The sequence below is a fragment of the Dermacentor variabilis genome, chromosome 7 (genome assembly GCF_050947875.1).
Source record: "Dermacentor variabilis isolate Ectoservices chromosome 7, ASM5094787v1, whole genome shotgun sequence".
Classification (NCBI taxonomy): Eukaryota; Metazoa; Arthropoda; class Arachnida; order Ixodida; family Ixodidae; genus Dermacentor; species Dermacentor variabilis.
In genome coordinates, this window is record NC_134574.1 from 33,370,423 (window position 1) to 33,514,601 (window position 144,179).

The following is a 144,179-nucleotide window of genomic DNA, read 5'->3' on the forward strand; positions in this document are numbered from 1 at the left end:
TAGTGCTCCATGCTTCATTATGCTTGCATTGCTCTTCTCCTTTACCATTACTTTTTCCTGTGTTTCCATATGTCTATGGCCTCCGTTTCTCCATATACCAAGGTATTATATTCTCTTACCCTAGGTATTTTCTGGCCCAGTATTGCCACTGTTTGTTCACTATTTTCATTGAATACTTAAACACCTTATTTTCTAACACTAAATTTCAAACCTGAATTCTTGCCTTCCTGTCCACAGATATTATCCATGCGTTGCAAATCACTTTCCTTGTTAGCTAGCAACACGATGACGTCCGCATAAAATAAACCTGCAAGCTGCTGCTCTACTGCTGTATCCGCTTGTTTGTAGGAGAGATTAAACCCGATATTACTTCCTTCTAGCGCCATCTCCATCCTCACCATGTACATCATATACAGCAGTGGGGATAAAAGGCACCCCTGACTCAGTCCCTTGTTGATATCAACTTTTTCCTCGCTCCTCATTCGTTCCCAGTCAACGCAAACGGTATTTTCAGGTAAATCTCTCTCAAGAGCTGTAGACAATCTTCACCTTTCCTTTCCCCTTCAATATTATCCCACAAAATGTTGCGGTCTACGTTGTCATAGGCTCCTGTAACGTCTAAGAAGGCCATACATAATGGCCTGCTTTCAACTCTTATTTCAATACACTGAGTAAGAACAAATAAGTTATCATCCATACGCCTACCTATTCTCAAGCCATTTGAAGTTCTCCTAAAATGCCATTATTCTCTGTCCATGCTTGCAGCTTTAATTTGATTGCCGGCATTGATAGCCTGTAGATAACCGATGCAGTCATCAACGGTCTATACGAGTAAATTCTATATTTTTCCCCTTACCTTTATCAATTGAATTCGTTCTACTTTGTCGCCCACTATCTGATATTCGTCTATCTTCTAAATATTTTTCCACTGTTTTCACCAGAGCTTCCTTAATTTTTGGTCCATCTTCATTAATCAGCCTAACAGGAACCTCATTCAGCCCTGTGGCTGTGCAATTAGGCATATTATCTTCGGCTTTCTTCTAGTTTAAATTTGTCAACACCAGCTTCTTTTCCGTCTGGTTCTCTTTAATACCCATTTTTTCTTTGAATACAACCTACTCATTGCCTTGGAAAGATTCGGCCGTTACTTTTCGACGAGCGTATCAGGTAATACGACGCATTCCGAGACAGCAGAGGAGGTAGCCATTGTACTAGCATTGGTCTCCACGAAGGCTCAGTACATCATTAGCGATTCTCAAGTGACCATTAAAAAATATGCAATAGGTAGGATTTCTCCTGAGACATGGTACATCATCAGAGTCAATGAAGCAAAATTCTCCAACGCAGAGAAGAACAGCAGGCAATTTCTCTGTTTTCCAGCGCATACGACTCCAGAGATTCCCGCAATCAACCTCAACGAGGTAGCACACCGCGAAGCTCAAGGTCTTACTCGCCGAGCTGAGCGAAGAGTGACTTCCATCGGTCAGGACAATGCGGTGGAGGAGATCTGGAGAGAAAAAGATAGAATAACAATATTTAGCAATATTATCAAAATCTATCAAAATCGGAGGCGACTATTACCAACGTCTCACACTACACTGAACAGAACTGAGTCCCTTCCTTCGAGGCGATTACAAACAGAAACTTATTCGAGTCCCGTGCAATTGAAAACTTTCTAGCCCGATGTATACGAAAGCGATATGTGAAAGCTACGGAAATCTTTAAAGCCACACTTCAACACATGTTGTGTGGGTGTGAAATATATCAAGATGTAATGGCAGTGTCCACGGAAAATCTGCGGGCGCGGTGGTCGGCCGTGCTGCTCAGCTCAGAACTCCAAGACCAACTTTGGGCCGTACAGCGAGCCATGGAGGCCGCACGGGAGCAGCAGCTCCCAGCGTCCACCTAGGCGGCCCCAGGCCCGGGTCCCCCAATCGACGGATTGCAAATAAAATTATCACATCACATCAATTTAAAGCAGCGTCCCTTTCGAAATTGTTTACGTCTTTGTCTAGGATATCTTGTTGTATTGTTGACTTTCTGCCAAAGTTTATGTGGTTCCAAAATATTCTAGGTACGGCCTTCCTTTTCTCACGTTTTCTGAGAAGCAACGTTAACTTTCACCTTTTAATTTTGCTTGCACCGGTATTTGAACCATTGACTTTTTCTCCCGGTATATTTCCCATTTACTGGCTACATCCTGCGGTAACTGCGCCTTCTTTGCCTGCCTCTGCTCTCGGGATTCTCTTTGTTGTTCGGCGATCGCTTTTCGTATCTCCCTGTTCCACCAGCTTTCCGGTTTCTTTTCTCCTTTCCAACGAACATGTTTCTCTTTCCGTATTTCTGTCGTTGTTACACATAGAAGCTCACTGTATTCGCACACTTGGCCATTTGCCAAGTTCTTTGTCGGCTGCAGTGATTATATTGTTTATTTGTTGAGCGTTCAAATTTCGATTGGTCATTTTGCACTCCTTGTTCTCTTTCTCAACTACATATCCCATCTTCAAAATGGTGCGTTTATGGTCGCTCCGTATGCTGCTGTCCCCTTCCTCATCAATGACCATTTCTCTCAACTTATCATGAATTCCTTGTGTCATCAGACAGTAATGAATGGTTGATTGCCGGCTTACCTCTTCCTACGCGATCTGGCCTTCACACTTAGGCCCTATATTCACGATAACGAGATTATCTTGCTCACAAAGGTCTGGCATGGACTTCCCGTTGTTGTCGGTATAGCCATCTAAATCCAGCATGTGCAGATTCATGTCGCCTAATTGGAGAATTTCAGCGATGCTATTCTGAGGTTCTCCTAGGGGACCTTCTTCATTACTACGTAGTCTGACCTCCTGAGCGCCCCTGGGCACCCTAAAAAAGCAACAGCGCCACCAGCAAGTCGCTAGTCCACTTCTCGTGCAAGCCTGTAATTGAAGTGCATCCCGTCTCGTTCAAAACCACCACACATTCTCACTTCCCTGTTTACTTCGACAGCCTTGAAGGATTTTGCTCGGCTCATTTTCCTTATCGCCTCGTCAGCAGCCACTGCCACTCTTTGTACCTGACTGTGACGCACAGGCACCTCCAGCACCGTGCGCACCCGCGATCTGCGCCTGAGGGGATAGCTCGCGCAAGTCCTCCACCCCCTTCGCCAGGCGCTGGGCTAGAGCTGTCCTTTTACTGTTTAGGACGTCGTTTAGCCCACTTGCTATTATGACAGGGTTGCACACGTGGGCATATCCCGCGAGTTTTGCTTTGCTTGCTCCATGACAGAGCCCAGTGTCCGGCCTGCAAGAGTCCCTACCGCCATTCTTTTATCGCCTTTCACCCTCTCTACAATTGCTTCTGAGCACCTAGCGAGATTTGAGCCACCGGCGATAATCACCATTTCACTCTCTCTCTCTCTCACCCTCTCTCTGCTTTCCTTTGTCCTTTTCCGCGTGATTCGGGCTCAACGAGGGGCACTGACCCCTGTGCACCTGCTCTTTCAGCATGGCGGCCTCAAGGTAGGTGCCGTTCTTTCCAGCTAACACTTCACCACGTTGCACGCATTCCACGTACTTTGCTGGTACTCACTCTGCGGTCAAGTCGGGGGACTGCGTTCTATCGTAACGACCATTCTCGCTCACAATTGCGGCCCTGTTCAGCTTTTACTCTGCTGCTTCAAGTCTTTTTTTCCACTACCGTCCGTGCATCACGCTCCTTTTTTAGCTCACTTTTCAGCTCTTCCACTTGTTTGACAAGCTCTTCCTGGAAAGCCGCCACTTTCTACAGCCTAGTATCGATGAGGGTTGCAATGTGGGCTTGTTGGTAATGCATCTTCAAGAGGTGTACGGTGGTGCGATTAAAAAACGGGACTAAAGAATACACACAGGGACACACACAACGTTGTGTGTGTCCCTATGTGTCTTTTTTTGTCCCGTCTTTTAATCGCGCTACCCTACGCCCCTTGAAGACAAGGATCGACATCACAGTGTGTGCCGATTGACTCGATTCCCTCTCCATTTCCATCCGTCCTCTCATCTTGCCTTGAGGGACCCCTCGCACCCTACGCGCTTTCCGGGCTTGCTTGCCATTCATCCCACGGTTTTTTTCTGATGCAAATACTATAATACTGTAATAATGCAGAGCACATGCCTTTTAGCAAAGACCTATACGCACAGCATCCAAATCCACAAAATGTCACAAAGCAACGGTTACCAATATTTCAAAAGCAGTCAATGCCGCAGAGACCCAAGGTATCACACGCTTCGCACGCCACACCGCCACGCTCACTTGGTCACGCGGTTACGCTCTGTTTCCTACCAAAACACACAGTACAACCACTAATAGTTATTAGTATTGCCACTTCCAAGCTACCACTTAAAGGCTACAAACATTCAACGTACCACCCGGCTACACGTCTTGAAGCATGCGGCGCGAAAGGACGCTCTAACCATCCTGCAACACCATATGAACACGAAACAAACCCGCGCACCCTAAGTACGGTAGACAAAAAAAGAAAGCCACGCAACTACTATTTAAAGGGTAAACAAGGTGCAAATCGAAAACAGAAGCAAGCTCAAAGCATGCTCAAAAACTTATGATTTCGTCGCCGCCACGGTGCCCAGAAAAACCACAATATCTTATGCCGTCTCGTGTCTGACTGTACTCCACCTGGTGTCGGCCCGGTACTCACGCTGATCACTCCCCCCCCCTCCCCGCCTTTTTGCTCTGAAGAGGGCTTCCAAGGCACATGATAAGGGCTCAGCTGGTCTGCATTAGCCAGGCCTTACTGTTTCCCTCTAGCTGGGTCTCGGAGTCGGTAGGTATTGTGTCCAATACGCGCACACTCTAAATGGCCCTGTACATCCAGGGGCAAACAAGGCTATGAATCCAATTGCTTCGTGTCCGGGAGATCCAAGTCTCCAACCTGTAAGGTAGCTGGAGTGTTTTTTGTTGTAATACTTTGCCTGGCTGGCTTTTGCCAAAACTTCGTGGTCCTGTGCAAAGGCCTAGGCATCTCGAACGTACACATCCAGTTCAGCAGCTAGGGCATGAGGTACAAAAGGGGGCACTTCGGTGCAAGCTGCCTGATTGTGATGGCTCCACGGGTTTCGCAGTTCCCGCCCATAGCACAAGAACACAGGCGTAAAGCCAGTAACCACACTTCCAGACGTGCACATTGCAAGCGCTACTTCGGGCAGCCTTTTGTCCCAGTCCCTGTGGGAAGTGCAGTAGCCCACCATGCATTGTTTTAACCGTGGCGTTATGGCGTTCCACAGTCTGTTCAGCTGGTTTGTATGGGACTGTGTGGCTCTGATTTATTCTCCAGTGCTGGAGAATGCCTTTCCACAGTTTGCTTACGAATGGTTTGCCGTTGTTGATAGAGATGGAGCTAGGCACACCATGCCGGCAAAAAACATCGATCATTTCGTCGATGATCAATTTGGAGGTAGCCGAACGTATGGGAAAGCTGTTCAATGTCGTGAACTTGTCCGGCACCACCAGGGTGTACTTGTGGCGCTGAGGGCTTGCGGGAAGTGGATTTAGCTGCTGCATTTCGTGGATGGCCCACGAACTGTCCGTCAATCCTTTTGCTTTTTGCCAGTCAGGTTTGAAAGCCTGGCACTGCTGGCAGGTGTGGATGTTACGGGAGATACCGAAACGGATACCGAGCCATGTGAACGTGCTGTTCACACGTTTCGAAGTTTTAAAAAAGGCCTAAATGCCCACTTGGGGGGGGGGGGTTGATCATGCTCCATTTTCAGTGCCATGCCTCGTAAGTGTTGGGGAAAGCAGGCGACTTTACGTTCACCGACTGACAGGGGCGTTGCCAAGGGGGAGGGGCTTATTGGCCTTCAGCCACCCCCCCCCTCTAGAAATTTCTTCGTGCTCTCGTGCACCGCCGACCAACACAACCGCAGGCGCCGGAAATCATTCTGGATTTTGTCTAGAATGTATTTTTCACGCCGGAAAGACATTTCAGTGCGAACATTGCTAACGAGGACTGGTTTTTGCGGTAGCGCCCATGCACCGGGAGTCACATAACACAAGAAGCCTCATACAAGCACAAAGCTTTAAGGGCGTTTTGATGGCGAGCGGGCTCGTTGCAGCATCTCGCGGAGGCGCGGAACCTACGGAGCGCATTATTTTTAAATTCCGAAACTTGATGGGTATAATGTTCTCATGAACTTTTGATGCGAAATATGCATTGCTATTTTCAAAGTCGTGCTTTCGATTTTCAATTCGGAACTTTGTGGGTTTAATATTATAAACATTTCACGCCAAAAGTGCATTAATTTTTCTAAAGTCCTACGTCGGACCATACAAAGAAAGAAGCCAAATTAACACACTACCAGACAAGTTGACAAAGCATGCTGTAAGGTCCGATGAGACGAAGCTTTGGGATGGGTCATTTGTGCCGCCATGTCACAGAAAAGAATGTCAAAATTCTTTCACCTCCGCCAACGTATCCATGTCAAAACACTAAAGCCAGCAAAGGTAAGTAAGTTCTCAGTTATTTTTCTACGTTGAATTTTATTCACGAGGACACACACATCCTCTCCGATTTTCTTGTTCTCGCTGCTGGCGGGCTGCCAGAGCCAGCCAGAGCGCATGCGTTTTTCTTCTGTTGCCTATACAACGCACGGCGCACGTCGGTGGGCGTTCTTTTTCTTTGGCCGAGTGGATTTTCGGCTGGCAGATTTTTGGACGCTCTCTGATTTATATACGAGAACAAGAAGCAATGGTAGCTCGCGGCCATCACTGTGGCGTCTCGATGAATTGGAACACATTTGCTTGAGTGCAGCTTCGCCGAAAAGTCTAATTTCGCAGGTGCAGGATACCTGCAAGTAAGCGCATGGTTCTCTGGGGACCAAGCGTCTCCCATTTTCTTCGATATTCCTTCGGTAGCCAAATTAGGTGCCCAACCTAGGCATTCGATTGTGGCCAACACGCTTTCCTTTTCGTAGTTCCATATCGGTGCCCCGGCCCCACAAAAAACAAGACATTGTTGTGGCACAGAGATTGTCGCACGGTGAAAGTTAGATTTTGTTACTTCTTGCGGAAAGTGATGGACCATGGGACGCTTCATTTGCCGGATACTCTTATTATATTATTGTGATAGCAATGATATAGATACTCCAGGCGAATTTTTACCGTCGTCTACGTCTTCATGTTCCGTATAATGTCCCAAGGGCGATAACATCGGGACCACGCGCCGCCCGTTGTATGTGCGAATGAAAGCGTAGGGGGTGCCACGGGTGAGCCGACGATGGTGGCCCAGTATTGTGTGCGCAAGGGAGGAAATCGCACACAAGTGTCGCCTTCCGTCGCGCGCGATACATCAGGGGGAGGGGAGAGGGGCGCCTTAGGACTCTCTGAGCTGTCATTCTGTGACTGCACAGCATGTTTATTTGCCTTGTTTGAAGAATTATATAGAGGGACCTCTCTTAGATACATAGATTTATTGGAGACTCATACCTATATTTGAATACCTTGTTGCAAGGTGCGGTTTACACGGGCAGTGAATTTTGTTTCCATTGACACTTCTTTGCCCTTTATCAAGCTGTATCTTCACATTTGTATATTCCATTGTATCCACGTATTTCTAAAGTACGAGGGCGAGTCAAATGAAAGTGAGCCAACCCACCTCGAGCAATAATGGTTCTGTTCATTATCTGCGAGGCATGCACGTAGAATACAGGCATCTGTCATTTACAAAATGACATGCAGGAGTGAGTATATATGTTCTTTAATGCTCTCATACCGTGGGTTGAACGTGGTTGCGCGACATAGTGGACACTCCAAAAATTGAATAGTTTGGTGTTGTGAGGTTTTTGACAGCTGAAGGAGTTTTCGAAAAAGCAATTAGCCGCCGTATGGTTTTCGTGTACGTTTAACATTGCAGTTCACCGGGCACACTAAAGCGTCGGAGCAAACGGTTCAAAGAAGGACGTGAAAGTTGCAAAGACGATCTAGGACCGGGCCTAAGGCACCGCGCAATCACCTCCAATACAATTCTAAAGCTTGATGAGCCGATTAGACAATAATGGAGGATAAGTATTAATGAAGTCGTGGAGCGTGTGAACATCAGTCACGGCTCAGTTCACACCACAATTCATGAACATCTCGGTTATCGGGTCTTGGTGTGCGCAGTGGATGCCCAAAATTTTCATTCACCGCCAGATGACAGAGAGGTTCGGCACTGCCTTGACTCCTCTAATCTGGTATCACAATGAGGATGACAACTTCTTTTCTGCAAATGTGACTGGAGACGAATCATGGTTGCCACTGCAACGAGCCTGGAACGAGACGGCAAAGCTTAAAGCGGAAACATTCGAATTCACCACCCTGAAAGAAAGCAAAGGCTGTCATTGCCGCAAGAAAGGTGTCCTTGACCTATTTTTCGATCGTCAGGGGCCATTACGGATAGAATTTGCAAAATCTGGAGAGATTATCAATCGTTTCCGATATTGTGAAACGCCGGATCGGCTGCGTGTCACAATGAAGAAGAAACGAAATCAAAAATTTACAAGTGGGGTCACCTTGCTCCTCGACAATGCCCGTCCCCACGTCGCTGATGTGGTTAATGCAAAACTAGGAATCTTCAATTGGGAAACGCTGCAACATACACCATACAGACTAGATCTGCCGCCTTGCGGCTTCCAGATTTTGGAGCATGGAACCACACTCGTGTGGGACAATGACGTGAAAGAGTCAGTTACAGACATTTGAAGCAGCAACCCAAGGAGTTTTATCACGCGAATCGTTAGTCAGTGGCACAAATGTCTAAATCCTCGTGCACGCTACTTCTAATTAAAGTACCCGGCTTTCATACATTCACATTGGCTCACTTTCTTTTGACTGGCCCTCGTGTGTTTTGCAGAACTCCTTGTTTTTATATGTGCTCTCTGTTGGAACTATAATTTCGGTGGAATTACTCGCAATAAATGACTGGTGACAGCTACTCCTGCGCAATACATTGGGACAAAGGACAGCGTCATTGAGATTTTTCCCTCGCCGTTGCATATGCACAACAATATAAACAAGGCTCTTGAATGATAAAGTTTCATTAACTTATTTGTCCTCAACTTGTTCATTTCACAGTCTTTACATTTGTCATATGAGCGGCATGCAATAACTTGCTGGTTTCTAACTGATATAGTTATAAGAGTTCGTGTGATATTGTCTTTACGTATTAAGTGGAAGAAAAGCAAGGAAGCATGGATATAAGGCATTTCGCCCAGAATTTTCGGGAAATACGAGTACAGTGAACTCTCACTTGAATGAACTTCAAGGGGCCGAAGGAAATAGTTCACTTAACTGAAAGTTCACTAAACTGAATATTAACTAGACCAACATAAGGCATGGCATAGAGAGTCAAAAGTTTGAAGTGCCATTCATGGAGCAATAGAAATGGCATCCATAGTGTTAGAAATGTGTGAAATGAAATTTGTACATACCAACAAGTACAAGGTTCATAACAGTTATAATGCTGCCTTTCTCACTCAGAAAAAAAATCTAACCTTCTTCTGCACTTGTACTTTTAAAGCACAGGATGTAACAAACTGTCCAAAGAGTCAATGTTTTTCTACACTTCTGCCATAGCTTGCTTTTGAGACACAAAGTCTTTCAACTTTCCAATGTACCCTACAACCTCAGCTAGAGTTATAGGGCTTGAAACTGGCTCGGCAGTTGCCTCTTCTTCGTCGTACTCTTCATCTTCTTCAGGACGAACACTGGAAACAATCTCCAGATCCCTCTGTCCAGCACAGGTAATCAGTGCACTGTCACACTGTGCATAGTCTTCAAACGAAGTATCTGGTAGTAACTGATAAGTTACGATGGGATAACTGAGTAAGTAACTGATCGTAAAACTAAGCCTTGGTCCTCTGAGCGAGTTCGTTAAACTGAAATATTGACTTCCGAAATTTGTTTAAGGGAAACAGTTTTGCATAGAATATATAAGAAAACTGCCGAGGATTTTTAAAAAGTTCGTTATTCTGAAATATTCGATAAACTGACGTTCGAACAACTGAGAGTTTACTGTATATGCTTTTATGAAAAATACATATTTTACTTGTCTTGACTGTGCATAGCGCTGAAGAATTAGTTTGCAGCATCTGTGGCAATGGCAGTGCAGTTATTATTCACATAGTTGATCCTTCTACAAATTCTATAAGGAGGCCGAGCTGCAACGTGAGCCCCCCACCGCCGAACGAAATTACGCCACTGCCGACTGTGTACATAAGGATATCATTGTTCGAGATTTCGCTGTCATCAGCTAGGTCCTGTACCCTCTTGGACTCTTTGGCGTCACCAGGTAGCGGGCCAGACAATTAAGTATTGCAGCAGCTGGAGCAGCAGTGGATCCTCACGTTGTTCCAAGTGAAACTACCCAGTGTCCGTGAGTGGGGACATATCAGTCACGTCAACAGGGGCTGGTAGTTCAAAACGAATACTTTGTTGTGGCTCTTGCACTTCGATTGGCAAGCATTCCCCCGACATACAAGGCTGAGCAGATTCGGAAGCAGGGATGGGGCACTTGCTTAGTGCATCCGCTGGGATGTTCGTCCGTCCTTTACGATGCCTTATGGTACAGTTGAACCCTTGTGATCTCAACACCCAACGTTACACTCTGCACGATGTTGGCTCACTTGTAAACATCCAAGCCAATGATGCATGGTCACAATGCACCTCAAATGATGGGAATTCTACATACAGTCGGAATCGATCGACAGCCCACATCACAGTGCGACATTCCCATTCTTGGACAGTATAGTTCTTTTCAGCAGCGCTGAGGGTCCTGCTCATAAAAACGCAGGCCTGAGTTCCCCTTCGACTTCCTGAAACAACACTGGCGATATGCCAGTGCCACTGGCGTCTGTTTGAATCACAAACGTCCTGTTCAGGTCAGGCAATACCACAGCGTGCTCTCCCGCCAGCGTTGGCCTTACAGTCTCGAATGCTGTCGGTTGCTCGGCACCCCAAACCTAATGGGCTCCTTCTTTAAGACAGCTGTCAGGGGTCTAGCTTTGTCAGAAAACGAGGGGATAAAATTTCTGCAGTATCCCACTAGGCCCAAAAACATTTGGAGCTCCTTCACTGTTTTAAAGCATTGGAACTCTGCAACCGCTCACACCTTGTCCGAGTCTGGTTGACATTTGCCTAGTAAGAATACATGTCCAAGGAACTTCACGTAAATTTGCTGTGATTTATTGTCAGACCTGCAGAGCCAATTCTTCACAGTACCACATGAATACGTTGTAGGTCGTCCCAAAAGAGAGAGAGAAAAAAAAGCAAGGACAGGAAATGCAGGGAGGTCAACCAGAAGAGCACCCGGTTTGCTACCCCACACTGGGGGCAGGGAAAAGGGGAATAGAAAGAGGAAAAAAATAGAGATGGTCCTCAAAAGTTTCTCAATAAATGAGCACATGGTCAAGAAAGAGACGCCAAGGGGCGCCGACCAGTGCGCATGGCTGAATATCTACTCCCACTTTGCTGAATGTTTTCGGCCGGTTCTGTTAGATGCAACGTTACAAAATTGCCACTATTCAACGCTGTTTGTGACAGGGAACCGCAAGACTGAGAACTTTCACCAGTGGGCGCTTTTGTGACTTTTCTCTGAGCACTTTTATGGCGGGCCACGTCGGCGCGCCGGTAAGCCGAACGCACACAGCCTAAAGACAAAGTAGGGGCTGCTCGCCAAAACGCTCGCTCCAGACGCACATGACGCTCGGTGAAACGCATTGCTATGGCCTCCAATCGAGTCGTGGCGATTGTTGCAGGCATGGATATTAACGTAGAGGACGCTTAGTGCTCAGGCTGGTTAATAGAGTTGGGCAAAAAGAATAAAAAGAGCGGGCCGGACTAGCCGACGATGCGAGGGCCCACAGCGAAGCAAAAAGGCGGGAAGTGCAGCCGCCGCACGGCCGCCACACGGAGCACGTTCAAGCGTACCGTGGACACCTCGAGGCTCTTTAAACTACCGATGGAGCAATTGAAGATCATCGTCCGTCCTCGAGGGGGGTTGGACATGAAATAGTCTTCTAAAACCTTCTTAAGCACATGCTCGATGATAAAGCGACCAAGGGTAATCAGAGGCTGGCCATGGATAGACTTGTGCATAACCAAGAAGACGGCGGGGGGCATTCCGAATTCGTCCCTTCTCCGAGATCTGGCGCGGAAGTACCTTCCGTTAGTTAAAGATAAACCGCCGGAATGCCCTCAATACAAGAGGATGACGCCCCAAAGCCTGATGATTCGTTTTCGAAGGCGGAGGTCAGGGAAGTACTCCACAATCATAACCAACCTGTTATCAGAACCGACCGGTTATGCCGGTTGGCCTAACAAACTGGCTCCTGAGGAACCTGGACGACCGGTTCATTACCGCAATTGTGAAGGAAATCAACAAGCTATGACAGGAAGCTAATGTTCCGGACTCGTGGAAGCAGGCGACCATGATACTCATTTATAATCCTGGAAAGCCCACAAGCTTGGACAACCTCCGGCCCATTTCGATGTCGCCGTGTTTAGGTAAAGTTGCCGAGCACGTGATACACAACAGGTCCTCGAAACACATAGAGTGCGCGGTGTTGTTCCCGTACACTATGGTAGGGTTTAGGCTATCGCTTTCCACGCAGCGCATCATACTGCTTAAGAGTTTGGTTATTAACGACAGGACCAGGGACGTCAGGAGTATTCTGGCACTCGACTTGTCCAAAGCATTTGACACCATGTCGCACGACTTCATCTCAAACGAGATTTGGGCGTTGAACTTGGGAGGCAAAATTTTCGCGTTCATGGAGTCCTTCCTCAGGAGCAGGACGGCGGTCGTCAAAGTGGGGCAGACTAAATCAGAAGCATTCACGCTAGCAAACAGAGGCACACACAATGGGCGGTGATCTCCCCGTTCTGTTTAACATTGCAATGCACGGGCTCTCGAAGCGGCTGGCAGAACAACCAAATGTGGGACCCGCGCTTTACGCGACCACATTATGATCTGGCACCCGGGAGGCTCGGAAGCGGCCGTGGACGGGCGCTCCAGGAGGCCTTGGAGCCGACCGAGTCCATCCTGAGGGGCACAGCTCTCCGACTCTATCCGGCCTAGCCAGAGCTCATGTTATACAGACCGGCAACGCAGGAGGTTCGAGGGCTCGTGCCGCTCGAGCCGATCCCCTTACATGTGCACACGAGCGACCGCCAGATCCCCTGGGTAAACTCGATGAAAGTTCTAGGACTGTTGCTCGATGCCAGAGGCTGTAATGTCCGAAATCATAGCGCGTCTGACCTCCAACACCGAGAATATCCTGAGATTAATCATGACACTCTCCAATGAGAACGAGGGCTAGGCGAGCACAACATTCTTAGGGCGCATCACGCTTTTCTTATGAGCCACATCAACTATGTGGTTGGTCTCAGCGCTGCAGTGCACTAAGACTAAAAGGCACAAGCTTGATGCGCTGCTGCGAAAAAGCGTCAAAATGGTACCGGGTATTCCGGTCACGACGAGCATGAATAGACTAATGCAGCTCTGCGTTCGCAACACCAGTCTCTAACTAAAAAGGCGCAACGGTTGGCGCAGATCACGAGGCTCTCGGGCTCCAGCGCGGGTAGGCGCGTCTTGGAGGCGGCGGGCTCGCGCCCGCAATGCAGTCAGAGTGAGACGGGTCAGCTGGACGAGAACTTAAGAGGGACCAGCGTCGTTGGTCCCATCCCCAGAAACGTTCACCCACAGCACAACGCGGGCAGGCGACCGGCTTGTGCAATGGCGATCTTAAAGAAAACGCTCGGCATATTCGTGGACGCAGCTCAATATGGTCGTTCCGGTAAATTCACTGTAACTTCGGTCACAGAGAAGGGCGATCTCCTATCTGCGGCCTCGGTAGGTGCTGTCACAGCCGACCTAGCAGAGCTGGTGACGGTTGCGCTGGCGATGCAGAATTATCAAAGCCTGTATATCTACATTGACTCCCACGAGGCCTTCAGGGCTTTTGCCACAGGAATGGTTGAAAGACAGGCGGCGGGAATTCTGTAAAGTAATTCCAAAACAAATTCTCACCTCGTGCATTACACTACATGGTTCCCCGCTAACATGGGCGACGACGTGCTGCTCGGTCGCCCAAACGCATGTGAGATTACTCACTACCGTTCGCGACAACTAATGCACCGCGACGGCAATGGGAGCTCATTGGATTCGGAGGAGATCGGCCACAGCGACCCATTACTAACCTTCCATGGGATCGTATACCACTATAAAAAGGAACGTAGGAGCTTCCCGCCTCCACTCCCACAACTATGTGGATGTCAAGTGATCACGCTTAGGATGCTGCAGACAAGGTCATATCCCTCCAGACGGTTTCCTAAGCAGGGTTAACAAGAAAACTCATCCACAGTGCCCGGATTGCGGGGAGGAGTTTCGCACCCTAGCTCCTATGCTCTGGCAGCGTCCTGTATTACAGGATACGACACTCACCCACCAGCGAACAGGACTGGGACGAGGCCATCTCATGTACCGAGCTCAACAGCCAGTCCCCGGCCGTCCATAGGGCCCGTGATAGAGCGGAGAGGCTTGGCCTCCCGATCCCGACATGGGAGCAGCCAGAGGCGAGTCGGGGGTCCCAACGGGGCTCTGCCGGCTACACCCTCAGGACCTCAACAAAATTCTTTGTCAGTCTGTCTATCGTCAAGAAATGCCATGCAGTGGTTCTGTTTCCTCTACTCCTCACTCCTCTATTGCACAGGAATGCAGTCTTCGGTACATCTTCGGGAGCAACCGAAGAATCCTTGAGCAAGGTCGAGGCTCGTGAACTACCTAGCGCAGCCGAGCTGAGCCAGTACCCAGTCGGTGTGGGGCATAGGATATACTGGCACAGTTGTGATTGCATTTCACAGTCTGTAGTCGACTTAAAGGCGATATTGACCAGTTTTCTTGTTTATTAATGCAGGGGAACTGGCCCATGAGCTGCAGCAGGGCTCAATCAGGTCTTGGTCCAGCAAATCTTAGATACAGCCATCAATAATTTCTCTTTTGGCCGTTAACCGGGCGCAGCTTGCATCTAACTGCTGGGTGGCTGCCTTTGTCTCGTTTGTGAATCACCAGGGACGTGCAACCTTGCAGAGTGGTAAAAATATGGTTATAGTCTGCAAGGAAGTTATTAAGTTTCTGTTTCTGCACCTCCCAAAGGTTCCTAGACTACACTCGCTACCCTCAGTAGAATTGTGGCATACATCCTGCACATATTCAAAAAGTGCCTGCAGAGAGCTGGTCACATTTTCATCAGGCTTTTGCCATTGCTTAACGCATTAGAACGCTGTCTTAAAAACTGACAGGGGTCGGTGTCCAGCATCCGACGCACATGGCGGCTTCGGTGCCTTTTTTAAGTTTGACGAGCCCATATGGGTCACACTGCAGTGACCATCAGCCAACGCCCATGTGAAGAGAAATACCTGCCACCTCAATAAAATGCCGGCCAACCACAACGTCGTGACACGGTTCTGGAAAAAGAAGCAAGCGCTGCTTCCTCGACCCACCTTGCCAAAGAATACGACAGCGAACTGATTGTTCACTTTCTGACCAAGCCTGAGCAAGCCTCAGGGTTCGCGCTTCTTCCCTCAAGGTGGCTCCCGAGCACTGCGCCGCTGCGATGGCATGGCTACGTATTAAGCTCACGCTTGCCCCAGTGTCCATGAGTGCATAAAGGACACTGTTACCAATCAACAGTTCAAGCAGTGGTTCTTTATTTCCGGCTGTAGCGAGCACTTGCAGGGACGTCGCGTAGCCGTCAGCTGCAGAATCGTCTACGCTCGTCCATTTCCGGGCAATCTCCTTGTTGGTGTCCCGGGGAATTACAGTGAAAACAGTGGGGTTAGCTTCGTAGTCTAGCAATAGAGCATTGCCGTGTAATGTAAGGTGGCCAAAACCACCACACCGCCGACACGTGATGCTGCGGTTTGGCGGTTTGAATCGCAGGATACCTTGCGTCGCTGGAAATCCAAAATTCTGAGGCGCTCTCCCGAGTTGGTGCTGCGCCGAAGTGTAGTTGCCTCGTGTGTCCGGTGCACGAGCGACCGACACACGTGAGGGGTTCTACTCCGGAGCTGCCACGTGAAGCCTCGTTGACCGCGGACACTCAGCAGCCGAAACTGCCGCAGCCTGCTGCTGCCACTCTCGTTGCTGCGCCGGGAGAGTTTGGTTTGGCGTTGCAGTGGTATGCGGAGATGAATAGACGAAGGTGAAAAGGCGATGCCAAGCGCGTTCCATGATAGGGCTGGTTTCCTTCGTCATTTCTTGTAGGTTTGGGAAGCTAATGCTGGCTGTTAGGTCTTGAAATGTCAGACGCATGTCTCTGTACACGCTGCACCTTTTCGCCATCTGAAACGGGCTCCACTATACGGTCACAGTATTCGGCAGTGACGTGAATGAGCTGCTTCAAATTTTCTGCCGGATGCTGGGTGGGCTGATCTAGCTCTCTTTTTAGTTTAAACTTTTAGTCAACGGTGGCAAACTCCGCCATAAATTCAGACCCGAAGGACTGCCAGTCGGGTCGCGCACCTGAGAAGCGCCACCTTTGTTTGGCTGGCCCCTCCAATGTTTCTGGAAGCAACTCTAAACGCTGGTCAGTGGGGGATCCCCGAAATATCGCAGTACTCTGAGTACTTCACCAGAATTTCTTGAGGCAAGTGTCGGTCCTTGTAGCCACTTGATTTTCGAAATTTGGACGGGCACACCTTTGATGTTGAGCGCTGGCCCGGCACCGGTTGTCTCTTGGAGCCTAGCCATGCCGGTTGTCTCGTCAGGCCTAACGCTGTCGTTGACCGGCGTGGCGCGCACAATTTAAGCTATATCAGCCGCGAGTCTCCCCATTTCCATTGTCGTCCCGGAGGTCGAAGCTAACCGTCCTTGGGCGATCGAAGAAGGCAGGAAAGGCTGCGCAACTGGCTGGGTGGCACTAGACGATTCTTGGTCCTCCATGTTAGGTCCGGTCGGATGAGCCACCACTTTGCAAGTACGGTAATTATTTCGGGAAATGCTCGGCGCACGCACACACGCAAAATCCGCGTTTCCTACCGCCGCACCGCACGTGGCTTGCTCCACCGATTGCTTCACTCACTCAGTTCGTTGCCGCGCACTCCCCGCATGCCGACCGCGCACACACGCCTTCCATATTCTGCCTCCTCGCCACACACTGTCGCCTTTCGTCCTATGCCTGCTACTCTACACTGATGCCTACCCTCTCGTGCCTGCAACACTACGCCAACTGGCGTCGGCACGATACACTCACAAGTGTCCCAACTATTACAATTAGACGAAAAGTGGCAATGAGAAAATTACAGAGCAACATGAAATACTTCGGGTAGCGGGCTTAAACGCCGGCGACGGCGGTCGCCTTTGGATGGGGGCAAAATGCAATAACACCGGCGTAAAAGCAGCCCACTTTACCATTTAGACAACCTGAATCGTATAAAAACCAGAATAAACTATAAAGCGAGGCAGGTGTGCAAAAGCTAAGTTGACCTCAAAGAATAATAGCATATACGCTAGACAGAACCGCCCTACAGTTATGTGCAGACCTAGTAACACCAGAATGTAGTATGGTGCGCAAACCAAAGCACTCTGATGTGCATACCAGAACATGCCAAGCCACTCTGGTGTGAACACCACAACACACCAGGCCACTCTTGTGTGCACACCAGAACACACCCCGCCACTCTGGTGTGCACACCAGGTAACACCAGACCACGCGGGTGTTTACACTAGAAAACCCCGGAACACATCAAACCGGTTTGGTGTATTTTTCAACTATTGCTCTATAAAAGAGAAGTACATGCAGTACTTACAACATGCACAAACAGCCTGGTGTATTTTTGAACTATACTCTAGAAGACAGAAGTGGACGCACTACTTGCAACATGCCCAGAAAAGCGCAGGGCTTCGTTACATTCATAGAGCTAATTGACACGAACTTGCATATGTGCACACATAGCTTTCTGTTTTAGATGCAGGGGCAGTGTCGCCAAAATTCTTCGGCACTGCGTAACATTTTAGTTCTCCCTGTAGAGAACCGCAAAGTGTATAGGCCAAGGTGGGCTCCTCTATTTATTTATTTTTTTATTTCACCCTCAGGGCAAATCATTACAACCGGCCATGGTTGCTCAGTGGCTATGGTGTTGGGCTGCTGAGCACGAGGTCGCGGGATCGAATCTCGGCCACGGCGGCCGCGTTTCGATGGGGGCGAAACGCAAAAACACCCGTGTGCTTAGATTTAGGTGCACGTTAAAGAACCTCAGGTGGTCAAAATTTCCGGAGTCCTCCACTACGGCGTGCCTCATGATCAGAAAGTGGTTTTGGCACGTAAAACCCCAAATATTATTATTAAAGCATTACAGAGGGGAGTGTGTAATACATGACACTGAAAATCCACGCAACAGCAGAGAACAATTACCAAGACATAGATAAGTTAGAATAAGTGATCAACACAATATCTCACTTCAATAGAAGCGGCGACAGCAGTCCGAAACAATACATGGGCAGGAATTGTGGCAATTGAGGAAGGAAGGTGGTTCCAGTCATATGACGTGCGGGGAATAAAAGAATCCGAGAATGTTTTAGTTTTGCATGTAGAAATACCTTCCTTTTGTATGTGATCTGTGCGACGTGAAACATATGAAGGGCGAAGAAGTAACTCGTAGCCAATAGACTCATGATGAAATATTTTGTGAAAAAGGCACAGCCGTGCAATTTTGCGTCGTGATGCAAGTGAAGTTAGGCCCAGGGTAGTCTTCATAGTGGTTACGCTTGATGTACGCCGAAAGTCAGAAAGAATAAACCGCGCTGACTTGTGTTGTAACATCTCGAGTAGGTCGATCAAACTCTTAACACCAGGGTCCCAGACTGATGAAGCATATTCCAGTTGTGAACGTACGAGTGTGGTATAGAGTAGAAGTTTGACGCTAGTTGGGGCTGCGTGAAAGTTGCGTTTCAGATATCCCAGCATGCGATTAGCTTTGTTAGTGATGTGCTCGATGTGCGCATGCCAGCTAAGGTTAGACGTAATATGAATTTCGAGGTACTTGTATCTTGTAACAGGATCAAGTAACACACCATTAAGAGTACATACTGGCAATTCACTATTAACACGAGAGATGCGCATAAGTTTGCACTTTTCAGCATTTAAAGTCATATTCCAAGTTTTGCACCATGTTGAGATAGCGGTAAGGTCAGACTGAATCATGTGCTTATCACTATCATTTGTAATTTGCCGAAAAAGGACGCAATCATCGGCGAAAAGATGTACAGAGGAAGAAAGGTTACTGGGTAAGTCGTTGATAAATAAAAGAAAAAGCAGGGGCCCCAAGACGGTGCCTTGGGACACACCGGAAAGAACAGGGTGAACGGTGGAATTAACATTGTTGACGGAAACAAATTGCTGACGATGGGTAAGGAACACTTCAAGACATTTAGAATGTTAGTGTCTAATCCTACCATGCGCAGCTTTAGTAACAAAAGATGATGGGAAACCTTATCAAATGCCTTCGCGAAATCTAGAAAGATACAGTCGGTGATAGAGCGGCAGTCTAAAATTGCGTGAAGTTTGTGCGTGAATAAGAGTAGCTGTGTTTCGCATGAATAGGACTTCCTAAAACCATGCTGAGAAGGATCGAAAAACGAGTTTGATTCAAGGAAAGTGGCAATATGTGAAAAGAGTATGTGCTCTAAGATTTTGCATGGGATGCTGGTAATTGATATGGACCGGTAGTTAAAAGGCGAGTGTTTATTACCAGATTTATGTACAGGAACCACCTTACCTATCTTCCAATCGGCCGGTAGTTCACCGTTTTCCAATGATTGCTGAAATATTTTTGTTAAGGCAAGTGATGAATACATTTTAGTACTTTTCAGGAACTTTGTAGTAATGCAATCGACACCAGCACTGGAAGATATCTTAAGATTGTCAATTATTTTAGCTATACCGTCAGGATGGATGACTACAGGGTACATTGGGAGGAAGTTGCTATGATCCAATTGAGGGAAATCCGTAGTTTCATCATTTGAAAGAAAGCTCGAAAAGACATCGTTCAGTACATTTGCACAGGCAGTAACGGATATAGGTTCGTAACTTGAATTCGTTAGTATTATTCTAGGCGTTTCAGAGGGGTTAATGACGCTCCAAAATTTTCTTGGGTTATTGAGCAACATACCCGGTAGAGAGTTATTCTGGTAATTTTCTTGAGCGTTTATGATCGCAAAATTGTCAGTGTAAGCTGGAGACCGATAACGGGACCAATGATGTTCAGTGCGTAATTCTTTAACTGAACGGAAGAAGCGTTTCCTACGGTTAAACAAGCGCCTAAGATGCGCGTTATACCATGGCGCATGCTGGTGATAAGATATTACGCGAGTGGGTATGAAACGGCTGGTGAGATCTAAGATTTTGTTCTTGAATAAGAGCCAGCTTTCGTTCACCGATCGCGAGTCGAATTTGTCGAACAAGGTGGCCAGGAGGCACCTCTTTGCTACTTGAGCAGTCCTTTGGCACTGTGCTTGATTTCTCCAAACTGAAGGACAACTTTTCATTCCTTCCTAATGCGGAGTGTTAAGCAGGGCTCTTATGGAAAGAAACAAGTAGTCATTTTGTTTTGCAGCTGCGCACATGCAATTCCTACGTGACAGCTGGTCGTCTCTATGAAAGTGGCACAGCTGTCGTGCTTGCACGCACAGTATAAATGGCTCACATTCGGCCCTGACGACAACGCCACGCACTGTTACAAATATTCGTTTACATAATGAATGCACCTGATATATAGATGTAGGTCCTACCGAAATGCACCCATCCCAGCACAGTAAGAGTCATCGTAAATGCGAGCTTAGACAAATTTAGAAAAAGTGGTGCCTCAGTCACTGCCAGGGTAACCTTTTCATACATACTAATAAAGACTCAGTGCTTACGAAAATCGCGGTTTTCTTTCACAAATATTGCAGTCTAGGCATTTCCGGAGTAGTGCAGGGGTTGACAACAGAAGCATTGCGAATAGGGGCTTCGTATGACTGCGATGATGGAGTATCACATGTGACAGACATTTCTCGTGGCGTGAAAATTACAGTCGTCAAAGAAGAAAAGGGAAAATAAACATTAAAGATTTGTTAGTCACAATGGGCCTACACAAAGAACAACGAGAAATGTAGTCAATCCAGCGAAAATATGCGGCATACATTCTTGAAAAACCCAGCTGATCTCCGATACTCCGGTATTCCGTCAATTCTGAATAGTGTGCACACAGGCAAAAACCTGTATTCCACTTCCTATAGTGTGACATGGTAATACGCATGTTCAATCTGCGAACCTCAGAAGTTTCAAAGAATGCATCAGGCATGATGTCAGCATTAAAAAATTGAATACCTGATGACGCAGATGGGACTCCAAATATCCCTAAGAGTTTTGAGGAAGTATATATAATAAAGAACCCACAATATAATTACCTACCGGTATTCCGACCTCTGTAAATGGAAGATAATGATAATAGCCGGGCAAGGGAACAAGAATTTAGGATCACCAGTCAGCCTCTATAGCCTGTGAAGAGGTACGTTTACCTGGGTCAACTAATCACAGGGAACCCTGATCATTAGAAGGGAATCTATAGCAGAATAAAAATGGGTTGGATTTCACACAGCAGACGCTGTCAGTTTCTCGCTGGAAGCTTACGATTATGATTGAAAAGGAAGGAAGGAAAGGAAGGTCACATTGATTGAACGCTGGATAACGCAGGGTCGTGAACAGCCTGTGCATGCGTGTATGTGTGTACATATTCATGGTTCACAGCCCAAATTAAATCAGATTGAAGTGCCACCCGCGTTGTCCTCTGTGTGTCTTCCTTTGGTGTAGTTTAATTTTGCGGCAAAAAACATGTCTATCCTGTATGTCATTACCAGATGCCGTTGCGCAAGAAATGATTGTTGAGCTTAGAAGAACCTATGGAATACATATGTCGCTTTCGTAAAACTAATTGCTTTGCTTCATCGTTCGCAGATAACTCCTTTCCGAAATGCGCACTTTAACAAAAGTCTAATAACAATGAAATAAAAAACCTCAACGTTTTTGTCCACAACAAAAGTGACTTCCATTGTGATAGCGCTCAGCCCATCAACCTCAGTTGACGGGCAGCGTTGGCGCTATGGGCCTGTTTCACTGAAACAGCGGTATGCCGATTGCGAAGTTTCAACCAGGATTACGTCTTTTGTTTTACCATGTGCCCACTGTGCCTCATTGCAGCAACACATAAGCAAAACACAGATATGCTGATGCATTTATTCGTGCTAAGGCAAATTGATGTGTATATTTGCTTTCGTGTGGTAACTTCTTAGGATTGATGCAATTTTGAAAGTTGCGCACGCACTTTTTATACGCCTTAGCAGTCTTCCCAGAGAGCACTCACTATATTTAAGGCCGGCTGGTGGTGTATCTCGCCGTTTAGGTGGGCCGATGCCGGTTTTAGTGCAGTTTACAATGTCGTGCCACAGGAATGACTGAATATGGGTGACTGTGCATGTGCGCCGTCTATGTGCCCTGGGTACGCGCCACTCCGATCACTGGGTACGAGTATGTTCACTGTAGCCACAAGGTATGTGGCACCGGATGTCAGCCCCTCTCGGAAAGTCACCACATTTTAACACGATTACCCTTCTTTGTCTACTTCAAATATTCTGAGCCGGCGAAGTTGTGTATTTTGCTATTTATGAGCCTCGAACGCCGATCTATTGGCCTAAGTTGTTTACCAGCTTGGGCTAATTGGTGGTTTAGATGCCGTCGTGATACAGCGTGGTTATGATGATGTAGTCGTCGTTCTATTGCCGTCATTCCAGTTTTGTTATTTCCCTCGTCATGCCACCGTCGTCACGTCACTGTCATCGTACTGTTATCATGCTCGTGAGGCCGTCATTATTGTTTCAACGCCCTCATTCCCGCTTCGTCATCTGGCTCTCGTAGTCATCGTAGTCGTCATACCATACTCTTCACACCATCGTTAGTGTGCAGCTTTCGTGATAGAGCCGTCGTCCGGCCATAGTGGTCATACACTCATCGTCATCTCCTTGTTCTAACGCCGCCTTTACGAAGCTGTCGTTGTTAGGCCATCGACATCATTTCAGAATCGGCACCTCATTCTCGTCATATCGCCTTCGTCTTTCCATTCTCGTGACTGCATCGTCATTATAAGTCATCATGCCGTCATGCTCATGGTTGACATTGACAAGCGAGCGCCATAGCAAAGTGGGAAAATGACAGTGAATTGCGCATATAGCCGAAGCAACGGAAGCCTGAGGATCAGCAGTACAGATTTTAAACAAACGTGTTTCTATCATAACGTTGTGTAGCTACATTATTTGAATGCTAACCGCATTACCGACGACAGTCATCATGAGATCATGTCTGCGTAACAGCAGGCGAGCAGCCGCAGCTTCTCGCAATGTAAGTTGACCGATCTTGGTGATTCTGCAGCCCATAGGCGGAAAGCTTGCCTTCGTCCGGGGGTCGCTGCGGCTTGACCAGCTTTATATATATATATATATATATATATATATATATATATATATATATATATATATATATATATATATATATATATATATATATATATATAGCCTTCTTTAGCAGTTGCACTCGAAGAAAGTTCATGTGTTCTCAAAGAGTTGTTCACTGAAGTGACAGCATTAATTGAGGATATACAAGACCTCATAGTAGGAGACAGTTCAATTTCACAACCTGAGTCCTCTCGCACCACCAAGCAGCTGGCGTCTCTCGGTCGTGTCATCTCCCTTCGGGAAATCTTTTATACTGCGCTATCACTGATACTGCTCCGCCTTTCCGTAGGAACTGCAGTCCTTCTCTCTTTTATTGCTGCTGCGCATGGCTCCTGTTGATTCGGATTTCCAATGAATCCGGCTTCGACCCATTTCGGTTACTAAATGAACTATGCAGGGTGTCCCATCATGCACAAAAACAAAAAAAGAGCGATTGCATCACTTCAAGAAAACCTAGTGCTTATTGTTTCCAATGCAGTAGATAGCCGCCAATATTTTTTCGTTACTGAGAGTGAATTAAGCAATTTTATTTATCTAAATGAAGAACTACTGTCGTAATTATCAAAGTCCAATGAGGCATGTATAGGCACCCTCGAATGACATATAACTGGTGTGTTTACAGCGAGGCACTAATTACGTACAATCTTTTTCTCATCAATAGAGAAAGCCTCCAAAAAAATTTAAAAATAACACACGACTGCCTTCCCACCCGCATTATAAAGCAACGCCCTCAAATAAGCTTATTGAAAGCAAGTGCTTTGCCGCTTTGCCTGTCGCAAACCCGAAGATACTGCACAGCATCTTGATAATGGTACGGAAGGAGGGCAAAGAACATATTCTGCGGCTTCGTAGCTATTCATTCTTCTCATTTCTACTTCTGACTAATTATCCGTCTCTCAAGCTCGAGGGGTCACATAAATAACAAAAGCCCCTTAACAACGCGGCGGAAGCGCCACTCTAACCACACACGAAGCGCGAAATGCAATGCAATAGGCATACAATGTTTGGAAATCCCGGCTCTACTCGCACCGTATCAAAAGAGTGTGCGCAGAGATATATATTGTGCCAGAAGCTTGCTTAGGACCAAAGCAAAATTAAAGTTACCGCTCTATTTTTCACCAAACTGTATATGTGCTACAAAACCAGCTTCGTGGGCAAAAATAAGAGCGAAATTTAACAGATCGAGAAGCGCCCCCATGTAGGGAAAATGAAAAACCGATGCGTTCGAGAAAGTAAATGTACCACTTCTAAATCTGCAAATTGGCAAGTGCAACGGCCACAGAAAAAAAAATACGCGCAGAAGCTTCTCTGCTATTTGTCTGAATGATGCGTACGCATTTCGTGGTATTGACATGGTGTTTCGAGGTGGCATGCTGGTGTATATCGTATATCTGCGACAACGACCGCTAAAAAATTTTTAAGTGGGGAAACGCGGTTGCAACACCGAAATTTTAAGTGAGACCTGCACGAGACGACGTAGAAGAAGGGAGTAAAAGGATTGCTTAGTGGGGTTCAGACAGATCGCAGCGGATGTAGACTTGGTATGGAATGACCATGGGGATGTGACAAATGAAGAAAATATATGCAACATTTATTGAGTACACTGAACCATTATTAACAGTGATCAGCCTTGCTCTGCCGGAGGCTACATCTGGCGCGGAGACACGGCCCGTATGTTGAAAGCGATCTGCAAAAGCGGCAGAGTGTGGCACGCGCTGAGCTCCGTGAGCGATGTGTTCCCACGGCTTCGTTGGCGTTGAAGCGAGAGGGAGAACGCAGGTGAATTCGCTCGCTGGTGCGGGCGCTATGCTGCAAGCGATCGCCCTACGGGACAGATTGAGGGACTGTTTTTCCGTTTGATAAGGATAGAAACGCTTATGCATTTAAAACCATGAGATTTCAGTGTGCCTTTATTGTCTATGAATTTGTAAGCGCTTTTGAACACCAGGTGCCGCCTAGAGGACGTGTTCGAATAGATCTCCTTATGCAGCTACGCTGTAATGAGTTCGCTTGATCATTTCTTCCGTAACTTTCTTGTTGACCAACTCCGGAATTCTATTGCCGACATCCATTATCCTTGCCTTGAGCTCATCTGACGTCCGTCTCGACCTCGTAAAAACCTTCTTTCCCATAACCGCAAAGAAAGAAATCGAAAGTGGAGAGGTCAGGGCCCTTGCCCGCCAATTTACTGGTTCATGCTTTCCAGTCTATTGCGCTCGAAAATTCACATCCAACCAGGTTCGTGCTCGGCTACTGCTGTGTGCTGGCGCCCCATCCTACTGATATCATTGATGTGGAAGACGTGAAAACGGGAAGTCCCTGAGAAACTCGGCCACTACTGCTGAAAGGATTTGATCCACGTAACGCGGTCCAGTCAGTGTGTGATCAAAGAAATTTTAGATAAGATTAAATTATGTGGTTTTACTTGCCAAAACCACGATCTGGTATTGAGGCACGGTGTAGTGAAGCAATACTGAGACAGATATCATTCGGGTGCATTTCACACGCCATTGATAAAAGATACTGTCGCATAGGTCACTGAAGTCTGCAGGTTTTTTTTTTCAATGACAAAAAACCACGCAAAGCAATTTGAAGCAAGGTGAACATAAAGCAACATACTCTTTCTCTAGACATAGGCTATCCATACCCTTCGAAATAATTTTTATTGGCTACCTCCTTCTCTTTAAAAAATATAATAATCTTCGTATTGTGCGCATACATATATATACTGTGTATATGCATGGTGTTTACCGTGAAAATATGAAACAATGTTGAAGCAAGAAAATGTGGATGAGGCAGCCGCCACAAGAGCTTCTAATGCGCTTGTGCTCCTATTATCAGGATTTACAGAAATGAATAGACGATATGAATTAAAAGCCGTGCGCGGCGGCGCCAACAATGATGGAGTAAGCTATTAGCCAAAATAAAACTTAAGGTGAAAATGTCGAGGCCAGCCAGAAAAAAAACTGAAATGATGTCGGTGGCAAAAATCTGGTAATGGCATTCTGGGTGTGGGGCGCAGGTAGGCTTCGGCAACACCGGCGGGAAGGGCTCTGCCCGCTCGGGAAAACTCCGGAGGGGTCTTCGGTCCCCGGTGTCCCCCTGCAGTCGGTGCCTATGCACTTCAGCCTATTTCGCCGTTTTTGCGGGCCGATCTCTGCTATTGTCCCTTGTAAAAGTTTGTGCCACAGGGGTATGTGCACTGGTGACACTGCGTATGTGCCGATGGAATTTACTTCGTTTCCGATCTTACATCTCGCCATCAAAGATATTTTGCCGTACCTATTAGGAAAATTATAAACTGCAGCTTATAGTCTGCGTATAACCGTTCGTAACACGACGTAAATATTAATAATCCAGCCATACTTTCTATGAAAATCATGACGGCTCCGTGTTACACAGGCGTCAAGTACACCTAAGTCTGCAAACTTTTTAAGCAGTAAGAACAAACGTTCATTCAGGAACTACAATATTTGAATTCAGGCAATTTTTCCTAAACTAAACGAGCAAGTGTACATTTTACTGAATAATTGGCTATTTTTCTTGTTTCTATTTTAGGGGAATTTACGTTACTGTTTGAGTGATCCCAGGTTTATAGCGACAGGCATGGCCGTGGTCTTCCTAGCGGCTGGAAGCTTCCTTTTTTCTGGCGTTCAGGACACTCCGACGTGTCCTAAGGACAATGTGAAGGTAGGGGTGCCCATTCTTCACAAGTGCCTTGCCGTTTCGATCTTGCCTAGTAGCGCATAGCGTAGATTCTTCATTCTATTCGTACGATTGTAAAGATTCGATGACCTGACGATTTTTTCCTACTTGAAGATAACGGAAGGCGCTTTCTTGTACCCATTCAAAAACAGTTAAGCTATTCTTATCCACGGCTTAAAATTTGTAAAAAAAATATACATGTTTGAAGAACACACAGTTCTGAGCCTTGGTTGTCAAAGTGCTCAGAAATACAGACTGAGGTTCTATGAAAGGATATCCAAAGTGCTCTTATACCCCAATGGAAGAACTGTAAGAGAATTTATTTCTAAAAAAAATAAAAAGAAAGTGTTTCTTGTAGTGCTCGTGGGAAGAAAATATAGATTGAACTAACTATGTAAAGAAGAAAGGCAGCAAAAGGGAGGCAGCGATTGAATGAATCATTACGTCTCGCTTATGCATATATGTCTGCAATGCGCAGATCATGGTGTTCCCAAACCCCTTGATCAATGTTCAAACATTAGACAAAACAGAAATAAAACGAGCAGTACCACAAGTGCTTAACACAACTACATTCTCATCGTTATTGCTTGTTATTTAAACTTCTGTAGCAGCTTTATAAAATCACAAACATTTCAGATCACGAGCGAGAAGACGCAAGATAAACATTCGCTGTTTCGTAGGCTTGTCTGCACGGCTGTGTTCAGGTGAGGTCATACCTGCGTGATTGCTTGCTTTCTGGCTGGGAAAACACTTCTCACCTAAAAAGGAAGGCAAAACAATATGGATGTTAGGTGTAAAAAAATCGCCATTGCGTCGCATCTGATTTGGCAGATGTGTTACGCCGTTACATGACGGCTGTGTCTTGAGGACGTAATAAACCGAGAGAGCGAAAAGAAGCGAAACTACTACAGAAACCCCACCTAATACAACATTATTAAGGTTGCGTACAAGATGTATTCAGATCTTGCAGATAAAAACAATTTTCTTTAAATAACTACGCCCATGTTAAACTTAACATTTGGCTGTTGAACTTTTTTCAGACACACATGGAATTCTGTTTGCCTCGCCAAAATCAAGCGTGAGAATCTGCCTGTTCTTGTCGAAAGCATGCGATGCCGTCCGCTGATGAACACCCTTCACCGATTTCAAAGAGTGTATGTACCTACATTACCCTTAATATAGAGCTCACCACATAAGCCTGATTGGTTCTTTTACTTTCCTGCGAAAAACTCAGAGGGCGCTCAGCGCAAGTACACTCACTTTTTAATGGCCTTTCTCCCTCGACATTTTTTCTGCCGGTTTTTCTCGGATGTGAAGATTTTAAAAAAAACACGGACAAATGATGGCTGGGGCTATGGCCAATACTATTTTTCTTCTCTTAGTCGTGTGATTGGGAATAAGTAGCACACTGAGCAGAGATGAGTTTTGTAGAACAATTTATACAATTACTAATGAGTGATTTCGCTGCCCTAAGAGAGACGTCCTGTACAAGGCGTGCTAAAAATATTTGATATTTGGACTTACTAATGATAATTTAATTGCACAAAAATGCCAAATCGAGCCTCATTATCTTGTTCCATGGTATTAAACATGCCACAAGGTAACATATGGTTCATAAAACCTGCGCCATTTTTGTGGAGCTCGCAATAGCCTAGATTATAGTTACCGTGTATATTGCTTTGCTATTGTCCTTGAGTGACCGCGCATAAATGCGGAATTAATTCATACATAAGTGCGATAGCCCGTTTCGTGCTTAGTGCTACATCGATTGATGTAAATTTATTCTACCAGAGCCATCGTTCATAGTCTCCAGCTTGCTTACGTGCCAACATTGCACACATAAGCCCACTTTCATTGACAAAGAAAACTTGCTGCCTTGTAGCGACAGCTTCCTATTGCAGCGTTTCTTCAACAATCTAAATTATGCATCTGTCTCCATTCATAAGTTTACTTTATAGATTTTCCTCTATTTTTGCACCAGTAATTTAGGAAATTCTTCACCGCGGAGATTTACGACCGGGATTCTCTACGTTGTCTGGGAGGATGCCCTGTGGAGCATATTATGTAATTTTGCCTACTACACAAGCCTCATCGCCAGGATACCAATTCTTGAGTAAGTACTTCTCAAGAGACTTTTTGCCACACCAGCTGAAATTTAAGCAAACAAGTTTTAAAAGAATATAAAGGTTGAAGCCAGACCATGTCACTTGGTCTTGGCAAGCACAACACGTATTATTGACCTTACGTAACAATAAGCGCCTCCAAATTTTTCCGCCACCTTGTCCCCAGTTGTCCACCTAGCTAAACCCTAATGCATTTGCTTAGATAAATTACTACTTTACCTAATTCAATCTGGTTACCGCTTACGAATGCCTCATGCTGTCGTAACAGCTCCTCACGCCTGGGCGCAGCCAAAAATAGTGTTGAAAATTTAATGAAGTTGCAAGTTATCATTACATAATAAACCTTGTTAAGTTGCATGTTGTGATTACAGAAAATAAAGCATACACATATTATATTATTAAAGGAAACACCTACATCATTGGCATCATGTAGTCTAGAAACATTTAACTCCCATCATCCCAGGGGAATATAATTTAATTTGACAAAGTTATACCGCAAACTTGGTTATCTTTTTGGCCTACATATATACCAGTCATCTTAACTACTCCATTCTAACATCATCATCATCATCAGCAGCAGCAGCAGCCTATTTTACGTCCGCTGCAGGACGCATGCCTCTCCTTGCGATTTCCAATGACTTATCTCGTGCGCCAACGGATTCCAACTAGCACACTCAAATTTCCTCTTTTCGTCGCACCACCGAGTCTTCAGCCGTCCTCTACTGCGCTCTCCGTCTCTTGGTATCCATTCTGTCACCCTAATAGTCCGACGGTTATCTAATCTGCGCATTACATGACCTGCCCAGGGACATTTTTTCCTCTTTATGTCTATTAGAATATCGTCTATACCCTTTGCTCTCTGATCGAAACCGCTCTCTTTATGTATCCTAAAGCTTTGCCTAGCATCCTTCCTTTCACAGCTCTTTGCGCCGCCCTTAACTTATTCTCAAGCTTCTTTGTCAATCTCCAAGAATCTTCCCCTAAGTCAGCACCGGTAAAATTCAATGATTTCATACCTTCCTTTCAATGATAACGGTAAGCTCCCAGTCAGGAGCTCACGATGTCTACCGTATGCGAGCCAAGAGATTTTTATTCTTCTCTGAATTTCCTTCTCATGGTCAGGATTTCCTGTGATTAGTTGACCGAGGTAAATGCACTCCTTCACAGGCTCTAGAGGCTGACTTGCGATCTTGAACTCTTGTTCCCTTGCCCGGTTATTTATCGTTATCTTGATCTTCTGCATATTAATCTTCAACCCCACACTTACACTCTCCCTCCTGAGGTCCTGAATCATTTGTTGTAACTCGTCCGCAGTGTTGCTAAATAGAACAATGCCATCTGCAAACCCTTGGTTGCTGAGGTATTCGCCGTCGATCCTTCTTCTAAACCTTGCCAGTTTAATAGCTTGAATACTTCGTCCAAGCACGCAGTGAATAGCATTAGAGAGATTATGTCTACTAGTATGACCCCTTTCTTTATAGGTATCGTCCTACTTCTCGTGTGTAGAATTAGGGTGGCTGTGGAATCTCTCTAGATATTTTCCGGGGTATTTACCTAGGCGGTCTTAACTCCCTGAATACGCAATGCCTCTATGACGGCTGGTATCTCTACTGAATCAAATGCTTTTTCGTAATCTATGACAACCATATAGATAGCCTTATTGTACTGTGCGAATTTCTCGATAACCTGAATAATGACACGGATGTGATTCATTGTAGAGTATCCCTTCCTGAAGCCAGCCTGTTCCACTGTTTGACTAAAGTCCAGTGTTGCCCTTATTCTATTGTAGAATATTTTGGTAAATATTTTATATATTACTGGGAGTAAGCTAATGGGCCTGTAATTTTTCAATTCTTTAGCGTCTCCCATGTTGTGGACTAATATGATGTTTGCATTGTTTCCGTTTTCTGGGACCCTTGCATTCAATAGACACATCGTATAAGGAGCCGCCAGTTTTCCAATAATAGTGTCTCCTCCATTTTTGAATAAATCGACTGTTATTCCATCCTCTCTTGCCGCTTTTCCCCGTTTCATGCTTTGCAAGGCCCTTCTGACCTCATGTCTAGTTAAAGGAGGAGTTTCTGTATACTGTTCATTATTGTTCCGAATAGAATACTCCTGAGTCCTCTGGGAACTGTAAAGGTCACTATAGAATCCTTCCGCTGCTTTTATTATACCATCGAGATTGCTGCTCATATTACCCTGCTTATCTTTCAGTACATACATCTTGCTTTGTCCTATGCCAAGTTTCGTTCTCACTGATGTCAGGCTGCGTCCATTTTTTACGGCTTCTTCAGTCTTTCTCACCTTATATTTTCGAATATCACTTATTTTCTGTTTGTTGATCAGTTTTTACAGTTCGCGAATACTATCCTATTTATTTATTGATTTATTTATCTATCTATTTATTTATTTATTTATTTATTTATAAGTACCTCAAAAGCCCCATTGAAAGGGTATTACATGACGGGGTGGAATTTCAGCAGTACATTCCTTCTATGGACGATCGGAATGACGATAAATCGATCTGATCAACGATGGCGTTTGGCAGGTTATTCTAGTCCCTTGCTGTACGGATGAAAAATGAGGACAGGTGCGCAGAAGTGCGGGCAGGGGGAGGGTAGACGGCCTTCCCGTGGTTTATGCGATTGGAAATGCGATGGGCGGGTCTGATAATGGAGTTCAGAGATGCATGATAAAAGAATTTATGAAACAAACACAGTCTGAAAATTTTTCGGCGGTTCGCTAAAGTCGTGAGATGAGCATTACATTTTAGTTCCGTTACACTTGCATGATATGAATAGGCGGAGAAAATGAAACGACCTGGGCGATTTTGTACAGATTCAAGAGTAGTGGAAAGGTAACCTTCATGAGGGTCCCAGATCGCGCATGCATATTCTAATTTGGGACGGATAAGTGTTAAGTAAGCAAGGGATCGCACGGATGGGGGTGCTAGTCGCAGGGTTCGTCGAAAATAACCAAGGGCGCGATTTGCCTCGTTAGTAACCTGTGATATATGACAAGACCAATTTATATCAGGTGTCAAATGGATGCCTAAATACTTGTAAGTTGCTACTGAAGCGATTTTTGCATTCCCGATTATGTATATTGAAGATGGTTGTGAGTGACGTCGGTGGAATGATAGCAGAGATGTTTTTTTTTACATTTAAGGACATTAGCCATGAATTGCACCTGGTTAGTACATGCTGAATGTCAGACTGAACAAACAAAATGTTATCGGTGTTAGTAATAGGCCAGCAGATAACGCAATCATCAGCGAATATGCGAATGTTAGAACATATGTTAGCAGCAAATCATTACTATTGTCACAGACGAAACACAGACGACAGAGGCTATTTACAGGCTATATACACTGGACTGGCGCCAGAGCACCAGGCCGACATTCACTCGCGCCAACGGCACGAGTGAATGCAGTTGAACAGGAAAGCAGTGTCTCACTAAGGCCAACTTTACGCGGTGGTGACCCAAGCAACACGAGGGGGCCGGGCGCAAAATGGACATCACGGTGACGGAGGTCGTAGCGTCGCTTCTGTTTGCCTTGAGAGACTTTTAGACGAACGCGCGCAAGTTGACGAGCATGGTCAGCACGGGCGATTGCATTACGGGCATAAGCGCTAGTTGAAGCTGTGGTGGACGGAAGCACGGTGTCTAGTAGTAGCGTCGGTTCGCGGCCATACATGAGGCAAAACGGGGGAAAGCAGGCAATTTCGAGACGGGAAGAGTTGTATGGAAAGGTAATGTAGGGTAGAGCCAGGTCCCAGTCAGGGTGGTCGTCTGAAACGTATTTGGATAGCATGTCTGTAAGGGTGCGGTTCAAACGCTCAGTGAGGCCATTCGTTTGAGGGTGGTAGGAGGTAGTAAATTTATGCTGAATGGAGCAGGCCCGCATGATGTCGTCAATGACTTTCGCCAAAAACGTACGGCCACGGTCTGTTAGCAATTGATGCGGAGCACCATGCATATAAATGATATCATGTAGAAGGAAGTCCGCAACATCAGTTGCGCAACTGGTCGGAAGAGCACGGGTTATGGCGTAGCGGGTCGCGTAGTCAGCCGCGATTGCAACCCGCTTGTTCCCTGTTGTAGATTCCGGAAATGGGCCGAGAAGGTCTAAGCCGACACGATGAAATGGCTCGGAAAAGATGTCGAGCGGCTGCAGGTAACCAGCGGGGAGCTGGGAAAGCTTCTTGCGTCGTTGGCAAACTTCACAAGCGGTGACGTAACGTCGTACGGAACGGGCAAGACCCGGCCAGAAAAAACGGCGACGTACAGGCTCATAGGTTCGAGATACGCCGAGATGTCCTGCAGTTGGTGCGTCGTGGAGCTCTTCTATAACGGTGGAGCGGAGGTGTTTAGGTATTACAAGTAGGAACTCAGAGCCGTCCGGATGAAGGTTACGACGGTACAGAGTACCGTCGCGGAGGACGATGAGGCGTAGAGTAGCATTGGTCGGAGAGTGCTCAAAACGGTCGATGAGTGCTCTTATGTAGGCGTCACGGCGTTGCTCGTCGGCGAAATGAAGCAGCTGTGATACAGAGAATACGCCAGAAGCACTGGCAATATTAGGGGAGTCAGAGTCGTCAACAGGGTAACGCGACTAGCTGTCAGCGTCTTGGTGCAGGCGGCCAGACTTGTACACCACGGAATATGAAAATTCTTGTAGCCCCAAAGCCCATCGACCAAGCCGGCCTGTGGGATCCTTTAGCGAAGAGAGCCAGCAGAGAGCATGGTGTTCAGTGACTACGGGAAAAGGGCGACCGTAAAGGTGAGCACGGAACTTCGCAACCGCCCAGACTACAGCAAGGCGCTCTCGTTCCGTAAAGAAATAGTTGCGCTCCGATGGTGTGAGGAGGCGACTCGCATAAGCAATAACGCGATTCTGGTCACACTGACGCAGGGCTAAGACGGCACCTACGCCATGACCGCTGGCATCTGTACGCAATTCTGTAGGGTCATCAGGGTCGAAGTGGGCGAGAATGGGTGGTGAGGAGAGAAGAGCAACGAGACGAGAGAAGGTGGCGGCTTCTGCAGTACCCCACGAGAATTGTACGCCTTTCTTCAAAAGATTAGTGAGGGGTCTAGCAATTGCCGCAAAATCTTGAATAAAACGACGAAAGTACGAGCATAGCCCTACTAAACTTGGAACGTCTGCGGCTGTCTTCGGAACCGGAAAGTCTCGGACAGCGCGAGTTTTGTCGGGATCAGGCTGTACTCCGGAAGAGTCAACGAGGTGGCCCAGAACAGTAATTTGGCGGCGGCTGAAACGACATTTGGACGAGTTAAGTTGTAGCTTCGCCTTTCGAAATACATCAAGTATAGCACTTAGACGCTCAAGGTGAGTGTCGAACGTGGGCGAGAAGACGATGACGTCGTCGAGGTAGCAGAGACAAGTGGGCCATTTGAAACCACGCAGGAAGGAGTCCATCATACGCTCAAAGGTGGCAGGGGCGTCGCATAATCCAAACGGCATTACTTTAAATTGGTATAGGCCATCAGGTGTGATGAACGCGGTTTTTCTCTGTCCGTATCGTCAACACCAATCTGCCAGTATCCAGAACGAAGATCAAGAGAAGAGAAATAGCTGGAACGGTGGAGGCAGTCAAGGGCGTCGTATATACGTGGGAGCGGGTAGACGTCCTTCTTAGTAATGTTGTTCATATGACGGTAGTGTACACAGAAGCGCCATGTGCCATCATTCTTCTTAACCAACACTACAGGTGACGCCCAGGGACTCGAAGAAGGCTCAAGGATGTTTTTGTCTAACATTTTTTCTCTTCACTTTGAATTACTTGGCGTTCCGACGCTGAAACTCGATACGGTCGTCGGTGAATAGGAGTAGCATCGCCAGTAAGAATCCGTTGCTTGACCGCGAGCGTCTGGCCTAAAGGGCGATCGTCGAAGTCGAAAATATCACTGTAGGACGATAACACTTGGTAAAGCTCTTAGGCCTGCGCAGAAGACATGCCCGTCGAAACCATTTCCAGTATCTTGGAATCGGCGGCCGAGACTGGCCCGATGGGCCTGCTAAGCTCGCAAGCATCATCGGTGGATAAAGTTGCCACGTGATGGTCGCCGAGACAATCAACGTTGGCAAGGCAAATACCTTGCGGTAGAATTTGCTTTGCCAATCCAAAGGTAAACATAGGCATGAAAGTGCGGTTCCCAGTAATAGTAACTATACTGTGAGGCACGGTAACGTCATATTGTAGTGGAATGTCGGGCAGAGGAGTGACGAGGTACTCGCCATCAGGTACTGGTGGGGAATGACAGGAGTTCAATATAGTCTATTGATTTTGGCGGCAAGCGAATAAAGCCGGTGGCGCGTAGGCGGCACTGGGGTGCGTCAGAAGGTTCTGCGAGAATCGGCAACTCAAGGCGAAGGGTACTGGCAGAGCAGTCTATAAGAGCCGAATACGCGGAGAGAAAATCGAGGCCGAGAATGAAGTCGTGCGGCAATGAGCTATCGCGGTGAAGAGAACAGGAGTGTGGCGGCCGGCGGTGCTAACACAAGCCGTACACATGTCCATGATACGCACAGTACCGCCATCCGCAACGCGGACGACCTGTGCCGACGCTGGGGTGAGGAGCTTGTTCAGTCGTCGTCGGAAGGCTCTGTAATAGAAAGATGTGCCCCTGTATCGATGAGTGCCGTGACAGGATAGCCATCAACGTCAACGTCAAGAAGGTTTTGGTTCGTGTTTAACGTGAGCAGAGGATTTGAAGGCAGTGTCGACAACGCAGCTTCACCTCCAGAAGCTGCAGTGCCTAGTTTTCCGGCTGGGCCCGGGAGGCGATAGGCGGCGAAGAGAAGCGTCGGAGTTGGGGCGAACGAGACTGATGGCGTCAAGGTGAGGGCAAGCGGCTGTAGCGAAGGTTCGGAACAGGGGCATCAGCGGCAATGGGTTCATGGCGGGTGGCATAGGGAACAGAACGTCCAAAGGTGCGAGAATAAGTGGCGGCGTATGTGCGAGGAGGTGGTGGCCATCGGTTGCGGCAGTGACGAGCGACGTGGCCGATGCAACAGCAGTGGAAGCAGATTGGTCTGTCATCAGTGGTACGCCAGTCGGACGGGTTGCGGCGAGATATGGTAGAAAAGGATTGTCGGGGACGAGGAGGGCCGGTAGAGAACTGGGGAACGCTGGGTGTAGATGTTGAATACACGGAGTTCAGACCCATGTTCTCAAATTCCTGCCTGACTATGGCCTGAATTATGGCAATCGTGGTTGCTGGCGGATCGGGAGGCGTCGTGGAGAAAGTTGGCGAACAGGCGGCCTCGAGCTCGCGGCGAACAATACGGGTGACGTCGTCACAGGTGGTGGCCTGACGCGGTCGACCCTCACATGTCGACGCAGATGCGGTGTTGGCTAGCCGCGTGATGTGGTGCGTGATACGGCGGCTCTTGGCTTGTTGAAGGCGACGACATTCTTTAATGATGGCGTCGATTGTCGAGACGTTGCCGAAAACAAGCAAATTGAAAGCGTCGTCGGCGATGCCTTTTAGAACATGAGACACTCTATCTGATTCAGACATAGCATCGTCAGCTTTGCGACATAGAGCCAAGACGTCGAAGATGTATGAAACGTACGGCTCTGTAGATGTCTGAACACGAGACGCAAGAGCCTTTCTCGCGGCAACCTTGCGGCCAATGCGGTCGCCGAACAGTTCTCGTAGCTTTTCTTTGAAAGTGTCCCAATTGCTCATCTCGTCGTCATGCTTCTGGTACCACACGCGTGGGGTCCCGCCAAGATAAAAGATGACATTGGCGAGCATAATTGCTGGGTCCCACCTGTTATTAGCGCTGGCATGTTCATATACCTTGATCCATTCGTCAACGTCCTGTCCCTCCAGGCCAGAGAACACACCAGGGTCGCGATGCTGGGCAAGCGTGACGATTGGAGCAGTCGAACCAGCCGAAGCCGTTGCAGAGGCGGGTTCGTCACCGGGAGGCATGGTGACAAGCTCGACGTACCGACCACTCCGAAGTTCCGTGGCGAGGACGGGGATCGCTGACCTCAGCCAGAATGTTCCGTGTAGAAAGACACAGACGAAAGAGGCTATTTACAGGCTATTTACACTTGACTGGAGCCAGAGCACCAGGCCGACATTCACTCGCCCCAAGGGCACAGACCCGCTTCGTCGTCGTTCTCGCGGCGGCTAGTCTCTCGGGTATTTACCGATAATATCGTAATAATATATATGAGAAAAAGAAGGGGGCCCAAGACGGTGCCCTGAGGTACCCCAGATATAACAGAGGAATAAGAAGATGAACATTTATTAGCAAAGACAAACTGCTGCCGATTAGTGAGAAAGCTGCATATCCAATTAAAAACATGTTCGTTAAAATTGAGACGAGAAACGTTTAGGAATAGTCGTTTGTGAGAAACTTTTTTCAAAATCGAGGAAGAGGGCGTCAATAGGAATGTTAAGGTCGATGCTAGAGCTAAGGTCGTTAATAAAGAGGGCTAACTGTTAACTGTGTTTCGGAAGATAAACCTTTTAAAAAGTCATGCTGGTTAGGGTGGAAGAAGTTGACGGAAACTAGAAATTTTATAATTTGAGAGAAAATTATATGTTACATTAGTTTAGAAGTGATACATGTGACAGATATTGGTCGATAATTATGGCGAGAAGATGAAGGCCCTTTTTTGGGGACTGGGATGACTTTGCCTATTTTCCAGTCATGCGGTATCATGGCTGATGAAAGGGATTGCTGAAAGATATGAGGCAATATTGTGCTAGTTGCATGTTTTGTATTTTTTAACACTTTAGTATTCATTCTGTCAACACCAGCTGAGGCGGTTAATTTGAAAGAGTCGATTATTTTGTCAATACCATCAGGTTCAAGTTAAAGGAAGGGAAATCGGGTAATTCCTTATCCGGTTCGTTAGTGAAAACTGAGCTGAATGATAAATTAAAAACTTGCTCAACATCATGATCTTCAATTGGAATATTATCATCGTCACACAATGTTATATTGCTGATGGGGTTGAGATTGATACATTTCCATAATTGACGTGGGTTTGTACGAATCATGTCGGGTAGAGTAGAAGGCAAAAATGAGTGTTTAGTTTCGTATACTTGTAGGTTATAGGATCTTTCTGCTTCGTAATAATTTTGTCACGTGGTGGGGTTATTGGTCTTTTTGGCGGCTCGGAAAAGTATTTTCTTTTGTTATTGTTGCGTTTTAGCACGGAATTGAACCAAGGTGATTCATGGCGCTCAGTTACGGTGATGGTAGGTATAAATTTGTCAATTAGAGCGTGCATTTTGTTTTTGAATAGTACTCAATTAGTTTCAGGAGTGCGATCATGAAAATCGGTTAGAAACCAGGCTTGGAACGCATCAAGTTCACTGTTGATGCTTTCATAGTCTCCTTGTGATCAAGTGTGATTGTTTTAGCTATTTTTGGGGGTGCGGTAAGTGGTTGAAAAACGTGGCGTGTATTACTGAGTGGCCAGTGATTCCCGGCAGATTCAAGAGTGATATCAAGTTTTCTGTATGTGATGTTAGTATTAGGTCTGGTATGTTCGATGATTGAGCATTCTGCCTTGTTGTGCTGGTGACCGCTTGGGTCAGACCAAAAGTGTGACTAGTATTCAAGAAATCACGCGCACAAGAATTAGTCGTGTCAGATGTGTTCTGCCAATTAATTTCGGGAAAGCTGAAGACACCTAGGACAAAGAGACAAGCGCGTGGAAGTTCCGACGTTATCACATGAAGGGCGTTGTGGAAGGAAGGTATGAACGAAGCATCACTGTCTGGAGCACGATAGCAAGCGCAGATTACTGTCGGCGGAAATGAGGCTTTAGAACAGATGAATAATATTTCGATGGGAGAGTCAATCGGCATAACATGAAATTTCAGGCTGCAGTGTGTGGCTAATAGAAAGCCACCGCCTGGTTTAACGATACGGTCACAGCGGAAGACATCACAGTTGTGGAATGCGGTCTGTACTTCGCTATCCGTTGTGTTCTCATTTAACCATGTTTCTTTTAGTACGACTACATTGCTCTCTGTGCTGTTGATTAGGCTATATAAAGCATCGCGTTTAGGCAGGAGGCTTCTAATGTTAGTGCAAAGGACTGACAGCGAGTTCGGAGTGTTTTTTGGGGTCTGTTTGGATGATAGCTATGGCGTTCGAGGTGACACTGACTGCGATGCGTGATCGAATGTGTACGTGGTGGTACCGATTAACATCCTGTCGTGTCAAATGGTAAACTTTTTGTTGGCTTTTAGCGTAAACTATGAGGTTCTTACGGGCAATACGAGTGTTACGGGAGCAGTCTTCGGACAGGCTGTGAACCCTATCCTTAATGAGTTTTGCGCTTGAATGGACAAGTTCCTTGATTTTGAAGTGTGCGAATTTGACAATAATAGTCCTGTGCTTCTCAGCATTGAAATTACCAAGCCGGTGGGCCCGTTCTATCTCCATAGGTTGGATTGTGAGATTTAGCTCGGATTTGCAAATATCTATTATGGGATTCTCGGATTCGGCCCAGATGTCGCGGTCAGTATCCTCCACTACAAAGAATACGAGATTGGAACGACGCGCCCTGTCCTCGCTGTCGTCTAGCCTATATACAAGGTCTGACAGATTGTTTGCGTTTTCTTGGGTGAGGCACTGGACGTCGTTAACTTGGGCTTGAAGGGGCTCTAGTGAGGCGCATTCTTGTTCAATTTTTGTTAGTCTTGATTTGATCTCCTTAAACGCTTTATCTTGCTGAGCCAGTCTTGTGTGAATTGAATTCTGGAGTTGGACACTTTCATTCTTTGTCGTTTCCTTATTAGCTCCTTTGTTACTTGGGGGAGCTTGCCTAGTGGTTGCCTTGGTACCTTGCCTCCCACTTCAGTTGCTGCCTCTGAAGCCATCCTCGTTACGGTTTCATTCATTACCTCTATGTCACTTTCATCATCTCGCTGTTATAAGGCTGTACATTTGTTTGCAAGTACCTGTCTAAACTTGTCTGCTTTTACCCTTAATGCCTCTAGGTTGACCTGTTTCTTCTTGACCAATTTTACCCTTTCCTTGTTCAAATTGAGGTGAATCCTAGTCCTCACTAACCTATGACCACTACACTTTACCCTACCTATCATTTCTACACCCTGCACTATGCTGGGGTCGGCAGAAAGTATGAAATCAATTTCACTTCCTGTTTCACAATTATCGCTTTTCCAGGTGCATTTTCTGTTGCTAGGTTTCCTGAAAAAGTGTTCATTATTATCAGCTTATTGCTTTCTCCAAATTCTACCAGCATCTCTCCTCTAGCGTTTCTAGAATTGACGTCATAGTTGCCAATTGCCTGTTCACCCGGCTGCATTTTCCCCACTTCTGCATTGAAGTCACCCATTACTGCTGTATACAGAGTTTGCACTTTTCTCATCACTAATTCAACATCTTCATAAAACTGATCTACTTCCTCGTCGTCGTGAGTGGATGTTGGAGCGTAGGCTTGTACAACCTTTAATCCATACCTCTTATTAAGTTTGATTGCGACGACTGCTACCCTCTGGTCAATGCTGTAGAATTCTTCAATGTAGCCCGCTATGTCCTTACGGATTAGGAATCCTACCCCATATTGCTTCGTATCAGTGACACCTCTATAGCATTCTAACATCAACTGTAAAGAAATTCCTCTTTTACACTGCAGTTTCTAGCTTGGTTAATATATACTCCTAGGTAACGGAGAGGTATGTGTTTAGGTACGATACCCTGTGCAGTAGATGGGATCAGAGTAGTAGCGGTCGTGATTCCTTGACATTTGGAAGCTGCAATCGAAGTTCAGTGCGCCTGGCTTTAGTGGTCGTGTGACTGTGCCAGTCAATGTTAACTGTGTATATGATATTGAAAGGATATGTTACCCTCCACCCATCGGACATCGTGCGCTCTCTATTTCGAGCAGCTGATCCGGCGAGTTACATTACATACTGTTACACTATAAAGTGATCGAACCGTTACCTAAAGATGAGCTCAGACGAGACGAAGACGAGCTCAGAGTTGAACTCGCCACACTATTTCGCTTAATATGCACTGAAAGGTGGCAGCGTCAATATTGGTGCTGCCGACCTTTCGTAGGCACATTTACATTATGACATTTCACAAAACGTTGTGTTTTGTATTTACGACCGAATGAGGAGGCTTAAATATAAAAACTTTGCCCTCAGGCCGTGTTTTCTGAGTGGTTTCTTTATGTCATATTTAGCCATTTACCTGTTAGAAGGGGAACCTTTAAAAGTAGAAAGCAGTTTTATATGTAGGGCAAAGCGTTGCACCTGTGTAATCGAGTAAATTAAGGTACCGAACTGAACAATAACTTCTTGAAGGAATGAAATCATGTGAAAAAGCATTTTCACCATGTTAACTATTCAGTGTTGTTTGAGAGCAAGAATTGATGTGGCCACATTATAAGTTTCCTGAAAATGATGTGTGAACATGTGTTTTAGCTTATAGTTCAGTGTTTACTTTCTTTAAATATTCACCGATGATTACGATACTCCCTAATAGGAGATTTCAGCGCAGTATACATGTGTTCATTTGGCCATCTATTCACTGTCGCGGACAACTTTTCTCTTGCGTCACTTTGCAAACGAACGACATGCGGCATGATTGCCTCTCTAATCGGGAGAACGCGAGAGCCAGCACGTGGGGGACGCGTGGGCGCGATTCGGAGCAGCCGCCGCAGACATACCTCCGCTCATGCAGCCATTTGTTTTAACATGCATGCCTTATCGACGGCATCATCTGTGAACATATGACGCCCGCTACTCAGGTGCCATCTTGGAGCGATCGTCGCAGAAAGCCCCGTTCACACTAGCTATAAAACGCGCGCGGCGCGCAGCCGGTGTTAAAAGATAGCTGCGGCAGAGCGGCCACACGAACTGTCGGCTGGCCACTGCGGCGATCACGTGACAGCGGGAAAATCTCGCCTCCTCCCGGTAGGTGTGGGATGTCGGTTGCTTTTTCTTTCGTCTGCTGACATGTGGCTGCTCTGTTTAAGTTCTTCTTCCTTTGTTCTTAACACGACTCATCTCTTACGAAGGTGACGACCACTGACCCTAATCGTCTTTCGTGGCGTTGTGGCATCCCAAAGTAGAAAAGAATGAGGTACAGGGTATTACAGGGTACAGGGTGCCTATGCATCCTTGTATTTTGGGTTCGACTTGTACAAAATCGGATATGGCGCACTGTCTTCAAAAACTTTTACATTAGGACGTCTCGGTTTAGGCTCATCATTGTAAAAACGCAATCACAAACAATGATAATCGAAACAAGCGCCAACGAGACCAAACCAAGAAAACCGAACAGGCGAGCGCTCACGTGAACAGATAGCAGATGCGGGCATGCGCCGGGCGAAGGAACGTGTCTGCACGGACGATTTTCCCGCGCGCATGTCCCTGAAGGGGCCTCTCTCATTAGTCTTCGCCATTCCCGGCTCGCATTTTTTCTCTCGCACTTCGCGTTCGCTCTTTCCTTCATCCCTGTTGTGCTCGTTCGGTGCGTTACGCCAACGCCGACGCTCGCCTCAGGAAAGGACGCCTGAAAGCTGAGCTCTAATAAGCGAGATTTCTTACGTTAATCTGATTTTCTGTCTGCGCAGTGTTATACCCCTGTTACATGGGCCACCTTAACCGCGGTTATCGTTAAACTTGGTTAGCGCGGTTACACGGCTGGCGAAACTGCGGTTAGGTCGCTAACCGACGTTGATTGCCAACCGAGCTTGGCAACCTCGGTTTAGTGTAACCGACGCTTCGGAAACGGGCAAAATGGCAGGCGGGACTTCTCCCTAGTGCAGCGCTGGCGCTTCCCAGATATCTTCCAAAAAGCGTATCATTTGGCCTGACGCGACAGCTGAGGCACTGATGCGCATTTGGGAAGATAATATGGCCTCTCTGGGCTCAAGTGGTCGAAACTCGCGCCCCTACACAGAGATGACGGCCACGACCAAATTTCTAAGTTTAAGAACAGCGCAATCAAACTGGACAAGTGCGACACACACAAGCGCTATGTGTTTTTGTGCGTCTCACTTTATTGTCCAGTTTGATGGCGCTGCTTTGAAACTTATAACTTCAGTATTTGTAACATGTACTTTTTGTGATAATTTCTGCAATGTAAAATGGCAGTGTACATATATTAACACCTGACAGCACAGCCTTTTCTTCATTCTTTATTCTTTTTTTGTATACGCAAGCGTATAGTTCCAAAGTGCATTGGCGTAAGGTTGTACTCCCTTTAATTACGTAACCAATGTCAGTTAAAACGTTCATTTGTTCATTAGGAATTCTTTTTTACGTTTTCATTCAGTGGACCTAATTTTATTTTATATTTACCCATTTGTGACCCTTAATTTGACTTTTTATACAGTGGTATGCGCACCAGGCAAGCTCATAACTTAAAGCTCGAGTATCGAAAATAAATAACTTACACGCGAAAAACGCAGTCTTACGTGGTAAAACTCTCAAATATGACAATTGTTTTGCTGAAAAATATCATCTTTATACCAATGTAATCAAATGTCGAAGAAAAAATTGGAGGACGCTTAAGCTTCGCCTTCAAGAGTGGAACGCGACAGCGTTCCCGTCGACCCGCCAAGGGGTGTAAGACAATGGGCTACGGCGCAGCGACTACGCGCCCCACAACGGACGCGGTGAGCGTCGAGCAACGCAGCGTTCGGCGCGACAACGAAATGTGCGCCTGAGCAAGCGACGCACGCCTGAGCCTTAGAAACAGCTCGTTTCTAAGGCGACACCGCGTACACTAGAGGCGCTTTTGTACCGCTTTGAAGCATCGAAAACATGCGCTGGTTTGTCGCTATCCATAAAGCGGCAGGGGAACCACCCGACTGGCTCCCAAGAGTAGAACCGTTGGTTGCATTGCGCGAATTTTGATTAGACTGTGCCAGCACAATGCTGGTTGAATATGTGCACATACAGAAAATGTATATTCTACTTTTGTATTCGTTTTGGTGAGCGTTGCCTCTTGTGAAACTATGTACCACAGCCAGGCAATAAAGAAAAAAAAAGAACTCGTGGCTCAGTGGTAACGTCTCCGTCTCACACTCCGGAGACCCTGGTTTGATTCCCACCCAGCCCATCTTGCAAGTTGTTTTTTATTCATGAAGTGCCTGCTGGGATTTATCGCTCACGGCCAACGCCGACGACACCGACGCCGACGACACCGGCTTTTCTGCGACACGAGCTCCTTAACGCTGTCGCGTTAAAGCTATTCAAAATGACGCCTGTACGCAAGAGATCACGTGACGCGTCATCAGACCATTACATGTGATCGGGATAACCCATGTAAGCCTCGCGGACTACGGTTCCTATTAACCACCGTTGAGCGAGTTTACCACGGTTCAATTTAGCTGCGTTTAAGCTGCTCGGGTAACTAGGGTATTACTAGTCCTTATCAGTTGAACCTTTAGTGCGCTTCTTCGGAAGCCATTCCAAAGTAGCAAAACATATCGTATTGTTTATTCGTTTAACCTTTGTTTGCTGGACCCTTCCAAATAGCTTGTTTGAAGACTGAAGCGCAATTTATGTTTGGCAAAGTGAGCGGGAGACAAGTAAAAAAATTACCGAAGATAAAGTAACAAAGATTCAGTAAAAGAAATGAACGGTCACATGACAAAAAAACATATTGTGAATTTTCACAAAGGCAATAATTTTCCGCTGGTACAAAGAATTTAGTCACTCACTTTGATGTGGAAATATTTCATTGTACGACTGAGAAAGACTCGCGGTTTCGGGCTGAACTCAACGTAGGCGCAGTCATCGTGTGTAGGCTGCTGTTATTTTTCAATTCTATGTAACACATGCCTTCAAATTCCAGTCCTGTGGAAAAGGGATTGTAAATTCATGTGCTTGTCAGGTTCGAAGACCCAAGACAGACGGTGCAAAACAACAGAGGAAGACGCATCAGCATTCTTTTGATTAATATTAATATATTCATTTGCGAGAACATAACAGCGCATACAGATGTGCGTTATGTATAGAGAGTCATCAAGTTTTTTTGTAATAAAATTTCCACAAAGGCTATAGAGACCTCCACCTCTTAAGCAACAGCTGAAGCATGCTTGAGCGAGGCATGGCTATTTATATAGGATTAATTATTTGCGTTCTAAAGAAGTCTGCCCTACTTCCAAGCAGCAGGGTTCCCTTTTTATTGAATATCTTCTTTTTACATTTCTTATTTACTTGTTGCATTGTAAAGTGTTCGGCATATATGCTTTGCGTTACGCAAGGTGTCTCACAAAGCAGTGCCTATTTTAGGTTTTAATAAGATTCACATAAAGCAGAACACGCCATTCTCATAGGTCCTGGAGCAGGCTCACACGTTCGCCGCTCTCATCGGATTTCTGACCACATCTCCCATACTTGCCCACTTTGATCCAACTGCACCGACCGAAGTCCACACTGACGCAAGCGGCTACGGTATCGGCGCTGTTCTCGCCCGCCCCGCAACAGATTCGTACCGAGTGCATGATAGCCTATACCAGCCGCGTACTGTCACCTGCTTAGAGAAATCACTCCATCACCGAGCGGGACTGCTCGGCTTTAGTTTGAGCTGTCGCCAAGTTCTTTCGGTCGTTACAGACCCCCACGCACTCTGCTGGCTGCCTTCCCTGCGGGACCCGATGGCACGGCTTTGTCACTGGGCTTTGCGGCTCCAGAAATTTTCATATATTTTCTATTACAAGACTGGATGCCACCACAAGGACGCTGACTGTCTTTCTCGGCATCCCGTGGATCTCACTGATCCAGCTGCGCATCATCCGGTGACCTGCGTGATGGCTTTTACTGACATGACAGACATGCTAGCTGAAGAACAACGTGACGAATCCTTACAATCCATCATCGCCGGAGTGCGATCTGGCAGCACTGACGCCACGTGCCACGTGTTCGTGCTGCACGACGGCATCCTATACCGCCGCAATATTAACCCTGACGGCCCTGAGTGGCTCCTTGTCCTTCCTCATTATCTGCGATCGGCGGCTCTCGAACAACTTTAGGATGCACCGATGGCGGGACAACTTAGAGCTTTGTGTACATACGACATACGGCTCTATACCGCTCATGCGTCATTGCGTCATCCAATTGAAGTTCCCTATGAAACGTTATTTCGCGCAGGCCTTGGCCTGCTCGGCCCTTTTCCGACAACGACTAGAAGGAATGAGTGGATCGCCGTCGGTACTGATTACGCGACACGCTACGCGATAACAAAGGCGTTGCCGATTTGTTGCGCAACAGACGTTGCCGATTTTCTTCCCCACGGCGTCATTCTTCACCACGGTGCACCTCGACAGTTAGAGACAGCGGCCGCTCGTTCTTGTCTCGAGTTGTCGACGACCTCCTCCGCTCTTGTGCCACTGAGCACAAACTGTCCACCGCCTACCACCCACAAACGAACGGTCTTCCGGAACGTCTCAGCCCAACAATCACAGAGAAGCTGTCAATTACGTCTCCAACGATAACCGCGACTGGGATGCCTCGCTGGCCTACGTGACGTTCGCATATAACTCATCCCGACATGACACCGCAGCACATTCACCCTTTTATGTTTTGTATGGTCGTGACCCCACATAGTTGTTTGACACCATCATCCCTTCTGTGCCACGTGTTGCAACTGAGCACGCTCGTGAAGTCATCGATCGCGCTTACATGAGACGTCAAGTCGTCTGATCTCGTTTATTAGCCTTGCATCATATACAAAAAGAGCGTTATAACCGGTGCCTTCGCGATGTTAAGTTTGCGCCAGGTGCTTGGGTGCTCCTTTGGTAACCATGTCGTCGGGTTGGCCTCTCCCAGAAGCTAATGTCTCGCTACACAGGGCCTTACGAAGTCCTACGTCAAGTTAACGACGTAAATTACGAGATTTCGTGGCTACAGTTTGATGCATCCTGATGTCCGACACCTGTTGACGTCGTCCACGTTTCGCGGATGAAGCCATACTTCGCACGCAATTCTTCGCCTATCATGCACCCAGGCGGTGCTTCACCACCCGGTGGTGCTGTTACGGAAGGATGAAAGAAGAGAGGGAGAAGATCGCGCGACGCTGGCTGCTGCGTGTTTTGGTGGTCAGCCATATTAACTACTGTGACTCATTTTGTTTATATATTGTAAATTCAATCTTCTATACTGCCAACATCCCCGGAACAATTTTATGATTATTTCCGCTAAAACTGATATGGTATATAGTGGAAAGGTCCAGTTTTTGTAAACAATGCAGGCATTACCAGAGGAAGACATATCCTAATCGCAGTTCATTAAGACAACAGCGGAAATGGTGCAACTGCTTAATGTAACTGTAAGCGCTCAGTTGGCACGATGATTCAAAGCATGCAGTGTGCCACGCGCGCCAGGTAGGTTGCTACATTTCCATGGTAATGTAGCAACCCACATGGTGAGTAGTGTGATACTACATTTATAAATACTGTATGAGCAGGTATGGGCAGATCTAGTCGGTCGCCCGCCTCTTCGTCGGATGAAACCAAGGCAACTGTATAAATCATCTGCAAAGCACCCCAGAATTTTTTAGCGTCCCGTGAGAGTCATCTAACGTGACGGATAGGGATCGTCGCTTGGAGTGTCCTGACAGAATAATCGTGTGCTATACCTAAAATACCGCAATCATTGGAAACCGCTGTTCGTGGTGAAAAGTCGATCAGTTAGCTTGGTTGGCGCCTCATCTGATACTAATCGCCAACGACAATTATGAATTATGTTGGGAATCTGTGAAAACTCGACCAAATGTAACGCGGTTGTGCTCCGTGACGTCAACCCTTCTTTTTGGGTGCATATCTTCTACGGGATACAAACAATGCATAACGGAACTTGGAAGTGCTGCAAAGTATTGATTTATAGGTTTTGTAACGAAAGCATCGATGGCCACAGTTTTATACAGAATTTCGCTAATGGTCATTCTGTGCGACCTATTCACGTGTCGCTCAACTGCCGCATTGTTCAACGGCGGCTGCGCCACCCCGGTCTCGTCAAGTGGCCTCTAAACTACACGCCGTGGATGCCTCCGACAAGCCAGGCACCTTGAAAAAGGGCAGCGTAAAGGGATATAATGCATTTTTCTCGCCCCTGTATATTCAGTTACTCAGATTAATAGGCCCAGCTCAGCCGACCAAGCTCCCGCGTCAGATGATGCTGCGAACGTTTCTCGACATGGCCCAGGCGCACTTGCATCAGAAAGCTTTCGCAAGCGTTTCGTCTGCTAAAACACGTGCAAATAGCTTTATTAGACAGAGCTCCTTTCTTCAGGCCAGAGAATGCGGCATGCTTCAATCCAGAGCATGAATGGAACGATGCTCTGGATTGCTAGAATCATGCTCTGTAACACACTAGAATCCATCCAGAATCGCGCCGCACGTTTCATCTTATCTAACTGTTCTCTTTACGCCAGCACTACTTCCATGAAAAACACACTTACGTTACCGGAGCTTTCATTGCGCCGTAGATGTTTTAGACCGTGTCTTTTCCACAGGCTGTATCACCACAACACACTATTAAAGAATCATCTTATTACTCGCCCTTGATACATTTCATCCCCTTTCGATCACATGTTTAAAGTTTGTGTTCCATATTTTAGAACAAAAATGTGTCATGGTTCTTTTATTTCAAAAACCAGCGCCGACTGGAACGACCTTCCTCCCTCCATCGCGGCCATTTGTGATGTTGGCAATATCAAGACTTCTGTATTTTCTGCCGTTTGGTAATATCTATTATTGTATAATTATGTACTATTTTTTCACTTACCACTCCTTTCTGTAATGCCTTCGGGCCAGGAAAGTATCCAATATGAATAAATAAATAAACAAATAAATAAATAAATAAATACCATGGGAGGACTTCTTTAGAATATTGGAAAATGCTGTGTCCGCCTATAGCGTGTACACAGGCTAATCAAAATCTGCCACAATTAATGGGGCAAGAGGTAGGGCACACAACTGCGGAGTTAAAAAGGACTCGTAGTGCAAATAAATACTGCTGAAGATGGCTGATTTTCAAAGCCAATGCTTTCTCACTGCATGACTCACAAGCAGGTCCTCTATGGGAAATACTTGGGCAGGCCCTGTGTTCCGAAACCTGTTCTTTTTCTGCTAATGCTATAACATCTGATGTGCTCAATCACTGCCAGTTTTGTAAATTTATGGAGGAGATGGAATCTGAGTTCTTAAACGTGACGTATCATTGATCATTTCAGTGGCTCATCTGTACAACAGATTTCCTTGTTTTTTTTTAAAACTTAACGATGTTACAAAGGAAAAGTTAGGACCTGGCAGTCTGGAGCTTTTCTTGCAGAGAAGAGATGGTGATCCAAGGAGCGGTCATCTCGAGAAGCTATAAAGCTAATGTTCTCGAGGTCACTTACCGCGTTAGGTTGCTTTGACTTAAGCCATGGCGTTGCCGTGGAGACTCGTCTTTTTGTACGCACCTGGAAATACTTTTTCTACAAGGCAAGGCTCCAGCACAAGAGAAGACAGCTTTTGGAAAATGTTGATAGCAGCTGTTCTTGAACGTTAACTACATTGACCCACCTGAACAATCAAATTAGAACTTGCAAAGTCGGCTAGCATTTCAGCAACAGCCTGCACGCGCACTCTTTTTCGGTAGGCCTATACGCCTGTTCGCGACTGCAAAATGAATGACTGGCATAAAAAATGGAATGCTCCTTCCCTCTTTTACCTGGCATACAACTAGGGTCCTGCGTCACTCACTAGTGTTTTCATCACCTATTTACTCAGTGTATTTCTGTGATCTTATCAGTGGACCGCTTGCGTTTACTCTCTCTGGGGCACGAGAAGCGCATTCGATTTTCTCATCACGGACAGCACCTTTTCCCTGTTCCTTTTCGGCACCTCGGAGCTCTACATGTCAACCACGCTTCGCGTGCGCAATTTAGCATTGGATTGCCTAGCTCAAGGTGTCGCTTTCCTTCTCTACAGTCACACTAAATATCTGATATCTGCTTGCCTTTGTTGCTTGCATCATTTGGCGATTCTCGCGAGTGAAGCAAACATACTTCTATTTAAAACGCCGCATTCACTACGACTTTATCGTATACGAGCCAGGAAAAGGGCTCTGCAATGATGCGTGCTACCATTTAGGCTCGTGTAACGGCAGCAATATTTTTCCACTATTTTGATGAGAAGGGACGCTTAGACGAGGCCGAACCATTTCTTCCAAATGCTGCCAGCGCAACATTGATTTGTGCGCACCACACCCCAAATTTCCGGATTTACCACTGCATCAAATGCCAACGCCAGCTCTCGCCATCTAGTAGCGAGGTGCGTAAGTACGAAGCAAGCCAAATGTTGCCGGTGAGTGTGCGCGGTATCGGCGCACCGAATTCGATTGCTTCTCCGTTGAATGTTCTCCAAATTTCAGGCTGCCAAGTAGGGGTGCTGCCCTTACAGGGGTGTGGCCTTTGCATGAGCCTATAGTGAAACCTCGTTATAACGAACAGTTAAAAAGTCGGAATTAGTTCGCTATATCCATAATTCGTAATATAAAATTTCGTAAAAAATACATGCAAGAGGAGCAAAATTCAATCAGAGAAGGCACATCAACTCGAACGATGCTTACTTGGGTCACGTTCATTTATTTCACGTTCACGTTCATTTATGCATGGACCTCTGGTGGAACAAAAGCTGCGTACCGAAAGCAGTTGGCAATCGTTTCACCTTTCACACTGTCCCATGCCGCTTAAAGCATATGGATTGCTCCCAGCAGGTCGATCTTCAAGTCTTGCTTTATATAAAGCTTCACGAGAAGAGTGCCAATCAGTCTGCTCTTATAAACTGCCTTGAAGGCCCTGATGACGCCTTGATCTAAAGGCTGCAGCTTGGCTGTAGAGTTAGGCGGAAGAAAGCAAACTTCAATGTTATTGAGTGCGACATCTGTGTTGTGCGCGCTACAGTTGTCAACAAGGACGCACACTTTGCGACCCTCGTGCTCAAGCTCGCCGTCCCAAGCAAGCAGCCACTTTGCGAAAAGTTCACGCGTCATCCAACATTTCTTGTTGGAAACATACTCTACGGGGAGTACGCGGCACTCTTTCATGCATCTTGGGGTTTTAAATCTCCCGATGACGAAGGGTCGCAGTTTCACGGTGCCTTCCATGTTGGCGGCAAGCAAAACAGTGATCCGGGCCTTTCCTTGCTTCCCGCCATGGCACGGCTCTCCACGTGCGTCAAGGGTATGCCTGGGTAGGATCTGCCAAAATAGGCCTGTTTCGTCCGCATTATAGATGTCCTTGGGCTGATATTTTGCAAGGATTTGCGGCCACTCCTCTTCCAACCACTTTCTGATGCTCTCGCAGTTAGCCGTCTCACTTTCGCCAGAGATCGTTTTGCCCACGGTGTCATAACGTACCTTAAACCTTTGCAGCCATCCAGAGCTGGCGACGAAGTTTTCGGCAGCGAGGATACAGGCAAAGTCTTTCGCTTTTTGTTGAAGCATCGGCCCCGACACTGGTATCTTCCGAGCTCTGACATCTAAAAACCATTTGTAGAGCGCCTTCTCCAAGTCGCTGAACGCAGGGGGCCGAAGGCGCTGTGCACTTGTCCGCATGGTCTCGTGTGCTTGTGCCTTGATGACAGCTTTGTTCTTCCCAATGGTACTCAAAGTGCTCCTTGGGATGCCAAATAAGTCCTCAAGAATGCACTTCTTTTCGCCGTTCTCGACACGTTGAATAATCTCGAGCTTGGTCTTTAACGTCAGTGCCACTCTTTTTTTCACATTCAACGCCATCACAGCACTACGCACACCCGCGCACCGCACTCGACACGACCACCGAAAGAGCCTCCACACAACGCTACGACGGCCACGTCACTGCTAACACTAAAACGCGAAAGCAACATTCGATCACGCCGCTACCGCCGCTGCTGAAGCGGCGCTGTCAGCGGTTGTGAGATCCGGACGATTTCTTTGGCTGTCAACTCTCGATGACGACGTGGCATCTGTGGCGCTGTCAGCGCCTGCGAGGTAGTCCTGAACGTTTGCTGCGCCGCAGAACAAGCTTGTAGTGCAACGAAGCCTGCCGCCTGGTATTAAAGTGAGGTAGGGCTTGGCGTCGCGAAGTTCGTTATATCCGTTTTATGCCAAACCGCGTTCGCTATAGGAAGTTAAGAATACATGTGTTTGACAAAAATATTTCGGAAGACTTCGATATATTCAATAATTCGTTATATGCGTGTTCGTTATATCGAGGTTTGACTGTATAACTTTACTGACCCTGCCCCTTGGTGCACTGGCGCGTTTACACATTGACATGTTTCTTGTGTCCCCACAGGTTTCTCTGAATGCCGGAAGGAACCAGTGTCGCTGGCACCTTGCTGCTTGGAATACACACTTGCACTTGACGCTATCCGCGTATCCTGATGAAAGGCGTCAAGCGCGATCAATTGATGTAATTTCGCTTCATTGCGGCCTCCATGCTTTCGCTCCGGGCAAACACCTTTGTCTCAGAAAGCTTGCACCATGAAAAAGTGCAGCTTACGTCTCAGTTAATGCAATGTAGGCTCGCATCTTCGTACTTCTCTGACAATAGGGTGAGAAGTGGTGATCTCTAACCTTGACAGGCTTTATGGCGTGGTCGCTACGACCGACTCTGGCAACTCGTCTTCTCGGTCTCTTTAGCGTTTCCTGCGATTGCGCTGCATTTTTCTGTGTCATACCCTCGGTTACATCAAACGCAATGTGTAAGCAGGGGCCTTCGTTTTGTTAGATCATAAGCGTCGAAACACTTATTTCCTATTTCGATAGGCTTTTTAAAGAAGGCGTGACGAATGCCTTTTTTAACTCGGTGTGAGTTCTCCCCTCACCTCACCTAATGTTTCCATTTCTTAGCCACTTTCTGTATTTCTAAGTCCTGCTCTTAGAATTATCCCCCTAAAGTACTTGACCTCCATTCAATCATCTTCGCTTTCAAAAATGATTTCGCGAATAGTGGCAACCGTCATACCATCTCGTACACCTGATAGCACGCTCCCAACACAACTCCTACAGCTCGGTCTTTCACAGTGTTTCCGACTCCAAGGTAGCACTGTTGCATCTCACGCAGACAACCAGTAAAGGTCGGATCTCACCGCTGGCACCAGTTTTGAAGCATGGGACTCAATTGACGGGATTGTGCTGATGACTACACTCTTGCATTGGTTCACGAGTAACGAGAGGACAGTGGCGTAACGATGGACAGACATTTTAATTACAATACTACGGAGCGGTCAGCTCGACAAGTTTCGTGACGGACAGTGACGGAAACGCTCTGCTTTTGCTCAAAGTTGAAGTCCATAGGTTGGAGCGTTTTTTATAACCTCTTCGGAACATCCTCACACAGGAGAAGGAGGGGACGAACCACCCCCCGCTTACGGCCTCCACTCGCTACATGGATCAAAATTCAAGAAATTTTCCATGCCTCACTGGTGCCTGTGCGAGGAGGATCCAGGATTGTGGGACGACCCTGCATTATCCGCACCCAGGAACAATGACAAATTATTTCTACCATTTAGCTGACGAAAAAGCGGAAGCGCTGTGGAAATCATATTTCGCAGCCTTGCTTAAAAAAAAGGAAACCTAGCGCAGCTGACGAAAACGGGGTAATCATCCTCACAGGGCAAGCTCTTCCGAGTCAAGTTATACAGGTTTTTGTAGAAAGAAACGAAAATACGTACTACAGCCAGAGGTGACACCAATAGATTACTGAGCAGTTGTGAGAAGCATTAACGACAGAGATGCTGAGCAAGCAAAGCTTCCGCGCAATATGGAAGCAGTGAAATGAAGAAGAACAATGAGCACAACGAAGGCAGTCACGTTTCTTAAAAAGAAAAACCTCAAGCTTCTATTAAGGGACAGATCAAGCGCTTTCGTAATAATGACCATCGAAGATTACGGTACCTTGAGAAAGTAACCTTGAAGATATTTGGGAAGAGGAATGCAGAAGAAAAGAAAATAGAGCAGTCGAAAAAAAAGGCTAATGTTATATGTCATGATATGGGATTCAAAACAATAGAACATAACCTGAAAAAAACGCAAAACATTGACACTTCAGTGATTCTTTTCAGTGAAAATTCATAACGACTGTAACACCTTCATAAGAATTCATGAAAACGCAGGAAGCTGGCAATCAGCCGTCGCTAAATACCTCCAGGCCTGCCTTTCTGTCCTACCGGTCGCCCATCGGTACAGAATAATCAACTCGGGGCAAGTCGTCAACTTCCTCAAAAAATGTACGCCAATCCTATCTTTGCCCATGAACATCATGTACCACTGTTGCAACATACCCAAGGAAGGTGCAATTGAGGTGGTTGCAGAGAGCGTCGGCTCATATTGATGCGCAAAGATTCAAGACGTCCACAAATGGTGTGTAGACAACTTTTTGTACCTGGTAAGAACGTACCTTAACTCTGTGTTCAGTGAATGTGAGCGGGACGTTTTCATTCAGAAGGAAGGGATTGCCATACCATAGTGCTTAGCACCGGTGTTCTCGGATTTACATCTTGCTGCTGGAGACAGGCGATTGAGAGAAAAACAAGATTACATGCGTAATCTGTTGCTTCCGATATGCTGATAAATATGTTGTATGCGCCCCGATTATAGCAAACTGAGCTATAATAATTTCACGTCCGCGTTAAACTTGTTCCATCGTCGGCTCGCTGTAACGTACGAACCTCAAAACGCTTCCACAATACAATTGCGGCACTTCAATGTCAGCCTAAGAGATAGATAACCACGCATGTAGGTAACGTAAAATGAGAGGAGAAAAACAAATGTTAATTAATTTATGGGGTTTTACGTGCCAAAACCACTTTCTGATTATGAGGCACGCCGTAGTGGAGGACTCCGGAAATTTCGACCATCTGGGGTTCTTTAACGCGCACCTAAATCTAAGTACACGGGTGTTTTCGCATTTCGCCCCAATCGAAATGCGGCCGCCGTGGCCGGGATTCTATCCCGCGAACTCGTGCTCAGCAGCCTAAGACCATAGCCACTGAGAAACAACGGCGGGTAAAAACAAATATTGAGCTTCCAGTCAAGCCATTCTAAGGCTATAAATAGAGGAATAGAAAAATCGGTCATTAAACAGGCAATGAAGAAATCCTGCTATCACGCAGTCGCAGAAAGCCTGAAAACACAAATTCATAGACCAAAAATAAAAGGTGTGTAAGTCTGATAACATACTTATGCAAATTCGCGAGCAAATGATTCCGTAAATCACAAGCCCGATAAAGTTCGACAAGAAAATTAAGGATAAACATAAGCCGTCTGGCGTTGTGCCTTATGTTCATAACCTATTACACCATCTAAAAATGCGGCAGAAAGGCACGACGTACCAGTCTTCATTTCTGCGCTGACAAGGCGGCAGTGCTAGGGAGTTAATTCACGTAAAGAGCGAGCGCAGAAAACATGTCTTGTAAAACACGCTCAGAAGTATATAGCCTGTGTATGCAATGCGCTGCACCAGACTCCGCTCACATCAGGCAAGTTTTCATGGGCCAAGCCGGACGCTTTCTCAACGACAGACTGTGAAAACACCGACACACAAGCCAGCAGATAGCCGTATCTGGCGACTAGGCCATGAAATGTAAAGCCTGGAAATGCAGGTGTAGCTGTTACACGACGAGATTTGTTGCTAAATAAAAAAAAAGATCACCGACGATCACTACTTCTTATACGAAGTATCAGCGCAGTTGCATACGGGCTTTCTTTTCTCGATATATTGGCGTGCAAAACGTTGCAAATTACGGAGCGAAGTGTGGCGCTGCTACCTCATTAATCAGGAGATCGCGAGAGGAAGCGCGTAGGTGACGTGTAGGCATGATTTACAGCAGCCGCTGCAGATAACCTCCGCTCACGCAGCGCATTTTTTTTTTCAATATAGACCACGCGTGCTGCTGTGGTGCCATCTCGTAGCGATCGTCGCCACAAAGTCCATCTCACCCAGCACTGCGCTTTTCTTTTCCAGTTTCGTCATACTCTCCCTCCGCCTCCCTCCTCGCATTTCATTGTGTCTCGCCGCCGTTTTTATTCCCCCTGGGTTACGTCTTCGCTTCTATCATTCGCTGGGTTGGTTGGACGCCGAAGCTCTGCGCAGGAACGGGAGCCTACTAGCTGCGCTCTAAATTCACCAGGTAATGCCGAGAGGCTTTAGAAATAAAAGGAAGAAAAAGACAACTGTGTGAGCACGCCTTTAGTCAGGCCTCTAATACTGAAATTACTTACGCAATGGGCGCTTGCACACGCCAGTATACACTAATAAAAATATTGCGCATAAACCTGATGACATGTTATGAGTGTATCTTTTATACCCATAGTTGACGCAGTCGCAAGGCGTCATTTCGTTCTTTTTAATACTGATACGGAAAAGTATTTCCGATGACGATAAGGTGAGCAGTGTGAAGGCGACGACAACTATTGGAAGCTAGCGCGTGTTGTGGCCTCTTGGCCAATGTGGCCTATTTCCTTCTAAATATACTCCTATATAGCTTTTCGTCTGCGTTTTGCTACGTAACATATCTGGTGGAGGTGGACCTTCCTGTGTACCTCGTCACGGAGCTTCGCAGTGGACGGTACGTCGAGCCTTCCTTCATGGCTCCCGGTAACGACAGCTCGACTCAGCCGCATCCGACACCTGCTGCCACTTCGACAACCTACATCACTCTCCCCGGTCCATGTGGTCCTTGCGTATTCTCGGGCAAAGATGGCGAAGGCGTCGAGGACTGGATAAGCCTGTACGAACACGTCAGCCGCAATAACCGGTGGCACCCAACTATCATGCTCGCCAACGTAGTCTTTTACATCGGTGGCACACCTCGAGTTTGGTTTCGGACGCACAAACTTGAGATCACCAGTTGGCATTCGCTTAAGCAAAAGCTCCGAGACTTGTTCGGCAACCCCTGCGGTCACCAACTTGATGCACAGAAGGCGCTTTCCGGCCGTGTGCAGACGTCAACAGAGCCCTGCATCACGTACATTCAAGACGTCTTGGCTCTGTGCCGCAAACTTTACGCACACATGACTGAATCCGACAAGGTTTCCCACATCATCAAAGCCATTGCCGATGACGCCTTCAACTTGCTCGTTTTCAACAACGTGGCAACGGTGGATGCAGTTATAAAAGAGTGCCACCGCCTGGAACTCGCTAAAAGGCGACGTATCGACCAACACTTTGCCCGTTTGCCCAACACCCCAGCGACATCTTCCTGTTCCGACGCTCCTCGTCCCAACAACACTGGCGATGTTACCAGGATCGTCCGGCGTGAGAACGAGGCTGCCTATCCGGGTGCGTTCGACTCCAGCTCCTCCACCGCAGCTGCAGTCACAGTTTGCCTGATCCAGGCAGTTGTCCGCCAGGAGTTCGCAAACATGGGTCTTCACACCATCTGCTCAGCCCATCGCCCTGATACCCACCCGCTTCTTCGATTCTTATTACCCACCACGATTCCGTGACCGATCTGAACGGCGTACTGCTGACTACAAGCCCATTTGTTTTCAATGCCATCGAATCGGGCACATTTGTCGGCACTGTCGCAGTCGCTGGAGTTCCCCGACCCAGTCTACTCATACTGCCTACTCCCGCCCCCCAGGTGGCCCTTCTCGTCTGTATGCCACACGCTCCGATAATGACGCCACTGATTCTCCTGCGCCGTACCGCCGCTATTCTCGTTCGCCTTCGCGCCAACGACGACAATCACGCTCTCCCCAGCCGCGTCGCTCCTTTCACCGACCGTCTTCGGACACCGCTCCCAGCCGGAAAACTAGACAATGCAGCGCCTCGAGGTGACGCTGCATTGCTCCCTACGCCACCAAATCTTCTACTGACGTTGCCCACTCATCTGAATATTCTTCACGTGCAAGTCGACGGTGTTTCTGTATCTGCTCTTATAGATACTGAGGCACATTTGTCAGTAACGAGCGCTGACATTCGTAACCACCTGAACAAAAGTATCACGCCCGCGACGACGCCTGTTGTCCTTGTGGCCGATGGCGGAACAGCCCCCGTAATTGGTATGTGTGCCATCCGCGCCTCCTTCGCCGATCGCTCCACTAACACGATGTTCACAGTCATCGCCCACTGGCCACGCGACATCATTCTCGGCTTATACTTCCTCTCCGCACATTCTGCTCTCATCGATAGTTCCGCCAGTAGTCGCCGCCTTGACCTGCCTGTTCTCGATCCCGCTGAAACGCACCCTGGTCGTCTCAGTTCCGCCTACTTCATTCGATTGCCACCTTCGGCACTTACTTACGTTGACTTAGTGTAATCCCCACCAGTCCCCGACGGTCACTAAATCGCGGCGCCTATGGAAGACGTCCTCCTTGCACACGGGATCACAGTACCTCATACAGGTTTATCTATTACGGCGAATTCCGTCTGCCTGCCAGTGGTCAATTTCGACCTGACGACACAAGTGCTGCCACGCGGGATGTCTCTGGCCCAGCTTTGCTCATTCGAGGATCAATGAGTAGCATCTGTTGCAGTAGACGACAATTCAGCCGATTCTCCACTACCATCGCAGTCGGCAACTTGTACCATCGCCGACTTAGAGAAAATGATTTCGCCTGACATGCCGTCCGAGCACGCTCGTGAGCTCTACCGCGTTCTGTTTTCCTACCACGATATTTCCTTTTACTTTAACGATCGCCCTTTGGCCCAAACTACAGCTGTTAAACATCGCATTAATACCGGCGATACCCCTCCTATTCTTCACCGGCCATGTCGAGTGTCACCCGCTGAGCGTCACGTTATTCACTCAGGAATTCGCAAAATGCTTGCCAAGAACATCATTTAACCGCAACGTAGTTCTTGGGTGTCAACTGTTGTACTGGTAAAAAAGAAGGATGGCTCATGGCGCTTTTGCGTGGATTACTGGCACCTCATCAGGGTTACCAAAAAAGGACGTGTATCCCCTGCCTCGGATTCATGGCGCCCTTAACTGCCTCCACGGTGCTCGCTATATCTCCTTTATTGACCTTCGCTCCGGCTACTGGAAGATTGCCGTGGACAATCTCGACCGCGAGAAGACTGCTTTTGCAACACCCGATGGTCTTTATCAATTCAAAGTGATGCCGTTCGGTCTATGTAGCAATCCCGCCACTTTTGAACGCATGATGGACTCCCTTCTTCACGGTTTCAAATGGTCCAGGTGCCTGTGCTACTTGGACGACGTTATAATATGCTCCCCAACGTTCTCTATTCACCTCGAGCGCCTCTCAGCTGTCCTGGACGTATTTCGTCGAGCCGTTCTGCAACTCAACGCATCGAAGTGACAATACGGTCGTCGCCAGATTACCGTCCTTCGGCACCTCGTTGACGCCAACGGTGTGCAACCGGACCCAGACGAGATCCATGCTGTTACGCACTCCCCTGTTGCGAAGTGTGTCGAGGATGTGCGCAGCTTCATCGGCCTTTGTTCGTACTTCCTCCGCTTCGTGAAAACAATTTCGCGGCCATAGCACGACCGCTAACCGAGCTTTTGAAAAAAAGACACCCCTTTTCAGAGGGGCGATAACGAGGCCTCTGCATTCTCGCATCTAATCGACCTTCTCTAAACGCCTCCCGTTCTGATCCATTTCGATCTTTCTGCATCTACCGAAGCCCGTACTGATGCCAGCGGTTATGGAATTGGCGCAGTGCTGGCACAACGGGAGTGCGGCAAGGACCCTGTTATCGCTTATGCCAGCAGGCTCCTCTCACCCTCGCAGCGCAGCCATTTCATCACTGAGCGTGAGTGTCTGGCCCTAGTTTGGGCGGTTGCGAAGTTCCGCCCGGACTTATATGGCCGACCCTTTTGCGTTGTCACAGACCATCAAACGCTTTGCAGGTTATGCTCACTGAAAGATCGTACAGGAAGACGTAACCATATTTACACGTCTATTCTTCTATGCAGACGACAACGAAGATAGGGACATTAACGGATTTCATCTAGTGGGTCAGTGGGATTCGGCGAGGACGAAGAAGACGTGTCTACGGCCTGTTTTGTACAACTGAGAAGGAATGCCTCGCCGTAGTATGGGCGGTTATGAAATTTCGCCCATATTTGTATCGCCGCCACTTCACATTTATCAGCGACCACCATTCAATGTGTTGGTTGACAAACCTTAAAGAACCTTCGGGACGACTGGCGCGTTGGAGCCTGCGGCTGCAAGAGTTCGACATGACTGTCAAGTACAAGTCGGGGAAACGCCATGCAGATGCTGACTGCCTGTCTCGATCGCCGATAGAGTCGGCTGCTCCACCCGAAGAAGACTCGGCATTTCTTTGTGCTCTGGACACATCCACCATCGCTCAACAACAACGGCACGACCCTGAGTTGCTTTCACTCATCAATTACTTAGAGAAAAGGTCTGTAAACCGCCTTGAGTTTTCGCAAGCGGACTGTTGTCGTTTTGTTTGCGGGCGAAAGCACTTTACTAACGAAACTTTTCTTCAACCGGGTCCCCCTATCTGCTCGTCATTCCTGCAGCTCTTCGTACGGAAGTACTTGAAGCCTGTCACAACGAGGTGACTTCTGGTCACTTAGGCTACACGAGAACGCTCGCCAGAGTGCAGCAGAGGTACTAGTGGCCGAGACTTGCCACCACCGTGAAACATCACGTTCGCACTTGTCTCGACTGCCAGAGGCGCAAGTCACCTCCGTCGAAAGCAGCCGGCCTCCTAAAACCCGTCCACGTTCCTCCAAGACCATTTGACCAAATCGTAATCGATATATTGGGCCCACTTCCTACTTCTACTGCAGGGAATTGCTTTGTTATCGTCGCAACCGACTATCTCACACGTTACGGTGAAACAGAGGCAATCCAGAGAAGTACAGCGGCCAAGGCGGGCGTGCTTTTTCATTGACCACATTGTGTTGTGACAGGGCGCACCGACCCTCGTAATAACAGACCGAGGAACCGCATTCACGGCTGCACTGTTGGATCTCGTTTTGCTGCTAAGTGCTCATCGGAAGTCAACCACCCACCATCCACAAAGCAAGGGATTAACAGAACGCATAAACAAAACAATTGAAGACATGCTCTCCATGCCTGTGGATGTTGAACAGAAAAATTGGGACATCCTACCTTATATCCCGTTTACATATAACACGGCGAAACAAGAGACAACGCGCATGACTCCGTTCACCCTTGTTGACGGACGGGATGTACGAACAATGTTGGATGCAATGCTTCCATACGACTTCGACGACACTGATACAGACGCCGATGTTTTTACGCAACGCGCAGAAGAGGCTCGGCAGCTCGCACGCTTGCGGATTTGCCAGCAGCAAGACTACGAAGCGGGGCGCTATGATCTTAACCGTCGAATGGCCATCTGTGACGTCGGTGACAGAGTGTGAGTTTGGACACCCATACGGAAACGAGGCCTCTCCGAGAAGCTGTTAAGGCGATACCTCGGACCATATCGAGTATTGCACCGACTCAGTGACGTCACGTCCGAAGTCGTCCAAGATAGTCAATTGTACGCGGCGCCATACGCCCCGTCCTGAACTTGTGCACGTTGTCCGCATGAAGCCGTATGTGAGCGAATAACTATGCGAGAGACCCTTACTTCCGCAAGGGATATTTCTGGTTTAGCATCGGGGCGATGCTCTTTTAGGGAGGGGCCAATGACGCGTGTATTCTTCCATGCAGACGACAACGAAGTAGGGACATTAACGGACTTCATCTAGTGGGTCAGTGGGATTCGGCGAGGACGAAGAAGACGTGTCTCTGGCCTGTTTTGTATTTCAACAAGTTGTACTGCGGTTCTTGAGCGTCTCCCATTCTACTGTCCGCGTTGTACTGTGACAATATGTGCTCTGATCTCACATTAACCCAGTCGGTAGTTTGTCTTCCATCGCGTAACTCTCGGGTGCTCTTTATAAACAGCCTTCGTTTCGTCCCGGTTAGTGTCTTTCAGTCCATACTGCAAGGAAAATGAATGCGCACCAACTAGCCCAATCCATCGGTTTTCAAAACGTAGTGTGCATACTAACAAATTACACACTGGGGCAAATGTTGCAATTCCAAACAATCACCCTTTCATATAAGTATATTGATCGCTCAAACAACCTTTTCTATAGATTCTTAAAGGGTTTGCACTCTTCGTAGCGCATTTCGCGCCTCAACAATAATCGTAATTTGCCTTGCCCGCGTTTCCTTTCTTTAACGTTGCAAGCCCGGTACTTCAAAGTCACGGAGGACATGTGCATTACCAGCATCAGACAATATTCTCGACAGGAAGGTAACGAGAGCAGCGTTTTCAATAAAGGAAATGCAAGCAAGGCACATGACGATTATTGTTGGGGCAAACATGCACCCCGATCAGTGCAACTGTTTTAAGAGTGTACACTTTGAAAAATTTCACAGCCGTTGTAGGCTCATATTGACCCACAACAATAATCGTTATCTGCCTTGCTTGGGATTTGATTTTTCAAATCTCTGCTCGCTTTTTTGCTGTCGAGGATGCTGTATGACGCAGATGACGCGCATGTCGTTCATGGCCTGCAAGTGCTGAGCGGGCAGTGTTAAAGAAAGGAAAGACGCGCATGGCAGATGATCATTATTCTGGGACAACATAAACCCCAAATGGTGCAAGAAAGTGAGAGAGACGAAAGGGGAGGAAAACAGGGAGGTTAGCCAGTGTGAGTAACCACTTGCTACCCTGTGCTGGGGAAAGGGTTAAACGGAATGAAATGTGAAAGAAGAAAAAAGTAAGAAAAGTTCCCGCAATAAAGCGATGCTACGCGCTGCAACTTTAAAAGAGTGTCGCACAATTCACAAGCCCTTAAAAACTTGGGCAAAATTCTATTTTGATATATTGAGTGTCGAAACCCGTCTGGACAAGTGTCCTAAAGCTTTGTCTTCTGTGAAGGGGCAATCATCCAGTTTTTCTAGCGTGGTCACGAGCACTTGTCTAGACGCATTGTAACGGGAAGGCTCACAGAGGAAGTGCTTGATGGTCTCCTCGCAGCCGCAGGTAACGCAAGCCGGGCTGTCGGCCATTCCAATGAGGAAGGATTAGCAGTTCGTGAATGCCACGGTGAGTGAGAGGTGGCGCAAAAGTGTTGTTTCCGCTCATGGTAATCCTGGTGCAAAATGAAGTTGCAGAAGCGGATCTAATCTGTGGAGACGCGCGTTCGTGAGTTCTCTGGTGTACATCAGAGCGTGAGTAAGCTCGCGCGTGAGGGAGAGAAGCCTCGGGGTTGCATCTGTTCTCGTTAGTGGTACTGGTGTAATATGGACAGCATGGTGGGGCGATCAGGCAGCGTCATCCGCACTGTGATTTCCCGAAATTCAGCGCTTACCCATTATTCACTGGTAGATGATGTCTCCATTGTCGATTGCGTGATGGTGGAGTATTTGTATGTTTGCCACTAATTCCATGTTAGGTTCATGTTTGAAAGGGGACAGCAGACACTGGAGAGCTGCTTTCGAGTCACAAAAGATGGACCATGACTTTGGTGATTTGTGACCAATAGACTGCAGAGAAGCACGGATAGCTGCGAGTTGAGCTGCCGTTGACGAAGTAATGTGAGACGTCTTGAATTAGATGGTGACAGATTTTGCGGGAATTACCACTGCTTCAGCTGAACTTGTGGAGGAGACAGAACCGTCCGTGTAAACGTGGATGTGTTCTATGCGCGTCTCATGTAGGAATGAAAGCACGGCTTGTTTGAGGGTGAAAGATGACATTTCCATCCGCTTTTTTAAACCAGGAATGACATGAAATGGCTTGGAGTGGATGCAAGCACCATAGCGGTGGAGATGGTCCAGCTACTGGCGTGAAGTTTGACGATAAAGTTGCATGTTTAGCGGCAACAAACCTGCTAAACGCTGAATGACATCGAGCGGTAGGAAGGAAGGCGAGATGCTGCAATGGAAGTCGGGCGAAGTTCACGATGTGCATGCTTAAAGCCATACGTATTTATGGGTGGTCATACGCGGTGGCTATTCTTGCTGCCATGGATGCACACCTCCCGTATGCCGGCGATGCTTCTCGTGGCTCCTCCCGGGCGCCGACTGTGGCGGCACCTCGGCCGGGTACAGCTAGCAGACACTCCCAACGTTTGACCCTTTGGCGCGCAGTGCACTGGGCACCGGAAGGATTTGGTTGTTGTGCTTATGAAAGGAGAGGTTCATAAATGTTACTCCAATAACTGCTGGTATCCACGTTGTACCTGATCTAGTGAAACCAAGAAACGTCATGATGACCTGGTTAGCGTATACGTCATTAAGTAACGCGGAAGGAACGTGATACTGTATCCTTCTGCAAGAGACCGGGCATACCTGATGGTGTCCTATTAATGAAGATATCAGTCTTCTCAAGCGTCGATTGGCAACAACTGTGAATATTTTGTAGTCAACATTGAGAAGCCTGATAGGCCTCCATTCATTCACAGTTTATTAATTAGCAAATTGGAACAGTGGGGTGTGCGAGGTATCGTATGGGAACTTTTACGACATTGCTTAACCAATCGCTATCAATATGTCAGCATAAATAATGATATTTCATCTCACGCGGAAATTGTATCGGGTATTCCACAAGGATCAATACTTAGACCTCTTCTGTTTATAATATACATTAATCATCTGTGTGGCACCCCCGAGTCTCCTGAATTAGTTATGTATGCAGATGATACTGACATATTCTTTAAAGCTGCTACTATAACAGAGCTCGAATTAAACGTTAACAATTACCTGAAGCAATTCTCTTGCTGGTTACAACATAATAAGCTACAAAGGAATTCCTCCAAAACAAAATATATGATATTTGCTCCTACTAATAAACCACGTAACTGCAACGCGGCTATTATTTTTGAAGATAGGCCGATAGAGCAGGTAAAAAATTAAAAAAATTCTGGGTGTGTGGTTCCAAGAGGATTTGGCCTGGAACGCGCACATAATCCTAATCTATAAGAAAGGGAACGCCAAAGACTTGAAAAATTATACACCGATCAGCTTACTGTCCGTTGCCTACAAAGTATTTACTAAGGTAATTGCAAATAGAATCAGGAACACCTTAGACTTCGGTCAACCAAAGGACCAGGCAGGATTCCGTAAAGGCTACTCAACAATATACCATATTCACACTATCAATCAGATGATAGAGAAATGCGTGGAATATAACCAACGCCTATATGCAGCTTTCATTGATTACGAGAAAGCGTTTGATTCAGTCGAAACCTCAGGAGTAATGGAGCCATTGCGGAATCAGGGTGTAGACGAGTCGTATGTAAAAATACTGAAAGATATCTATAGCGGCTCCACACCCACCGTAGTCCTCCATAATAAAAGCAACAAAATCCATATAAAGAAAGGCGTCAGGCAGGAAGATACGATCTCTCCAATGCTATTCACAGCGTGTTTACAGGAGGTATTCAGAGACCTGGATTGGGAAGAATTGCGGATTAGAGTTAATAGAGAATACCTCAGTAACTTGTGATTCGTTCATGATATTGCCTTGCTTAGTAACTCAGGCGACCAACTGCAATGCATGCTCACTGACCTGGAGAGGCAAAGCCGAAGGGTAGGTCTAAAAATTAATCTGCAGAAATATAAAGTAATGTTTAACAGTCTCGGAAGAGAACAGCAGTTTACGATAGGTAGCGAGGCACTGGAAGTGGTAAGGGAATACATCTACTTAGGACAGGTAGTGACTGCGTATCCGGATCATGAGACTGAAATAATCAGAAGAATAAGAATGGGCTGGGGTGCGTTTGGCAGGCATTCTCGGATCATGAACAGCAGGTCGCCATTATTCCTCAAGAGAAATCTATATAACAGCTGTGTCTTACCAGTACTCACGTATGGGGCAGAAACCAGGAGGTTTACTAAAAGGGTTCTATTTAAATTGAGGACGACGCAACGAGCTATACAAAGAAGAATGATAGGTGTAACTTAAGGGATAAGAAAAGAGCAGATTGGGTGAGGGAAGAAAGGCGAGTTAATGATATCTTAGTTGAAATCAAGAAAAATAAATGGGCATGGGTGGGACATGTAATGAGGAGGGAAGATAATCGATGGTCATTAAGGGTTACGGACTGGATTCCAAGGGAAGGGAAAGCAGGGAGCGGCAGAAAGTTTGGTGGGCGGATGAGATTAAGAAGTTTGCAGGGACAACATGGCCACAATTAGTACATGACCGGTGTAGTTGGGGAAGTAAGGAGAGGCCTTTGCCCTGCAGTGGGCGTAACCAGGGTGATGATGATGATGACACACATCGACACACTTGCTATCGAACTAAGCAGAACTGTAGGTTGCTTATACAGACTGAGTACTCTGGTTCCTCAATGGTTGAAAATTTCTTTATACTATGCAATCTTTTTTTCTAGACTAACCTACTGCATATTAATTTGGGGCACCACTTCGCAAAAAAATTATAAATTGATAGTGCTTCAAAAAAGAATCTTACGCGCATTCGAAGGATATTATGGCCCTGTACAAAACTTTAGAACCACACCACTTTTATCTAACATTCTATTTTAAAGTCATACCAGGTGTATTATTACAGGTTACTGCAATACATTAAACAAAACAAATCATAGTACATCTTGAATGTACCCACCAATCCGCATTGCAGCCTTCGACAACATAACGTGAGAACACCAAAAATAACAACCAATTGCGGAAAACAGCTAGTCGGTTACCAGGCACCTTCACTACTAAATCGCCTACGTGATTTTGACGAAGAAATTATAGAATATTCGAATAAATCATTCAACTATTTTCTCATTCTGAACAATATTGAGTTTGTCCGATTAGAACCACAGTATAAATTTTCAGTCTTTTGTTTCTTTTGTTTTCTGCTTGTTGTTGGTCTGAAACAAAATGCATTGTACTTTGAATATCCTGTTGGTTTCTCATATTTCTTGTATACATGTTTGTTTCACGAAAATAATATTCTGTCTCGCGACTCTCCAGTTGATTTCAGTAGGTATGTATGATACATGTTGCTGCGTACGGCCTGCGTGGCGTATTGTTGTGGGAGCGGAAGCCTCCGTCAGGCCACATGGCATTTAGCTTCTGCTTCCTTTCTGTAGTAAACAGGAGAAATAAACTCATTCATTCATTCATCTGCACGAACAGATGATGGACCGTGCTGAAGTATCAGCAAAATATGGATTTCGCCAAAACTAGTCGGTAATTCAATGTTCTCGACGCAGCGGCTGATAACAGATACGAAAGTAGCAGTGATAACTTCCCAGAAGGTTGGATAAAACTTAAGGGGTAACCCGTCCGGTCCTGGGGCCGAGCCACGCTTCATGGAAGATAATTCTGCTTTCACCTTATCAGCTGATGGTAGTGCACAAAGACAGTGAGTTACCTCAGGTGCAACCTGAGGCAGCCCACTAAGGATTCTACGAGATTCTCGAGAACAAGGATGTATTTGCATAGTCGTACTTAGCATATGTTCGAAATGCGTTAAGAAGAGCGGATAATCACGCGCGGGAGACGACGTAACATGAAATTATCTTAGGGCCACAGAACATAATACATTCGGCTGTATAAAGATTGGCTGCGGCTTGGCTGAGCTAGCCCTGGATATCCAAAGCGATAACTTGGTTTAACCTGGCTAAGTCTTGGGTTAACTTGGTTAACCTACGACTTAGCTGTACTTGTTGTACTTAGGCAAAAAATCATTGTTAAGCCAGGTATGACGGATGTGCGTCGGTCGGTGGACGGTGGGCTGTAATTAGACTTGGATAGACACGCATCGTTCGACGGTGCTACGCCTGTCGTGCTACAGGGAAAGCGCAAGTGTTAGACATACAAAGAGCCGCCGCGAACATGAGCAGCGTGGAAGTACAAACGCGGAGAGCCCTAACGTGGTCGCTACATTGATCTCGACGGTGCGACGCCTGTTGCATTCGAGACCCTCTCCAGTGTAGCAGCTCGCCGGGCGATATCCGCGGGGTGGTCAGAGGCTGCTTGGCTACGACTGCTGAAAGCCTGCCGCTGCCGCACAACGCTTAGAGAAGACGGCCCGGCCTCGCTCTCATCTATGGCCAGGCTTGCACTGACTAGCCGAGTGCGGCACTCCACTTAGCGAGGCGCGTGGCAAGTCACGTGATGAAGCGGTGACCCAGTTTCGGAGAGCGCATGCGCCATGCCGGCGGCGGCGGTGGAGCTCGGCGCGGCGCGCTGCCAAGGCTACGGCGCGGCTTTGGTCAAACGAAAGTCAAATTGCTGGCGATGCCGAAACTAGACTCGAGGCAGTTAGTAAAGGCTTTAAAAACCGAGTTTCTTGCCTAGCGCAGAACTTCAGGGTGTGCACACGGATTACGCCTGATTCGCCAAGCAGCAGCTGATAAAGACGACGCCGCGATGAGGCGTTGGAAACGCCTCCGTAGGCTACGATGTCATCAACTCATCAGCGGAGTCAGTTGACTGACCGGATGTACAATACGGTGCTTCGTGGCAGTATCCGCCAGTTCTGAAATAGGTCGTCTGCGTGCACGTCCTTCCACTGAGCAACGCAGACGCCACTGTACCTAGAGCACGTTGAATGACTGTGATCTAAAAATGGATTAGCGCAAGACTTAGCAAACAAGAATGCGAGTTCGCGCCATGTAGCACGCGGATGTCGAGGCGCCAAGGTTTTATTGATCAGGAAGGTTAAGCGGACCAATCGGAGACGCCGGCACCACCCTCTTCATCCCGTTATCTGTTTTCAGTGCACTGGCTCGGCCTCATCAAATCGCTCTCACTTGAGCGTGGTCCTCGCTTCTTGTCAGCCAATTAGATACGACAAGCCGCTCAGTTAGGCAATGTTATTCGTTTTTTAAGCAAACAAAAGTGACCTCCTATGAACGAGGAGAGCGTTCGATTGATCTGTTAAGGCAACCCCATGGGTGACCGCCCGATGCTTGCGTCGGCGGTTACGCAAATTGACGTCAGTAGTTTGGAATAAAAACATATTGGAATAGTCTTATGTTATGCGGTCCATGGTCTACGCGTTGTAACCGGTAATGAGGTAACAGTAAATACTTGTTCATTTGTATATCAATCCTCACGTGATACACCAAATAAAATCGGAACCTTCTTCGTCACCCTTTTATTGTGTCAAGTTTCCACAGCCTCTGTAACGCTGAAATGCACGCTCTTTAGCTTAACTCTACGCCCTGTAATGTTGATCAGAGAATCATGTTTCTAACGCTTCATCTATTGGCCCTTGAGCCATAAATAACACAGCATCATCATCATCATCATCACCACCACCACCACCACCACCACCACCACCACCACCACCACCACCACCACCATCATCATCATCATCATCATCATCATCATCAATGTTTCATGCATAAGTCCCTGTAAATATTGGTAGCACTACGCCAACAAAGCTACATTATCCTGCATAAATCTAGTGAATGTGTTGCAATAAATGAAGCGTGAAGCAAGTAAAAATGTAATACTTTCTCGATATTGGGTCAATCTGCTCTTTGTCGGCGCCAAGGTTTTCTGTAACCCGGATACTGAAGTTCTTACCTGACACCCCAATAAAGTTAGTAATTTTGAAATGGAGTATTAATTTCGAGCGGATCGCGAACGAGAACCGGCGCAGGAAGCTTCCGAGCACGCGTTGTCAGGCCTGACAGCAATGGCATTGCTGCATCGGAAGCGGATAAAGGCAGGGGCTGATTTCCCGTGCGCGGTATTGGGAGAGCTTGGAAACTGAAAAAAAGAAAGACCTCTAACTACGGTGGTCAATGAGGTCTTATTGCGATGACGGCCGTAATGGGACTAAAATATATCGCCTACTATGAAGTGAACCCGCGCACGCAGCATATAAAGCTCGTATCCTGGGCGCCGCGTCCGCAGTAGAGAAGGGGCACGCAATACGTCAGACAGTATAGCGAAAGAGCTCCGCCACCATTGTGCTAACCACCCCCGCCCCCCCTACCTGTTTCTTCTGTCACTCTCGTTGGTCATGCAGTATTTGTGTCCTCAAAGCACAGAAAACCGACGACGAGAGGGAATTCGGCCGACGCAACGTCTTGCTTCTGCCGATGGTAGGAAAGGATCAGTGCGCGTGCACGTGGGGCACTCGCTCTCATCGTACCTCTTTCTCTAACAAGTTCCCCTTCCCACTTCTTCTCCCCTGACAACGCTTCACCGTGCTTCCTCAGGGGTTGCAAAATTAGGCGTCATTTTCTTCTATAATCACTAATGATGCTAGTAGTAATAGTTGCGCATAAATACGCCTAGCGCCGCATTTTGTGACTGGCACGCGAGCCGATCTCAACGCTGGCAGTAACCATATCCGATGTACTGTGCCCATATTGTGCGAGGCAAGCTCGCAAAAAAATTTTCTCCGCCGATTCAAATGTCGAGACAAAACGAAACTTACATTTCTAGGCAAGATCTAAGGTGGGGGAGTAGAAGAGTTCGGTTTGGGCACGAGCGCTTCTGCTGGGATGCAAAATAAAATAAATTACAGCTTCTAAAATCAATAACTATGCAATTTTGTCTATTACTCATACCCTTGCATCATAATTTGATCGCAGAGGTATGATTTACAGACAGACTTACATCCATATTCGCCTTGAAATGTTTAAAAAAGTTCTTCAGCGCGAACCGTGTAGGTCATGCGTGTTACGACCATGCTAAAACACGAAGCATGGCGAAAAGTAAGTCCGAAGAATAAGTGACAGCGGCGGCAAATGCAAAATAGATCGACACTGCCCTCTAATATAATAAAATCAGTTGAGCCCAAAAGGCGACGCATGATTGCAATATGAAATTAGTCGACAGCCATACAGATTAACGATAGTATTTATATCGGCCGAATTAACTTGTAAACGTAGGTTTAATAACTAAATTGGGAACATTATGTCTCGCGCGCGCAAGCAACATGAGCAAATTTCAATCAATGATCGCGGAGACTCACTGTCAAAACGCTGGAGTGACGAAGCGTGGCAGCAGCAGCGAGCGAATTGTCCTTCGTGCTGCCTCTCACATCAACGCGAACTGAGTCCCCGTCGAAGATGGCGTTCAAGATTCGGAGGCCCGGGCGGGCGCGCCCGGCCATCTGTAATGGAACGCGCCCCACTTCTCTACCCTCCCCGCGGAGCCCGGCGAGCAATGCAAGACGGCGCTTCCACCCCGGGGCCTTCCTTAATTGCGTGCGCCAGATTGAGCCGCGATCTCCGGCTCACCATCGCACGCCTTCACTCGGACATGCAGCATGCGGGGCGCGTCGAATATTGCATCCTTTGACTTTTTACGGAAATTCACGGCGATGGCGGTGGCGATGCAGGCTGCAAGAAATGCGCCTGGAGTGTCCATATAATTGCTATTGTAATACAAGTGAAAGCAGCAACTGATGGAGGTGCGCTTGCGGTTTTTTGATATGGCGAATATCGCTTGCCGCTGACGATGACGTTGCAAGACCACCTCAGCTATGCCGCAACGGAACGAGGACATCCAAACGACGCCGCGACTTTAAGTAGACGCCGCCTCATGAAATCCCGAAGATGCGAAGTCACTGCAACCAGACAACACGACGAAGCTGTGATCCGACAGCACGGCCGAACCACAACGCAAGGCCCAAGACCATCGACCTTGACGCTTCTCCACGACCACGAAGTAACCCCTCTAGTTTGACACCGAAATCGACTACTCCGTAATAAGTGTATCATTTGCCGCGCAGTTGAGGAAAGTCAAGACTGCATGGAAGGCACTCAGATTGAGACAGCAGAAGGACGCCTTTTAACACGGATTGGAATCTGCACGGCAAGAATTACAGCTCCTGACCGCATCTAGCTGCGACCTTCGTTGTCCTCCAACAGTGCTCGCGAGACGTAAGCCTTGGCATGTACTCCCTCATGCGAGGAGAACAGAATCTTGTGCCCATCGACTTCAGAAAATATGACGTGAATTGTTCGGTGCGAAATTCAAGCACTGCCACTGCCATCTTTTTTATTGCGAAAGCAATTATATGGGCACTCCAGGCGCCTTTTAGCCCTCGCCCATGGCGGCCCGTGACGTTCCGTATAAATTCCAAAGGGCGACAACGCCGTCGCTGCGCGTCGTATGCGGCATATGCGTGGGAAAGCACGCGAGGGAGGCCGACGGCCGCGGCTCAATCGTGCGCGCGCGCAAGCAGGAAGCATACAGCAAACGTGCTGTGTTCCGTCGCACGCAAGATCGCGTGGGAATGGCACGGAGGGCGCGCGGGTGGCATTGTGCTCCGTCGGCAGCAGTCCGCCTTTTTTCATGGCGCGACGGTGCATGCGCCCTACTCAGAGGATTGGTCGCGAAACGTTCGTGCGTAGCATGACTGCACCACCGCTTTAAAACAAAGTGGCCGGACTGCACCGTGAACCACGTAGCCGCCGCCTTCCATCGATAGCTAGGAAATTTAACGATAAGCTCATGCGTTATACTTCGGCGACACTTTGAAAACAACCCGTTGCTGACGAAGTCTTCTTGCAGGGTCAGCCCTCCCTTGCTGGTGGTGGCAGCGCGTGTCTGATTTCACGTACTCATTTCATGCGTGGCAACACTGGGTCGATACGAGACCGACAAGAAGCTGACGTCAACTATTCCACGCAGTGTGTCACTGAGACCATGTTATCATAACCGGCCGACAACGACACAACCGATGGGCGCGAGTTATCGTCCCGCGACGGGCTTTCTTGTCGACGACACCGACAAAACGGCGTGCGGACCACGATCACTCGACCGAACCCCAGACGATAGGCCGCCGAACTCACAACCAGATAACCGGAGCACGTTGAGTGGAAACATGCCTTTGAAATTGAAATGCCCAAGCTTCAGTCCTTTCAAGCCGTGCGCATGAAGTTTGAGCCAATATTGATCTTGTTTAGCAAAAGGTTGTGTTAGGCCTGGCCCTGTCGAGTTCGTGCATGCGCTACCGACGGACGTGAACTTAAGAATGAGCAGTTACAACGACGTAAACTGCTTCTATACTTCAGTTGCGCCAATACAGTGATTAGATGTAAACTATTGCTCGCTTCACACGGCGCGTCCACAATAAGCAGCAAGCGGCGGCACAGTTCTGTGGCAGCACGTGTATGTAGGTCGCCATGTCCGAAGGCTGCCGGTCCATTCGCTACGTAGATGGGTGTGTCTATACGTATCGTTAAGTGAACACATTATTTAATTACAAAGAAGAACTGTTTACCTCTGAATCAAACGAGAACCAAAAGGCAGTGTTTTAAGTACCGCAGCGCAAACAACCTCCTTGCAGTTACAGACCGTGTCAGCGATGGCATCCGCGTTTTCGCGCGAGAACTAGACGGCATATAAATGATCACTCATGCCGAGCACAGTTTTCTCTGATGATGCCTTATGGCACGCGCAAACTGTAGGCATCATGAAGTAAAAAAAATAACCATTAATAACAGCCCATATATGTGTATGGTTCACTGTTGGCATCGTTGAAGTGACTCGGCCGTTCATATTGACTGGTGTCCGGCTGGAGCAACGCGGCTCATATGAGCAGCTATGTATGTTTTATTATCTTTTGACATTATTTCTTGTCAGCCATGCACCTTCTCTACAACATCCGAAGCTAACAACCGTCAGTGGCTGCAGATGTCGATGTACATGAATACACCGCTTTCGCAAATGCGACTCGGCAGGCTGCATTTGACGACTTCTTGAATATGCGAAATGTTTAATGATCGCGTAAAAGGAATACAAAAAGGGAGGTGAAAGAGCAGACATCACCGACACCAAACTCCAGGGTAGCCACGTTGGCAGACGGAACTTAGCGTACCTTTATCGGCCGCGCTGTTAGCAGAACAGTGCACTCGGGCCTGATCACCTAGCAGTTAAAGAGTGCTACATAACTTCCAGGAGCGGCAGGCTGCCCCGGAATAGCCATTAATAATTAACTACGATCCACAAAACGTACAACCGACGCACACTCTACATGGACGCAGTTACACAAATCAACCAGCGAAAGCCCTAGCACCCTTCCAAAACGTTTCCAGCGGCGTGCGGCAGAGGGCAGCACAGGAACGTGAAAAAGGCGGATTGTGCCATTTCTCAACCACTCTAAGCAAAACACCTGAAACTCCGTAAAGTAGCCGGACTCTCCTCCTCCGCCTTCCCTTCCCCTTGTTTCTCGTCTCTTTCAAGCTCCTTCTTCGACCATGGCGCCGCCTACAACGCTTGAGCGTAGAAGACGATCTTTAGCAGAGAACGCACGCACAGCAAGGCGGTGGGCTTTGAAGCATTCGCTTTCTAGCTCTGAGTAAATTCGTGTACATCATAGAATTTCCATACGCAGGGTTATTCAAATTGAGAGACTCCGTTTTTTTTTCTGTTTCGAGAACTATTTTATCAGCGGAGCTGTTTAAGTGCTGTTTAAGCTTGAGTTCCATCCGTGCCCGGCGAGCGCTCAAAGCTGGCCGCAGCTATGCAAATGGGAGTGAAGAGGACGAAAGGCGGCTAGAGACAGAGAGGCAACAGCTAGGAGCGCGCGTCGCGGCGCAGGTGTTTGGATGAGGAGGCTAGCAGTGGGGGATTAGCTGCGCCTAGCAAAGACCTATGCTCTGATGTGCACGTGCACTCGCAGTTGCGAGACGCGGCGTGCGGCGGCGGGTCAGTGTCCGATCCACCGAAAATATGGGCAGACCTAGGAAGGTGGTCTCTCCCGAAAAAAAAAAAAAGAGAAGCGGCGGCCAAGGAAGAGGAGGGAGGGCGACTACAGAAAGGCCGGGAAGGGCGAGAAGAGGAGAGGGGACGGGCAGGTGTTTCTTTGCGGCGTGCCGTTTCAAAAAATGGAACCCGCTCGTCCTGAGCGCCAGCGGGAGCTAGCACGAGAATGCGGTCAAGGAATCGCGACGGCGCCGATGGCCGCCTACCCCGCCTACCCCGCCGCCGGTGCTTACGCAAAATGGCGGCAGCGGTTGCTGCTACGGCGACATAGCTGCTTGCAGACGTCGCAGCCTACCGCTGCCTCCACCTTAAAGGTTCAAGTCCGTCACCACGTACATCCCCTAAATGTAGTGCGTAGTGGGTGCTCTTCGATTTGTTGTCTCGGACTGGCTTAGGACTGTCCGAGTTAAAGCTTACACCAATGCTCATTGGCCATATCTACTGTTTTCTTGGCCGTCACTTCCACTTGACAATAGTGCACTACAGTGCCGACCAGCGGTGGAGGTGAAGCAGTCTTTAAGCACTCCACATACGAGGGCCGCTCCCTAATATACAGCATTACCGGGCCGACCTTCGGCGCAGGTGAAGGAGGCTTTAAGCACTCCCCATACGTGGGTCGACCCCGAAGATAGTGCAATACCGGGCCGACCCGCGGCGTAGGTTCATTTCGCCATTAGAGGCCCACATACACAGCTCCGCTTGTCATAATTCTTCACAGAGTGGAAGGATACTGATACTTTTTTTAAGGAGTATCTAAATAAGCACTAACGTCATACAATGACGACTCTGAATATATCGCTTGCGCTACAATAAGGTATTCAATATGTGTAGCGCGTGACACAATATTTTGTCGCAAATAATTGTGAATAACATGTTTAAGATCGAATGCCAACACTCTGGCCTCCAGTAGGCCCTTAGCAGCCTAAGTAAACAAAGCCCTCCTTACTATGCGAATTCACAGCGCGTATCAGCTATCACACACAAAGTCTGGCAGAGGGCACGATCGTTGTTCTGAAGGTTCGAAACGGGCGTGTTTGCCAACCTCCTAAACACGCGCCAAGACTTAGAGGCGGGTGGTGCTATTATGTTTCCCCTGCCTCAAATTCGACAGGCATACGCACGGCCGATCATCGAGTCGGGACTCTGCGTACATAAGAAACGAAATCAGTTTTCTTGTATTCGTTGGCGAAGTGGGAACGCGGTAAGAGCGCTTCATTCAGGCTCAAAGAATAGCACATAGAGCTTACGTCGATCAAATAATTTTTTGCAGGTTAGTGACTCATCCCGAATGATATTTCATCATGCGCTGCCTCCTCTGTTCACGAAGTGAGGTCCTTGCCGCGAAGCAAGTTGCACTAAGGTGAATGAATTGAGGACGGTTTCGCGCGCTCCGAAAAAACATATTTGAGATATGACTTTAGTGAAGTGATGACTGGGCGAAGAATTGACAAGCTATGTTGCAGCAGAAATTTCGGACAGAATGATGCAGTCGTTGATACTTAGGCACCATTTGTTGACTCATTGCGCAATAAAACGCACCCGCCTAGGTGCCCTACACCAAGTGCGTCTCAGAGACACAGTGTCCGTAGGAACTGATAGTTGTACAAACGAGCAATCGAATAACTAAACGAGAGTGCGAACGACTAAAGGAACGAGCAAACGATGACTAGAGCCGCCAATGAACGCGCGAGAGACCACACGTTTTCTTTGCAAGTGCTCCACCTCTGCATTGTAGCCTTTAAAAACTTTAAGGCTTACGCGAATTAGCAGGTACGTCTCAAAGACCCATAATGCTGTCGTTTGGCGACGAACCTGCCCGGTAACTCTATTTCGGGAGAACACGCACACTTTTCCTTCGTGTTGCAAATCCACCATGCGACCACCAACGACGAACACGAACAAAAGAGGCAAACAAAGCAATTCGCTCTGATGAAGGCTAGTAAGTAACCCCCAAAGGCAGAGTTGCTCTCCTAAGATGTTTTCACACTCGAGCCACAAATTTTGTCAAAAGCACTGGGCTGAATCTTAAAAGTTTGGTAATCACGTCTTCGCATGCAGCATAGCGTACCCGCGAATTCAAGGCTGTTGGCTTTTAAAATGTGTAAGCACACCAAATGCGACCACGCACTGCTTTTATAAACAAAGTACACGTCGCAGAGGAATCGTTTTAAAAGGTGCAGAAAAAGGGCAATGTGCTCAGCGAATTGTGTGATAGGTTATTCCTCCCAATGACTTTCTTAAGCCGTCGCGCTTATGGGACGATGTAGAGAACTTCTTGCCTTTGTGAAAACTATGTTAGGATACGAAGGCGCAGCAGGTCGTGGTGATGGCCAACGCCGTCAAGCGACGTTGTACGTAGCGCAAAAATTAGTGCAAGGTGCTCGCATACCAAAACAACACGAAAGAGCAACGGCGCCAAGATACGCTCCTCGTCAGTCGGTAAACGCTTCTCAAGCGAAGATGGCGGTGGGGCGCATCTCTAAACAAAGGCAGCCTGCGCGAGGGCCCACTTGATGCCGTCAGGCCAACATAACACTGACGCTACTGCTGGATGTAACAGTTGCTCGCCGTCATTCCGCCGGCACCAGTCCCGTATACATCCAGCTTGTTGGCCACAGTCCCTATCGCCTCAGGATTGTCATTTGCCGTCCCCAATGAAATCCTGACGCTCTTCCTCGGATTACTAACTGCTGAAGCTACCGGGGGTGATGCTGTAAGGAAGACTCGACCTAAAATCATGTGCTCACTTTACCGACCAAACAAAACTTGATTGAGGTTATAGACGACGTCGTAAACATTGCGGCATAGATCGACACTGGTGCGCAAGTATCTCTGATGAGGGCCCCATTGCGCCTTCAGCTAAAGAAAGTCCTCAAACCAGCCGCATCACGAAACCTCCGCGTCCCCGATAGAGTAACGCCTGCATTGCTCAGAATGTCCACTGTTCACGTCAGCATCGCACGGCACCTTAGCGTTCTTTTGGTTGGAGTTTAGGAACAGTGCCCTCACCAAATTATACTACGATTACACTTCTTATTATTCCGTTCCGCCATCTTTGACTGCGTGTTCGATGTGATTCAACTCCGACTGTCCCAGAGTTGCGTCGTGCAAGAAGAGAAACAACCGCGCTTACGTTCCCTCGATGTCATCCGCCCCTAACCGCAAGCCACCAAGGACATTACTGTGACCGCATTTATGCCATTTCTGAGTGCTCACCTAACGCTTGAAGGGAACCCAACTGTTCCACACATCTTACTCGCTGTTGCAGAAACAAGAAACACACTCCCTCTCCTAAACTTTTGCTTCTTTGCGCAGTGCTCTGCTCTTGGTGTCACCGATTGTTGTAGCACCTGTATACTTTCGCGCTTTGCTTCTTGTTTTCGTGTTATCCCGAGAGGCATGGTGCTGCGCGACATTTCGCTTATCGATGATGGCGAGATATCTGTATTAGACGTAGAAGTTGCTCCATCATCCGCAGGCATGTTTGATCAGTGAGATCCTGCACCAGACGAACTAATCAAGATGATCACACCTGACCTTCTTCCTATGCAGGCTGCTAACATACTTGGATGCTCCAGGGACATTTTGGATTTTCAAGGTCGTCCCTTAGGCCAGACAACAGTGGTCACTCACCATAGATACACTGATGAGGACAATCTCGTACGCCGACGTCGTACTGCGTTTCACGAGCTGGACAGCAAGTTATACAGCACGAGGGGGACAAAATACTGACTAAAGGCGTCACCGAATATTCGTCTAGTCCGTGGGCGTCCCCTATTGTCTCTTTTAGGAGGAAGAACGGGAGTTGGTACTTTTGCGTCGATTACCAACATCTGAATCAGATTACACGCACAGACATCTACCCGCTGCCACGTATTGATGATGCCTTGGACTGCTTGCATGGAGCCAAGTAAGTCTCGTTCATAGGCTTTCACTCTGAGGCTTTCACTCATAAGCGTAGATGATTTGGGCCGCAAAAGCGCCGTTTTCGTAGCATCTGAGGAGCTTTATGAACTCCAGGTTATGCCGTTCGGGCTTCGTAATGCCCCGGCAACTTTCGAGCGAATGAAGGACCCTCTAGTTAGCGGCACGGAGTGGTCCACGTGTCTATGTTATTTAGACTACGTGATACTTATATCGCACACATTTGCGAGTCACCTTACGTGTCTGATGAACATCCTTGTTGTACTCCGACGTCCCGCTCTGCAACTCAACTCATCCAAGATCAACTTTAGATGTCGCCAGGTTACTCTTCTCGGCCACCTTGTCAGTGCGACGGGAGTACAACACGACCCTAGGTAATATTCGTGCCGTCCAAAACTTTCCCTTACAGTCATTCCCAGAAGATTTCAGAAGCTTTGTTGGACTATGCTCCTATTTTGTCGCTTCATCAAGAACTTTGCTGGTACCGTCCGTCACCTCACCAGCCCACTAAAAAAAAGATATTTCCATCAAATGCGGCCCTGCCGAAGCCTAAGCCTTCACGCCCTCCTTGCGCTAACTAATCCCCCCCCCCCTTGTTGGCTCACTAGGACCAACTGCTGCTACTGAAATTTACACAGACGCCAACGGTCATGTAACCGGGCCTGTTTTCGTTCAAAAGCAAAACAGCACACAGAGTGTAATTGCACAAGCAAGACCCCTGCTCTCGCCAACAAAACGGATGTTTTCTAACGGAAGTTTTCTATCACGGAATGTGAGTTCCTGGCATTGGTTTGGGCACGAGTCAGGTTCCGCCCCTTAATTCTTCTCCCACCCATTTTTTGTTATCACTAATCACCATGCCCTGTTGTTGTTCTAATCCCTGGAAAACCCGACTGGTCGATGGACTGGCGGCGCTGCGGCGAGAATATAACATGTTTACTATTCCGTACAAATCTGCCGGTTTACACAAAGACCCCGACTGTTTCTGCCGTCACCCGGTCGACAGTCCAGACCATGATCCCCTGGACACCGATGCTTGCACCCAAGTCATTTCAGACTTACACGACATTCGCAATGAAGAATGCTGTGATGTATCTTTACGTCTCATCAATTGCGTAGCCTCTGAGCACCCTAAACCAGCGAATTCGTATTCTGCGACGGCGTTCTGTACAAACGCAATTTTTGCCACGAGCGCACGGAAATTTTGCTCTTTATACTTCTACATCTTGGGGTAGACGTTCTTGAGTGAGGAAGCCAACGCCGGCCACCTCAGTATCTCCCGTACCCACGACCGCGTTCGACGCCTCTTCTACTAGGCCGCCCTGTATCACTCCGTGCTTCGATACGCTGCTGTCTGTGCACTCCGTCAGTGACGCAAACTACCTGCTGTATTATACCCGAAGGATGCCTATACTCCATCGACGTCCGTTCCCATGCCTTGTGTTGGCTGGCAAACTAAAAAAAGTTCCTTCAAGACGCCTCGCACGTCGGCCTCTCATAATATAGAAATTCTACAACACCATTGTCTAAGGGTAAGGATGATAACAATTTCATGCCAATTGCGTCTCCCGCGCTCCTACTGACTCGCCGCCGCAAGACGACGAGGACAGTGACTCCTTCCTAGGGACAATGAGTACTGACCACTTCATGGAACCCCAGAGAGTAGACACGAAGCTAAAAAGCCCTTTCGAGTTCTTTGAAGCGCAGACTAACGTTGTCCCAAGAGTATTTAGCCGAGGATTGTCTTCGTTTTCCCTGCAAAACAAGCTTCTCACCAGTCCACGCCAACTAACTTCTTCTTGTGCAGTTAGCACTGCGTCTAGAGATCCTACACGCCCTGCATGATGGTGCGACCACTGGATTCCTCGGACTCTCCCGTACGCTACCGAGTATACAAGAGAAATATTACTGGCCACGCCTGACGGCCGACGTTTTCCACTATCTCCGGACATGCCGAGACAGCCAGCGACGCAAGGCTTCACAAAAAAGGCAAGCCAACAATTCCAGCAGTTCGGAATGGACTTGTTGCGGCTGTTTCCGTTGTAGACATCCCCAAATAAGCGTATCGTTGTGGCTAGAGACTACGTTACCTCCTTTGCCGAAGCGGAATACCTACCCAGAAGCACCGCGGGCGAAGTGGCAAAATTCTTCGTCGATAACATGCTGTTATTATTTATTTATAACATACTGCAGACCATACATCGATCCTTGCAGGAAGGGCAGTCACGTATACAAAGCAAATAAAGATCAATGCAAGCAAAAAAATGAAAATACAGAAATATAAATACTATAGAATAAATGCACCTAAACATGCATAACAGAGAGCATATGAGTAACGAGCTTCACTAAGAACGTTTCAATACATCGCAGGTCGAGAGTACCACTCAGACACTGTACTCGGGTAGAAAGAAAATTGGTATGTATTTGTCCTGGCGAAATGAGGGATTAATGAATATGTGTGATTACGACGTGTACGCCTTGTGGACAGTGGGGTCAAGCATACCCCGCGGTCTAAGGATAATTCATGATTCATTGGTTGCTGTAAGAAATTAATGCGTAGCACCTGCTTGCGTATCTCGAGGAGGGGAATGTCATTTGCGACCATTAGCTGTGTGGGGGAGTCTGTACGCGTAAACTTAGAATGAATAAAACGAACAGCCTTTCTCTGAATTCTCTCCATGATTTTAATGTGATGTTTAGTGTAGGTGTCCCATGTACTGCAAGCGTACTCCAGTTTAGGTTTGATGACAGTCAAATAACTTGATGATTTAATGCTTGCAGGTGAACTTCTCAGCTTGTGTTTTAAGAAGCAAAGTTTACAGAAGGCGGAACAACAAATATTACTAATATGTAAATTCCAGAAAACATATTCGAAGATGTTACGCTAAGGTATTTCTAATTTCCAGCTTCTTTTAATGGTGAAACGGCCGATGTGAATTCCTATTTTAAAGGGCCTTTCTTCAGAGTAAAGCAAAGGCGGACTGTTCCTTCTTTGTTCAAGGCAGGGCTCAGCCTGTCACACCATTCTTGTATATTCTGTAAGCTTAGATTAGGTTCGTTGTGGTCCTGTACTGAAGATATTTCGCGAAATTCGACGCAGTCGTCCGCAAACAATTTTATTTGTGTACCTGGTGGAACAACGGTGACAATGGCATTTATGTAGATTAGAAACAGCAATGACCTGAGGACGCTACCCTGGGGTACATCGGATGTTAAGGGAAGACAGCTGGAGTTTTTACCTTCAATTGAGACAAATTGCACCCGATTCGAAAGATAAGCTGCTATCCAAGAAACAATTTAAAAAAGTTAAATTATGGGGTTTTACGTGCCAAAACCACTTTCTGATTATGAGGCACGCCGTAGTGGAGGACTCCGGAAATTTCGACCACCTGGGGATCTTTAACGTGTACCTAAATCTAAGTACACGGGTGTTTTCGCATTTCGCCCGCATCGAAATGCGGCCGCCGTGGCCGGGATTCGATCCCGCGACCTCGTGCTCAGCAGCCCAACACCATAGCCACTGAGCAACCACGGCGGGTCCAAGAAACAATAATGTTTGGAAGATGATTATGGTAAGGTTTTCAATCAATTTATAATGAACTACTCTGTCGAATGTCTTACTAAAATCTATAGAAAGAGTGTCAATTGGACCGTTATTATCTACGGTATTTGCGAATTTTTGAATTGAAGTTAACAGTTGTGGCGTAGATCAATAGCCTTTACTAAATCCGTGCTCGCAATCTGTTATTATATAATTTATCTCAAATTTTGGTGATATGGTAAGCGATGATATGCACAATTAGTTTGCACCACGACGAAGTTAATGATATTGGGCGATAATTTTCTACCGACAAGGGATTGTTCTTTTTAAAAATTGGTACGACGCAAGCTGTCAGTTGTTTGGAATTTGAGCAGATAACAAATAAGCTCTGAACGGTATGAAAGGAAATCTATCAATAACATAGGCATAACACTTAAGAAATACACTTGAGAGTTTATCTGGGCCGCACAATTTTTTTGTCTTCATGTGCAAAAGCATTGACAGAATAACAGTGTATGAAACAAAGTTCGCTTAGTGTGGTTCAGAAAAAGTACAGTCAGACAAGTTATCCACGTTTGTACTGGAAATAACACTATGAAAGATTTTGTTAAAATGTTCAGCGATTTTATTCCTGTTTTGATAGTAGTTCCGTCAATCACTATTTCATTTACAGTCGCCTTATTGTTAGTTAAGTAATTAGATTAGGTTCGTTGTGGTCCTGTACTTAAGATATTTCGCGAAATTAGACGCAGTCGTCCGCAAACAATTTTATTTGTGTACCTGGTGCTACAACGGTGACAATGGCATTTATGTAGATTAGAAACAGCAATGACTATGATACATTCCAAACAGCAATTCCAAATTTTTTTCGGTGCATTTTTCATGAAACCAGGTCGTAGTGTATAAAAGTAGTCATCTTTCGAACTATGAAACAATGATGCCCCCAATTTGCTTTTCATTGCACTCGTAAGTTGTGACGGAGCGCGATTTTTTGTTTCTTTTTAGTTGGCGCGTACGACAAGGTACCAGAGAGCGAGAGAGAGAGAAAGAAAAAGAAAGAAAGATTGTGTCCCAGAAGTCCTAATGTCTGACAGAGGAACTGCTTTTACGGTGTAGCTTACCCACACGTTCCTGCAGTAAAGCCAGGCACGACGCCGCAAGACAACCACCGACCACCCGCAGGCGAATTACTTTATAAAACGCCTGAATAATACCCTCGCTGACATGTGATCCATATAAGTCGATGTCGGATACAAGGCCTAGGATGTGGTCCTTCCCTGTGTAGCCTTCATTTACCACGCAGTTGTGCAAAATAGCAACCTCAATCACACCATTCAAGCTGCTTCACGGAAGAAATATGATGACGACTCGCGACACTATGCTGCTACACGTTACCGACCAAGGGAATCCGTGACATCGCTGCCAATCTGCAGCACGATGAAGAAGCACGCCAACTTGTTCACTTGCACATCAAGAGCCACCAATGCACAGCCAGCCGGCACCATAATCTTCGCCGAGGCAACCTGTAATACCAGCCCGTGGCCGTGTGTGCGTTTCGACTCCGCTACGCCAATGAGGACTAAGTGAGAGACTGTTGCGACTCTATTTTGATGTCCTAAAAGATAATCCGACTTATTGGCACCCTGGACTATGAGGTCGTGCCATAGGCTATTTCGAAACAACAGCGGTGCCGCAGACGTCCTGAGGTAATACACGCGGTGCATCTTAGGGCTTTATACGCCCGCTTACGAACTTGCAGGCTTTTTTTCTTTGTTACTTTGTTGTTTTTCTTTTACTACGGATACTGTTGTTGTTCTCTTTTGTGTTTGTTTGCAGCATTGGGATGATGCTGTTTAACAGGGCGTTGCAAGGGCACGTGTACTTGTTTATTTTCCCCGGTGAGTACTTTCACCGGGTCATCATAATTATTATCATCAGCCTGGCTACGCCCACTGCACGGCAAAGGCCACTCCCATAGTTCTCCAACTACCCCGGTCATGTGCTTATTATGGCCATATTGTCCCTGCGAACTTCCTTATCCGTCCAGCTAACTTTCTTACGGCTCCTGCTACGGTTCCCTTCTCTTGGGATCCAGTGCGTAATCCTTAATGACCATCGGTTATCTTCCCTCCTCCTTACAAGTCCTGCCCATCCCCCCCCATTTCTTTTTCTTGATTTCAACTAAGATGTCATTAACTCGAATTTGGTTCCTCACCCAATCTGCTCTCTTCTTATCCCCTTAACGTTACACCCATCATTCTTCTTTCCGTAGCTCAATGCGTTGTCCTCAATTTAAGTATAACCCTTTTTGTAAGCCTCCAGGCTTCCGCCCCGTAGGGGAGTACTGGTAAAACGCAGCTGTTATACACGTTTCTCGTGAAGGATAATGGCAAGCAGGTGTTTATGATCTGACAATGCCTGCCGGGTAAGAAACGTAATCGGTCGACACTGGACGTACCTGTATACATCGCATGTCTATCGAATGTTGTCGATAGCTATATCCATTGTCTGTTATCACCTAACATTCTGTAATCTGATTGTATACGCGACGCGAGTTCTGTAGTACATTCTGGTAGACACACAGGCACCAACAATTACGCTGGAACCTTGGACGAGTCATGTTTAAAAGCCGAGGCACTTGAGCCCCAAAGCAGATTTTCGACGATCTCCTACTCTGCTCGCCCTAAGGTTGGGCTTGAGTGTTACTTGTTTTGATGGGCACAGGGTCGAAGAATAAAAAGGAAAATTTGTAATTCACACTTTATTGCAGTGCGTTACTGAGAGTAGGTAGACACCCCACCCAAGCAACGCTGGAAGTAACGCTTGATGGTCAAAACATCCCGGAAAAGAATATGATCAAAATCCTGGGCATGTGGCTACAGGGCAGCAGAAAATGCAGCCACACCATCAACCTGCTAAGCAAAGTGACGGAGCAGGTGGGCCGGATGATCAACAGGGTCTCCCAAAAAAGATACGGCATGAAAGAGGAAGACACACTCAAACTCGTCGGCAGCCTGGTCGTCAGCCGATTCATCTACTCGCTACCGTACCACGCGATGACCAAAGGAGAGAGGGAACAGGCGGACACGATAATCAGGAAAGCATACAAGACGGCTCTCCATCTGCCAAAAAACACTTCAAACGAAAAACTGCTCCAACTGGGCATCAGCAACACTTTCAGCGAGCTGGCGGAAGCCCTGCTTGAAACGCAAAAAGCCAGACTCAAAAGCACCCCTGCAGGGAGAGCGCTCCTGACTAGGCTGGGACGGGACACGAGTGGACACGTAGATAGATACGCAGACGTGCCCGACTGCTTAAGAAAAACAATAAGCGTTAGGCCAGTACCTAAGAACATGGACCCCAACCTCCGCGAGAGCAGAAGGCAGGCGCGAGCCGAATACGTGGAAAAGACACTCGCGCTACTAGAGAACACGGTGTACACGGATGCTGCCACGTACCCGCGAGAAGGGAAGCGCACGGCCACGGTGGTGGTGGTGGACGGCGACGGGAATCTGATCACATGTGCGACGGCAAAGGCAGCCGACACAGCGGAGGCCGAAGAAATTGCCGTGGCGCTGGCGGCAGTAGAAGGATATAGGACAGGCAGGCCTCTAAACATCTTAACAGACTCAAAGGAAGCGTGCAGAAATTACACGAGGGGCAGGATTAGCAAAGCCGCCCTCAGAATTCTTGGCGGAACCAACTTCGCCGTGAGGAACGTTACGCACAAGTTAATTTGGATTCCGGCCCACGCAGGCATACAGGGTAACGAAAGGGCAAACAGCCTAGCTCGAGAGACCACGTGCCGAGCAGAGCAGTCGCGCGCCCCGGAGTATCACCCACACGCTTGTGAGGGAGGATACACAGAAATCTTAAACTTATACAGAGGGACGAGAGCCAAATATCCCCCACCCCACAAAGCCCTAACGCAGGAGGAAGCAACGAGTTGGCGCAGATTGCAGACAAACTCCTTCCCAAATTTATACATCCTAAACAAAATGTACCCAACACAATACAGAGACACCTGCCCATGGTGCGGGGCCACACCCACACTATACCATGTCACATGGGAATGTAAACACAATAAATCATTCCACCAACACAATAACCCGAGTGCGGAGCAATGGGAGAGTCGGCTTACCAGCTGCGAGCTCACGGCCCAAAGGGCCTTAGTGCAGCACGCTAGTCAGGTAGCTAGGCTCAGTGGAGCCCTGGAATAGGGGCCCACCCTTGCTGGAAGAGGCTCCAAGTCGCCGGCGCCCAAGACGACCGAGACCTCGAGACGCTAAATCCTTGAAGGAACCAAAATAAAGTTTCTCTCTCTCTCTCTCTCTCCCCGTCACTACAACCTGACAAAAAAAATAGCTTTCGTCTTTCTTCAGGTAGCACGGAATTAGGATGGGTGCATCAATATCCACAACAAAGGCCAACCGAACAATGGAATGTATCATAGGAATGGCCCTGCAGTCATTGAAACCTTGTCCTTTATACATAGACGAAAGTGCTTGTATTAGGCAGAAAGCACGTTCAACGTTTCTTTCAGCACATAAGGCACGCCCAACTGTCCTTACTGTTCACAGTCACCATAGGTTCCAATGGCTTCATCCCTTTGCTGAATAGGCTAGTGAAATGGCCAAAGCTTGCGCGGCACAACAAAAACGGAGACATGGAACACAGAAAGCACATCGACCGGCGCTCTCCTGTTGTTTTCTTTGAAAAACAAAACCGTAGAACAACATTTATACATGCGAACATGTTATCAGAGATGGCAAAAATCATAGGTGACAAATAAGAAGCCGCATTTTTTTATCTGTAATACTCCAGGTAGTAGCACTTACACAGCTAACACGAATTTTCCTAATGTGTGCTGCTTCTATTATATAGCTCTGCTTTTCATGATGACATGACGGCGACGTCATGACGAGAGTCGGAAGTCGAAGTTACAACGATGACAATGCACCCATCGCGATGACTTTCCGTTGGTGGTACGACACTGAATGCATGACGACGACTGTATGACGACGATGCAGTAACGACTGCAGCCTAATAATGGCATGAGACCAATGAGATGCAGGGGAGTGAATGATAACGGCGTGACGACGTATGTATCACTAGACATGTGTGACGTTGGTGACGCGACAACAACGGCACAACGAGAGTCAGAAGACGAAGATGGAGTGACGTGGTGGCAAGACTGTTACGGCTTTACTTCGACGGCTTGGCAATGGCAGCAAGTGTCGGACCATCACGACATTACAGGGTCAGAAAAATCACGATAGATCGATTGAATGTTTACAATACTGTTAAAAAGAAAGACTGACGTCACCCTAGACGAGGAATTCTCCGTTGCCGAAATCCAGGAGGCCCTCGTAAAGCTGAACACCAAGTCGGCCCCTGGCCCCGATCGAATACCCAATAGGGCACTACGCAATCTCGATTACGGGTCGATCGAGAAACTAACAAAATACATTAACGAGTGTTGGGCGCACGGCAAGCTACCCCGGCAATGGAAAGAAGAGGCGTATCAGATACTCCAGCGACATCCCATACACAAGGGAGAGGCCGACGTTGATAACCGGAGGCATTTGCTATGGATCCCGGCCCACACTGGAATGAGCACCCCCAAGGAAGCGGCTCACGGCGTTGCTCGAGGCCTGACTCACCGAGCAGCATCGGAGGAAGAGCCCCCGCGGGGTACTGCAAACATCTGGGCATGGGAGGATCGTATGACCAGTTTTCACGACATCACGGCACACTACCAATTACAAAGACGCATATACCCATTCCCTCACGCTAGGTTAGACAGGACGCAAGCAGTACACTTCAGACAATTACAAACAGACTCCTACAGAAACCCTAGACTCATGCACGCCATGTATCCAGACATGTACACTACAAACAGATGCACATCGTGTGGCGAGGTTGCCACACTAAATCACATGTTATGGGAGTGTCGGGACCTAACAAACAAGTCGGGCAGTGCTGACCCCTCCGTCTCTTCCACCGCCAGCCTCCAGTCACGCTGGATGACCGCACTGCTCAGCTCTGACCTGACAGCACAACTCTGGGCCCTCCAGCGAGCCGAGGAAGCCGCTTCGAGACAAGGTCTCGGAACCGCGTCCGCGGCGGGTGCCCAGACCCACTAAAAAGACGCCGGACTCAAATCTTGTTGATTTGAAATAAAAGTTTACGCTCTCTCTCTCTCTCTCTCTCTCGATGGAACGAAATAGGCGGTATAATGACGATGGCATGACGACACTCAGATTACATTACAAAATGAGGGCAATGACGAAGCGACAGCGTTATGAGGACGGCGTGACAAAAATAGTGCGTCGGAGATGACGTGATGGTGACTGCATGACTGTGTGGGATGAAAAATGTGCAATAACATCGAATCAACGACCACGACGACATCACAACCACGATGATGCCAAATCAAGTGACCCAAGCTATTAGAAAGTGTGGGTAACTGCGTTGTGGTAGAAAGCGTGAAGACGACGGCATGGCGTGCGTCAGATAACGAAGCAGGAATGAGGAGGATTGAACGACCACGACGGCATCATTATAACGGTGTGACAACAAATCTATGATGACCGTATGACGACAATGGCGTGACCACTACGGCATGATCACTGTCGGATGACAAAACTGAAATGACGACAACGCAGCGAACACGATGGCACGAAGACCACGAGCCCGTACATAGTGGCTCAGGCTATTAGATAACTTGTGCCCCTTGGTAGGGTTGAAAGAATGCCAATGACAGCATGACGAGAGTAAGATATGGTGGGGGAATGAGGACAATGAAACAAGAACGACGTTATCACGACCAGGAGCACCTTCCATGTGACCCAGGGAAGTAGACAACTTGAGTCACTTGGTCAAGATGCTAAACAGACAGACAGAGAGACAGACAGACAGACAGACAGACAGACAGACAGACAGACAGACAGACAGACAGACAGACAGACAGACAGACAGACAGACAGACGGAGGGACGGACGGACGGACGGACGGACAGACACATGGATAGACACATAGTAAGGGTACCAGGCTTCACATGATCAAAAATACTGAATGGTATTAAGAGGAGAATTCCTCTGACGAACCTTTAGGGTGAGTATTTTCTTCTGTGCTACTGCAATTGCACTTTTCTTCTTCGGAACACACGTTCGCTATCCTTCTTAGTCCTTGTAAACTCTTGGGAAAATAAAAGGCAAAATCAGAATAACAAGCTCTCTATTTATTCATTCGTGTGTAAGAAAGAGAAGCGAAACATTCAAAAGGCCCCAATAATCCAGACTTTAACCCTTTGTGATGCATATGATTTCTGTTAAATTAAAACTTAATTGCACCATATTGCTTACAATTTCACAGTCATAAAAGCGAATAGCTGGATAATAGAATCATAATTTAACAAGTTTTGAGAAGTTTAAAAGAATGTAGACTGCGTGCAAGGAACCCTCTGCATCAACTATGTTATGTCTAGCATGCATGAAAAGCACCTATCCAGCTACTTGACAATTATGCCTCGTTCCCCACCTTGCAAGCAACAAGAAAGTAAACCAACTGCATACACTTGCACAATAACGCTGATCAAAGTTCCCAAATCAACTACCTTTCAATGCGTGGTAATAAAACATTTTGCAAATTTCACTAAAGCTTGCAGCACAATTTGAATCAGAAGTATTTATATATGTATGCGATACATTTCAAAAATCGTTACTTGCATCAATGCTTTTGCTGTTCATGCACAATCTTATCCAACGAAATCATCTACACAGCGACTTAAGGGTTATTACAACTTCCTGTTCTAAGCTAAAATAGCAAGCAGGTTAAAATAAATGCAGCAAAAATTTAGCGTTCATATACGCATAAGCACAATAAAGAAACTGCGGTAAGTTACTATAACTTTTTATAGAACTATATATTATACATATATTAAACCATAAAGCACACAACAAATGAAACTGTAGTAATGCATAATTAGAAGTACAGCAAAAATCAAAATTAATGCTTGTTAAGCTGTCTGTAACTCGGAAGATAAGTTTATGTTGGTCAAGATAATGTTCCAGAAAGGCAGTGCCATAAACGATGAAGTGATATTTCCAGATTAATTCTAAATTTAAGCAGAAGGAATTTGTTCGCTGACGCAAACCAACTTACATGGCGATCGCTCTGCATTTATGTGGTAGAACTGTTGATAGAACGTCAAAGAGATTTGCACACCAACGGTTGATAACATTTTTAACTTAATTGTAAGAATGTGGAACTCTTGTAAGAGCGACAATGCATGATGTATCCGTATACTGGACAGGAGGCAGTGTGATGGTGATCAATATAAAGAGGGCGCGAACTACTCACCATGATTAGGAGCCTCAGAATGCTCACAACATTAACATTTGCAGGATCCAGGAGCGTCATGGCGTATATGCAAGGAAAGGAAAGTGAGGCAGTCATACGTGTCTCAGGCTGCAACCAAGATAGCGTCCCGAAGAGTATGGTCGTCATCTGTCAAAAGAGGGACAAAATGTAAGACAGAATTGAAAACAAGAATTCTAATGCCTACTTCGTGGCCAGTAAAAACCGAAAGTCACGATATAACTTGAGCAAACATATTTCTCAGAGGTAAGGAAAAGAAGAAATAATATGAAGAGTAGAAATATATGCTTCAAACAATAGCCGACGCAGCCCGTAAATTCGATTCACTATTAAACTTTAAAGTGACACACAGATAAATCAGAAGCCAGCCCTGCTATTAAATGCAGTAACAGTAGCTACCGTTATTAGCGCTTCCTAATGAACGCATATCGTACATGAAAATCAGGAAAGCCTGCCAAGGTTATAGCTATGCAAGAGAAAAAAGAAGATATATATTGCAGAAAATTCCAATAACACCGCACTCATTGAATATTTAAAGAAGTACAGCAACAGTACAATGTACGTAAACATCAACAGCCAATATTTGCTTCAGCGAATAGCAGTATGGAAAGCGCTTGCGTGTGTTGCCTTACAACAAAGCACGATTCGGTGAAAACTGTTCCACAGTCCTCACTCGGAATAAATGGAAGTGGTCTGTTCCAATTATCCATTCTTAGTTTAAACGAGAAAATGCCTAACTCTGCCTGGCCGCCGCCACTTCCGTGCTTCAGTACTGATAGCGAACTTTGATCTGACATTTAAATTGCGCCATTTTTGATGTCATATTCATCGCAAGTTACCTCTATTTATTCTGAAACTTAGTTAAGATGAAACGGTTGGGGAGGGGAGGGGGGTCAGTAAAACATTGTAGGTAACTTTCAGCGTAAGTTTTTTTTCTCAATAGGTACTGTAATTTATTTGCTGTTGAAGGGGCAAGCACGTCTTTTTTTTCCTGATGTGCTCAAATATTGTAAGACTTGTAGTGAATGAAGTAATTATCGCTACATTAGTACTAATCAAAAACGTTAGAGAAAACTGCGTTGGGCAAAATATATAAACACTGAAACGATAAATTCATTCCCTATTTTATGCATGCCAAAGCCCTCAATGGAGGTGGCGGGATAAAAGGGGACGAGAAATAGAATACTGCAAAAAAAGATAATTCATATGAAATTTTGGCTCCAGTATCAATCTTGCAAGTCAAGCATGGTCATAGGAAGCATTCAAAATTGCTTACTTCTTTCCGTACCGCGCCAATTCGGCATCGTTAGCCTCCTAACGATGGTTTGAAACGCGCATTTCGAGACCTCCCACGCATCTCACGGGCCCACTCCGTTATCAATCGTGAAGGAGCACAAATGTATTTTTGTTTTCTAAGCAGCTCGCTTTTTCCACGCCAGGCGGTGACTTTAGAACGCGCTCCGCAGTTTCGCGATCGTTAAACTAGAAAGCAAGAAAGGTCGCCTTCTGGAACGGCGTGCGCGTTTCGAGAGGTTGCAGATCTCGTGATTCCGTTGCGTCTGCAGCTGATGTTATCGATGACACCAGCATCAGCGTGTCTGAAAATGCTGAGTTTCATCGGAATCTGAGAGCGACAACGACTCAAGCAAGCAAGGAGCAACTACGGCCGAAGCCCGCACGCGCAACTGTAGTGCTCGCAGTCAAATATTTGTAGCGGAATACCTATTAATCACTTTTTTTTATTTTTTCGGAAATGGTGCTTATTAGACGGCGATACACGTTGTATATCTCGTAATCTTGTTACGTATTTTCCTACTAGATATAAGGGTGCCTCTACAAAATTTGTTCAATTTTATCCCAGAATCTTGATTCTACCAATTTATATTTATTTATAACATATAACTCGGTGATAAAACTAATATGTGTGAAAAGTGCATTCATTGTGCTTTTTTCTGATGTATTACATAAGATACTGAGTGCAGTAGTTGCTTCAAAAAAATCTGACGTAACCTACAAAAAACACCTCTTTTCCTTATGTTAGGGAAATAGTGAAGAGCATAGGAACGGTATATACGTAATTTGTTGAAGGAATAGAACTAATCGGGAATCATTGCGAGAACAATGATGGAGTCGCGACTGAAAAGGAATAGGCAATGAGATAATAACATACTGACAGTGCAACAGTGCAATTGACAAAACACCGGCATGTAAAATTATTAACCCCGCATTTTCCCAGCAAGAACACCTTTATATATTCCTTGTTTCATGGCACAATAACAAAATGGAACAACTTACCCATATCACTTCTTAATAACATCAAAAGCATCGAAACTGTTGACAGCGTAACACGCTATAGTTGACAAATGCAGTTTCTTTTTTATCTTATTTTGGTGCGGCGCTTGTGAAATTGTTTTTCCCCCGAATCATTGCGTTATATTTATGCCTTCTTGTTCTTCTGCTTGTCACGTGCTTATGCAGTTTCTCGTTTATTATATACTTCTGCCCCTCCTCCAACGGTACCAATGAAGCCTGGAGTATTTTCTAAGTAAAAAAAAAAGGCATATTCTTACAACAGCGCTTGAAGACACGAGGAGGGAATCGTAGAATCCATCCACAAGGTTTGAGCGGAATTGCTGTTGGACTTCTGGACGCCGCAATTGTGTCAACGCCTGGCCGAAGGTTTCTTCCCAAGCATATAGCTTCACTAACCTCACACATGAGAGGAGATCTGTCATTTTCTTCAAGCGAGCGCCGTAAAATTTGAAGATATTTTGCTGAAAAAAAAAGCTGCTTTAGACTCTTGGTGGTTAGATTTTTATACGAAACACCATGATAACAATAGAGCATCGAATCAAATGACACAGCCAAAAGTGTGTCGAGAATAACTTTGGCAGCAGGAGAAGCTCGCGACACTCCGGAAATATGCTAAGCGGTTAGCGCGATCACGCGCTTTAAGATTCACCTAAAAGAGTGCCATTCGGAAGCAACTGGACAGCCTTATCATAGAACGGGTTATGGTTCTCTGAGCTGCTTAAGTGTCTGCAAGAAGACAGTGCGATGCTTCATGGGTATTCAACGTTCGAACCATGCCTCGCCTGCGTTCGGTTTCGCCGTACACACACCTACGTCTGCGACGTGGGTTGCCACAGCACAAAAGTGCCATGTTATTGCATTTGTGAATAGGCGTCACATTTGCCGATTCCTCTGCTTACTTCATTGGTATCTCTGGCAACCTACGCGAGACATGAAAGGGGTCAACAAATACGGAAGAGGACCACGCGTGAGCTAGAACCAACGAGATGTGACGAGCGATTCATACATCTTGTCTGTGCCGGCCTGCGTTATAGTGCAGGGAGGCAAATGGTCGACAATGATCGATATGATGCACAAGCATGTAATAATGCATAAACATATTATTGTACAACATATAATGCATAAAACAATTCATATCAGGCGGAAATTAAATCAGAACCATCACACTTATAAATGGCTCACTGCAAGTGGCATGCTGCTTATGCGGTCTATTTTATTCGGCTCTTGCGTATGCGGCCCCAACTTAAACATCCCCGGTTGGTTGCATAGTAGGGAAGCGTAGAAATCGGCCTGCATAACGCGACATCTATATGCGGCATTTCACATGAAATCTGCCCTGCTTTCTAGGCGGCTCAAATATTGTGAGACTTAAAATTATGTGGGTCAATTCGGCATTTATAATACAAAGAAATTTTATGACAGGTACCGCTCATGTCTTGTTGCGAGTGCTTTCATACAGAGAGCATAGAAACATTTAATACGAAATTTATAACATGCATCACACAAACACGGAAACACTGGTAATCGAACCGCGGTTCATCGCCTGTCAAGCAAGCACTCGTAACACTACACCACATTACCGGCCTTTCACACAATGCTCGCATTGCATTTCGTAGATACACTTGTGCTTCAGAGGCTCTCGTTCTCTTCCGTTTGTTAACCGCTGGAGATCATGTGCGAAACACGTAGTTCGTGTAACTGTTTCCGATGCTTCGGTTGTTAGCGACAGTAAACATGTAATTAAGCGAGTAACATTATACGACTACCGTTTTCGACAGGTCTCGGGTGTGAAATGTCAGGTGTCGTGTAGGATGTCTGGTGGGAAATGTATTTATTTAAGATATTTTCAAGGCCCGAAGGTATTACAGAAAGGAGTGTATAAAGGGAAAATTATGGAGCATGAGAGATAAGCGAAAACAAAAATTGCTTCGCTCGGCGATTTATATTCTTGATTGTTTTGCTCATTATTCACTGCATTGAGGATTGTTAGCAGCAGCCTCCCTTTGACCAAGAAGTTGGCCTTGTCCAAAAAAATTTGAACCACGTTCAGAAATACTTTTTAGCGCAATACAACGGACACAAGAAAGGCGACCCCGCCCCCCCCCCCCCCCAGTACAAGGGGCTACTCTCAACTGACACCATTTTATTGCGTCACTCCTTCATAGGCAGCAGGAACTAGAGGAACATGCGCAGTGAACACCACGAGCAGGAACCACCTACATCCGACCACAAGAGCGCACTCATACAGATAGAATCTAAAAAACCATATTCAGCACTGTACAAGATTAAGGAAGGCACGCTAATGCACTGTGACCCTAACGACTGTATGAAGAATGCTGCCGATAACTCTTTGGCGGTGGTATCGCGGCTCTTTTTCAAAATCTTGATATCACGAAACATAGGTTTGTACTTGCATATTTTACAATGTTGAGCCAAATGGGAACCTATGCCTGCTGGTATGGATCGTCATTTTCTCTAAGGCGCTCGTTAACACAGCGACCTGACTGTCCTACAAACACTTTTCCACATGGCAACGGCATCTTATAAACCACACCGGCGCTACAATCTACAAACTTCGCGTGGTTCTTTTCTCAATCTGTTTTTACCTGTTTTAGAAATACGGCTGCACAACATTGACAGTTTCTGACGAGCCGAAAACACTACCGGAATTTGGTATCTAGTGGCAAAATTTTTTAGATTGTGACCCACTCTATGGCAATACGGCACAACTTCAGGCCTCTTCTTTTGTGTACTACAGTTACTTTTGTGCCGCTTCCCTGTCAGTATCTGAAGCAATACCTCTGAGACTGACGTGACAACGAGAAAATCGTCAACATATTTAAAAATTTGAACTGAGTCATTGTTTAAAGCACTCTTAAGAGCGCAGTCGATAAACGATAACAAAATATTACAAAGAGCAGGCGCCACACATCAACTAGTAAACACACCATTTTTTGAATAAAAAGCTTATTTTATTTTATTTTAAAAAAAGCTTTTTATTCAGAAAATTGGTGTGTATTAGTTCATGTGTGGCGCCTGCTTTTTGTAATATTTATTATCGTTTGTCGACCGCGCACTTAACAGTGCTTTAGGTAATGACTCAGTTCAAATTTTTAGATGTGTTGAAGATTTTCTTGTGATAAAACAGACTAACAACGAATGCTCCGTTACGGTAGCTGACCTTTTAACTCTGGTCAATGACAATGGGAAAGGTTTAACTTTCACACATGAGCTATCTAGGGACGGTAAACTCCAGTGTTTAGATTTGCAGCTATCCTTACAAGCAGGTTACGCCTGTTGGATGTACTCTCCACGGGCGCGTAAGTAACTTTTACCTTACGCGACTGCGCACTCAAAGATTGTGAAACGCGCCATTTCTTTGATGTGTGTTGAATCTTCGTTAATGAAATCTTGTCATCACTCTGCGAACCAGAGTTTCACTGCACAGTTAAATAGGCTACAGGCTGCGGGATACCTAAGTGTGGTGGTGATGTCAGTCTCAGAGGTATTGCTTCAGGAACTGGAAGGGAAGCGGCACAAAGGTAGCTGTAGTACACAAAAAAAGAGCCCTGAAGTTGTGCCGCATTGCCAGAGTGGGTCACAATCTAAAGAATGTCGCAACTAGATACCAAATTCCGTTAGTGTTTTCGGCTCCTCAGAAACTGTCACTGTTGTGCAGCCGTATTTCTAAAACACGTAGAATACCAGATTGTGAAAAGAACCATGCGAGGTTTGTAGATTGCAGCGTCGGTGTGGTTTATAGGATTCCGTTGTCATGTGGCAAAGTGTATGTAGGGCAGCCAGGCCGCTGTGTTAACGAGCGTCTTAGAGAACATGAGCGATCCATACCAACAGGCACAGGTTCCCATTTGGCTCAACATTGTAAAATATGCAAGTGGAAATCCATGTTTCGTGATACAACGATTTTGAACAAGAGCCGTGATACCACCGCCCGAGAGTTATCGGAATCATTCTTCATACAATCGTTAGGGTCACAGTGCATTAGTTTGCCCTCTTTATAGTTGTACAGTGCTGAATATGATTTTTTAGATTCGGTCGCATGAGTGCGCTCTTGTGATCGGATGTAGGTGGTTCCTGCTCATGGTTCTCACTGCGCATGTTCCTCTAGTTTCTGCTGCCTATGAAGGAGTGACGAAATAAAATAATGTCAGTTGAGAGTAGCGCCTTGTACTGGGGGGAGGGGGTCGCCTTTCTTGTGTCCATTGTATTGCGCTAAAAAAGTATTTAAGGATCCGCACCAACTAGCCCGCCAACGCATTGTGCACATTCACAATGTTCAGTTAAAAATGACTCGCCGCCATCGCGCACACATGGATGAAGAAAGAGAGCAAGGAAACCAAGGCATGGTCAAAAATTTATATTGTGGGACTTAGCGTTCCGAAACTGCATCAGATTATGGGAGACACTGCAATGTAGATGTGCGAATTTTCGATCCGATGTGGTATTTTAACGCGCACCCGAAAATGACACACGCGTTTTACAGCGAAAGTGTTAGCCTTTAGTTGATCGGCATTTTACATTCCTGCGTTCGCGGCGGTCTCAGAAAAATATGGGCCGATCCCGGAGGCTGTGCAAAGAAACGGGAAGCGCACAGCGTGCTGCTTCTCCGAGAGGCATGGCATGGCCTCATCAGAAGACATCATCACGAGACGAAGACGTTATTGCGTGACGTCCCGTTTTGCGAAATGAAGTCAGGCGATATTGTCAGGTGACGATGGCGCTATTCTCGCATATTCCAATTGGAATACGTAACCATATTATCTAGACTTTGCGTGTAAGTAATACATTAGGAATTTTCTGGCGCAATTTATTTTAGGAAATTCAATTACTTCAGAAGCGCACTTGCGCTTGGCAGGAGGCCTAGGAAAATGATGAAGTGTGCTGAACTTGTACACGCGTGCATGCGCCCGTGATGTAGGTCGCTTTGGTGGTGGCGCTCTTCTAACGGCGTCTAACGGCGGCAACAGCTTCGGTGTACGGCTGTACACCGCTTTCCACAGGGTGGAATTTAAGCGGATTTTTTGCATTCTATTTATGTCGGAAGGCGACAGGGGCGCCTGAAACGGCAGTGCCACAGCATTACCGCGACGAGTATCGTTCAAAGAACAATTACTATCTTCTTTACAAAGGAATAACCAGGTGTGACTTTGCCGGCGTGTGCAAGCTGGCAGAAGCTCAGTTGCAAGTGTTGAAAGTTGATGGCTGTGACGTAAAACGAACCTAAAATAATGATGATTTTGTCTATTTTGTGTAGTGCTACATTTGTATTATCATCACCGCCGCAATTAGCACTTCCAGCTTTCTGGAATGCCAGGAATTCTCCGTGCGGAATATGAGTCGTATTCATGCACAAGCTACTTCTATATTTGTCACTATTCCATTGTCGTGGGATCGAAGAGGATGCGGAGCAGCAACAGCAGCAAAGTCGTCAGAGAGAAACAAACAACGTCTTCGTCTCCACGCTTAACCCCAAAACCCGCGCTACGTCAACCTCGTCCCCCCATGACATATACCCGCGGCAAAATATTTGTGCCAAATATTGGCGGCGAGCTCCACCACTGGAAAAGCTGGCGCCACCGTCGGCCTGACGTGGCATGAGGGATCAGTGGACAAAGCGGCCGCGTCGACTGCTTCGGAAGCGCCGAAGCGAGCTGGAAACGATATTTAATGTCCTACGTGCGTCGCGGCTCTGATTAAGTGGTGAGGCTTTACGCCTTGGGTGTCAACATGACAACATCTGAAACTACTATAATAGGTAGCGGCTGCCTCTGGAGGCGTGCAGCGTGGTAGGCTACTGCTCGATGTCGCAATGCGGGATGTACGCAACGGAGCCCGGTGTCAGCCTTATTCACACGTAGCCGCAGGACAAGGATCTGCATAAAGCTTGGCTGGCGAAACTTAGAACCGGCGGACAGCCAATGGCTTCAACTCGGGTATGCAGCAAGCACACACGCGAGGAAGATTTCTGCTACGGCGCCGGGACTGCGTGACGTTCGGTGAGTAGCAGAAAACCCGCACTGAGACGCTCGCCCGCGCCCTCTGCCCGGCTAATGTCATGATGGTTTGCTCAATGAACTCGCAAGTTCACTGAAACGGAAAGGGAGCGGTAAGACGCACATTAAAGAAAGGCATGGCATATGGTCATGTTTGCTTTAAGAATTAATGCACTGGATTACAAAAATGAAGCAGAGGGAAATCGCACGCTGAGAAGACCGATAAACATACAGTCAAACGCAACTTGAGAAATGATATTGAAATGTCCAAGAATTTAGAAGACAAAAAATAATTGAATCGTCGTGACGGCACATCACAGTCTCCGCGTAGGCGTCGAAGTCTCTATAGGGAAATTATTTTTAAGCAGTTCTGATAGCGTCCAGGCAACAATGGTTCCTAGTCTGCTGTCAAATGCTCATATGCTGCGGCCTAAAGCTTGCAATGCAATGCATGCAAACGCGCAGTAGGTCGCTGTGAACCCGTGCGATCGCTGCATTGAGGCTTTATTCTTTTATGCCCCATGTGATTATACAGACAGCCTACTAAAGAACATATTTCACAATGTTTACTTTCAGCGTATGCCTGCCTTTCACGCAAGAAGCCAGTTCGGGAGACTGCATCGCGGTGACCGAGCGTAGTGGCGTTCGCTGTACGTATTCGGTAAAGCGATAGCGTCTGTAAACGATTCTGTGGTTTAAGTTTGCCAAAGATTATTATATCGACAGTCAAAAACTTCCCTCGTTTTGAGAGTACTTACAGAAATGTCCAGGAGGGCTGCCGCGTGCTGTTTTTATTAAGCGCCGTAAGCGAAGCCTATGAAGAGTGTGCCGCGTGATCCCTCATACTACGCAAAGGAGGCGCTTCCGACAGATGGTGACTCCGTAACTCCTCGCCCGGAATAGTTATGTGATTTGCTCACCGCTTAGAAAAGATCATCGTCCCGATGACAGAGGCTCGGAAAGCAGTTATAAAAAACTGGGCACTCTTCAGTCTTCATAGTACTGCTTCATACGGAGCACGTGAACGACCTCTGGTAAATGCCGTCGGCGCTTTGAACACAGAGCCGTCTGGAACGACTTGGCGGTTGACGCCACTGATGTGTCGGAGAACTAGGTAGGGCCCGAAGTATTTGCGCAGGAGGATTTCAGAGAGCCCACGCTGTTGAATAGGTGTCTACGCCAACACTTTGTCGACTATGTGGTATGTTATCAGTCTGTACCGAAGATTGTAGCGTCTGGCGTCACAGTCGTGTTGTTCGTTGAATTGCAGACGTGCAAGCTGTCTAGCTGCATCTTCTCGTCGTGTGGTCTCTTCAGCGCACGCCTCGTTGTCATCAACTTTATGAGGGAGCATTGCGTCTAATGTTGTTGTAACCTCACGGCTGTATACGACACTGAAATGTGTCTGGCGAGTGGTCTCTTGACGAGCCATATTCTACGAGAAGTTGACACAAGGTAAAATCTCGTCCCAGTTCTTATGCTCTACATCTACGTACATGCTTATCATATCAGCCAGTATCCTATTGAGTCGTTCCGTTAATGCGTTGGTTTGGGAGTGATACGCCGTTGTGTTCCGGTGAGCGGTACCACTCAGACATCAAACAATATTCAAAAACTTGGCCATGAACGTAGTAACGCTGTCCGTGACAACTGCTAAGAGAGCGCCATGCTTTAAAACGATGGATTCGAGAAAAAGCGTGCCGCTTCATATGCTCTTGTCCGTTGCAGAACGCCTGTCTCAGCATATCTAGTGAGATAATCTCTGGCGACGATTATCCACCTGTTGCCGTACCCATTGGACCATCAACGTCCTACAGATTTCCAGCAGAGATCCGAAACGGGGCATTCAAACGTCCCTAGGATATATCTGGGAAGCCTGTGTATCATTGTTGGATGCCCATGGGGTCACCCCATACACACGAATGGGCGTTCATAGAAACGTCCCACGAACGTAATGGCATATTTGGACGTCCAAGAAGTGTCTAAATATAGATCATTTTATTGCATATTCCCGAGTACGTCTCAGGGACATTTTTGTCAGGATGTAGGACGCTTGCGGTATATTTGTGTTAGCAATCGTCCCAAAGTACGTTTGTGGGACATTCGGTTCTGGATTTAGGACATTCACAGGACGTCCATATTAATTATAAATCACCATAATTGGGACGCTCCTCAGAAAGTGCCCCAGCAGCGCAGCATGTCTGCTGCATTTGGCACACTATTAACAAATTAAGCTCGCTTTAGTTTTATGTTGGTTCGTGGGGCAATGATGAAAAGGAATTGCATGACACTTGAAGATGGACCCTAGCGGTCCAATAGGGCGACCAAACTTTCTTGTCATACTAAAGATTAAGTACTCGGAGCCAGGCCACGAATACAGCCCATCGTATCTCAAAGCACGTTAAAAGAAGGCTGCAGTGCAGCAAAGCATTGTGCACATAAATCCCTGCAACGCTAATCTAATATATTAAATACAACTTGATAAAGATGTATCAATTCAAAACATATAGACATGCAAGCTATACTTTTTTGCGCTAACATGAAGAAAGCTACAGAACTTAGTTTTGCAGGCTGCTGAATCATTTGACAATCTCATTAAAAATACAGCATTTATTTCAATAAAATAGTTGCACGAAGATCACAAGTTCAACTCTCAAATGCACTCAGCAGTTTTCAGTAAAGCACATGAACGCAAAGAAATAAACCTCAATAATTTCAGCATAAAAGTTCCGCCACTAGACGTTATTTATGGTGCGCCTTAGTAAAAGTTCATATGAATTAAACAGTTTACAAATGCACTTTGGGTAACAAGACAATTTAAGAATTTAAGTATGGCCGCTATGGAACTTATCAGGAGGCTTGCTGTGAGCTCACATCAATTCAAAATTTGCTGAACTGTTGAGATATGTTAGCCAGAGCCTTTCCCTAAGCCATAGTCATAGGTACACACACTAAGACGAGTTATGCTAAAGATGTCACAACTACATTAGGCATTAACAAATTACTATATTACTAAATTTAGACACATCTGTGTATGATCATCCATTTATAGAGCAAATACGGTATGCACCAGTAACAAGTTCTTGCAAAGGTCACCAGAGCAAACAGTGGCATTTTCTTGTGGTGGCGAAACAATTTCAGTTGAGCTAATAATTTGCAGATGCGCCTTGGCCAATAAAAGAACTTTAAAAACCATTTGCGAGGGTGGGGCTTGCACTGGTAATTAGTAGAAGGGCTACTGCAGGCTGGCTCCCTTCAACTGTCCCAGGTACATAAATGCAATATTTGCTGGAAAGTTCATAGCTGTCTTAGCCATACACGAAACTATACTCCAGTCTTTCTGCGAGCCTGCTTCAGCGGTCGCATACAGTAAAAGTACTACATACTTTATACATATACTGGGCATTAATAAAATTACTAAGGGATGACTTAAGCAGTTCCAAGCACGAACATTACTGGCGAGTTGACAGGTACAAAAGCAGTTACAAGGCACTTCATTCGGCAGAAATCCGAACTGATTTCACAGGTACATGATGTTACAAGATGCTTGCTGTACTTGAGTGGTTACAAGGACAAATTCGCCGTAAGTGTTCACAGGCTCGAAGGCCTCTAAGCAACTGAAGCGATGTTGAATGTTACCTTTCCGTGGTCGCAGCCAAATATTGCTCAAGCCGTCTCAGGCAGTTTGGCGACTACGTGATTAACTAAAGAATTTCAGTATGCGCACTTCAACAGTAATAGAGTGAAAAATGCATTATTTGAGTTCACTCGTACCAAAAGCTAACAGAGGATTTGTGTGAGCTTGCTTCAGCGGCCATCGACAAGCCCAAGTTCATCTTAAAAATTCATGGGTATCAGACAACCTCAACCGCCGTGGTTGCTCAGTGGTTATGGTGTTAGGCTGCTGAGCACGAGGTCACGGGATGGAATCCCGGCCACGGCTGCCGCATTTTGATGGAGGCGAAATGCGAAAGCAACCGTGTACTTAGATTTAGTTTAACGTTAAAGAACTCCAGGTGGTCAAAATTACCGTAGTCTTCCAGTACGGCGTGCCTCATAATCAGAAAGTGGTTTTGGCACGTAAAACCTCATAATTTAATTTTAGACAACCTCCATGGAAGTTACCAGTAGGTAGAGCGTGGTTGTTCTTCCATGGCAGCAGATACAAATACTTCTGAAAAGATACCAGGTATCTTGGCGACCAAACATTTTACTAAGGATCCCTGCAGGCTGGCTTCAGCGTTTGCAGACAGCTACATTACAGTTCACATGCACCAAGAAATTTACTGGGGAATTTCTGTGGACTTGCTTGAGTAGTCACACAGACAAAAATTTACCCATATTTCACAGGCACAGCGTGCCATAAGCGAGTTACCACACGCTGGGTGCAGCCTTTATTCTGTGGCTGCTAATGCAGAAGAGATCATTGGTACGCTACACAATTTACTAGTCATCCTACAGCATGGGTATCAGTGGTCGCACACACGAAAATGCACTGTTAGGATCAGTGGTACTAAGAAAATTAGCATATTTCCGTGGCCTTCACTCCCTGCTGAGCAGAGCCGAAGCCAAGTCACACGGGATTCTTAGGCACACCACCTCCAGAGTTTAGTGAGATGCGCCACGAGTGGACTGGTTATATGTCGCTCTTCAATGAATCTCTTTAGCGCCAGTTTGGGTCACAGGTATGTACCTGTAGCATTGTGTGTGCGGCCAGCAAGAAAACAGGATAGTAACGCGGCTAACGTTCCCATCTCATAGATGCTCACCTATCAGCGTTCACACGCACCGGCGAAACATGAGTTGCGGAGACCACTTGCGGGTTTTTCGCGAGAGCGATAGACAGAACAGCCTCTGCGTAAGGAATACGACTCGAAAGCAGTGAATTAGGCTTTCATTTATCTTACAGCGGTAATTTACAGCCGTTAGTAGGTGCAGCGGTGGCGTAGAGATAGAACACCCGCCTCGCGGGCAAGAGGTCCGTGGTTGGAATCCCGTGCCGCGCAATTTTCCACCGGATTAAAAAAAACGCCTGTTGATAAAATTGCATAAACAGGCCTGGAGTGTGGCCTGATCCCGGTGACCAGAACCGGTAACGCACTCCCTCATCACAGCAGGATTGGCCACCCTGGTGCAGTACTTGGCCACAACCTCCTATATGAACACAGAAATCAAACCCCGGCCCTCAGTCCCCAGCAGCTGCGAAACAACTGACCACGGTGGCGGTCAGGTCTGCGACGCAGCAGAAGGTGCTAAAAATTCCTGGCTCCTGACAGGCCGCCATTGGAATATGAACATGGCAACGCTTAATGCTAGAACGTTATCTAGTGAGGCGAGTCTTGCATTGCTATTGGATGAATAAGAGGGCAGTAAATGGGATATAATAAGGCTTAGTGAAGTTAGGAGGACAAAAGAAGCATATACATTGCTAAAAAGCGGGCCCGTCCTGTGCTACCGGGGGCTTAGCGGACAAACGAGAACTAGGAGTTGGATTCCTGATTAATAAGAACATATCTGGTAACATACAGGAACTCTATAGCATTCACGAGAGGGTGGCAGGTCTTGTTGTGAAACTTAACAAAAGGTACAAAAGGAAGGTTGTACAGGTCTACGCCGCTACATCCAGTCATGATGACCAAGAAGTCGAAAGCTTCTATGAAGACGTGCAATCGGCGATGGGTAGAGTGAAAACAAAATACACTACATTGATGGGCGCCTTCAATTCCTGGGTAGGCAAGAAGCAGGCTGGAGACAAGGCAGTGGGAGAATATGGCAGAGGTACTAGGAATAGCAGGGGAGAGTTATTTCTAGAGTTTGCGGAAGAGAATAATATGCTGACAATGAATACCTTCATTCGCAAGCGGGATAGACGAAAGTGGACGTGGAGGTGCCCGAACGGCGAGACTAGAAGTGAAATAGACTTCATACTCTACGCTAACCCTGGCGTCATACAAGATGTGGACATGCTCAGCAAGGTGCGCTGCAGTGGCCATATGATGGTAAGAGCTCGGATAAGCCTAGACCTCAGGAGGGAACGGAAGAAACTGGTACATAAGAAGCCGATCAATGAGTTAGCGGTAAGAGGGAAAATAGAGAAATTCCTGATCAAGCTACAGAACAGCTATTCGGCTTTCACTCAGGAAGAGGACCTTAGTGTTGAAGCAATGAAAGACAATCTTGTGGGCATCATTAAGAAGTGCGCAATCGAAGTCGGTGGTAACTCCGTTAGATAGGATACCAGTAAGCTATCGCAGAAGACGAAAGATCTGATCAAGAAACGCCAATGTATGAAAGCCTCTAACCCTACGGCTACAGTACAACTGGCAGAACTTTTGAAGTGAATCAACAAACGTAAGACAGCTGACATAAGGAAGTATAATGTGGGCAGAATTGAACATGCTCTCAGGAAAGGAGGAAGCCTAAAAGCAGTGAAGAAGAAACTAGGAATTGGCAACAATCTGATGTATGCGTTAAGAAACAAAGCCGGCAATATCATTACTGATATGGATGAGGTAGTTCAAGTGGCTCAGGAGTTCTATAGAGATTTATACAGTACCAGTGCCACCCACGACGGTAATGGAAGATAGAATAGTCGAGAGGAATTGAAAATCCCACAGGTAACGCCGGAAGAAGTAAAGAAAGCCTTGGGAGCTATGCAAAGGGGGAAGGCAGCTGGGGAGGATCAGATAACAGCACATTTGTTGAAGGATGGTGGGCACATTGTTCTAGAGCAACTGGCCACCCTGTATACGCAATGCCTCATAACCTCGAGCGTACCGGAATCTTGGAAGAACGCTAACGTAATCCTAATCCATAAGAAAGGGGACGCCAAAGACTTGAAAAATTATAGACCGATCAGCTTACTGTCAGTTGCCTAGAAAATATTTACTAAGGTTATCGCAAATAGAATCAGGAACACCTTAGTCTTCTGTCAAGCAAATTACCAAGCAGGATTCCGAAAAGGCTAATCAACAATAGACCATATTCACACTATCAATCAGGTGATAGAGAAATGTGCGGAATATAACCAACCCTTATGTATAGTTTTCATTGATTACGAGAAATCGTTTGATTCTGTCGGACCATGCCAAAACACAGTTGCCGGGCTGGTACTCGACGAAGCGTCGTCGGAGGTTGCAGTGCCGGCTGTCGGTATGCTGCTGCTTCATCCGTAGGTGGGCGAGCTGTCGGACTCTTCGGCGCGCTGAAGATGGCTAGCGACGTCTACATTCTCTTCGTCAGTGACATGCGGCAGCATGACGTCGAGCGTCGTCGTCGGGTTCCTGCCGTAAACCAACTTGCACGGCGTGATTTGTGTTCTTTCTTGCACCGCCGTGTTGTAAGCGAAGGTTAAATACGGCAGGACCGCGTCCCACGTCTTGTGCTCGAGGTGGACGTACATTGCTAGCATGTCGGCGATGGTCTTGTTCAGGCGCTCCGTGACACCATTCGTTTGCGGATGGTAGGCAGTTGTCCTCCTGCGGCTTGTCTATGTGTACTGCAGAATGGCTTGCGTGAGCTCTGCTGTAAAAGCCGTTCCTCTGTCAGTGATGAGGACTTCTGGCGCACCATGTCGCATCAGGATGTTCTCTACGAAAAATTTCGCCACTTCGGCTGCGCTGTCTTCTGGTAGAGCTTTAGTTTCAGCGAAGCGGGTGAGATAGTCCGTCGCCACGACAATCCACTTATTCCCGGATGTTGACGTCGGAAACGGCCCCAACAAATCCATCCCCATCTGCTGGAATGGTCGATGATGAGATTCGATCGGCTGTAGTAATCCTGCTGGTATTGTCGCTGGTGTCTTGCGTCGGTGACAGTCTCGCTATGTCTTGGCGTAACGGGCGACGTCGGCGGTCAGACGCGGCCAGTAATACCTTTCCTGTATCCTCGACAGCGTCCGGGAGAATCCTAGGTGCCCAGCGCTTGGATCGCCGTGTAGGGCGTGCAGTATTTCTGGACGCAGCGCTGACGATACAACAAGAAGGTAGCTGGCGCGCACTGGTGATTCTTCTTCACGAGTATGTTGTTTTGAAGCGTGAACGAAGACAAGCCGCGCTTAAATGCTCTAGGGACAACGTCGGTGTTCCCTTCCAAATACTCGACGAAGCCTTTTAGCTCCGGGTCTGCTCGTTGCTGTTTAGTGAAGTCTTCCTCGCTTATTATTCCAAGGACGGCGTCGTCGTCCTCGTCGTTTTGCGCGGCGGTATCGATGGGGGCACGTGATAAGCAGCCGGCGTCAGAGTGTTTTCTTCCGCAGTTGTATATTACGGTGACGTCATATTCTTGGAGTCTGAGGCTCCACCGCTCCACCCATCTTGAAGGGTACTTTAACTTAGCTAGCCAACACAACGCGTGATGGTCGCTGACGACTTTCAATAGCCTACCATAGAGGTAAGGGCGGAATTTTGCTGTAGCCCAAATGATGGCGAGGCATTCCTCTTCAGTCGTAGAATAATTGCCTTCCGCTTTTTACAGCGACCGGCTAGCGTTAGATATCACCCGTTCAAGTCCGTCTTTCCTCTGGACTAGGGCGGCACCGAGGCTTAGGCTAGTGGCATCAGTGTGGATTTCGGTATCGGCGTCTTCGTCGAAGTGTGCAAGTACCGGCAGCGACTGCATGCGTCGCTTGAGTTATAGAAATGCGTCGCCCTGCGGCATTTCCCACTTGAACTCGACATCACATTTTGTTATATGTGTTAGCGATTCCGCGATATGTGAAAAGTCCTTGACAATGCGCCTATAGTAGGCACACGTGCCAAAGAGTCTGCGCACTGCCTTCTTGTCGATTGGCTGCGGGAACTTTGCGATGGCAGCTGTCTTCTGTGGGTCGGGGCGAACTCCAGATTTGCTGATGACGTGGCCTAGAAATAGAAGCTCATCGTAAGCAAAGCGGCAGTTTTCCTGCTTCAGCATGAGCCCTGATGACTTGATGGTCTGCATTACTGTCGCAAGCCGCCTAAGGTGATCGTCGAAATTTGCGGAGAAGACAACCACGTCATCCAGATTAACAAGACACGTCTGCCACTTCAATCCTGCTAACACCGTGTCCATGCCGCGATGAAACGTTGCAGGCGCCAACCACTGTCTGAGTGGTATGACCTTGATCTCGTAGAGGCTGTCTGGCGTGATGAAGGCGGTCTTTTCGCGATCTCTCTCCTCGACTTCTATTTGACAGTAGCCAGACTTGAGGTCCATCGACGAGAAGTATTTAGTGTTGCAGAACCGATCCTGTGCGTCGCCTATCCGTGGAAGGGGGTACACGTCCTTCTTCGTGAGCTTGTTCAGTCGACAATAATCGACGCAGAAGCGTAGGGTTCCGTCCTTTTTCTTCACCAGAACAACAGGAGATGGCCACAGGCTTTTCGACGGCTGGATGATGTCGTCGCGCAGCATTTCGTCGACTTGTTGCCTAATAGATTCACGTTCTCGTGTCGAAACTCGTTAAGGGCTCTGGCGGAGGTGTCGAGCGCACTGTTCGATTATGCGATGCCTTGCAACTGGTCTCTGTCGAATCCAGGATGACGTCGTAAAGCAGTCTTTGTATTGTCGGAGGAGACTTCTGATCTGTTGCTGCTTACTCATAGGAAAACTTGGATTTACGTTGAAGTCTGGTTCGGGGACTATCCACATCGGGGTAGATGCGGTAGAATCCGAGAAGACAAAGGCATTGCTGGTTTCCACAATTTCCTCGAGGTACGCGATTGTCATGCCCTTGTTTATGTGCTTGAACCCTTGGCTGAAATTGGTTAGCATAACTTCCAATTTCCATCCGTGGAGTGGAGCCCACCTCTCTTGTGACGCAAATTTCACGGTCGAGCAGTACATCTTGGCCACCTACGGTGACGCCTTCTACGACAGCGGGTGTTTTGGAGCCGAGGGAAATAGTAATGCTGGAGCGCGGCGGGAGGCTCACTTGATCTTCAAGCACACTCAAGGCGTGGTGACTACGAGAGCTCTCAGGTGGTATCGCTTGATCTTCCAACAGCGTTATCGATTTTGACTTCACTTCTATGATTGCGCCGTGTTGGTTCAGGAAGTCCATGGTGAGAATAACGTCCCGTGAACACTGCTGGAGGATAAGGAAGGTGGCAGGGTAAGTCCGGTCATGAACGGTAATTACTGCTGTGCAGATTCCAGTCGCCGTAATGAGGTGTCCACCAGCGGTTCGAATTTGAGGACCTTCCCATGCAGTTTTAACTATCTTACACTGGATGGAGATGTGTCCACCCATCACGCAGTAATCAGCCCCTGTGTCCGTCAAGGTGGTAACTGCGTGGCTGTCGAGAAGCACATCGAGGTCGGTGGTTGTTTGTCTGGCGTTGCAGTTAGGTCTCGGCGTCGGATCATGTCTGCGTCGTGTTGAACTGAAGCTCGAACGTCGAGTCGTCGCGTCGTCTTTCGTCGGTGTAATCTTGGCTTCCTGATCTCGTCGGGGCGGCGGGTTGCCGTGATGTCGTCGAGATGGTCTCTTCATCGTCTTCTTCGGCGTCGGCGGATCTTCGTCAGTTCGACGAACAGCAACTGCGGCAGCAACCGACGAACAGCTGCTTTTAGTTTTCCGGATATAGGCGGGCAGAGCGGCCCCGGGCTGGGCCGGTGTATAAACGGCGCTGCGGCGACAGGTAGCGACCTGGGGACCGCGAACGGGGTGGTTGTCGAAGGCTCCACTGAGTGGAGGCGAGGTAGTCGACGATATCGCGAGGTCGTTCGCCAATCTGTGGTTGCGGCGCGTTAAGGGCTAACCCTCGGAGTCCCATCTCCCGGTATGGGCATCGACGGTAGATGTGCCCGGCTTCTCCGCAGTAATAGCATAGTCGGGGGCGCGCCAAACATCAGTCTTCCTTAGAATGCTGCGTGGGGCGATTGGTTGGCGTGCTGGCGGCGGGGTTGGTGACGGACGACATAATTGTGCCGTCACTGGACCCTGCCATGGGCGCAGAGGGGGTACGTGACGGGTGGCTACAGCGGCGTATGTCATTGCTTGCGGGTAAGGCTGCGGCGATTCAGGGCCTACTCTGAGGTGTTTTTGGAGCTCCTCACGGCCGGCAATTGAAGCCACTTGAGGCTGTGATGAAGGGAGCAGCTTTCGTAGCTCCTCCCGCACTGCTCGGATAGTCTCGCGCAGGTCCTCTGTGGCCAGTGACTGAACTCCGGCGTAGTGTGTCGAGTTAGTGCAGCGGTTGAATTTCCGGTTCCGCATTTCTAGTGTCTTCTCGATGCTGGTGGTCTCGAGGAGAAACTCGTCGACGGTCTTCGGAGGGCTCGGTACCATTCCGGCGAAAAGTTCACCCTTTACACCACGCGTCAGTAGGCGGACTTTCTTTTCCTCAGACATGGGCGGAATAAGCGGCTCATTTCTTCTGTAAAAATCGTGGTGGACTCATTAGGCAGCTGCACTTGGGTTTCTAGTAGTGCTCGGGCTCGTCCTCGGCATACGACACTTGTGAATGTCTGCAGGAAGCCGCTTCAGAATAGGTCCCAGGTCATTAAGTTGGCTTGTCGCTTCTCGATTGACGTCCTGGCAGCGTCTTCCAATGCGAAGAAGACATGTCGCAGTTTGTCGTCGCTGTTCCAGCTGTTAAATGCAGCGACCCTCTCATACGTCTCAAACCAGGTTTCCGTGTCCTCGAGTGTTGAATCGCGGAACGTCGGAGGTCCCTGGGCTGCTGCAGCACGATGGGGGACGCTAGGGCTGCCATTGGGATTGCCTTAGCCACAGTCTTCTTGGTCTTCTCAGGTAGAAGTTCGTGTTCCGGGGGCAGCTGTTGAAGACGACGGCTTGCTCGATGGTCCGGGACTACGTTGGTGTTCTCTTTGCGGTCCATGCTTTGATGAGGGCTTGTCAGGGGTGTCCGGTACATGAACGAAAAGCACCTCCACCAGATGTCACGTGGTGTTGACGTTGAGGAACACAGTAGCAATACTGTGAAAGACAAAACTAACTTTTATTGGGTGAACCTGTGCCCACAAAAACAGGCTAGACCAATAGCACAACGATAGAGGCGAACACGGTCGGCGATCGTCGAAAATCTAATGAGCGGTTCAAACTCGTCGGCTTTTATCCGTCAGTCGTCGAGTGTTCCAGAGTAATTACTGGGACCCACGTGTCTTCCACAAAGTTCTACATTATTCGCGTCGCGCACAAATGCAATCAGTTTACACAATGTTTGGTCACAGACAGAAGATGGAACCATCGATAACATTCCAGAAATTTTCGATATTTGCAGGAGCGTCCTGCGCTTTGCGATAACATTTGTTAGGCGGTGAAACGTGTCGCCCGATAAAGACAAGTACACGTGTCACTCGGCTTGCCGGCGGGGCTGGCCCTCCGAAACGATGAACCACAAACCTGTCCTCGTGCTTTGGATTCCTGCACATATTTATTTTTATTTCTTTGCCACCTGTGTTGCTGTTGTGAATCATAGGGCCTAGTATCAAAATTAAGGTTGCACGTTTAGTGCAGTTGCCATAGTGCGCCTTAAGAATATAAATATTTTCTTCTGTTCGTCGCCCTGTTAGCATTTTGTTTAACCATCTTTGTTTATCTTTATTCACAGCTTCGAGAAATTATAAGTTTGCTTGTTTACAGCGCACAAATACCGAACACTATCTGCCACTTTTCGTATACCTTATTTAGCTTCCCACGTGCAAACCGTAGACAAGCAAGTAACGCTACTTTAAATGTTCCTAATCGTAGCACTGTGTACAGTGAACTATTACAGCCTTAGACACAATAAACAGGAACTTTGTGCCTGCTCAAATAAGATTTCCCAGGAACTTTGAATTTGACCTCGCATGTAAACGCTTGTTTACTGAAATGTCATAACTCTTTCTTAGCAAATAATGCTTTTTCACTATATGATGTTCTTGTTGAGCGAACTTGTGCGTTGTATAACAATATGTGTTTTCTGTATCGCAACACGTACTCACTGCATCTCCTTTGGTTTCCATGCACATTGTAAGCATTTCTTCAATTGCCTAAATAAAACAGTTTTTTTTTATCTCGTAATAGAGGTGTCCACCTTCAAAAGAACTCTGGTGATCACGGCAGGAGATTTGTCCCTCCTCTCTATACCACAAACAATACTTTCGCCCAAAGACGTTTCCTGAGTATCTCTCAAGAGCGTTAGTGAATTCTAGGAGAAGTAATAAGCAAAAGACTCACCCACATGCTGCTTTGCCATTTCACTGTGAATGCGAGAGCCAAGAAAGCAGCCAACTGCCACGCTGCGCAACAGAGCACAGGGAGCGTGCCAACACTACGTGACAGGATATAAAGAGTCAACGGGAAAAACAAAAGACCGACGAAAATCCTTGGCAGATTAAACATGGTCACAGACAACCGTGTGCAGTCAACTGCTATAACAGAGATGAGATGTGCCGATGAGTAACTACGCAGCGTAGTAGGATCCATGTGTATCACCTGCGAAGAGAAATACGCTCACGTATTGAAAAGGCAGCGGCTTTCTTGTGTAGCACAAAATCAGTTATCTATACTTATTTAGTTAAAACAAAGAAAATTACTCCGCGAACTATTTTCTCACAGCTGTTTGTACACGCATCATTATCATGGTAAGATGCATCATAATAATGATGCTTCTATGGAAAGATGGATTCTCGCTGTGACATCCAATTACGCTTGTTCTCATCGCGACATTTAACCTCCTATATTCGCGTCTATATGTCTGCTTCTTTGGCCCCACTTGATCGCAGCGACATTACGCACCAGAATGTCATACATCTGCTGCATTAGCGCTAGGGCAAAAAGCGTAACATTGAAACCGTGCCCTGAGATTAAAACTGTTGAAATAGCTTAAAACGCCTGACTTACCAGGCCTCTTACGTAATGATCACATTATTAGCGGTCTTTAACGTACAATGAAAATGAGAGTATTAGGTGTCGTATGTACCAGTTGTAACACCACTATTCAAAGTTCGTAGCTCCACCAACAAACACAAGAATTTGGAATTTTCCCTATAGGTGCAGCGTCGATTGCCATAGGAAATTATTAGACATATATATGAACAGAGGGTAGTAGTCTTATCGACCATCTGAACTTCTAATGACTGATTTACTAACTAAATTACCAAGCATGGTTTCACGAGCGCACAGGCAAGTGTTAATACATCTCAATCGATGACAGCGGAAACACGCTGTCAAAGCGCTGGCGTGAGGAGGAGTGGCAGCAGCAGTTTGGAAATTGGCCTTCATGCTGCATGTCGTTTCAACATTAACTAAGCGGTGAGAACATGGCGCACAGAAAGCTATCAGCCCTCTGCACACACAGACTCTGTACTCACCGCATGTCGCTTGCAACATAGGGCTTGCGCAGCTGCACTCAGCTGCGCAACTCAGCTCCGCCGGCGTAGAACGCGCCCCTTCACCCCCTACTCCCGGTGCATTGCGCATGCTGGAATACAGCGCGCTTGCTCTCCGCCTTCCTCCCTTGTGCCTACGAGATCAACCCACCATATTCGACTCACGCTCGCACACTTTCGCTCGCATGCAGAGCATATGGCGCGTTACCACGATGTTGTCGCACCTGAGATTTATACGGAACATAAGGGTTACTCTGACAGTGGAAATGCATTAGGACTGTCCATATAATTGCTGTTGAAGTAAAATGCAAGAAACTTCATACCTTGGTGAAGATGGCCCCAGAAAGCAGCGACTTTATTCGTACGCAAAAGCGTTTCGCGTCCTCCACTTCGATGCATCCCAGCAGGAATTCAGCAGCGCAGCTTGCCGTGAAGAGTACCGTCAGCATGGATGTTTCACGTAGAGATTCTGCTTGGAGTAGTTTCCTGAAACGTTCGTGAGTTAGAACACGCACATGCATTTAGGTAAATTCTACGATTAGTGCTCAGGAGATTTCTTTCGCTGCGAGATAAAAATGCTGTAAGGAAATTGTGGCATGACAGGCAAAAAAAAACATAAGGCATCACTACACTCTAAATAGTTGATTAGGGTGCTTGTTCTTCTATTCAAAAGAACCGTGTCGGCTACGCATCGTCGCTTTCAGGGAAAAAAACATACTAGTAAATGTTAAAAACTGTCGAAGGCCAGATTTTTCACAATGCAGTGCCCAAAATTGTACTCAAAAATGAAAGTACAAAATCTGACGACTGCCTACAGCGGGACATGAAATAATCTTTACCGGATACGACAGCAATTAATGTACTTTGATATGCTCTACAGCGCCATCATAGAATTTGCTTAAAGTCGTGGTAAAACCTTCACCGACTAAACCTTAAAATTACTTGGGTGTTTCGAGGCAGCGATGCTTCAACATTCGAAGCAGCTAGCCTGTAGAATCCAGCCGATTTCCTGGTACTGTATGTCTCCGTTAATGTAGGAAGTGTTTTCGTGGCCAAGTTTGTGACACCGTCTCACCGTTCGGCCGCTTTCGCGGTAGTTCGTGCATGGTGGTTCGTCAGAGTATTGTTTCAACTCTGCGCACGGGCAACCTATGAAAGTTGTAGAACTTGTGGCAGCACAAGGGTCGATTTAATGCACATATCTGCACGCATGCCCACACGTGCAATTTTTATAAGCTTCAGGAACTATAACGCAATTTTATTAGTAATTATTTTGTTTTATTTTGTCTGGTAATCATATCAAGTTTTCCTGCAGCTCTGCAATTTTACACGGGTAAAATCTTTGTCCTAAAATTTACGGAAGCAATCTGTCGCTGCCTGAAGTCGCCTGCGCAGAACTGCTTGCAGTTGGCTTTAATTCATCCACAGAATTATAATTTGTGTGACCTACATCTTGGTTCGCACATCATTACAAAGAAATCGCAAATCATGCAATTCGACCGATGGGTTCAGTGTTGTGGATTTTGAAGACAAAAGTAGCGCCTAGGAATGTATTGATCGAGCCACTCTTCAACAGGCTTTGAGAAATTGACAGGTCCTCGCATGAGAATTCTCGTCACACCTCAGTCTACGTCGCAGGCAAGTAGCGTTCGTCATTGAATCTAACTCGGAAACGTTATGAGCCAGAACTTGGGAAATTGTCACGCCGCACCACGTTCTCACACTTTGCCGACTTAACACAGTTTTCAAAGGGGCCCCACGAATGTCGTTTCTGCAGAAAGGGCCGTGTTGTAGCGGCCTAGAAACTGGATCAATGCTACCGACAAGAAACATAACCTCACTGCTTCAGCGAAGGTAATCGAACAATGTTATAAAAAATTATAGGGTTTCACGTGCGAAAACCAGTTCCTGATTATGAGGCACGCCGTAGTGGAGAACTCAGGAAATTTCGACCACCTGGGGTTCTTTAACGTGCCCCTAAATTTAGGTACACGGGTGTTTTCATATTTCGCCCCTATCCAAATGCGGCCGCCGCGGCCCGGATTCGATAGCGCGACCTGGTGCTCAGCAGCCCAACAACATAGCCACTGAGCAACCACGGCGGGTCGAACAATGTCCCTCGCCTTACTGTGGAAACATTGCTTCGGAACATTAATGTGACAACCCTTGCCATAGGCCAAGATTTATTGGCACAACTGAGAATAATAAATGCGACAAGTTCATAAGATTAGAGAAAACTTCACAATGCGGCGTTGACATGGGCGAGCTGGTAAATATAGGATTCGAAGCAATTCTTAGGGTCAGTGGGTTAACGGCCACTCTTGTTCAAGCAGTCCGCATAATTAATGTATACATGGTGGTACGTGGTATCACTGGCCATATATTATGTCTTTGTATTGACGTCCCGCTTCACATCATAGACAGGATTGCCATCCGTCGTACGCATACGTTGGTTCACACCGTAGGCCACGGAACGAGTAAAACCGTAGGCACGGGAAATACGTCGCTACGACATAGTGCTTAATTGAAACTGTAAACTAGAAAATAGAACGCTTAGGCTAACATCACAGAAGACGACAGCGAATTGTGGAAAAGTGACAAGTGTTGATAACTAGAAAGGTTAGGGGATTTTTTATCGTATCATTTCGCATGGAGAATAATATCCTCAAAGCGTTGGAAAAAGATAACCCGCAGCCATTTGAGCAAGACAATGCTCAATGTATCAAAAAATGCTATAGAAGTGCTCTGAACATCAATGACAAACTTGACATTTGTCGGGGACGGACAGTTCTATTTGCTAGCACCCAACAGAGTGTCATGACGAGCACGAAAATTCAAACTACTATGCACATATAGAAACACAGCCTATTAAACATTAGGCAGAAGTTCGACGCACGGCATCAATGTTGCTGTCTTCCACAGCAGCGTACGCTCAACACTATTATGCATTGAAATAGCTCAATGTACTTTGAGATGAGAAATAAGAGTGCGCCTCGACGATATCAGCACACGCCATCCTCAGCTATCAGTTGTGGCCTCTGGCTAATCAGACAAAACAGCACGTTACTATGCTTACTCGCGCCCGCTCGAGCTATGCTGATAGACATATTATTTTCGTAACACTGCTGCACCCGTATCCCAGAAAGTTTTTTCAAAATCCTCATGTGCAATGGCTCTTTGGGTTTTTGAATCGACTTACGCTTACTATTGCGGAAATACTAAAGTTCGTACCTGGGCTACCCTTGCATATACACATTTTTTTCGACTTAATCACTCGTCTTTGCAGCGGCGGGCACAGTAAGCCTGGTATGTTACGAACAGATTTAGATTTGTGAATGCGTTTTTTATGTAAGATTTTCCTTACGCCTCCACCGAAGTACCACCCATCTTCCTCTTTGCATTCTATCTCTGTCGTTCTCCCAAACCCCTTCACCAGCGTGGAGTAGCAGGTTAGAGGCACTTACTGCCACAATTTCCTTACAGCCACAATTACATGCCACAATTTCCTTACAGCATTTTTATCTCGCAGCGAAAGAAATCTCCTGAGCACTAATCGTAGAATTTACCTAAATGCATGTGCGTGTTCTAACTCACGAACGTTTCAGGAAACTACTCCAAGCAGAATCTCTACGTGAAACATCCATGCTGACGGTACTCTTCACGGCAAGCTGCGCTGCTGAATTCCTGCTGGGATGCATCGAAGTGGAGGACGCGAAACGCTTTTGCGTACGAATAAAGTCGCTGCTTTCTGGGGCCATCTTCACCAAGGTATGAAGTTTCTTGCATTTTACTTCAACAGCAATTATATGGACAGTCCTAATGCATTTCCACTGTCAGAGTAACCCTTATGTTCCGTATAAATCTCAGGTGCGACAACATCGTGGTAACGCGCCATATGCTCTGCATGCGAGCGAAAGTGTGCGAGCGTGAGTCGAATATGGTGGGTTGATCTCGTAGGCACAAGGGAGGAAGGCGGAGAGCAAGCGCGCTGTATTCCAGCATGCGCAATGCACCGGGAGTAGGGGGTGAAGGGGCGCGTTCTACGCCGGCGGAGCTGAGTTGCGCAGCTGAGTGCAGCTGCGCAAGCCCTATGTTGCAAGCGACATGCGGTGAGTACAGAGTCTGTGTGTGCAGAGGGCTGATAGCTTTCTGTGCGCCATGTTCTCACCGCTTAGTTAATGTTGAAACGACATGCAGCATGAAGGCCAATTTCCAAACTGCTGCTGCCACTCCTCCTCACGCCAGCGCTTTGACAGCGTGTTTCCGCTGTCATCGATTGAGATGTATTAACACTTGCCTGTGCGCTCGTGAAACCATGCTTGGTAATTTAGTTAGTAAATCAGTCATTAGAAGTTCAGATGGTCGATAAGACTACTACCCTCTGTTCATATATATGTCTAATAATTTCCTATGGCAATCGACGCTGCACCTATAGGGAAAATTCCAAATTCTTGTGTTTGTTGGTGGAGCTACGAACTTTGAATAGTGGTGTTACAACTGGTACATACGACACCTAATACTCTCATTTTCATTGTACGTTAAAGACCGCTAATAATGTGATCATTACGTAAGAGGCCTGGTAAGTCAGGCGTTTTAAGCTATTTCAACAGTTTTAATCTCAGGGCACGGTTTCAATGTTACGCTGTTTGCCCTAGCGCTAATGCAGCAGATGTATGACATTCTGGTGCGTAATGTCGCTGCGATCAAGTGGGGCCAAAGAAGCAGACATATAGACGCGAATATAGGAGGTTAAATGTCGCGATGAGAACAAGCGTAATTGGATGTCACAGCGAGAATCCATCTTTCCATAGAAGCATCATTATTATGATGCATCTTACCATGATAATGATGCGTGTACAAACAGCTGTGAGAAAATAGTTCGCGGAGTAATTTTCTTTGTTTTAACTAAATAAGTATAGATAACTGATTTTGTGCTACACAAGAAAGCCGCTGCCTTTTCAATACGTGAGCGTATTTCTCTTCGCAGGTGATACACATGGATCCTACTACGCTGCGTAGTTACTCATCGGCACATCTCATCTCTGTTATAGCAGTTGACTGCACACGGTTGTCTGTGACCATGTTTAATCTGCCAAGGATTTTCGTCGGTCTTTTGTTTTTCCCGTTGACTCTTTATATCCTGTCACGTAGTGTTGGCACGCTCCCTGTGCTCTGTTGCGCAGCGTGGCAGTTGGCTGCTTTCTTGGCTCTCGCATTCACAGTGAAATGGCAAAGCAGCATGTGGGTGAGTCTTTTGCTTATTACTTCTCCTAGAATTCACTAACGCTCTTGAGAGATACTCAGGAAACGTCTTTGGGCGAAAGTATTGTTTGTGGTATAGAGAGGAGGGACAAATCTCCTGCCGTGATCACCAGAGTTCTTTTGAAGGTGGACACCTCTATTACGAGATAAAAAAAAACTGTTTTATTTAGGCAATTGAAGAAATGCTTACAATGTGCATGGAAACCAAAGGAGATGCAGTGAGTACGTGTTGCGATACAGAAAACACATATTGTTATACAACGCACAAGTTCGCTCAACAAGAACATCATATAGTGAAAAAGCATTATTTGCTAAGAAAGAGTTATGACATTTCAGTAAACAAGCGTTTACATGCGAGGTCAAATTCAAAGTTCCTGGGAAATCTTATTTGAGCAGGCACAAAGTTCCTGTTTATTGTGTCTAAGGCTGTAATAGTTCACTGTACACAGTGCTACGATTAGGAACATTTAAAGTAGCGTTACTTGCTTGTCTACGGTTTGCACGTGGGAAGCTAAATAAGGTATACGAAAAGTGGCAGATAGTGTTCGGTATTTGTGCGCTGTAAACAAGCAAACTTATAATTTCTCGAAGCTGTGAATAAAGATAAACAAAGATGGTTAAACAAAATGCTAACAGGGCGACGAACAGAAGAAAATATTTATATTCTTAAGGCGCACTATGGCAACTGCACTAAACGTGCAACCTTAATTTTGATACTAGGCCCTATGATTCACAACAGCAACACAGGTGGCAAAGAAATAAAAATAAATATGTGCAGGAATCCAAAGCACGAGGACAGGTTTGTGGTTCATCGTTTCGGAGGGCCAGCCCCGCCGGTAAGCCGAGTGACACGTGTACTTGTCTTTATCGGGCGACACGTTTCACCGCCTAACAAATGTTATCGCAAAGCGCAGGACGCTCCTGCAAATATCGAAAATTTCTGGAATGTTATCGATGGTTCCATCTTCTGTCTGTGACCAAACATTGTGTAAACTGATTGCATTTGTGCGCGACGCGAATAATGTAGAACTTTGTGGAAGACACGTGGGTCCCAGTAATTACTCTGGAACACTCGACGACTGACGGATAAAAGCCGACGAGTTTGAACCGCTCATTAGATTTTCGACGATCGCCGACCGTGTTCGCCTCTATCGTTGTGCTATTGGTCTAGCCTGTTTTTGTGGGCACAGGTTCACCCAATAAAAGTTAGTTTTGTCTTTCACAGTATTGCTACTGTGTTCCTCAACGTCAACACCACGTGACATCTGGTGGAGGTGCTTTTCGTTCATGTACCGGACACCCCTGACAAGCCCTCATCAAAGCATGGACCGCAAAGAGAACACCAACGTAGTCCCGGACCATCGAGCAAGCCGTCGTCTTCAACAGCTGCCCCCGGAACACGAACTTCTACCTGAGAAGACCAAGAAGACTGTGGCTAAGGCAATCCCAATGGCAGCCCTAGCGTCCCCCATCGTGCTGCAGCAGCCCAGGGACCTCCGACGTTCCGCGATTCAACACTCGAGGACACGGAAACCTGGTTTGAGACGTATGAGAGGGTCGCTGCATTTAACAGCTGGAACAGCGACGACAAACTGCGACATGTCTTCTTCGCATTGGAAGACGCTGCCAGGACGTCAATCGAGAAGCGACAAGCCAACTTAATGACCTGGGACCTATTCTGAAGCGGCTTCCTGCAGACATTCACAAGCGTCGTATGCCGAGAACGAGCCCGAGCACTACTAGAAACCCAAGTGCAGCTGCCTAATGAGTCCACCACGATTTTTACAGAAGAAATGAGCCGCTTATTCCGCCCATGTCTGAGGAAAAGAAAGTCCGCCTACTGACGCGTGGTGTAAAGGGTGAACTTTTCGCCGGAATGGTACCGAGCCCTCCGAAGACCGTCGACGAGTTTCTCCTCGAGACCACCAGCATCGAGAAGACACTAGAAATGCGGAACCGGAAATTCAACCGCTGCACTAACTCGACACACTACGCCGGAGTTCAGTCACTGGCCACAGAGGACCTGCGCGAGACTATCCGAGCAGTGCGGGAGGAGCTACGAAAGCTGCTCCCTTCATCACAGCCTCAAGTGGCTTCAATTGCCGGCCGTGAGGAGCTCCAAAAACACCTCAGAGTAGGCCCTGAATCGCCGCAGCCTTACCCGCAAGCAATGACATACGCCGCTGTAGCCACCCGTCACGTACCCCCTCTGCGCCCATGGCAGGGTCCAGTGACGGCACAATTATGTCGTCCGTCACCAACCCCGCCGCCAGCACGCCAACCAATCGCCCCACGCAGCATTCTAAGGAAGACTGATGTTTGGCGCGCCCCCGACTATGCTATTACTGCGGAGAAGCCGGGCACATCTACCGTCGATGCCCATACCGGGAGATGGGACTCCGAGGGTTAGCCCTTAACGCGCCGCAACCACAGATTGGCGAACGACCTCGCGATATCGTCGACTACCTCGCCTCCACTCAGTGGAGCCTTCGACAACCACCCCGTTCGCGGTCCCCAGGTCGCTACCTGTCGCCGCAGCGCCGTTTATACACCGGCCCAGCCCGGGGCCGCTCTGCCCGCCTATATCCGGAAAACTAAAAGCAGCTGTTCGTCGGTTGCTGCCGCAGTTGCTGTTCGTCGAACTGACGAAGATCCGCCGACGCCGAAGAAGACGATGAAGAGACCATCTCGACGACATCACGGCAACCCGCCGCCCCGACGAGATCAGGAAGCCAAGATTACACCGACGAAAGACGACGCGACGACTCGACGTTCGAGCTTCAGTTCAACACGACGCAGACATGATCCGACGCCGAGACCTAACTGCAACGCCAGACAAACAACCACCGACCTCGATGTGCTTCTCGACAGCCACGCAGTTACCACCTTGACGGACACAGGGGCTGATTACTGCGTGATGGGTGGACACATCTCCATCCAGTGTAAGATAGTTAAAACTGCATGGGAAGGTCCTCAAATTCGAACCGCTGGTGGACACCTCATTACGGCGACTGGAATCTGCACAGCAGTAATTACCGTTCATGACCGGACTTACCCTGCCACCTTCCTTATCCTCCAGCAGTGTTCACGGGACGTTATTCTCACCATGGACTTCCTGAACCAACACGGCGCAATCATAGAAGTGAAGTCAAAATCGATAACGCTGTTGGAAGATCAAGCGATACCACCTGAGAGCTCTCGTAGTCACCACGCCTTGAGTGTGCTTGAAGATCAAGTGAGCCTCCCGCCGCGCTCCAGCATTACTATTTCCCTCGGCTCCAAAACACCCGCTGTCGTAGAAGGCGTCACCGTAGGTGGCCAAGATGTACTGCTCGACCGTGAAATTTGCGTCACAAGAGAGGTGGGCTCCACTCCACGGATGGAAATTGGAAGTTATGCTAACCAATTTCAGCCAAGGGTTCAAGCACATAAACAAGGGCATGACAATCGCGTACCTCGAGGAAATTGTGGAAACCAGCAATGCCTTTGTCTTCTCGGATTCTACCGCATCTACCCCGATGTGGATAGTCCCCGAACCAGACTTCAACGTAAATCCAAGTTTTCCTATGAGTAAGCAGCAACAGATCAGAAGTCTCCTCCGACAATACAAAGACTGCTTTACGACGTCATCCTGGATTCGACAGAGACCAGTTGCAAGGCATCGCATAATCGAACAGTGCGCTCGACACCTCCGCCAGAGCCCTTAACGAGTTTCGACACGAGAACGTGAATCTATTAGGCAACAAGTCGACGAAATGCTGCGCGACGACATCATCCAGCCGTCGAAAAGCCTGTGGCCATCTCCTGTTGTTCTGGTGAAGAAAAAGGACGGAACCCTACGCTTCTGCGTCGATTATTGTCGACTGAACAAGCTCACGAAGAAGGACGTGTACCCCCTTCCACGGATAGGCGACGCACAGGATCGGTTCTGCAACACTAAATACTTCTCGTCGATGGACCTCAAGTCTGGCTACTGTCAAATAGAAGTCGAGGAGAGAGATCGCGAAAAGACCGCCTTCATCACGCCAGACAGCCTCTACGAGATCAAGGTCATACCACTCAGACAGTGGTTGGCGCCTGCAACGTTTCATCGCGGCATGGACACGGTGTTAGCAGGATTGAAGTGGCAGACGTGTCTTGTTAATCTGGATGACGTGGTTGTCTTCTCCGCAAATTTCGACGATCACCTTAGGCGGCTTGCGACAGTAATGCAGACCATCAAGTCATCAGGGCTCATGCTGAAGCAGGAAAACTGCCGCTTTGCTTACGATGAGCTTCTATTTCTAGGCCACGTCATCAGCAAATCTGGAGTTCGCCCCGACCCACAGAAGACAGCTGCCATCGCAAAGTTCCCGCAGCCAATCGACAAGAAGGCAGTGCGCAGACTCTTTGGCACGTGTGCCTACTATAGGCGCATTGTCAAGGACTTTTCACATATCGCGGAATCGCTAACACATATAACAAAATGTGATGTCGAGTTCAAGTGGGAAATGCCGCAGGGCGACGCATTTCTATAACTCAAGCGACGCATGCAGTCGCTGCCGGTACTTGCACACTTCGACGAAGACGCCGATACCGAAATCCACAGTGATGCCACTAGCCTAAGCCTCGGTGCCGCCCTAGTCCAGAGGAAAGACGGACTTGAACGGGTGATATCTAACGCTAGCCGGTCGCTGTAAAAAGCGGAAGGCAATTATTCTACGACTGAAGAGGAATGCCTCGCCATCATTTGGGCTACAGCAAAATTCCGCCCTTACCTCTATGGTAGGCTATTGAAAGTCGTCAGCGACCATCACGCGTTGTGTTGGCTAGCTAAGTTAAAGTACCCTTCAAGATGGGTGGAGCGGTGGAGCCTCAGACTCCAAGAATATGACGTCACCGTAATATACAACTGCGGAAGAAAACACTCTGACGCCGGCTGCTTATCACGTGCCCCCATCGATACCGCCGCGCAAAACGACGAGGACGACGACGCCGTCCTTGGAATAATAAGCGAGGAAGACTTCACTAAACAGCAACGAGCAGACCCGGAGCTAAAAGGCTTCGTCGAGTATTTGGAAGGGAACACCGACGTTGTCCCTAGAGCATTTAAGCGCGGCTTGTCTTCGTTCACGCTTCAAAACAACATACTCGTGAAGAAGAATCACCAGTGCGCGCCAGCTACCTTCTTGTTGTATCGTCAGCGCTGCGTCCAGAAATACTGCACGCCCTACACGGCGATCCAAGCGCTGGGCACCTAGGATTCTCCCGGACGCTGTCGAGGATACAGGAAAGGTATTACTGGCCGCGTCTGACCGCCGACGTCGCCCGTTACGCCAAGACATAGCGAGACTGTCACCGACGCAAGACACCAGCGACAATACCAGCAGGATTACTACAGCCGATCGAATCTCATCATCGACCATTCCAGCAGATGGGGATGGATTTGTTGGGGCCGTTTCCGACGTCAACATCCGGGAATAAGTGGATTGTCGTGGCGACGGACTATCTCACCCGCTTCGCTGAAACTAAAGCTCTACCAGAAGACAGCGCAGCCGAAGTGGCGAAATTTTTCGTAGAGAACATCCTGATGCGACATGGTGCGCCAGAAGTCCTCATCACTGACAGAGGAACGGCTTTTACAGCAGAGCTCACGCAAGCCATTCTGCAGTACACATAGACAAGCCGCAGGAGGACAACTGCCTACCATCCGCAAACGAATGGTGTCACGGAGCGCCTGAACAAGACCATCGCCGACATGCTAGCAATGTACGTCCACCTCGAGCACAAGACGTGGGACGCGGTCCTGCCGTATTTAACCTTCGCTTACAACACGGCGGTGCAAGAAAGAACACAAATCACGCCGTGCAAGTTGGTTTACGGCAGGAACCCGACGACGACGCTCGACGTCATGCTGCCGCATGTCACTGACGAAGAGAATGTAGACGTCGCTAGCCATCTTCAGCGCGCCGAAGAGTCCGACAGCTCGCCCACCTACGGATGAAGCAGCAGCATACCGACAGCCGGCACTGCAACCTCCGACGACGCTTCGTCGAGTACCAGCCCGGCAACTGTGTTTTGGCATGGTCCGACAGAATCAAACGATTTCTCGTAATCAATGAAAACTATACATAAGGGTTGGTTATATTCCGCACATTTCTCTATCACCTGATTGATAGTGTGAATATGGTCTATTGTTGATTAGCCTTTTCGGAATCCTGCTTGGTAATTTGCTTGACAGAAGACTAAGGTGTTCCTGATTCTATTTGCGATAACCTTAGTAAATATTTTCTAGGCAACTGACAGTAAGCTGATCGGTCTATAATTTTTCAAGTCTTTGGCGTCCCCTTTCTTATGGATTAGGATTACGTTAGCGTTCTTCCAAGATTCCGGTACGCTCGAGGTTATGAGGCATTGCGTATACAGGGTGGCCAGTTGCTCTAGAACAATGTGCCCACCATCCTTCAACAAATGTGCTGTTATCTGATCCTCCCCAGCTGCCTTCCCCCTTTGCATAGCTCCCAAGGCTTTCTTTACTTCTTCCGGCGTTACCTGTGGGATTTTCAATTCCTCTCGACTATTCTATCTTCCATTACCGTCGTGGGTGGCACTGGTACTGTATAAATCTCTATAGAACTCCTGAGCCACTTGAACTACCTCATCCATATCAGTAATGATATTGCCGGCTTTGTTTCTTAACGCATACATCAGATTGTTGCCAATTCCTAGTTTCTTCTTCACTGCTTTTAGGCTTCCTCCTTTCCTGAGAGCATGTTCAATTCTGCCCACATTATACTTCCTTATGTCAGCTGTCTTACGTTTGTTGATTCACTTCAAAAGTTCTGCCAGTTGTACTGTAGCCGTAGGGTTAGAGGCTTTCATACATTGGCGTTTCTTGATCAGATCTTTCGTCTTCTGCGATAGCTTACTGGTATCCTATCTAACGGAGTTACCACCGACTTCGATTGCGCACTTCTTAATGATGCCCACAAGATTGTCTTTCATTGCTTCAACACTAAGGTCCTCTTCCTGAGTGAAAGCCGAATAGCTGTTCTGTAGCTTGATCAGGAATTTCTCTATTTTCCCTCTTACCGCTAACTCATTGATCGGCTTCTTATGTACCAGTTTCTTCCGTTCCCTCCTGAGGTCTAGGCTTATCCGAGCTCTTACCATCATATGGCCACTGCAGCGCACCTTGCTGAGCATGTCCACATCTTGTATGACGCCAGGGTTAGCGTAGAGTATGAAGTCTATTTCACTTCTAGTCTCGCCGTTCGGGCACCTCCACGTCCACTTTCGTCTATCCCGCTTGCGAATGAAGGTATTCATTGTCAGCATATTATTCTCTTCCGCAAACTCTAGAAATAACTCTCCCCTGCTATTCCTAGTACCTCTGCCATATTCTCCCACTGCCTTGTCTCCAGCCTGCTTCTTGCCTACCCAGGAATTGAAGGCGCCCATCAATGTAGTGTATTTTGTTTTCACTCTACCCATCGCCGATTGCACGTCTTCATAGAAGCTTTCGACTTCTTGGTCATCATGACTGGATGTAGCGGCGTAGACCTGTACAACCTTCCTTTTGTACCTTTTGTTAAGTTTCACAACAAGACCTGCCACCCTCTCGTGAATGCTATAGAGTTCCTGTATGTTACCAGATATGTTCTTATTAATCAGGAATCCAACTCCTAGTTCTCGTTTGTCCGCTAAGCCCCCGGTAGCACAGGACGGGCCCGCTTTTTAGCAATGTATATGCTTCTTTTGTCCTCCTAACTTCACTAAGCCTTATTATATCCCATTTACTGCCCTCTTATTCATCCAATAGCAATGCAAGACTCGCCTCACTAGATAACGTTCTAGCATTAAGCGTTGCCATGTTCATATTCCAATGGCGGCCTGTCAGGAGCCAGGAATTTTTAGCACCTTCTGCTGCGTCGCAGACCTGACCGCCACCGTGGTCAGTTGTTTCGCAGCTGCTGGGGACTGAGGGCCGGGGTTTGATTTCTGTGTTCATATAGGAGGTTGTGGCCAAGTACTGCACCAGGGTGGCCAATCCTGCTGTGATGAGGGAGTGCGTTACCGGTTCTGGTCACCGGGATCAGGCCACACTCCAGGCCTGTTTATGCAATTTTATCAACAGGCGTTTTTTTTAATCCGGTGGAAAATTGCGCGGCACGGGATTCCAACCACGGACCTCTTGCCCGCGAGGCGGGTGTTCTATCTCTACGCCACCGCTGCACCTACTAACGGCTGTAAATTACCGCTGTAAGATAAATGAAAGCCTAATTCACTGCTTTCGAGTCGTATTCCTTACGCAGAGGCTGTTCTGTCTATCGCTCTCGCGAAAAACCCGCAAGTGGTCTCCGCAACTCATGTTTCGCCGGTGCGTGTGAACGCTGATAGGTGAGCATCTATGAGATGGGAACGTTAGCCGCGTTACTATCCTGTTTTCTTGCTGGCCGCACACACAATGCTACAGGTACATACCTGTGACCCAAACTGGCGCTAAAGAGATTCATTGAAGAGCGACATATAACCAGTCCACTCGTGGCGCATCTCACTAAACTCTGGAGGTGGTGTGCCTAAGAATCCCGTGTGACTTGGCTTCGGCTCTGCTCAGCAGGGAGTGAAGGCCACGGAAATATGCTAATTTTCTTAGTACCACTGATCCTAACAGTGCATTTTCGTGTGTGCGACCACTGATACCCATGCTGTAGGATGACTAGTAAATTGTGTAGCGTACCAATGATCTCTTCTGCATTAGCAGCCACAGAATAAAGGCTGCACCCAGCGTGTGGTAACTCGCTTATGGCACGCTGTGCCTGTGAAATATGGGTAAATTTTTGTCTGTGTGACTACTCAAGCAAGTCCACAGAAATTCCCCAGTAAATTTCTTGGTGCATGTGAACTGTAATGTAGCTGTCTGCAAACGCTGAAGCCAGCCTGCAGGGATCCTTAGTAAAATGTTTGGTCGCCAAGATACCTGGTATCTTTTCAGAAGTATTTGTATCTGCTGCCATGGAAGAACAACCACGCTCTACCTACTGGTAACTTCCATGGAGGTTGTCTAAAATTAAATTATGAGGTTTTACGTGCCAAAACCACTTTCTGATTATGAGGCACGCCGTACTGGAAGACTACGGTAATTTTGACCACCTGGAGTTCTTTAACGTTAAACTAAATCTAAGTACACGGTTGCTTTCGCATTTCGCCTCCATCAAAATGCGGCAGCCGTGGCCGGGATTCCATCCCGTGACCTCGTGCTCAGCAGCCTAACACCATAACCACTGAGCAACCACGGCGGTTGAGGTTGTCTGATACCCATGAATTTTTAAGATGAACTTGGGCTTGTCGATGGCCGCTGAAGCAAGCTCACACAAATCCTCTGTTAGCTTTTGGTACGAGTGAACTCAAATAATGCATTTTTCACTCTATTACTGTTGAAGTGCGCATACTGAAATTCTTTAGTTAATCACGTAGTCGCCAAACTGCCTGAGACGGCTTGAGCAATATTTGGCTGCGACCACGGAAAGGTAACATTCAACATCGCTTCAGTTGCTTAGAGGCCTTCGAGCCTGTGAACACTTACGGCGAATTTGTCCTTGTAACCACTCAAGTACAGCAAGCATCTTGTAACATCATGTACCTGTGAAATCAGTTCGGATTTCTGCCGAATGAAGTGCCTTGTAACTGCTTTTGTACCTGTCAACTCGCCAGTAATGTTCGTGCTTGGAACTGCTTAAGTCATCCCTTAGTAATTTTATTAATGCCCAGTATATGTATAAAGTATGTAGTACTTTTACTGTATGCGACCGCTGAAGCAGGCTCGCAGAAAGACTGGAGTATAGTTTCGTGTATGGCTAAGACAGCTATGAACTTTCCAGCAAATATTGCATTTATGTACCTGGGACAGTTGAAGGGAGCCAGCCTGCAGTAGCCCTTCTACTAATTACCAGTGCAAGCCCCACCCTCGCAAATGGTTTTTAAAGTTCTTTTATTGGCCAAGGCGCATCTGCAAATTATTAGCTCAACTGAAATTGTTTCGCCACCACAAGAAAATGCCACTGTTTGCTCTGGTGACCTTTGCAAGAACTTGTTACTGGTGCATACCGTATTTGCTCTATAAATGGATGATCATACACAGATGTGTCTAAATTTAGTAATATAGTAATTTGTTAATGCCTAATGTAGTTGTGACATCTTTAGCATAACTCGTCTTAGTGTGTGTACCTATGACTATGGCTTAGGGAAAGGCTCTGGCTAACATATCTCAACAGTTCAGCAAATTTTGAATTGATGTGAGCTCACAGCAAGCCTCCTGATAAGTTCCATAGCGGCCATACTTAAATTCTTAAATTGTCTTGTTACCCAAAGTGCATTTGTAAACTGTTTAATTCATATGAACTTTTACTAAGGCGCACCATAAATAACGTCTAGTGGCGGAACTTTTATGCTGAAATTATTGAGGTTTATTTCTTTGCGTTCATGTGCTTTACTGAAAACTGCTGAGTGCATTTGAGAGTTGAACTTGTGATCTTCGTGCAACTATTTTATTGAAATAAATGCTGTATTTTTAATGAGATTGTCAAATGATTCAGCAGCCTGCAAAACTAAGTTCTGTAGCTTTCTTCATGTTAGCGCAAAAAAGTATAGCTTGCATGTCTATATGTTTTGAATTGATACATCTTTATCAAGTTGTATTTAATATATTAGATTAGCGTTGCAGGGATTTATGTGCACAATGCTTTGCTGCACTGCAGCCTTCTTTTAACGTGCTTTGAGATACGATGGGCTGTATTCGTGGCCTGGCTCCGAGTACTTAATCTTTAGTATGACAAGAAAGTTTGGTCGCCCTATTGGACCGCTAGGGTCCATCTTCAAGTGTCATGCAATTCCTTTTCATCATTGCCCCACGAACCAACATAAAACTAAAGCGAGCTTAATTTGTTAATAGTGTGCCAAATGCAGCAGACATGCTGCGCTGCTGGGGCACTTTCTGAGGAGCGTCCCAATTATGGTGATTTATAATTAATATGGACGTCCTGTGAATGTCCTAAATCCAGAACCGAATGTCCCACAAACGTACTTTGGGACGATTGCTAACACAAATATACCGCAAGCGTCCTACATCCTGACAAAAATGTCCCTGAGACGTACTCGGGAATATGCAATAAAATGATCTATATTTAGACACCTCTTGGACGTCCAAATATGCCATTACGTTCGTGGGACGTTTCTATGAACGCCCATTCGTGTGTATGGGGTGACCCCATGGGCATCCAACAATGATACACAGGCTTCCCAGATATATCCTAGGGACGTTTGAATGCCCCGTTTCGGATCTCTGCTGGAAATCTGTAGGACGTTGATGGTCCAATGGGTACGGCAACAGGTGGATAATCGTCGCCAGAGATTATCTCACTAGATATGCTGAGACAGGCGTTCTGCAACGGACAAGAGCATATGAAGCGGCACGCTTTTTCTCGAATCCATCGTTTTAAAGCATGGCGCTCTCTTAGCAGTTGTCACGGACAGCGTTACTACGTTCATGGCCAAGTTTTTGAATATTGTTTGATGTCTGAGTGGTACCGCTCACCGGAACACAACGGCGTATCACTCCCAAACCAACGCATTAACGGAACGACTCAATAGGATACTGGCTGATATGATAAGCATGTACGTAGATGTAGAGCATAAGAACTGGGACGAGATTTTACCTTGTGTCAACTTCTCGTAGAATATGGCTCGTCAAGAGACCACTCGCCAGACACATTTCAGTGTCGTATACAGCCGTGAGGTTACAACAACATTAGACGCAATGCTCCCTCATAAAGTTGATGACAACGAGGCGTGCGCTGAAGAGACCACACGACGAGAAGATGCAGCTAGACAGCTTGCACGTCTGCAATTCAACGAACAACACGACTGTGACGCCAGACGCTACAATCTTCGGTACAGACTGATAACATACCACATAGTCGACAAAGTGTTGGCGTAGACACCTATTCAACAGCGTGGGCTCTCTGAAATCCTCCTGCGCAAATACTTCGGGCCCTACCTAGTTCTCCGACACATCAGTGGCGTCAACCGCCAAGTCGTTCCAGACGGCTCTGTGTTCAAAGCGCCGACGGCATTTACCAGAGGTCGTTCACGTGCTCCGTATGAAGCAGTACTATGAAGACTGAAGAGTGCCCAGTTTTTTATAACTGCTTTCCGAGCCTCTGTCATCGGGACGATGATCTTTTCTAAGCGGTGAGCAAATCACATAACTATTCCGGGCGAGGAGTTACGGAGTCACCATCTGTCGGAAGCGCCTCCTTTGCGTAGTATGAGGGATCACGCGGCACACTCTTCATAGGCTTCGCTTACGGCGCTTAATAAAAACAGCACGCGGCAGCCCTCCTGGACATTTCTGTAAGTACTCTCAAAACGAGGGAAGTTTTTGACTGTCGATATAATAATCTTTGGCAAACTTAAACCACAGAATCGTTTACAGACGCTATCGCTTTACCGAATACGTACAGCGAACGCCACTACGCTCGGTCACCGCGATGCAGTCTCCCGAACTGGCTTCTTGCGTGAAAGGCAGGCATACGCTGAAAGTAAACATTGTGAAATATGTTCTTTAGTAGGCTGTCTGTATAATCACATGGGGCATAAAAGAATAAAGCCTCAATGCAGCGATCGCACGGGTTCACAGCGACCTACTGCGCGTTTGCATGCATTGCATTGCAAGCTTTAGGCCGCAGCATATGAGCATTTGACAGCAGACTAGGAACCATTGTTGCCTGGACGCTATCAGAACTGCTTAAAAATAATTTCCCTATAGAGACTTCGACGCCTACGCGGAGACTGTGATGTGCCGTCACGACGATTCAATTATTTTTTGTCTTCTAAATTCTTGGACATTTCAATATCATTTCTCAAGTTGCGTTTGACTGTATGTTTATCGGTCTTCTCAGCGTGCGATTTCCCTCTGCTTCATTTTTGTAATCCAGTGCATTAATTCTTAAAGCAAACATGACCATATGCCATGCCTTTCTTTAATGTGCGTCTTACCGCTCCCTTTCCGTTTCAGTGAACTTGCGAGTTCATTGAGCAAACCATCATGACATTAGCCGGGCAGAGGGCGCGGGCGAGCGTCTCAGTGCGGGTTTTCTGCTACTCACCGAACGTCACGCAGTCCCGGCGCCGTAGCAGAAATCTTCCTCGCGTGTGTGCTTGCTGCATACCCGAGTTGAAGCCATTGGCTGTCCGCCGGTTCTAAGTTTCGCCAGCCAAGCTTTATGCAGATCCTTGTCCTGCGGCTACGTGTGAATAAGGCTGACACCGGGCTCCGTTGCGTACATCCCGCATTGCGACATCGAGCAGTAGCCTACCACGCTGCACGCCTCCAGAGGCAGCCGCTACCTATTATAGTAGTTTCAGATGTTGTCATGTTGACACCCAAGGCGTAAAGCCTCACCACTTAATCAGAGCCGCGACGCACGTAGGACATTAAATATCGTTTCCAGCTCGCTTCGGCGCTTCCGAAGCAGTCGACGCGGCCGCTTTGTCCACTGATCCCTCATGCCACGTCAGGCCGACGGTGGCGCCAGCTTTTCCAGTGGTGGAGCTCGCCGCCAATATTTGGCACAAATATTTTGCCGCGGGTATATGTCATGGGGGGACGAGGTTGACGTAGCGCGGGTTTTGGGGTTAAGCGTGGAGACGAAGACGTTGTTTGTTTCTCTCTGACGACTTTGCTGCTGTTGCTGCTCCGCATCCTCTTCGATCCCACGACAATGGAATAGTGACAAATATAGAAGTAGCTTGTGCATGAATACGACTCATATTCCGCACGGAGAATTCCTGGCATTCCAGAAAGCTGGAAGTGCTAATTGCGGCGGTGATGATAATACAAATGTAGCACTACACAAAATAGACAAAATCATCATTATTTTAGGTTCGTTTTACGTCACAGCCATCAACTTTCAACACTTGCAACTGAGCTTCTGCCAGCTTGCACACGCCGGCAAAGTCACACCTGGTTATTCCTTTGTAAAGAAGATAGTAATTGTTCTTTGAACGATACTCGTCGCGGTAATGCTGTGGCACTGCCGTTTCAGGCGCCCCTGTCGCCTTCCGACATAAATAGAATGCAAAAAATCCGCTTAAATTCCACCCTGTGGAAAGCGGTGTACAGCCGTACACCGAAGCTGTTGCCGCCGTTAGACGCCGTTAGAAGAGCGCCACCACCAAAGCGACCTACATCACGGGCGCATGCACGCGTGTACAAGTTCAGCACACTTCATCATTTTCCTAGGCCTCCTGCCAAGCGCAAGTGCGCTTCTGAAGTAATTGAATTTCCTAAAATAAATTGCGCCAGAAAATTCCTAATGTATTACTTACACGCAAAGTCTAGATAATATGGTTACGTATTCCAATTGGAATATGCGAGAATAGCGCCATCGTCACCTGACAATATCGCCTGACTTCATTTCGCAAAACGGGACGTCACGCAATAACGTCTTCGTCTCGTGATGATGTCTTCTGATGAGGCCATGCCATGCCTCTCGGAGAAGCAGCACGCTGTGCGCTTCCCGTTTCTTTGCACAGCCTCCGGGATCGGCCCATATTTTTCTGAGACCGCCGCGAACGCAGGAATGTAAAATGCCGATCAACTAAAGGCTAACACTTTCGCTGTAAAACGCGTGTGTCATTTTCGGGTGCGCGTTAAAATACCACATCGGATCGAAAATTCGCACATCTACATTGCAGTGTCTCCCATAATCTGATGCAGTTTCGGAACGCTAAGTCCCACAATATAAATTTTTGACCATGCCTTGGTTTCCTTGCTCTCTTTCTTCATCCATGTGTGCGCGATGGCGGCGAGTCATTTTTAACTGAACATTGTGAATGTGCACAATGCGTTGGCGGGCTAGTTGGTGCGGATCCTTAAATACTTTTTTAGCGCAATACAATGGACACAAGAAAGGCGACCCCCTCCCCCCAGTACAAGGCGCTACTCTCAACTGACATTATTTTATTTCGTCACTCCTTCATAGGCAGCAGAAACTAGAGGAACATGCGCAGTGAGAACCATGAGCAGGAACCACCTACATCCGATCACAAGAGCGCACTCATGCGACCGAATCTAAAAAATCATATTCAGCACTGTACAACTATAAAGAGGGCAAACTAATGCACTGTGACCCTAACGATTGTATGAAGAATGATTCCGATAACTCTCGGGCGGTGGTATCACGGCTCTTGTTCAAAATCGTTGTATCACGAAACATGGATTTCCACTTGCATATTTTACAATGTTGAGCCAAATGGGAACCTGTGCCTGTTGGTATGGATCGCTCATGTTCTCTAAGACGCTCGTTAACACAGCGGCCTGGCTGCCCTACATACACTTTGCCACATGACAACGGAATCCTATAAACCACACCGACGCTGCAATCTACAAACCTCGCATGGTTCTTTTCACAATCTGGTATTCTACGTGTTTTAGAAATACGGCTGCACAACAGTGACAGTTTCTGAGGAGCCGAAAACACTAACGGAATTTGGTATCTAGTTGCGACATTCTTTAGATTGTGACCCACTCTGGCAATGCGGCACAACTTCAGGGCTCTTTTTTTGTGTACTACAGCTACCTTTGTGCCGCTTCCCTTCCAGTTCCTGAAGCAATACCTCTGAGACTGACATCACCACCACACTTAGGTATCCCGCAGCCTGTAGCCTATTTAACTGTGCAGTGAAACTCTGGTTCGCAGAGTGATGACAAGATTTCATTAACGAAGATTCAACACACATCAAAGAAATGGCGCGTTTCACAATCTTTGAGTGCGCAGTCGCGTAAGGTAAAAGTTACTTACGCGCCCGTGGAGAGTACATCCAACAGGCGTAACCTGCTTGTAAGGATAGCTGCAAATCTAAACACTGGAGTTTACCGTCCCTAGATAGCTCATGTGTGAAAGTTAAACCTTTCCCATTGTCATTGACCAGAGTTAAAAGGTCAGCTACCGTAACGGAGCATTCGTTGTTAGTCTGTTTTATCACAAGAAAATCTTCAACACATCTAAAAATTTGAACTGAGTCATTACCTAAAGCACTGTTAAGTGCGCGGTCGACAAACGATAATAAATATTACAAAAAGCAGGCGCCACACATGAACTAATACACACCAATTTTCTGAATAAAAAGCTTTTTTTAAAATAAAATAAAATAAGCTTTTTATTCAAAAAATGGTGTGTTTACTAGTTGATGTGTGGCGCCTGCTCTTTGTAATATTTTGTTATCGTTTATCGACTGCGCTCTTAAGAGTGCTTTAAACAATGACTCAGTTCAAATTTTTAAATATGTTGACGATTTTCTCGTTGTCACGTCAGTCTCAGAGGTATTGCTTCAGATACTGACAGGGAAGCGGCACAAAAGTAACTGTAGTACACAAAAGAAGAGGCCTGAAGTTGTGCCGTATTGCCATAGAGTGGGTCACAATCTAAAAAATTTTGCCACTAGATACCAAATTCCGGTAGTGTTTTCGGCTCGTCAGAAACTGTCAATGTTGTGCAGCCGTATTTCTAAAACAGGTAAAAACAGATTGAGAAAAGAACCACGCGAAGTTTGTAGATTGTAGCGCCGGTGTGGTTTATAAGATGCCGTTGCCATGTGGAAAAGTGTTTGTAGGACAGTCAGGTCGCTGTGTTAACGAGCGCCTTAGAGAAAATGACGATCCATACCAGCAGGCATAGGTTCCCATTTGGCTCAACATTGTAAAATATGCAAGTACAAACCTATGTTTCGTGATATCAAGATTTTGAAAAAGAGCCGCGATACCACCGCCAAAGAGTTATCGGCAGCATTCTTCATACAGTCGTTAGGGTCACAGTGCATTAGCGTGCCTTCCTTAATCTTGTACAGTGCTGAATATGGTTTTTTAGATTCTATCTGTATGAGTGCGCTCTTGTGGTCGGATGTAGGTGGTTCCTGCTCGTGGTGTTCACTGCGCATGTTCCTCTAGTTCCTGCTGCCTATGAAGGAGTGACGCAATAAAATGGTGTCAGTTGAGAGTAGCCCCTTGTACTGGGGGGGGGGGGGGGCGGGGTCGCCTTTCTTGTGTCCGTTGTATTGCGCTAAAAAGTATTTCTGAACGTGGTTCAAATTTTTTTGGACAAGGCCAACTTCTTGGTCAAAGGGAGGCTGCTGCTAACAATCCTCAATGCAGTGAATAAAGAGCAAAACAATCAAGAATATAAATCGCCGAGCGAAGCAATTTTTGTTTTCGCTTATCTCTCATGCTCCATAATTTTCCCTTTATACACTCCTTTCTGTAATACCTTCGGGCCTTGAAAATATCTTAAATAAATACATTTCCCACCAGACATCCTACACGACACCTGACATTTCACACCCGAGACCTGTCGAAAACGGTAGTCGTATAATGTTACTCGCTTAATTACATGTTTACTGTCGCTAACAACCGAAGCATCGGAAACAGTTACACGAACTACGTGTTTCGCACATGATCTCCAGCGGTTAACAAACGGAAGAGAACGAGAGCCTCTGAAGCACAAGTGTATCTACGAAATGCAATGCGAGCATTGTGTGAAAGGCCGGTAATGTGGTGTAGTGTTACGAGTGCTTGCTTGACAGGCGATGAACCGCGGTTCGATTACCAGTGTTTCCGTGTTTGTGTGATGCATGTTATAAATTTCGTATTAAATGTTTCTATGCTCTCTGTATGAAAGCACTCGCAACAAGACATGAGCGGTACCTGTCATAAAATTTCTTTGTATTATAAATGCCGAATTGACCCACATAATTTTAAGTCTCACAATATTTGAGCCGCCTAGAAAGCAGGGCAGATTTCATGTGAAATGCCGCATATAGATGTCGCGTTATGCAGGCCGATTTCTACGCTTCCCTACTATGCAACCAACCGGGGATGTTTAAGTTGGGGCCGCATACGCAAGAGCCGAATAAAATAGACCGCATAAGCAGCATGCCACTTGCAGTGAGCCATTTATAAGTGTGATGGTTCTGATTTAATTTCCGCCTGATATGAATTGTTTTATGCATTATATGTTGTACAATAATATGTTTATGCATTATTACATGCTTGTGCATCATATCGATCATTGTCGACCATTTGCCTCCCTGCACTATAACGCAGGCCGGCACAGACAAGATGTATGAATCGCTCGTCACATCTCGTTGGTTCTAGCTCACGCGTGGTCCTCTTCCGTATTTGTTGACCCCTTTCATGTCTCGCGTAGGTTGCCAGAGATACCAATGAAGTAAGCAGAGGAATCGGCAAATGTGACGCCTATTCACAAATGCAATAACATGGCACTTTTGTGCTGTGGCAACCCACGTCGCAGACGTAGGTGTGTGTACGGCGAAACCGAACGCAGGCGAGGCATGGTTCGAACGTTGAATACCCATGAAGCATCGCACTGTCTTCTTGCAGACACTTAAGCAGCTCAGAGAACCATAACCCGTTCTATGATAAGGCTGTCCAGTTGCTTCCGAATGGCACTCTTTTAGGTGAATCTTAAAGCGCGTGATCGCGCTAACCGCTTAGCATATTTCCGGAGTGTCGCGAGCTTCTCCTGCTGCCAAAGTTATTCTCGACACACTTTTGGCTGTGTCATTTGATTCGATGCTCTATTGTTATCATGGTGTTTCGTATAAAAATCTAACCACCAAGAGTCTAAAGCAGCTTTTTTTTTCAGCAAAATATCTTCAAATTTTACGGCGCTCGCTTGAAGAAAATGACAGATCTCCTCTCATGTGTGAGGTTAGTGAAGCTATATGCTTGGGAAGAAACCTTCGGCCAGGCGTTGACACAATTGCGGCGTCCAGAAGTCCAACAGCAATTCCGCTCAAACCTTGTGGATGGATTCTACGATTCCCTCCTCGTGTCTTCAAGCGCTGTTGTAAGAATATGCCTTTTTTTTTTACTTAGAAAATACTCCAGGCTTCATTGGTACCGTTGGAGGAGGGGCAGAAGTATATAATAAACGAGAAACTGCATAAGCACGTGACAAGCAGAAGAACAAGAAGGCATAAATATAACGCAATGATTCGGGGGAAAAACAATTTCACAAGCGCCGCACGAAAATAAGATAAAAAAGAAACTGCATTTGTCAACTATAGCGTGTTACGCTGTCAACAGTTTCGATGCTTTTGATGTTATTAAGAAGTGATATGGGCAAGTTGTTCCATTTTGTTATTGTGCCATGAAACAAGGAATATATAAAGGTGTTCTTGCTGGGAAAATGCGGGGTTAATAATTTTACATGCCGGTGTTTTGTCAATTGCACTGTTGCACTGTCAGTATGTTATTATCTCATTGCCTATTCCTTTTCAGTCGCGACTCCATCATTGTTCTCGCAATGATTCCCGATTAGTTCTATTCCTTCAACAAATTACGTATATACCGTTCCTATGCTCTTCACTATTTCCCTAACATAAGGAAAAGAGGTGTTTTTTGTAGGTTACGTCAGATTTTTTTGAAGCAACTACTGCACTCAGTATCTTATGTAATACATCAGAAAAAAGCACAATGAATGCACTTTTCACACATATTAGTTTTATCACCGAGTTATATGTTATAAATAAATATAAATTGGTAGAATCAAGATTCTGGGATAAAATTGAACAAATTTTGTAGAGGCACCCTTATATCTAGTAGGAAAATACGTAACAAGATTACGAGATATACAACGTGTATCGCCGTCTAATAAGCACCATTTCCGAAAAAATAAAAAAAAGTGATTAATAGGTATTCCGCTACAAATATTTGACTGCGAGCACTACAGTTGCGCGTGCGGGCTTCGGCCGTAGTTGCTCCTTGCTTGCTTGAGTCGTTGTCGCTCTCAGATTCCGATGAAACTCAGCATTTTCAGACACGCTGATGCTGGTGTCATCGATAACATCAGCTGCAGACGCAACGGAATCACGAGATCTGCAACCTCTCGAAACGCGCACGCCGTTCCAGAAGGCGACCTTTCTTGCTTTCTAGTTTAACGATCGCGAAACTGCGGAGCGCGTTCTAAAGTCACCGCCTGGCGTGGAAAAAGCGAGCTGCTTAGAAAACAAAAATACATTTGTGCTCCTTCACGATTGATAACGGAGTGGGCCCGTGAGATGCGTGGGAGGTCTCGAAATGCGCGTTTCAAACCATCGTTAGGAGGCTAACGATGCCGAATTGGCGCGGTACGGAAAGAAGTAAGCAATTTTGAATGCTTCCTATGACCATGCTTGACTTGCAAGATTGATACTGGAGCCAAAATTTCATATGAATTATCTTTTTTTGCAGTATTCTATTTCTCGTCCCCTTTTATCCCGCCACCTCCATTGAGGGCTTTGGCATGCATAAAATAGGGAATGAATTTATCGTTTCAGTGTTTATATATTTTGCCCAACGCAGTTTTCTCTAACGTTTTTGATTAGTACTAATGTAGCGATAATTACTTCATTCACTACAAGTCTTACAATATTTGAGCACATCAGGAAAAAAAAGACGTGCTTGCCCCTTCAACAGCAAATAAATTACAGTACCTATTGAGAAAAAAAACTTACGCTGAAAGTTACCTACAATGTTTTACTGACCCCCCTCCCCTCCCCAACCGTTTCATCTTAACTAAGTTTCAGAATAAATAGAGGTAACTTGCGATGAATATGACATCAAAAATGGCGCAATTTAAATGTCAGATCAAAGTTCGCTATCAGTACTGAAGCACGGAAGTGGCGGCGGCCAGGCAGAGTTAGGCATTTTCTCGTTTAAACTAAGAATGGATAATTGGAACAGACCACTTCCATTTATTCCGAGTGAGGACTGTGGAACAGTTTTCACCGAATCGTGCTTTGTTGTAAGGCAACACACGCAAGCGCTTTCCATACTGCTATTCGCTGAAGCAAATATTGGCTGTTGATGTTTACGTACATTGTACTGTTGCTGTACTTCTTTAAATATTCAATGAGTGCGGTGTTATTGGAATTTTCTGCAATATATATCTTCTTTTTTCTCTTGCATAGCTATAACCTTGGCAGGCTTTCCTGATTTTCATGTACGATATGCGTTCATTAGGAAGCGCTAATAACGGTAGCTACTGTTACTGCATTTAATAGCAGGGCTGGCTTCTGATTTATCTGTGTGTCACTTTAAAGTTTAATAGTGAATCGAATTTACGGGCTGCGTCGGCTATTGTTTGAAGCATATATTTCTACTCTTCATATTATTTCTTCTTTTCCTTACCTCTGAGAAATATGTTTGCTCAAGTTATATCGTGACTTTCGGTTTTTACTGGCCACGAAGTAGGCATTAGAATTCTTGTTTTCAATTCTGTCTTACATTTTGTCCCTCTTTTGACAGATGACGACCATACTCTTCGGGACGCTATCTTGGTTGCAGCCTGAGACACGTATGACTGCCTCACTTTCCTTTCCTTGCATATACGCCATGACGCTCCTGGATCCTGCAAATGTTAATGTTGTGAGCATTCTGAGGCTCCTAATCATGGTGAGTAGTTCGCGCCCTCTTTATATTGATCACCATCACACTGCCTCCTGTCCAGTATACGGATACATCATGCATTGTCGCTCTTACAAGAGTTCCACATTCTTACAATTAAGTTAAAAATGTTATCAACCGTTGGTGTGCAAATCTCTTTGACGTTCTATCAACAGTTCTACCACATAAATGCAGAGCGATCGCCATGTAAGTTGGTTTGCGTCAGCGAACAAATTCCTTCTGCTTAAATTTAGAATTAATCTGGAAATATCACTTCATCGTTTATGGCACTGCCTTTCTGGAACATTATCTTGACCAACATAAACTTATCTTCCGAGTTACAGACAGCTTAACAAGCATTAATTTTGATTTTTGCTGTACTTCTAATTATGCATTACTACAGTTTCATTTGTTGTGTGCTTTATGGTTTAATATATGTATAATATATAGTTCTATAAAAAGTTATAGTAACTTACCGCAGTTTCTTTATTGTGCTTATGCGTATATGAACGCTAAATTTTTGCTGCATTTATTTTAACCTGCTTGCTATTTTAGCTTAGAACAGGAAGTTGTAATAACCCTTAAGTCGCTGTGTAGATGATTTCGTTGGATAAGATTGTGCATGAACAGCAAAAGCATTGATGCAAGTAACGATTTTTGAAATGTATCGCATACATATATAAATACTTCTGATTCAAATTGTGCTGCAAGCTTTAGTGAAATTTGCAAAATGTTTTATTACCACGCATTGAAAGGTAGTTGATTTGGGAACTTTGATCAGCGTTATTGTGCAAGTGTATGCAGTTGGTTTACTTTCTTGTTGCTTGCAAGGTGGGGAACGAGGCATAATTGTCAAGTAGCTGGATAGGTGCTTTTCATGCATGCTAGACATAACATAGTTGATGCAGAGGGTTCCTTGCACGCAGTCTACATTCTTTTAAACTTCTCAAAACTTGTTAAATTATGATTCTATTATCCAGCTATTCGCTTTTATGACTGTGAAATTGTAAGCAATATGGTGCAATTAAGTTTTAATTTAACAGAAATCATATGCATCACAAAGGGTTAAAGTCTGGATTATTGGGGCCTTTTGAATGTTTCGCTTCTCTTTCTTACACACGAATGAATAAATAGAGAGCTTGTTATTCTGATTTTGCCTTTTATTTTCCCAAGAGTTTACAAGGACTAAGAAGGATAGCGAACGTGTGTTCCGAAGAAGAAAAGTGCAATTGCAGTAGCACAGAAGAAAATACTCACCCTAAAGGTTCGTCAGAGGAATTCTCCTCTTAATACCATTCAGTATTTTTGATCATGTGAAGCCTGGTACCCTTACTATGTGTCTATCCATGTGTCTGTCCGTCCGTCCGTCCGTCCGTCCCTCCGTCTGTCTGTCTGTCTGTCTGTCTGTCTGTCTGTCTGTCTGTCTGTCTGTCTGTCTGTCTGTCTGTCTGTCTGTCTGTCTGTCTGTCTGTCTCTCTGTCTGTCTGTTTAGCATCTTGACCAAGTGACTCAAGTTGTCTACTTCCCTGGGTCACATGGAAGGTGCTCCTGGTCGTGATAACGTCGTTCTTGTTTCATTGTCCTCATTCCCCCACCATATCTTACTCTCGTCATGCTGTCATTGGCATTCTTTCAACCCTACCAAGGGGCACAAGTTATCTAATAGCCTGAGCCACTATGTACGGGCTCGTGGTCTTCGTGCCATCGTGTTCGCTGCGTTGTCGTCATTTCAGTTTTGTCATCCGACAGTGATCATGCCGTAGTGGTCACGCATTTGTCGTCATACGGTCATCATAGATTTGTTGTCACACCGTTATAATGATGCCGTCGTGGTCGTTCAATCCTCCTCATTCCTGCTTCGTTATCTGACGCACGCCATGCCGTCGTCTTCACGCTTTCTACCACAACGCAGTTACCCACACTTTCTAATAGCTTGGGTCACTTGATTTGGCATCATCGTGGTTGTGATGTCGTCGTGGTCGTTGATTCGATGTTATTGCACATTTTTCATCCCACACAGTCATGCAGTCACCATCACGTCATCTCCGACGCACTATTTTTGTCACGCCGTCCTCATAACGCTGTCGCTTCGTCATTGCCCTCATTTTGTAATGTAATCTGAGTGTCGTCATGCCATCGTCATTATACCGCCTATTTCGTTCCATCGAGAGAGAGAGAGAGAGAGAGAGCGTAAACTTTTATTTCAAATCAACAAGATTTGAGTCCGGCGTCTTTTTAGTGGGTCTGGGCACCCGCCGCGGACGCGGTTCCGAGACCTTGTCTCGAAGCGGCTTCCTCGGCTCGCTGGAGGGCCCAGAGTTGTGCTGTCAGGTCAGAGCTGAGCAGTGCGGTCATCCAGCGTGACTGGAGGCTGGCGGTGGAAGAGACGGAGGGGTCAGCACTGCCCGACTTGTTTGTTAGGTCCTGACACTCCCATAACATGTGATTTAGTGTGGCAACCTCGCCACACGATGTGCATCTGTTTGTAGTGTACATATCTGGATACATGGCGTGCATGAGTCTAGGGTTTCTGTAGGAGTCTGTTTGTAATTGTCTGAAGTGTACTGCTTGCGTCCTGTCTAACCTAGCGTGAGGGAATGGGTATATGCGTCTTTGTAATTGGTAGTGTGCCGTGATGTCGTGAAAACTGGTCATACGATCCTCCCATGCCCAGATGTTTGCAGTACCCCGCGGGGGCTCTTCCTCCGATGCTGCTCGGTGAGTCAGGCCTCGAGCAACGCCGTGAGCCGCTTCCTTGGGGGTGCTCATTCCAGTGTGGGCCGGGATCCATAGCAAATGCCTCCGGTTATCAACGTCGGCCTCTCCCTTGTGTATGGGATGTCGCTGGAGTATCTGATACGCCTCTTCTTTCCATTGCCGGGGTAGCTTGCCGTGCGCCCAACACTCGTTAATGTATTTTGTTAGTTTCTCGATCGACCCGTAATCGAGATTGCGTAGTGCCCTATTGGGTATTCGATCGGGGCCAGGGGCCGACTTGGTGTTCAGCTTTACGAGGGCCTCCTGGATTTCGGCAACGGAGAATTCCTCGTCTAGGGTGACGTCAGTCTTTCTTTTTAACAGTATTGTAAACATTCAATCGATCTATCGTGATTTTTCTGACCCTGTAATGTCGTGATGGTCCGACACTTGCTGCCATTGCCAAGCCGTCGAAGTAAAGCCGTAACAGTCTTGCCACCACGTCACTCCATCTTCGTCTTCTGACTCTCGTTGTGCCGTTGTTGTCGCGTCACCAACGTCACACATGTCTAGTGATACATACGTCGTCACGCCGTTATCATTCACTCCCCTGCATCTCATTGGTCTCATGCCATTATTAGGCTGCAGTCGTTACTGCATCGTCGTCATACAGTCGTCGTCATGCATTCAGTGTCGTACCACCAACGGAAAGTCATCGCGATGGGTGCATTGTCATCGTTGTAACTTCGACTTCCGACTCTCGTCATGACGTCGCCGTCATGTCATCATGAAAAGCAGAGCTATATAATAGAAGCAGCACACATTAGGAAAATTCGTGTTAGCTGTGTAAGTGCTACTACCTGGAGTATTACAGATAAAAAAATGCGGCTTCTTATTTGTCACCTATGATTTTTGCCATCTCTGATAACATGTTCGCATGTATAAATGTTGTTCTACGGTTTTGTTTTTCAAAGAAAACAACAGGAGAGCGCCGGTCGATGTGCTTTCTGTGTTCCATGTCTCCGTTTTTGTTGTGCCGCGCAAGCTTTGGCCATTTCACTAGCCTATTCAGCAAAGGGATGAAGCCATTGGAACCTATGGTGACTGTGAACAGTAAGGACAGTTGGGCGTGCCTTATGTGCTGAAAGAAACGTTGAACGTGCTTTCTGCCTAATACAAGCACTTTCGTCTATGTATAAAGGACAAGGTTTCAATGACT